Consider the following 144179-nt stretch of genomic DNA (forward strand, 5'->3'; position numbering starts at 1 on the left):
GCCACCAGGCACTTAAAGGCGGCATCCTAAGCACAGGGAACTGGTTCCAGTTCTGAACATTAAAAACAGCATGGAGGCAGCCGTTACTTACCTTAATGTCCAGAAAAGGCAAAAAGGCGCAGGTTCTATCTTTGATTTAGGGCAGATGCAGCAAATACTTTGCATAGGCAGCAGCCTATCTTGGACTCTGAGGTCCGGGACAGCTGTCAACCTTACTAAACAGGGAGCGTTCTCATAGCCCTAGTACCCAGGGACAGCAGTCACATAAGCCTAGTACCCTGGGACAGCTCTTGTATAGAATTTCTACCTAGGGACAAGCTCTTATAACCCCTGACCAGTTTGTGCATTGCAGTCCATGGTCATACTGAATTGCATGATCGCTTAAAATTACAAGCTGCCCTTTGAAGACAATCCGAATGCAAATGTGGCCTTTGGGGAAAATGAGTTTGACACCCCTGGTCCAAGATGTACCTTAACAGTCCGTGGAAAAACTCCAAGGGGGTTAAGCTTTTGTTCTAGTGGCAAGTCTTGCACTAAGGGTGGAAACATATCTATGCGAGTAAAATCGGTCCGACTGGGCTGAAAAAAAACTCGGCAGAATTTTAGTTCACGTTAGGTGCGAGTGCAACGCAAGTGCGATGCTTTTTGCTTGCGTGTGTGTCGCGTTTGCGATGCTAGTTTCATGCAACATCTTAATTATCTAAAAGCTATTACACATGTGTCATTTAATTTACCTTTGGGAATGTGATGTCACATTCATCTGTTGAATATTTAATGAGCGAAGTTACTGCTACACTCGCAAATGTGAACGCTGGTGCGTGTGTGATCCTACTTTTAATCCCCTTCCATAGGAAATCATTGGGACAAATGATGCGAGAAACTCGCAAAAAAGCAGCATGCTGCGATTTTTTTCTCAGTCCGATTTGGACTGAGAAAAAAAAAAAAAAAAAAAAAAAAAAAATCGCAGATGAGAGCTGAATCATTCACTAACATGTGTCCGATTCCAATGCGAGTTTCTCGCATTGCTCTACTGCGAGAAACTCGCAAGTGAGAAGCAGCCCTAAGGCTGCTTTCACACTACATTTTTTTAACATCCGTCATGAACGTTTTTTAACACAAAAACGGATCCAGTGCAAATGCGTTTTCATTTCAATACATTTGCAATGGACTTGTCAACATGCGTTCACATGAGTTTGCGTGCGATATAGCGATCCAGCAACTTACAGTTTAACTTTTTTCAAAGACGCTACTTGTAGCGTTTTTGAGCTACGTCCAAATACTGTTTTTCACTGGATCCTGACTATACTGCATGCAAATGCATGTGAACGCTGGCATGCCGATAGACAGGATCCTGCTTGCTCTACTGAGCATGCCCAGAAACCAACCTTGCGTGATCAGTCTCTCTCCCCCTCCCTCTCTCTCTCCCCCGCCTGAGTGTGGCGGACGCTCGTAACCAAGGTAAATATCGGGTAACCAAGCAAAGCGCTTCGCTTAGTTACCCGATGTTTACTTTGGTTACCAGTGTCCGCAGCTGTCAAGATGCCGGCTCTCAGTTCCCCTCACTCCTGATCACATGACTTCAATGCCCGCCCATAAACTTCAAGTGACAAGATCCTGCAAAATAACCCATGCGTTTTTCTTTGTAAAAACAGGTTCCACTTACAGCAAAAAACGTTCATGACGCATGTTAAAAAAAAACAAAAAAAAAAAAAAAACAGTGTGAAAGCAGCCTTATACAGAGAAATGATCTACCATACACAAAAAGATAAGGCTAAAAGAATAAAACTAATCTCTTGATGCCGGTGCTTGATGGGCGGCTGGCAGCCTTCCAGTCTTCATTAGACGTTATAGTCACCCAAGTTAATGCCCAGGGTTCAAGGCTAACAGATGTGGAGCAGAGGGTCTCTGACATGGAGGACTCTGTAAAGGAAATTTCAGAGATGCTGGAGAGCAGGAATAAGGACATTGCTGTATTGCTGGACAAGGTAGATGATCTTGATAACAGGTCCAGACGCAATAATTTAAGGTTGATGGGCGTCCCTGAATCTGTTCGGCAAGCTGATCTACTGAAACTCACTTCAGAATGGCTACCAGGAGCTTTGAAATTGGATCTAAAGTCGGGGCCAATTGCTATTGAAAGGGCCCACAGAGTGGGCCCACCTCGAAATGGAGAGGTCAGACCCAGACAAGTAATTTTTAAGGTCCTGGACTTAAGACAAGATCAGATTGCTGACAGCATTTAGAAAAAAATCACTCACTTACCTACAATAACTCTAAACTGCTTTTGTTCCAAGATTACTCAGCAGCCTTGACAACAAGACGCAAAGCCTTCAATCCAGTATGCAAACTATTGGCGGAAAAAAATATTCGCTTCAGTCTACTGTATCCTGCTGTTCTACTCTTCACTACAGGGGGAAAGAATTGGACTTTTGAAGATCCTAAGTTGGCTTTAAATTACCTTCTTCAGGAAAATGGAGCTTCGCCAGCAGTCAACACAGACACTTAAATCGGAGACGTCACTGTGCTACAGTTCTGATGTTCATTCTGTTTTTCCTTTTTTTTTTTCAGTGTCAGGACTGCCAGAGAGGCAGGTGACATTGCCATTAGATTAAGGTTTTTGTTTAGATGGGAAGGGGCTAGGGGGCTCTGCGTGCGTACCTTTAGTTTAGCTCTCATATGGGTTGTCGCGTTTACTCGCTGGGATGGACGAGGGAACCCAAATAGGTTGTTTATAATTTTACAATTAATTCCTCCTTCTGGAATAGGATAAATGACTAACACAGAGCACAAATGTGTCCACGATTAAATCGCTGTATTGGTGCTCCTGGAATGTTAACGGGTTAAACTCTCCTATTAAGAGGAAAAAAGTTTTAAATTATCTACATCGTTTAAATTGCCATATTGTCTTACAGGAAACACACTGGATGAAGGGCAATCACCCATTTCTTCACAGCAGAAATATGCCGTATGCGCAGAAGCGTCATTTACGAGAAAACAAAGAGGGGTAGCTATATTGATCAATAAGCATATTAGTCATGAAGTTCTGGAGGTTTCAGAGGACCCTATGGGGAGATTATTATTGGTGAAAGTGAAGATAGAGGGCACTATCTACAACTTAGCAAACATATGCACCAAATATTCCTGATCCACAGTTCAGAGCCAGATTGATCGAAAGTATCACAGGTTGGGATATGACTAATTTAATTGTAGGCGGAGATTTCAATGAGGCTCATGATGGAATTTTAGACAGGTCAAGTCCCCAGCCATCATCTCTATTGGCGCTCCATAGTGGTTTGCAATATCTCGTCAATCAATTGGGACTAATAGACACATGGCGCATGCAGCACCCAATAGATAAAGATTATACATTTTATTCACATGTCCATGACTTACATACACGGATTGACTATTGGCTACTAAGCCCAGCACTGATGCCACATTTACTTTCCTCCAACATCCTAGACATCTGTATTTCGGATCATGCACCGGTTACTTTTAATTTGTTATTATCTACCACAATACTATGGGAAAGAAGGTGGAGGTTTCCTTCATATTTATATCAATCTGAGGATTTCAAAGCTTCTTTACAAAACTACTGGAGCTTTTATGAGAATGATAATCACGAGCATAGTGGGGACGCTGGTTTGTATTGGGCTGCCTCCAAGGCAGTAGTAAGAGGTCAGATAATATCATATGTCAGCCATAAGAGAAAAAAGCTCCTGGAACAAACTATATCAGCACAAAAACTTCTCACGCAGGCATATAAAGATTTTAAAAATAACACGGATGCGACAAAGCAACATTTCTTAGAGGCCACGGAGGCGGCAGACACCTTGGCCCATGAGATGGCACTTAGTAACCTGGACTATCAGAAACAAATACTTTAAATGGGGCAACAAACCTGGGAAATTACTAGCTTCTTTAACCAAACCCTTTAGAACCACCACTAGAATCCACAAAATTAAAAAGAAAGATGGTACCATTGTAACAAAAGATGAGGAAATAGTGGAGGAGTTCAGGGCATTCTTTGGCTCGCTGTATGAGGCGGAACCGAGGGAGGTTGACGGGGAAGCTGATTTTATCCATGGTACCGTAGCGCCCATCTTGACAGAGGAACAAAGAGTAGTACTAAACGCCCCTATAAATATTTCAAAACGCCCCTATAAATATTTCAGAAATAGTAAAAACTATTGGCACTCTTAAACTAGCCAAAAGCCCAGGGCCCGACGGATTTAGTAACGAATATTATAAGATCTTGGGAGCCTCTATCGGTCCTCATCTATGTGCAGTGTATAATAAGATAGTCACAGATAGAATAATTCCCGACAGGTTCAATGAGGCAAACATTATAGTATTACCTAAGCCAGGAAAAGACCCACTACAGGTGGAGGGATACAGACCCATCTCATTACTCAACTCTGATTTTAAAATCTTTACTAAAATACTAGCTGGTAGATTACAACAAGTGATTCCAGATCTTATTCTGCCCTTCCAAACGGGATTCGTGCATGGGAAATCCATCACCTATAACATCAGGACGGCTATTGGGGCTATCTCTTATAGCAGGAAGCATAGATGTACCAAACATATAGTAGTTAGCCTTGATGCGGACAAGGCCTTTGACAGGGTCTCTTGGGCCTATTTACATAATCTTTTGGCATGTCGCCAGGCGGGATCCTGGTTTTGCGAAGCAGTCAAGATGATATACACAGAACCCAAATCCAGACTATCTATAAATAATACATTCTCTGAGCCATTTGAGGTACAGAGGGGAACGAGGCAGGGGTGTCCCTTGTCACCTTTATTGTTTAATTTGGCTCTGGACCCAATGTTGAGGACCCTACATAATTTAGCAATATTTCAGGGCATGAGAGTCGGTGGGACAACAATTAAACTTTTGGCTTTTGCCGATGATATTTTATTGTTTATTGCCAATCCCTCTCAAGCGATTCCAGAGATAATGAACACATTGAATAATTTTGGAAAGGCCTCAGGCTTCAGGGTAAATTACAAAAAAACTGAGGCATTGGCAATGTACAAATCGGGTAAAATTGATAACTTATTTCCCTTCCAGTGGTGTACCAGGTCCATTAAATATTTGGGGATTCAGCTCCCAGCAAACCCCTTATTACTATATCAAATTAATTATAAGCCTCTTATAAATTCATTAATACATCTACTCCAATCTTGGAAACATCTGAAAATATCCTTTTCGGGCCGATGTCACTTAATTAAAATGGTAGCATTCCCCAAAATAATGTTCTTATTTCAGACTCTCCCGTTGCTTCTACGCAAATCAGATATTAAGCTACTAAATTCATCCTTTGGAAAATTCATTTGGGGGCACAAGGGGCGTACTAGGATCAGCTTAATCAAGCTTCAATTACCAAAAGGGGCAGGGGGCATAAATCTTCCAGATCTGGGGAGATATAATCTAGCAGCAAATTTTAGATATGTGGTGGACTGGGTGCGAGGAGTATCTCACTTTGCCAATGTACAATTGGAACAACAGCTATGTTCACAAGTCTCGTTAACAGCATTGCTGCATTTAGGGAACGAGGAAATACCGAGTGAGGTTAGGGATCATCCAACACTATGGCATACTATACAAACGTGGAGGAAGGTGAGGAAACTTGGTAAAATTAACACTTAAAGTTCCCCATTTCAACCCTTTATTGGAAATCCGAGATTCCTCCAGGGTCGCCCTCCGAGGATTTATGAAACATTGTCAATGCAGGGTTGTGCTTATGCTGCAGATCTAATGGAGCCTGATTGGTCGTTGCTTTCTTACGAGAAGGCGGCACACCGATTTCCAGCTTTTGTGGGTCAGCCTTTTCTTTTTCTTCAGGCACGTAGCTTGGCACAAAAATATCTTGTTGACAAGCCAAAGGGAGATCTTGGAGGAAGTGTGGATAACTTTCTTAGGAGGGCAAGAAGCCAGGCATCCTCGACTAGTCAGGTTTATTCAATGTTGCGTACAGTTTGGACATGGGAGGGGAAAACAACAGGTCCAGCAAAATGGAAGGTAGACATGCCAGAGTTCGAGGTAAAGGATTTTGTACAAGCCACGCTGTTGCAACGTAAATTTCTGTCGTCCAGTAGCTACACAGATATGGCCTTGATGATTCTACATAGAGCATATATTACTCCAAAAATTCAATCAAAAATGGACACAAATGCCTTATACTCTTGTTCTAAATGTGGCATAAGAGACACTGGCCTGTTTCACCACTTATGGGACTGTGTTCAGATACAGGGAGTATGGAGAAGCGTTCACTCAGTCTTACAAAACACATACAATATTCAGTTTGCTCTGACACCACAGTGGGCGATTTTTAACATGTTGGAGGAGGCTCAACAAAGTCTTCCGAGAGGTATCAGGGCAATGTTAACTATTTGGGCCTCGGCCACTAGGAAAAGTATCCTACATCTCTGGGTAAATCCTGACGCACCCTCTCTAGCGTTTATCCAAACAAAACTAATGTTCATATTCAAAATGGACTGGCTGGATGCACTGTCGAATAAGGAGAAGTTGACTAAGCGTTTCTTTGAAACATGGTCTTTATTTCTACCTAACTTGGCTACAGTGCTTAAGGATAGACTTAAATCTCAGTTTGGACAGACCTCTTGGTACCTTCTTGAACTGCTCAATGGACACATACCAATTACATAAGTTACCATTTTAAGTTGCTTCTGGTCGCACGCAGAGCGGGGGGAGGGGTGAACGGGACTGTTTTGATTATAATGTCATCAATGAAATGCTCTTTGTATAAGAGCAGATTGTAAAAGAAATTCGGTTAAAATTCAAAATTCATAAAAAGATTTTAAAAAAAAAAAAAAAAAAAAAAAAAGAATAAAACTAGTCAAATACCTCCAAAAAGGAAAGAAAAGTTGCATGGGATAACTCTATTGCTTCTTATACTTTCATGAAGCATAAATCTCTACCCTGTGTTTCCACACTAACAAATCTCCACCAATACAAATATGTCAGCTCAGGCTCTGCACATTGAAATCTCCATGGACGTACTGCAGAAAATCAATCCCCCTAAAATGGGATTCAGATGAGCAGTTGCTGGGGCCATAGTGACATGCAACAACATGAATGGACGTCAAAGCGTTTTTTTTTCCTCTGAACAGATCAGTTTTCTCAAAATTAGTTCATGAACTAAATTGATGTCATTGCAGTTTGAAGGCCATCGAAATCCTGTTTTAGGGCGATTTATACACCTGAATGCACTGCAGAAACAGTGTGCGCTGGGCTTTAGTAGCAGGAAGTTTCACACAACTAGTGAAATAGTGAGACAGAAGACAACCCCAACTTGTGCAAATTTAAGTCTGTCTCTTAAAAAGGGACAGACTTTCGGCTAAAGTAGTGAGGATTTTTTTTTATTTTTTTTATTTTACTAGTTACATAGTTTACATTCGGTCTCCTACTTTAGGCTCTGTGCGCACTAGGCCGTTTTGCCCGTGGATTTACCCGCGGATTTGCTGCGGAAATTTCTTGAAAAATGTCTGCAATCTTTGTGCAGACATTTCCCAGCAAATCCTATGAGAAAAAAAAATCTGTGCGCACACTGCGGATTTTTCTCAAGAAATTTCCTTGAGAAAATTTTCTTGAGAAAATCAGCATGTCCATTATTTTCCGCAGGTACCTGCGGAATACCCCCGGAATTTCACTCCATTCACTGTAATGTAATCGCGAAATTCCAGGGGTATACCGCAGGTAGCAAATGATGTGCGGTATACCCCCGGTATAGCCGCGATTTACCTGCGGTAATGGTCATCGCTGCCTGCGGTTTTGCAGGGAGTGATGTCATTATGCCAGGAAGAGGAAGCGGAGCAGAGTAAACACAGACGTCACACTCCCTGGACGCCGCACAGAAGCACTTCCGTGCGACCTCCAGGTGCCCGTGCAGTCTGTGTCCCACTCCAGTCTCGCGGCTGCCTGCACTGCGTCAGTGTCTGCCCGCAGTGTCAGCAGCTTGTCACCCTGCAGTGTCAGTGTGTGCCCGCAGTATCGGCAGCTTGTCACGCTGCAGCGCAGGCAGACACTGACACAGGCAGACACTGACACTGCACGGTATCAGTGTCTGCCCGCAGTATCAGCAGCTTGTCACGCGGCAGCGCAGGCAGACACTGACACCCTGCAGTGCTGGCAGCCGCAGGGATGACGATCGCTGCTGTCAGGAGGTGAGATCATTACCTGCTGTAACGATCTCCTGCCTCCTGACGTCACCGCTGTCTATGCTCGTCTCGCGGGCGGCCCGAGACTGTCACTAGCGGTGACGTCACGGGCTCTCGCGATACTTCTGACAACGCGGCGGGCATAGAAGTCAGTGACAGCGCTGACGTCAGCAGTACAGGAGACAGTACAGGCATCCCCTGCAGTGACCTGGGCTATTGATGTTAGCTCAGGTCACTGCATTGCTCTCCCAGCCAATGGGGAACATTCTGTTCTTCATTGACTGGGACAGTGACTATGGTATGGATCGCCGTGCCCCCCCCCCCTTATTGGATTACGCCGGACGTGGAATTGATTGTTCTTTTCAATAAATTGGTTAAAGAGGGAATGTTTTGGGGAGTGTTTTTTCAAATAAAACTTTTTTTGTTGTCTATTTTTTATTTCTTACTGACTGGGTTGGTGATGTCGGGTATCTGATAGACGCTTGACCTCACCAACCCCAGGGCTTGATGCCAGGTGACATTACACATCTGGCATAAACCCCATATATTACCTCGTTTGCCAACGCACCAGGGCAACGGGATGAGTTGGGGCGAAACGCCAGGATTGGCACGTCTAATGGATGCGCCACTTCTGGGGAGGCTGCGGCCTGCTATTTTTAGGCTGGGGAGTGTCCAATAACAGTGGACCTCCCTAGTCTGAGAATACCAGACCACAGCTGTCCGCTTTACCTTGGCTGGTGATCCAATTTGGGGGGGACCCCATGTTTTTTGTTTTATATTATTTAATGTAAAATAACAGCGTGGGGTGCCCTCTATTTTGGATTACCAGCCAAGGTGAAGCTGCCAGCTGTGGTTTGCAGGCTGCAGCCGTCTGCTTTACCCTAGCTGGCTACAAAAGATGGGGGGACCTTACGTCGGTTTTTTTTTTTTTAATTATTTATTTTATGGCTAAATACAAGGCTAGGCACCCTTTAGTGCCACATGAAAGTCCCTAAAGGGCGCCAGCTTAGAAAATGCAGGGAGGTGGGACATTATATACGTCTTTCTCATCTATCTATCCATCTTTCACTCTATCCATTATCTGTCTATCGATTATCTATATTATTTATTGCAAATTGGCCTTTGTTACTTCCCAGCAGTGCAGTCATCACTATGCTGTTTTGCTGCAATACATTCAGGTAATGCCAGTTACATTATTTACACATTTGGAGTCTCAAAATAGGTCTTCCAAAACATCTCCCCCTTTTAAATGGTTAGTAAATGGTTAAGAGATCAAATGCAATAGTTTGTTGATAGTGTTTTTTTTCTGCATAAATGAATATCTGAAAAGGATGAGACATACATGATTACATATTCACCAACTGATGCTTACAATGAAGGGATGTTCATATGGTAGATTTGTTGAAGAAATTCCAGCAGTAAATCTGTTGCATACATCAGGAAGGGGTTGTTTGGCAGTAGGAACACATTTCTTGAGGACTCATTTCAGATAAGTGTCTTGCTTTGTTACCTACCTTTCTCAGATATGCAATTCAACTGGTTTATTTTCTGCGCTTTACTTTAGTTCTGTTAAAAAGTGGAAATGTCACACCTAGGCCACACATGCAGGCCATGTAACTTTTGCAATTTTATAATTTCTTCATGTGTGAAACATCTCCTAAATACAAATTTATGTGAATCTGCCTTCATTCAAACCATCCAACCTGACAGACAAGGTAGAAAAGCTATAGGACCTCTTTCGCAGTCCATGATAGTAGCATAAAAGAACATAAAGAGGTAGATAAAAGTAAAACGGGTTGGTAATACAGGAGTACAATTTTAATGATTTTATCTGCATTTGTGGAGTCTTACAAGATATTTTCTTTTCATTTTTTTTTTTTTAAACTTTTTTACTTTTTTACACAATTTTAAGCCAGAAATATAGAACATCCAACCAACCGAGGGGGGGAAAAAAAAGTTAAATACATCAATAGAACAAAAAAAAAAAAAATAAAAATTATAAACCTTTTACAATTTGTTTCTTAAATCGATTAACCAGGTTACATACCTTTCACAATAAAATACATGTTCAGCTGTTACATTACATTTTAAAGGAACATACAGGAATTTGTTATAAAATATTTTAATCTTAATATATTCACTGCGCACAGACCAGATTAAATCTCTGCTTTTATCTAAACCCATAGGAATCGTGGTCGGAGCAGCGAAGCCTCTAACTTTACAACCTACTTAAATCAGCTACACACATTTTGAGTACAAGACTAGAAAGGCACCAACAGTACAAAGCAAGTACAAAGCTCTTTTAGTAATCTGTTAAGAGTGTTTTTGTGTGGTCAACACAAAAGGCAATGTGGGACGGGGAGAGGAGGACGCAGGGGGATCAGTTCTAAAGTTTGGTGGCATTTTAGTTAAATTTGTAACAAATGCCCTTTATGCAAGGAGAAGCAAATCATACCATGTCTAAGGTGTGAGCAACAAGGTGGGAAAAAAAAAAAAAAAGAAAACGGAACACTGGTGTGTGGTTATTGCAGGACTTTATGGGGACAAGAGCAGATCTGAAGGCAGTAGGTGAAGTGCATTTGTAGTGAGAATCTCCAAAGGGGAAGCAGCAAGCATTTTTTTGGCCATTCAGATGAATTATGGAATACTTAAAACTGGAATGGAATATGTTTGCCAAAACTAAAAGTAATTTCTCATGGAAGTAGGCAACAAATTGAAGACTTATCAATTGAAGATATCACAAATAGATTCACATGTAATTTAAGGACAATTCTAGGTTTCTCTTTATATATACTTAAGACATTTTTCGACATGCCTTTTAAAGATTTAAATATGGCTTCTACTTTCCCTGATGCAATTGGCATGACTGAAGGATTCCATGCATTACATTTCAGAAGGGCAAAATTTACTAGTGCATAGTACGTTTCTTTCCCTGTTTGATGTGGTTTATGTAAAACGAACAGTTTATCTTTATAGGTTTTCTTAAAGCATTTGGTGTCACGGTGAGAGCAGTTAAGGGCGAGGTGTTACGTGGAGGAAATGTTTCAAGACTCATTTTTATAGATCCGATAACCAGAACCGTTTTTATAAAACATTAGGTTCTTATAAATAGTAACCATGATATATTAACAGACAGCAGGGAACTAGTATAAAGAAAAAAAAAAAAAAAAAAGGAATTACTGGTTAATACCTGCAGTGAAGTATGGCTAATGGTTCCCTAACATACTAAAAGAATGAGGAGAGACTAGTTCTGCCAACTCATCATAGCAAAGCCATCCCTTTTTCATGTGAAGCCAATACAGCAGACTACCTCAGAAGGGTGTACAGAGAAATAATGTGCACAACCGTTTAATAAAACATAGCATCTTACCTTACAAGTACTATGGGAGATATGCAGGACAAGGATTAGCAAGTAAACCCATTCACCAAGTTAATGTGAAATCTTTACAAAAACCCACATCACAGAAACTAAGCAAACAAAATATATAAAATAAATGAAAGACTTCCCAATTTATTTTGAAATACAAGTGCAATTTTTGCTCATTTCCTAGGCAGTTCAGACAAGTCACTAGAATTTTTGCTAGAGGAAAAGAAAAACAAAATAATCAGACATGAGGAAAATCAAAAAAGGGTTTAAAAGAGCTGATCCGTTCTTACGAAGGTCACAGGAGAACAATTTGTTTTTACACAATTTAGAGGTAAGAGATCTCGTTTCAACCAGTCATATGCATGTGGCACTTAGACAATCTTTGCACAGAAAAGCTTAACAGTCATGCGAGGGCACGGTCATTTTCAACAAGGCAAGTCGTTCACCACAGAGAGCAGTGAGGAGAGGAGGAGGCACTGCACAGCGACATAAACAGCTAGTAAACTCCACGGAATACAACTCCAGGAACAAATACCAGAAAGAAGAGAAAGTAATGGATACAGCGGAAAAAGAGTTTAGTGCTTGCTTGATTACTGCTCATTGTGATAGTTTAAGAAGCTGTCAGGACTTGGTGTGGCAATTGCCAGGATAATTAAAGTTGCCATTACCAATAGCATGAGCAATCCTGCGATCATTACATAGCGATGCAGTGTATCGCCCTAGTTGTGTGAATTTATATAAAGGAAGAGGACTAATGCAAGTGCCTCAACAGTCAATGAGCACGGCACCATTCGAAAGAGCGCTAGCATGCTGCTTCACTGGGAAATATGAAGCTGTGTGTCAATCCTCGAAATGGACAGGTAAAGGTTCGAGAATTTCAGGTGTCGATTATGCATCTTCCCTGTGTTAAATGCAACTTCCTCAAAACTGACCCATACAAGAAAAGCCAGTGCATGGCACATATTCACCAACTTGGAGATTTAGATTTCAGGTATTATACATATGATGTATTGCAGCAGCTTTTTTCATTGCTAGGATAGTGTGGTCTATAAAGCATTATTTTATATATAGAAATGACAGGTCTCTCGAGCACAAATGGTTCAAATTGCTTATTCAGCTCAAAGTGCGAGAGAAAACCCAAAACCTACAAGGATCTCCAACGAGTATTCAAAGCTTTTCACTGCAATGGTTTAAAATGATATGTGTAAGTGAGTGGGGCTTTCAAAAGACTTAAAGTGCCCAGAGTAATAACTTTCCCAAGGGGGAGAAAAGAAAAAAAAAATTTACACAACAAAAATAATGCCAGTTACCACAGTCATCAGTAACGTGGGATTAGACACAATATGTAAAGCCCATGAAAATAAGTACACAAATTGTCCACTTAACAGGAGGGAAAGAAATCATTGTTTTTATAAAAAGAAAAAAAACCAAAAGAAAAATAATATACAAGCAGTTAGTTAAGGTATCAGCGAGTTTTCTGCTGCACCATACTGCAACTGGGCTTTACAAAAGGAGTGTCAAGAATACTTCTCCAGACTGAAAGAATTCATCATAAGCATAAAAAGCCACAACTACCAGGAACCGCCCTCCTTAATGGCTCAAAGGAGTTAGACTGGACAAGCTGAGATGGGTCACAGGACACGGCCAAGGAGGAAGAACTGCCAAGAACATAGATGTCGGAGTGCGAAGTCCTTCACAGCCTTTCCCTTTAAAATAAAAACACAAAACAAATTATGGGTGACCAGAAGACAAATTCTATTGTAGCTAAACACCATGATATACTTATAGCTTTATGGTAATTATAAATAAAGCAGTGGAGCACTTAACATCAACATGCACAAAACTAATCTTAACATACAGTTCTGGCTGAAAGCGTAGGCACCCTTGAAAAATTGTTACCAAAAATGAAGTACCGCATTTTTCGCTTTATAAGACACTTTATCTCCCAAAAATTTGGGAGGAAAATGGGGGTGCGTCTTATAATCCGAATATAGCGGTACCTGGGTGTCCTGTCTGTGCGGCAATCGGGCACGTGGCGGCAGCCGGGTACCCGTGCTTGCGTGCGGTGGCGGCAGCCGGGTACCCGTGCTTGCGTGCGGTGGCGGCAGCCGGGTGCTGCGTGCGGGCGGCAGCCACACAGGCACCCGCAAGCAAGCACAGGTACCCGGCCGCTTGCACGCAGGGTGGGCGGGCAGCCTGCTGGCGGCCACTCTGTGTGCGGGGCGGACGGCTGTGCAGCAAGTTACCCAGTTTGTCCGCGGTCCCAGTTTCAAATGATGGCGCCGGGAGCGAGCACATGCGCAGATGGAGCCCTTGGATGAGAGCTCCATCTGCGCATGCGCCGCTCCAGGCGCCATTATTTGAACCGGGACCGTGGACACTGGGACACTCACTGTGCCGGCCTGCTGCACGACTCACCCGCCGCCGCCGCTGCTGCTGCCGCCGCCGCCGCCACCACCACCACCACGGACCCCGCGGCTCCTGCCACCACGGACGTCACCGCGCCTGCCGCCACCGCTTCACCACCACTGCTGCCCCCCTCCGGTAAGAGAACACTGGAGTATAAGACTAACCCCATTTTTCTTTTACCTTTTTTTTTTTTTAAGTCTAAATTTGGGGTGCGTCTTATAATCCGGTGCATCTTATAAAGTGAAAAATACGGTATTTTTCCCTCAGCAAATTGTTTCTTTAGTGAGAAAGACAAACTCTAGTGCCACCTATTGGAGGTAGCAATCCTAAAAGTCAAAAGTGAACCTTTAACGAGCCCTGTCAAGACTTAAGATTTAAGCCACATCAGAAACTCAAATTTGCAGACACGGGGTTTCGGGATGGTTGTCCTTTGTCAGTGCAAAGTATGGGATCTGATCTGGCTGTCTGAGAAACTAAGACTGGGTCTTCTCCCAGCGGAGCATTGTGGCTTAAAGTCTCATCACTGGTATGCTGGAATGGTGTGTTAGTCTAGAATAGCTTCCCCTTTAGGCTCAGTCTTCGACTCTCATACAGCCAGATCAGATCTCATACTTTGCACTAATGAGGGACAACCTCTGCAAATTGAGGTTCTGATCTGGCATAAATCCCAAGTCATATGACAAGGCTCGTTAAAAAGGGTCACTTTTTTTTTTTTTTTTACTTCTAGGACTGCTACCTCCACTCTACTCTCCAGTGTCAAGTGACAGGTGTGGGCAATATTTAAATCACAAATAAAACCAGATAAAAAAAAAAAAAAAAAGGGAGAAGTTTTGAATGCCAATGTATGTAAAGCGCTGAGGAATTTAAGGCGCTATATAAAATAAATAGTAATAGTAATAGAATGCAGTGAAAACACGATGAGTCCAAAACCGTGATGAACACTGATCATGGGCATGCACCAAGTATAATGTAACATACACTTGGGTTACCTAAATAAATGAGACCGTAAATGGGATCCGAGACACCCACCACAAAGGACTGCCTCTTGTCAAGTAACCCAATTGTCCCCTTATAGAAGGTTTGGCATATTTTAGCCTCCTTTTTTATATATATTCTAAGACCTTATTTTATTCTAATCTGTTGCACTCTCTCTTTGTACATTTCCTATGGTTGTGGAACATGTACACATTTGGTATTGAAATCAGAAATGTCTGATAAAAATATAAAATCCAACCTATAAAAAGCATAACAAAAAAATAAAAAAAAACAAACCAACCAAGAATTAAGTTTTGGCTGCCACAACATTGCAATAAAGTGCATTAAAAGGCTCTCATAACATCGCAGTTACCCCAAAATGGCATCATTAAAAAAAAAAAAAAATTCAGCTCAGGGTGAAAAAAAAAAAAAAAAAATCATACAGCCCCAGATACAAAAAAATGAATGTTATGGGTCTTGGAAAAATGGCGACAAAAGTGACTGACAAATTTTGTTTTTGTACCCCACCAATTAAATTTAAACAAAAAAACAAACAAACCCAAAACAAAAAATAACCCCACCAAAAAAAAACAGTACCACAGGGGGCTGCAGGAAAAAATAAGACTATTTTTGAACTAGTTCAAAGGATTGCACAAATTTAGAAAAAACCTCATTTCAAAAACAATGTTACACCAGTAAACTGCACAATGTGGTAGCCTGGCCTCATTCGCTTCAATGCAGATTACCTGCAATACGAGACAACTAGTAAATAGATGTGATGCAGTTTCTGGAAGAAACCCACTAAGGCTATTTTAACACTCTGCATCTTTTACTGCATTTTTGAGGTCACAAAAGATGCACCTAGATGCATGCATTTCCTTCTCCCAGCAAAGTCTATGAGATTTCTATTTTGCTGTCTACACCAACTTTTTTGGCTGTGTTTTTGAAGACAGCATTTCAATTCATTTGGCCTCTTGTCCCTGCATTATGGGGGACTGGCAGATCACTCCGTCGCTGACTCTGGGTCAGTGGGGAATTGATCCCTGGTATCTGGCTATAGATGTCGGTTCCCATAAAGTCAATGGTGACCAGAATCTGGCGCAAAGAGGTAGGAGCAAGTGCTTCATACTTACCGAATCACCAGTGCAGCTGTTACACTGCTGCCGCAGCCGATCATTCACTTCCTGGGCGCTCATTACCTTCATTGAATATGCACTGCTTCCCCCGCCCACCGGTGGCTATGCCTGGTTGCAGTCAAACGAGTCCCCACCCTGAGTGACAGCGTGTCCGACTGTAACCAATCACCAACGCAGGTGAGTGAGTCTATATCTGACAGTAAAATAAATTTTAAAAAATTGGCGTAGGATCCCCCGATATTTTGATACCAGCACAGATACAGACGAACAGCAGGGGGGAGGGGGGAGGGGCTGGTATTCTCAGGCTGGGGATAACCACGGCTACTGGGCATCCCACAGCCTAAAAATATCTGCCAGCAGCTGCCCAGAATTGCCACATCCATTAGATGTGGCAGTCCTGGCACTTTACTCGGCTCTTCCCGCATTGCCCAGGTGCGGTGGCAATCGGGGTAATAAGGAGTTAAATAACAGCCCACAGCTGCCATCAAGTCTTGAATTAGTAATGTCAGTAGTCTACTCGAGACACCCCACATCACTAATCTGTAAATGAAATGAAATAAACACCAAAGTAATGCTTTATTTTGAATAAAAGACAAAAGCGCACCCTTTCACGAATTTATTAACCCAAAGAAAACCCTCCAGGTCCGACGTAATCCACACGAGGTCCGACAACACTTCTGGCATTGCTACATATCTGAAGCTCACAGTGAGCGCCATAGATCAGGACTGCCTGCTGTGAAGTTCAGGCCGCAACTGAAGTGAGCCGGCTAGCAGCACCTACAGCATGGCCACGGCCTCCACCTGTGACAGCAAATGACCCGAGTGATGTCCCACTAATCACACGGCTCACTTCAGTTGCTGCGTTGAGCTCACAGTGGGCAGTCTTGTTCTATGGCGCTCGCTGTGAGCTTCAGATATGTAGCACTGCTGGAAGCGTCGTGGGACCTCATGTGGATTACGTCAGACCTGTAGGGGTGTTTGCGGGGTTAGTGAAGAGGTGAAAGAGGGTGCTTTTTTTTATTTCAAATAAAGGATTTTTTGGGTGTTGTGTTTATTTACTGCCACTTACAGATTAGTGATGGGGATGTCTCAGATGCCAATCACACAGCTAGGGCTTAGCAGCTGCAGGATGTTTTTAACCCCTTATTACCCCAATTGCCACCACACCAGGGCAACGGGAAGAGCAGGGCTCAGTGCCAGAAAAGGCGCATCTTATGGATGCGCCACTTCTGGGGCGGCTGTGGGCTGCTATTGCTAGGCTGGAAAGGGCCAAATAACGATGGCCCTTCCCACCCCAACATCAGCCCCATTTGTCTGTTGTACCTTGGCTGCTTTTATAAAAATGGGGGACCCCACTTTTGTTTTTAAATAAATCAAATTAAAAAACACCACAAACAAAATGTGGGATCCCCTCTATTTTTCATAACCAGTGAAGGTACACAGCTAAGGGTTGCAGCCTACAGCAGTTCCTGTGCTGGATATGAAAATTGTTATGTCTTTTTTTTAAAAAAAAAAAAAAAAAAAAGCTGGCCAAGCTAGCTATCCCTCCATCAAGCTATTATGTTCTTTCTTATTATCTATTCAGGATGTTCTATCATCCATCCCTCTACCTACCCTCCCATCTTCCACCTACTCTTTATCTATTCTAGCTCTCAATTATCCTATCATACTTTGTTTTTCCTTAACAAAACGCATTAACAAAAATGTCATGCGTTTTTTTGGGCCACACGCTGCATTTTCTGAGACCACAGGAAAAAGATGCAGTCAAGATGCACTCAAAAGATGCAGTGTGTGTTTATAAAATCAGATACCACCTTGTTATACGGTTGCTACTGCAGGCAAAAAAGCTGCCTGGCTGTCAGCCAAAGGGATCATTATTCAACTAACCAGAGTATTACGGTGATGATTATTCACATGTACTACCACTTAAAGTTTTTCAACAATGGGATTCTTTTACAAAAAAGCAATGGTTAGAATAATATTTTTTGATTGGGGCAGTGTTTGTCTTACTCTGTATTTAGCTACACGTTCTTGCTTTTCTGTTCTCTCCTTACTTAAATGCATTGTCCACTTCAACCCATCCAGTTATGGGTGGGAACTACACTCCTCGCGGTACTTGCAGCTCTTTCACATACTATCTCCTCCCCAAAATCCTATAGAATTGTAAGCCTGCAAGGGCAGGGTCCTCTTCCCTCTGTACTAGTGTGTCTATTGTAACTTGTATATGTATTCTGTATGTAACCCCTTCTCATGTACAGCACCATGAAAGTAATGGTGCTCTATAAATAAATGCTGTGCTACCAGACAGCAGAGCTGCACTTAAGCATTATTTCTCTTTGGGCAGGCTCACATTTTGCTTGAACATGGGGAAATTGTGCACGCATAACGTACCTGCCAAGAGGCACAAGTAATAAGTAGAATCCAAGGGAGGAGGAATGACATGCCCAACTTACAAGCCAAGAACTAGCGTTTGGACACAACCAATAGCGGCGGGGGGGGGGGGGGGGGGGGGGGAGTGTTGAAGGAAATGTAAAATGATTCACTTTGAATAACTGATTTCTTTTTGAAATTCTATTTTTAGGCTTAGAACACAGATCACCAATGTGATGTTGGAGAACTCCTTTGAGCAGAGAGCTCATAATGACTGGTAAATATGCACATTTCTAAAACTACAAAACATTAATGTAGCCTTGGGAAATGTAATGTCTATCACCGCTTTGACTTGTCAGAAATGTTTCAAGGATTTTAAGGGCAGCAATTCAGATTACACTGCATTATATTTTGGCAGTGGCTGTTTGAGTTGACTGGTGGTTGAGCATGTGTACGGCCGTTTCATTCATTGCCAGCGATGGGCGATATGTTGTGAATGTGGGACAACCAATTTGATGCTCCCCATCGTGCAAATACAAGCAGTTAGTTATCAAAAATAGCAGAATTTCTAGAATAAAAGTTGCACAATTGGCAAATCTTCAGCCAATGATCTTTCATTAAGTCATTTATAAAAATCCATGTTTGAGCTAAAAGAAAAAATAAAAAAAAAAATAAACAAAAAACATGGGACAAGATGCTACTGCCAAACATGATGCGGATTCTACCCACACACGGATCAGACTGTCACTGAGTCGCACATTTGTACAGATTTTATTTCTATTGGTGCCAAAGAACAAGACAACAGTTGGTGAAAAAAAAACAAACACCAAAACATTTAATTCACAAAGCAGAACTGTATTACAATGATAATGTTAACAGCTAAGACATTAAAAGGTTCCCTTCTTTCCATTTTGCCTGTATATATAGCATTATGTAATATACAGTGCCTACAAGTAGTATTCAACCCCCTGCAGATTTAGCAGGTTTGATAAGATGCAAATAAGTTAGAGCCTGCAAACTTCAAACAAGAGCAGGATTTATTAACAGATGCATAAATCTTACAAACCAACAAGTTATGTTGCTCAGTTAAATTTTAATAAATTTTCAACATAAAAGTGTGGGTCAATTATTATTCAACCCCTAGGTTTAATATTTTGTGGAATAACCCTTGTTTGCAATTACAGCTAATAATCGTCTTTTATAAGACCTGATCAGGCCGGCACAGGTCTCTGGAGTTATCTTGGCCCACTCCTCCATGCAGATATTCTCCAAGTTATCTAGGTTCTTTGGGTGTCTCATGTGGACTTTAATCTTGAGCTCCTTCCACAAGTTTTCAATTGGGTTAAGGTCAGGAGACTGACTAGGCCACTGCAACACCTTGATTTTTTCCCTCTTGAACCAGGCCTTGGTTTTCTTGGCTGTGTGCTTTGGGTCGTTGTCTTGTTGGAAGATGAAATGACGACCCATCTTAAGATCCTTGATGGAGGAGCGGAGGTTCTTGGCCAAAATCTCCAGGTAGGCCGTGCTATCCATCTTCCCATGGATGCGGACCAGATGGCCAGGCCCATTGGCTGAGAAACAGCCCCACAGCATGATGCTGCCACCACCATGCTTGACTGTAGGGATGGTATTCTTGGGGTCGTATGCAGTGCCATCCAGTCTCCAAACGTCACGTGTGTGGTTGGCACCAAAGATCTCGATCTTGGTCTCATCAGACCAGAGAACCTTGAACCAGTCTGTCTCAGAGTCCTCCAAGTGATCATGAGCAAACTGTAGACGAGCCTTGACATGACGCTTTGAAAGTAAAAAGGTACCTAACGGGCTCGTCTGGAACGGAGACCATTGCGGTGGAGTACGTTACTTATGGTATTGACTGAAACCAATGTCCCCACTGCCATGAGATCTTCCCGGAGCTCCTTCCTTGTTGTCCTTGGGTTAGCCTTGACTCTTCGGACAAGCCTGGCCTTGGCACGGGTGGAAACTTTCAAAGGCTGTCCAGGCCGTGGAAGGCTAACAGTAGTTCCATAAGCCTTCCACTTCCGGATGATGCTCCCAACAGTGGAGACAGGTAGGCCCAACTCCTTGGAAAGGGTTTTGTACCCCTTGCCAGCCTTGTGACCCTCCACGATCTTGTCTCTGATGGCCTTGGAATGCTCCTTTGTCTTTCCCATGTTGACCAAGTATATGTGCTGTTCACAAGTTTGGGGAGGGTCTTAATTAGTCAGAAAAGGCTGGAAAAATAGATAATTAATCCAAACATGTGAAGCTCATTGTTCTTTGTGCCTGAAATACTTCGTAATACTTTAGGGGAACCAAACAGAATTCTGGTGGTTTGAGGGGTTGAATAATAAATGACCCTCTTAATAAACTTTTCACAATTTAAAAAAAAAAAAACAAAAAAAAAAAAACATTCTTGCAGTGCATTTCACACTTCCAGGCTGATCTACAGTCCAAATATCACAATGCCAAGTTAATTCCGAATGTGTAAACCTTCTAAATCTGCAGGGGGTTGAATACTACTTGTAGGCACTGTATACATTAGCCCACTGGGTTCTGCCCCCCCGGTTAGACACGCAGGCAAGTAATTGGTATTAAATACATTGTGCCCAGAAGAACTTGGGTTACCAGTAGAGTGTACAGCACCTTTAAAAAGTGCTTATAATGAAGCTTCTTAATGGAGATTTATTTTCACTTAAGTAGTCTGTAACAGCAACATTTTCAGTGTGTTCAAATTCTGGCTTTATTTTTTTTTAAAGAGAAACTTAAAATGTGTTTGCTGTCAATATAGCATTTTTTGTCTCAGTTAAGAGTACTTCACACACAGCGAGATCGCTACTGAGATCGCTACTGAGTCACGTTTTTTGTGACCTCATTAGCGATCTCTCTGTGTGTGACACTGAGCAGCGATCTGGCCCCTGCTGTGAGATCGCTGCTCGTTACACACAGCCCTGGTTCGTTTTTTTTTATTGTTGCTCCCCCGCTGATAAGCACACATCGCTGTGTGTGACAGCGAGAGAGCAACAATCCTGAATGTGCAGGGAGCAGGAGGCGGCGTCTGACAGCCTGCGGTAAGCTGTAACCAAGGTAAACATCGGGTAACCAAGGTGGTTACCCGATATTTACCTTCGTTACCAGCCTCCGCAGCTCTCACGCTGCCAGTGCCGGCTCCTGCTCCCTGCACACGCTAAGTTAAGCGGTGTGAGCTGGTAACTAAGGTAAACATCGGGTAACCATACCCGATGTTTACCTTAGTTACCAGTGTCCGCAGCTTCCAGACGCCGGCTCCGTGCAAGCGCAGAGTCGCTTGCATGTCGCTGCTGGCTGGGGGCTGGTCACTGGTGAGATCTGCCTGTTTGACAGCTCACCAGCGACCATGTAGCGATGCAGCAGCGATCCTGACCAGGTCAGATCGCTGGTCGGATCGCTGCTGCATCGCTAAAGTGTGAAGGTACCCTTACAGAGTACCAAATCTAGAGATCAATCAGCCTCCTTGGCAATCTCCCTTCCAGTCTTATACAATGCACATCTAAAGTAAAGAACCTAACAATGCAGCCGACTGTTGATAAAATCCAGCGTGGACCAGGACAGTCTACACCAAATCACTTTTACAATATTCTTGATTAAATAGCCTAATACCACTAACCTGTGGTCATTTTACAGTCAGTACCCAGGCTGGAATCTAGCAGTTTCTTCAAAAATTAACTCCTTCAGTGTCTCCTTGGGCAAATCATCTAACTCCATCTCAAACTTAAAGGGGGCTTCTGCAACAGGCTAAACACCAGGGATAAAAAAGAAAACATAATATTGATCAATTACAACAATACATAGATCACTGCTGGATATAACACTGCTATAAAACAGTTCCAATTGTATTCTGAGGCTATGTGCACACACTTCAGATTTGTTTCTCCAGCAAAAAATGCATCTCTGGCTGAAAAACGCAGCCAAAAAACATGCGTTTTTACAGCATTTTTCAAACATTATCAATGGCAAATACATGGAAAAATGCAGGGAACTGCAGAAAAGAAGTCACATGCTGCTTCTTTTTGCTGCAGACAAACTGTTGCAAAACCAGCAAGGATAAAAGAAGCAACGTGTGCACAGCATTGCGGATTTCTCAGATTTCCCAACAAACGCAGCAAAAAAAGCAGGGCCTAAACCACGCAAGTTATTGGCGCTCTAAAATGAACAACATGTAAACTAAAGCAGTAACCAAGGGGCCACATGGGGCACTACTGCGATCCTCGCATGGCACTCTGCTCACACTGGCAGCACAGCAGGAGCAGTGTCATGCGAGTGTCACTACGACTGCGGTCCGACTGCGAGCGGAACACAGCTGCGGGGGGGGGGGGGGGGGGCGTCACTGAGGGGGGAAGGTATTTACCTCCCTCTCTCCTCTGTAGCCGAGTGCAGTGTGATTTTTCTCTCACCCCATAGACTTGAATGAATGCGAAAGAAACAAGGATTGCATTACACCCGCAGCATGCTGTGACTGTTTTCTTGGTCTGATTAGGGCTCAGAAAATAATCGCTCATGGGTGCTGGCACATAGGCCAATATTTGCCTGAGTGGAACGCGATGTTTTATCGCACTCCACTCGCTCCGATTTTTATGCCATGTGGCTTAGGCCTTAAGCTGGTGCTTACAGGACAGTCCAGGATTAGAAAACCATGGCCGCTTTTCTTCAGTGTCCGCGCCACCCGTGACCTGCTTAGCGGCAGTCACTAGAAAGAGTTGTAAAATCAGACAACCCAGGGGTGAATGTTGGTTCTGAAAGATAGCTGCCGAAAGTGACACTCTCAAGGAAAATCCAGACCCTCTGAAAGAATCCTGCGGTAAAAAAACCCGAAATCCGCATGTGGTTTTGCCGCGGTTTTGTCCCTGCGGATTTTTACCATTATCTATGGCAAAAACCGCAGGCACCTGCGGAAAAGAGGTGACATGCATATTAATTCCGCGGGTAAATCCGCAGGTATAAATAAAAAAAAATAAAAAAAAAGTGTGCGCAAAGCATTTTTTTTTATACCCATAGGTTTTGCTGGGGATTGACTGCAGAAATGTTAGACACATTTTCTGCGGTAAATCCGCAGAGTGCGCACATAGCGTTATAGTTGTAAATTTAGCACCAAATTTTGGGGGGTTATTTGCGGAAAAAAAGTGGAAGTTTGTCAAAGATTTTTAATTTTCAGTTTTTATGCCCTTAAAGCAAAGCGTTATGTCACATAAAATAGTTAAAGAGTTCCGGATCCGGTCCTGGCTGAGGTGGAAGCCTAGAAGACTTCTGCCACCCCTCACAGAAACCGACTAAAAAAAGCACCCCCGGACGAGCCACCAAACAGAGCAGCATAGAAGGTTACCTAAAGCAGCCAGCTATGGAACGGTACCTCCTGAGAAGCGCTGGGAGCGGTGAGGGAGCCTGGAGAAGATGTGACATGGACAGGCAGTGCAGAGGAGAAGATAACATTATGGCGCTGATGAGGAGGAGCCTGAGCGCATGGTACGAGACACAGAAAAGCAAACAGAGCGGAGGGGGAGAGATAAGGGAGATATGAGCGAGAAGACAGGAGATAAGGAAGATATGAGCAAGGAGTCACAGGAGGACACAGCAGGAGAGAGGTGGATGCAGGGGACTGATGAGGGTGGATCGCAATGGGAGGATGAAGGAGATATGGAGGCAGAGGGGAGAGAAGATGCAGGCAAAGCAGGGCAGCTCAGAGACACAGCAGTGTTGGAGGATGAAACTGACAAACAGCACAGGGAGATTAATCCCACTCAGACACTCAGACACACAGGAAGTCAAATGCAAGAATTAATAGTACCCCCTACAAAGGAAACAAAAAACAGCTTACTACACCAACATCACAAGCCTGCAAGTTATTGGGGGAGAAAGGTAGTGGCCCAGTCCAGACAAAGAGAACTAAGAAAACAGCACCACCTGCAGGCCAAGACAAGTACACACAAAAGCTTAATGTGGACTATAAAAAACTGGCTGAAGAAGTGACATCACACTTGTCAAAAGAGATTAAAGTGGCTATTGAGGCAGCCATACAAACGTCATTAGCTAATATGCAAAAACAGATAAATGCCCATGCATCTAGACTGGCAGAATCAGAGCAGAGAATATCTGACTCCGAGGAGACAATACTGGCTATGCAAGCACAAATAGCAGCTCTAGCAAAATCTAATGAATACTTGAAGGATAAAGCGGAAGATGTGGAAAACAGATCGAGACGAAACAACCTACGTATAGTCGGGTTACCAGAGTCTGTGTCGATTGGACAGTTGGATAATATATGCGAGTTGGAGCTACCGCAGGCCCTGGGCATAAAGGTGAAATTCAGAGTTGAAAGAGCCCACAGAGTGGGTCCACTGAGACACCAGGAGGCGAATAAGGGAGAGGGCCAAAACTCAAACAAGAATACCCCGATAAGAGCCAGACAGGCGATTGTCAAGTACCTTGATTATAAGCATAAGGAGGAAATATTGAGGGCCTTTAGAGAACGAAAGCGTCCACTACAATATCAAGGCAACAGACTGCTAATTTTTGGAGATTATTCAGCTGAAGTATCCAAAAGGAGAAAAGATTTTAGCAAAATTTGCTCATTTCTGTACAACAAAAAAGTAAAGTGCCAGCTATTATACCCTGCTACACTGAAAGTTAGAAACCCCAATGACTCGTTTGTATACTACAAGGACTACAAAGAAGCAGAAAACATTCTCATGGCAGAGCTCGACAAGACTAGGTCAGAAAGGCAAGAAAAAGGAGCTAGTGGAGAAGGGAATAATAGAAGAGGATCCCCCACAAGCTCAGGAAGAGATGTGGGACGTCTTGGGGGACAAAAACAAGTCGAGACCAGGGAGGAAAGGAGGCTAAGCCCGGGTCAACAGCATAATTCTCGCCCGGAACACAGGAACCAACCCTTGGAGAGAAACCATGATACCTGAACTGGAACTCACTCATTATTTTTTCTTTTTTTGCCTGTTTGTTTTTTTTCCCAAACAGGAAGAGGCGTTGAGGAGGATGCGTTATGGAGAGCGGGATGGGGAGGTGAGAGGAGGAGGGGGAAGGGAGAAAAGAGAGCAAAACATTCCAAAGTCTGGGTCCTCTCCTCCTCCCCTTTTTTTTTCCTCTTTCTTTCTCCATCTTCTCTCCCCTTGGTCTATTTTCTTTTTCTCCTTCGTCCAGGAACATCATCCAAATTCAAATGAAGTGGTCTTGTTCTGGGCGGACTGATGGCTACCTGGAGTCAGAGATAAGTAGGACTGGAGGATCTTGCTGAGGTTTTGACATACTGTGCTAATTTTTGCATAATTTTCAAAGGCTTATTCAAGTTAGTCCGGGGATAGAATATATATTTTATGGGAGGTGATTAGGGAGCTACATATTTTGGCTAGGAATAGGGGAGCTCACCAACGTGGCGGAAAGCGCCGTGGATTTCTCGGAAGGGAAAATATGTTTTACAGTTACATGCTTTTTGTTGTATTTGTTATATTTGCAAGGTGGGGAAAGGGAGTGTCGATTTTGTGGTACCAACTGTGATTCTAGTGTCGAACATCTCGTCTTCCTTGATGCAGGGGCCCATAGGGGAGGGAGTAGTAAAAGCAGAATACACAGGTAAACATGATACAGATAACTACGTGGAATGTTAAAGGGCTGAGATCACCTAACAAACGAGCAATGATATTGAGACATCTGAAAAGACTAAAGACAGACATTGCCTTATTACAGGAAACCCACTTGGGGGGGGGGGGGGGGGAGGGAGGACTTTTTCCACATGAAGAAACATTGGGTGGGCACAGTTTACGGGGCAGCGGCACAAGGTAGAAAAGCGGCACTATGATCCTAATAAACAATTCAGTCATGAGGTAGTGGCACATGAGGCAGACGACCATGGAAGGTGGCAACACTTAATCGTTAGTCCAGCGGGTAAACTCAGTATTTATAATGTCTATGGCCCAAATTCACAACAAATCACATTCCATGATGGCATAAAGGCCACCATATTAGCAGATGGGGAGGCTAACATTATAGTAGGAGGCGATTTTAACACCGTCCCAGACTCAGCTGAAGATAGGAGGAGGGGCGAGGAGGGGACAGCTAATGTGGGCAGGAGTTTAGACAATAGGGATGTAACATTAGAAGACGTAGGACTGAAAGACATCTGGAGACTAAAAGGTCCAGTCACACTAAGCAACTTACCAGCGATCCCAACAACGATAGGGATCGCTGGTAAGTTGCTAGGAGGTTGCTGGTGAGCTGTCACACTGCGACGCTCCAGCGATCCCACCAGCAACCTGACCTGGCAGGGATCGCTGGAGCGTCGCTACACGAGTTGCTGGTGAGCTCACCAGCAACCAGTGACCAGCCCCCAGCGCCGCGTGGAAGATGCTGCGCTTGGTAACTAAGGTAAATATCGGGTAACCAACCCGATATTTACCTTGGTTACCAGCTCACGCAGCTACACGTGCAGAGAGCAGAGAGCAGCGCACACTGAGCGCTGGCTCCCTGCTCTCCTAGTACAGCACACATCGGGTTAATTACCTGATGTGTGCTGCAGTTAAATGTGCACAGAGCAGGGAGCAGCGCACACCGCTTAGCGCTGGCTCCCTGCTCTCCTAGCTACAGCACACATCGGGTTAATTAACCCGATGTGTCCTGCAGCTACATGTGCACAGAGCAGGAGCCGGCACTGACAGTGAGAGCGGCGGAGGCTGGTAACAAAGGTAAATATCGGGTAACCAAGGACAGGGCTTCTTGGTTACCCGATGTTTACCGTGGTTACCAGCCTCCGCAGAAGCCGGCTCCTGCTGCCTGCACATTTAGTTGTTGCTGTCTCGCTGTCACACACCGCGATCTGTGCTTCACAGCGGGACAGCAACAACTAAAAAATGGCCCAAGACATTCAGCAACAACCAACGACCTCACAGCAGGGGCCAGGTTGTTGCTGGATGTCACACACAGCAACATCGCTAGCAACGTCACAAAAGTTGTTCGTTAGCAGCGATGTTGCTAGCGATGTTGCTTAGTGTGACGGGGCCTTAACTCACCCACATGACAGAGTATACACCCTTCTCTCACCCTCATGATAGCTGGTCACATATTGATCAGTTCTGGATCTCGCAAGATTTACTGAGTGGAACGTAAGATTGTGTGATAGAGAATATGGTGATCTCTGATCATAGTCCGGTGAGATTGGGCATTAGAGAGAAATTCAGGAGAGGTACAGATATCATATGGAGATTCCCATCGTTCCTTCTCAGGCAAGATAATTTCCACAAGGTGCTACAGGAGTGGTGGGGAGAATTCGCAGAGGACAATAAGGAACATAGAGAGTCCCCAGTGATTTTTTGGGAAACGGCAAAAGCGGTCCTAAGGGGTCGTCTGGTGGGGTACGCAGCCACGATCAAACGGAAAACCAATGAGAATTATAATTTCCATAGTGACGCAGTACGGGTAGCATATACAAATTATGTGACAAATAGATCTCCCATGACAAAAGGCAGATGGCTGGAGGCAAAAAGAGGGATTTGACGAATGGGACAAAAAAAAGGAACAACTATTCTGGTCGCACAAGGAGGTTGACTTACATAGGTTTGGCAACAAGGCGGGGAGGATGTTGGCCAATCTGGCAAGGGGCAGCAGAAAAATTACAGTGATCTCTAAACTGAAAACAAAGGCGGGAGAGGTGACTACGGATCCTAAGGACATTAATAAACTGCTGGGAGATTACTATAGAAAACTATATGGGTCAGGGAATAACGACATGACTGATGAGGCAGAGTGGCTAAGACAAGCCCAAATGCCTAGCTTGACGGAGGAAGATTTGAGTGCCTTAAACGCAGATATCACAGTAGAGGAGGTGACGAGAACAATTGGGGAGCTTAACACCAACAAGGCACCGGGATTTGACTGTTTTAACAGTGAATTCTATAAGGCTCTGAAGGATCTGATCTCGCCGGATCTAACCTCAGTCTTTAATGCTTTCCTGGGAGGGGCGGAAATACCCAAAAATTCCAACATAGCATATATTAAATTACTCCCCAAGGGAACCAAGGACCTGGATGATCCCTCTAGTTATAGACCTATATCGCTCATAAATCAGGATTTAAAAATCATGTCCAAGATCATGGCTAATAGACTGGCCGAGATCTTACCTAGGATCATTACGAACCACCAGGTGGGGTTTATTAAGGGGAGAAATGCAGTCACCAATATCCGAAAGACAATTCTAGTGGTAGACGCGGTTAGACTGGGTCTCACTGAGGGAGGGGCTAGACCTGCCCTAGTTACACTTGACGCAGAAAAAGCGTTTGATAATGTAAATTGGAGGTGGTTAGACAGGGTAATGGAGGCCATAGGGATTGTAGGCAAGATGAGACTCTACATTAGAAACCTTTATGCCAACTCGGGAGCTAGGGTACACACTCCGGGCTTTCTATCAGACGTGTTCCCTTTGATGAAGGGAACAAGACAGGGTTGCCCATTATCTCCTCTTTTATTCAACCTGGCAATCGAGCCGTTGTCAAGAATACTACAGGGACAAAATAGCTTTAAAGGAATCAAGATAAGTGGTTGAGAAGTAAAGACAGCACTTTTTGCTGATGACATCATACTTTATATGGGGGACCCCGGTGCGGATTTGCCACAGACTCTTGCCTTGATTGAAAAATTTGGCTCATTCTCCGGTTTCAAACTGAACAAAAAAAAGTGCGAGATCATGTTCCTAAAGGGGCATCATGGGACAATGGGGGGACAAATAAGGGATGGCTGTCTATGTGGAATTCCTATAGCACAATCTTCAATTAAATACCTGAAAGTGCATATAGGAAGATCGGTGGAAACAATCTATAACTTGAACTATGGACCGCTAATCAGGAAAATCATAGTTCAATTAAACGGATGGAAAGGTCTGCCACTTCCATTACTGGCAAGATGCCACCTGATAAAAAATGATGAGCTTTCCTAGGCTGCTGTATCCCTTCCAGACAATCCCGCTATTGCTAAAACTAAAGGATGTGAATAAGCTCAACTCCGCGTATACAGAATTTGTGTGGAGGGGAAGGAAACCCAGAATAAAGCTGCGTACGCTGATGAAGTCAGCAGAGGAGGGAGGTCTAAACTTTCCAGATGTCCAAGGGTATAATCTTGTATGTATGTAGGAACGAGTAGGCACTCAGATCATGCGATGGAAACTAAATATGCGTCACCGTGGGATCTGACGTCCATTCTGCACTCCCCACTATCCAGGGTTGAAGGGCACATAAGGAACTCAATTATATTCCGAGACACCATGCTAACATGGAAGTCGGTAAGGAAAAAACTGGGGCTCTCATGGAAAGTGTCCAAGTACTTGAACTTGGCATTCCCAAATTTTCCCCTGGGACGAGAAAACAAGCTATTTACTAGATGGAAAGAGAGGGGAGTCAGGAGAATGATAGATGTTATGAATGTGGAGGACAGGAGGTGGATGACAGGTCGGGAAGTGTTGGATAAGTACAACCTTAATAGCTCACATATCATCCAATATGAACAATTGAAACATGGAATAATAGGAGACCTGGGTGTGGTTGGAAGAGAGCTGAACAGAAGTTCGATTGATGAGTTACTGGAATGTGATGTAACAAGTATAAATGTCTCTAAAATTTATCGATCCCTAAGGGGGGTGCTTATTTCACGGGAGGATAGTCGGACTTTAACAGCGTGGGGGAAACAATTGGGAAGGGAAGAAGTGGTGGATGATATACTGAGAGGATGGGTACAAGTGCGGAAACATATTACCAATGAGAGATGGAGACACACAATTCAGAATTCTACATAGGGCCATTATGGGTTTCAACATACCAGGTAGGGATAGGTGGTGTCCTAAATGTCAAAAAGAGAAAACGGATATGCTGCATGGGCTATGGGAATGTGAGACAATCGCTAGGTTCTGGAACCAAGTCAGACTATTTGCCCAGTCAACATGGGGAATTTTCAGCAAACTAGACTTAATGGTGTGGATTTTCCACTCCTTTGAGGGAGGAGTAGGAGGACGACCGAGCACGCAGGAAAAGAGGAAATACGCAATAACGCATGACATAGCCATGATAGCTAAGCGTTGCATCTTAAAACACTGGATTCAAAGGGAGGGCCCATCCATAAAGGAGGTTATGGGCGAACTACACAACCTTCTGAAGTGGGAAAAACTAGAAGCGGAGAGGGATAAAGATGGGTTGACAGCCAAGTTTTTTGTGAGATGGAGACATTTTATTGAAAGCCAATTCACACAGGGAGAAATAATTAACCTGATGGCACCTTTTGTTCACTCGGAGTGGTATATCCTGAGCGATATCCAGGACAGCCTGGGTAAACTGAGAATCACCTAGGAGGGGGCTCTGGAGGGAGGGGGGAGACGAGACGGTTGGGAATACCAAGGCACGCTAGCAAAATTGAAATCATTCAGGGACGACACAGATTTAACGAATTGTATTGCATATGTTATATTATATATTATATTTCATTACCTTTGTTTTGGTTTAATGTTACTGTATACTATCTTAAATCGAACAGCAGCATGGAACTCCAAATTGGGGTATCACCCACCTCTATGTCACATTTTGTCAGACGAATGTTCTTTTGCAATGATACTTGTCATGTTTTTAAAAATTTGAAAAATCAATAAAAAACGTTTTGAAAAAAAAAAAAAAAAATAGTTAACATTTCCTACGTCTACATCGTTATAATTTTTTTTTTTAAAAAATATGTTTTGCTAGGAAGTGAGAAAGGTTAAAAAAGTTAAGAAGCAATTTCTCATTTTTCCAGCAAGAAAAGAAAAGACAAAACCCTGTTTCTTTTTAGAGGCCACATTCAGTGCTGGAGAGAAGCGGGGTTAATGCCGCGCTACCACTAATGAAAATTGTTGATTAACAAATTATTTTATGCCATAGGTCAACGCATTTCAGGGATCCAGTCCTCTTCTTTAGGACCAAGCAAGAATCAACAATAGCAATTGACAGTTATATAAACATATGTGGAAAGATAGAGACCGGCCACTAGAGGTTAAAAAAGAAGGGAATTTTGTTTACTTACCGTAAATTCCTTTTCTTCTAGCTCCAATTGGGAGACCCAGACAAGTGGGTGTATAGCTTCTGCCTCCGGAGGCCACACAAAGTATTACACTTAAAAGTGTAAAGCCCCTCCCCTTCTGCCTATACAAGCCCCGTGCATCACGGGCTCCTCAGTTTTGGTGCAAAAGCAAGAAGGAGGAAAAATTATAAATTGGTTTAAAGTAAATTCAATCCGAAGGAATTTCGGAGAACTGAAACCATTCAACATGAACAACATGTGTACCCAAAGAACAACAGCCCGAAGGGAACAGGGGCGGGTGCTGGGTCTCCCAATTGGAGCTAGAAGAAAAGGAATTTACGGTAAGTAAACAAAATTCCCTTCTTCTTTGTCGCTCCATTGGGAGACCCAGACAATTGGGACGTCCAAAAGCAGTCCCTGGGTGGGTAAAACAATACCTCGTAATAGAGCCGTAAAAGGGCCCCTACCTACAGCTGGGCAACCGCCGCCTGAAGGACTCGCCTACCTAGGCTGGCATCTGCCGAAGCATAGGTATGCACCTGATAGTGTTTCGTGAAAGTGTGCAGGCTCGACCAGGTAGCCGCCTGACACACCTGCTGAGCCGTAGCCTGGTGCTGCAAAGCCCAGGACGCACCCACGGCCCTAGTAGAATGGGCCTTCAGCCCTGAGGGGACCGGAAGCCCCGACGATCGGTAAGCTTCGATAATTGGTTCCTTGATCCACCGAGCTAGGGTTGATTTGGAAGCCTGTGTCCCTTTACGCTGTCCAGCGACAAGGACAAGAGTGCATCTGAGCGTCGCAGTGGCGCCGTACGAGAAATGTATACTAGGAAACCCACTTTCTGCGAAAGGCGTGAAAGAGAAATATCCTTCATTGGCTCGAACGGTGATTTCTGAAGAGCCATCAGCACCCTGTTCAGATCCCAGGGTTCTAACGGGCGCTTGTAAGGAGGGACTATATGACAACCCCCTGCAGGAACGTGCGTACCTGCGGAAGTCTGGCTAGGCGCTTCTGAAAAAATACAGAGAGCGCTGAAACCTGTCCCTTAAGAGAGCCGAGCGACAAACCCTTTTCCAGTCCGGAATGAAGGAATGACAGAAAAGTGGGTAAGGCAAATGGCCAGGGAGAAAAACCCTGAGCAGAGCACCAAGATAGGAATATCCTCCACGACCTGTGGTAGATCTTGGCGGACGTTGGTTTCCTAGCCTATCTCATAGTGGCAATGACCTCTTGAGATAACCCTGATGACGCTAGGATCCAGGACTCAATGGCCACACAGTCAGGTTGAGGGCCGCAGAATTCAGATGGAAAAACGGCCCTTGGGACAGCAAGTCTGGTCGGTCTGGCAGTGCCCACGGTTGGCCCACCGTGAGATGCCACCGATCCAGGTACCACGACCTCCTCGGCCAGTCTGGAGCGACGAGGATGGCGCGGCGGCAATCGGACCTGATCTTGCGTAACACTCTGGGCAACAGTGCCAGAGGAGGAAACACATAAGGGAGTTGAAACTGTGACCAATCCTGAACTAAGGCGTCTGCCGCCAGAGCTCTGTGATCTTGAGACCGCGCCATAAATGTCGGGACCTTGTTGTTGTGCCGGGACGCCATTAGGTCGACGTCCGGCATCCCCCAGCGGCAACAGATCTCCTGAAACACGTCCGGGTGAAGGGACCATTCCCCTGCGTCCATGCCCTGACGACTGAGAAAGTCTGCTTCCCAGTTTTCTACGCCCGGGATGTGAACTGCGGATATGGTGGAGGCTGTGGCTTCCACCCACAGCAGAATCCGCCGGACTTCCTGGAAGGCTTGCTGACTGCGTGTGCCGCCTTGATGGTTGATGTATGCCACCGCTGTTGAGTTGTCCGACTGAATTCGGATCTGCTTGCCTTCCAGCCACGGCTGGAACGCCTTTAGGGCAAGATACACTGCCCTTATCTCCAGAACATTGATCTGAAGGGAGGACTCTGTCTGAGTCCAAGTACCCTGAGCCCTGTGGTGGAGAAAAACCGCTCCCCACCCTGACAGGCTTCCGTCGTGACCACCGCCCAGGATGGGGGTAGGAAGGATTTCCCCTTCGACAGAGAAGTGGGGAGAAGCCACCACTGAAGGGAAGCCTTGGCTGCCCGCGAAAGGGAGACGTTCCTGTCGAGGGACGTCGACTTCCTGTCCCATTTACGGAGAATGTCCCATTGAATAGGACGCAGATGAAACTGCGCAAGAGGGACTGCCGCCATTGCTGCTACCATCTTCCCTAGGAAGTGCATGAGGCGCCTCTGTGGGTGTGACTGGCCTTGAAGGAGAGAGTGCACCCCTGTCTGTAGTGAACGCTGTTTGTCCAGCGGAAGTTTCACTATCACTGAGAGGGTATGAAACTCCATGCCAAGATATGTCAGTGATTGGGCCGGTGTCAGATTTGACTTTGGAAAATTGATGATCCACCCGAAGCTCTGGAGAGTCTCCAGAGCAATGTTCAGGCTGTGTTGGCATGCCACTTGAGAGGGTGCCTTCACAAGCAGATCGTCTAAGTAAGGGATCACCGAGTGTCCTTGATAGTGTAGGACTGCTACCACTGTTGCCATAACCTTGGTGAAGACCCGTGGGGCTGTCGCCAGGCCGAAAGGCAGTGCCACGAACTGAAGGTGTTCGCTCTGGTGCAATCGTTACGTCGAGATAAGCATCTTTGATGTCGATTGATGCTAGGAAATGTCCTTGGGACATTGAGGCGATGACGGAGCGGAGCGATTCCATCCGGAACCGCCTGGTTTTTACATGTTTGTTGAGCAGTTTGAGGTCCAGAACAGGACGGAAGGATCCGTCCTTTTTCGGCACCACGAACAAGTTGGAGTAAAAACCGTGACCCTGCTGCTGAAGAGGAACAGGGATCACCACTCCTTCCGCCTTCAGCGTGCACACCGCCTGCAGGAGAGCATCGGCTCTCTCGGGGGGCGGAGATGTTCTGAAGAATCGAGTCGGAGGACGAGAGCTGAACTCTATCCTGTAACCGTGAGATAGAATGTCTCTCACCCATCGGTCTTGTACCTGTGGCAGCCAGGTGTCGCAAAAGCGGGCGAGCCTGCCACCGACCGAGGATGCGGTGTGAGGAGACTGAAAGTCATGAGGAGGCCGCTTTGGGAGCGGTTCCTCCGGCGGTCTTTTTAGGGCGTGCCTTAGACCGCCATGATCGGAGTTCCTCTGATCTTTCTGAGGCCCTTTGGACGAGGAGAATTGAGACCTGCCCGCGGTCCGAAAGGACCGAAACCTCGATTGTACCTTTCGTGGTTGAGGTCTGTTTGGTTTGGCCTGGGGTAAGGATGAGTCCTTTCCCTTGGATTGATTAATGATTTCATCCAATTTCTCGCCAAACAGGCGGCCGCCAGAAAATGGCAAACCGGTTAAGAACTTTTTGGAAGCAGAGTCTGCCTTCCATTCACGTAGTCACATGGCCCTGCGGACTACCACCGAATTGGCGGATGCTACCGCCATACGGCTCGCAGAGTCCAGGACAGCATTAATGGCGTGGGACGCAAAACGCCGACGCCTGAGTGGTTAAGGGCATCACTTGCGGAGCAGATGAACGTGTGACCGTATTAATCTGCGCATGACAAGCTGAGATAGCTTGGAGTGCCCATACGGCTGCGAATGCTGGAGGAAAAGACGCGCCGATAGCTTCAGAGATGGATTTCAACCATAGCTCCATCTGTCTGTCAGTGGCATCATTGAGTGAAGCCCCATCTTCCACTGCAACTATGGATCTAGCCGCCAGTCTGGAGATTGGAGGATCCACCTTAGGACACTGAGCCCAGCCCTTGACAACGTCAGGGGGGAAGGGATAACGTGTATCCTTAATGCGCTTGGAAAAACGCTTATCTGGACAAGCCCGGTGTTTCTGGACTGCGTCTCTGAAGTCAGAGTGATCCAGAAACGTACTCCAAGAACGCTTGGGACACCTGAAACGGAATTTCTCCTGAGAAGCCCTCCATTGTAGGAGCTGGGGGAGAAATATCCAATACCTGATTGATGGACGCTATAAGATCATTCACTATGGCGTCACCTTCAGGTGTATCTAGGTTGAGAGCGATCTCAGGATCAGAATCCTGATCTGCTACCTCCGCTTCATCTTCCAGAGAGTCCTTGCTGAGACCCTGAGCAGTGTGATGAAGTCGAGTGAATTTCCCAGCGAGCCCGCTTAGGCGGCCTGGGACTGCGGTCCGTGTCAGGGACCTCACCCTGGGACCTATGGGTCACCCCAGGAGCACTTTGCTGCTCCAATTGAGGGGTGCCTTGGGCCAATGATTGAACAGTGCCCGGGGCCTGAATCACCAGTCTGGACTGTAAGGCTTCTAGTATCTTAGCAGACCATTTATCCATACTCTCAGACAGTTTGTCAGCAAATACTGCAAACTCCGTCCCTGTCACCTGGACAGTTTTAGCAGGTGGTTCTACCTGGGCCACCAGTGGCAGGGGCTCCGGCTGAGTAAGAGCCACAGGGGCCGAGCATTGCACACAATGCGGGTCAGTGGAACCTGCCGGTAGTATAGCCGCACATGAGGTACAGGTTGCAAAGTAAGCCTGTGCTTTGGCACCCTTGCTTTTTGCGGACGACATGCTGTTGTCTCCTCTGATACAATCCAGGAGGATATATAGCCAAAAATCAACAGTGCGACCATACAGTGTAATATATATATATATATATATATGTGCTGCTTACCGACCGCTCAAAGCGGTTGTGTGATCATCAGATTCCCTGCCTGAGCCTCCCTGTTGTCCTCTCCGATCTGAAGTGCTGACAGGAATGGCTGCCGGCGTTCTGTGGAGAGGAGGGGGCCGTGGGCGTGCCCTTGAAAAGTGCGGGAATCTAATGCCCCACTGTGCTGAGTGAGGGGGGAGGAGGATACTAGGTATGCTCCAGCCCTCAACACTGCCGTCCTGTGCAGCGTCCCGCCCTTCCCCTGACTGGCAGGCCTGTGGGCGGGAATAAGCGAAACTAGGCCGCAAAAGCCGGGGACTAAAGTTATAAGCGCGGCCGGCAAATAAGCACGGCCGGCGCGGTAGTCCCCGGCGCACTAACACACCCAGCAGTGCTGCAGTGTGTGTGGCACAAGCGATCCATACGCGGTCCCCACGGGGACACAGAGTACCTCACAGTAGCAGGGCCTTGTCCCTGACAATACTCAGCTCCAGTCCAGCAGAATCCCCAGGGGCTGCGGAGGGAGCACGGTCCCAGTGCCTGGAGACCGATAAGGATCCCACTTCACCCAGAGCCCTGAGAGGGATGGGGAAGGAAAACAGCATGTGGCTCCTGCCTATGTACCCGCAATGGGTACCTTAACCTTAACAGCACCGCCGACCAGAGTGGGGTGAGAAGGGAGCATGCTGGGGGCCCTGTTATGGGCCCTCTTTTCTTCCATCCGACCTAGTCAGCAGCTGCTGCTGACTAAGATGTGGAGCTATGCGTGGATGTCAGCCTCCTTCGCACAAAGCATAAAAACTGAGGAGCCCGTGATGCACGGGGGGTGTATAGGCAGAAGGGGAGGGGCTTTACACTTTTAAGTGTAATACTTTGTGTGGCCTCCGGAGGCAGAAGCTATACACCCAATTGTCTGGGTCTCCCAATGGAGCGACAAAGAAAAAATCGTAGGGCAAACATCTGCCTCAAAGATGCAGCATTGCCAAAAAATGCAGAAGCAGTATACTTAAACGGATATAGAAAATGGTACATCAATGCAGTGAGATATGATGTGAAATTAAACACCGAGAAAGCAAAAGCAAAAAGAGAAAAAAGGAAAAATACAATACAAGATAACTGAGCAAGGCCGAGCACGTCTAGTTGGAATGTGGCCTGAAGTAGGCATATCGCATACTTAGTAACATGACTGCCCAATCTTGCCGTCAACACGAGAACGCAGCAGTTTGAAGACGTTCGCACCAAACCTGGACAATCCTTTTAATAATAAAATGGGTAATAAAAATAATTTGTCCAGTTTTTTGCAAACTGGAAATGATGGGGACTGTGTTTAATCCATAAGAATTCTTGTTATTCTAAATTGTACATTTTTATATTGGGGAAATCCAATTCCCCCATTTCATCCAAGTACAAAATATGAAATAAAAGTGCCCAATTCATGTTCTTTTAAAAAGAGGATCTGAACTATTGCTCTAACAAGAATCTGCACTCCATTTACAAACGCTCCTTGTAATAGTCTCTATGCTCCCCATACTAAACAGGCAGTGTGCTTGTTAATGGTTTAAGTACAGATTCTTGCTAGAGCTGTAGTTTCTAAAACACCTGTAAGTCCAGCATAGAGAATTAAAAAGATTTGCAGAGGCTGATCAATAATAAAAATCTATAAATAGACAGGTTTAGTTGCTTTAACACTAGGAAATGTTTCTAACATACGATAGAAAGTACCATTTGCTCAGCCATTAAAGTAGTTTTACTAACGTGTCAGTGAGACCAATGAGTAAGAATGGGTCAAAGTGTGGGCGTTTAAAGCAAGAAAGCGGTCAGTAAAAAACACCAAAATTAAAAACAGTCTACCACTTAGTGTAAGGTATAGACAATGCATAGAAAAACTGACCAATAATAAAGTAACATGTATAATACACAGGGCACTTTGTTGCCATTTTTGATAACTATTTCTCCCGAGAGCTGTTGACTTTCAGTCATGCAGGCGTACCCAGAGCAATTACAGTCATGGCTCACAGCACTAAGAGGGGTGGCTATAAGGGAGCCGCGGCACAAAATGACAGCTGGCACCGCACTGATGCACTGCAGGGCCTGCTGGCTGTCAGTGCTGGAGCGTGCCATCAGTGCTGTGAGCAGTTCATTTTCTTCCGGGAGCCGCACTTTCAGTACAGCAGCCGACCGTGGTATTAACCCTAAATCTTCAAGTTAATCACATTATCGGTCCTGACTGGTTCACTTTAAGGCTATGTGCCCACGCTGCGGAAAATGCGCGGATTTTCCAGAAATCTGCAGCACAGCTACACCCCAGCCATTTCTATGGCATTTGGGAAATGCTGTGCCCACGCTGCGGATTTTTCCATAGCGAAAATCATGCGGATTTCCGTGTGGAAAAATCTGCAGCATGTCAATTATTGTTGCGGATTTAGCCTATTCAATTGAATGTTAAAAAAAAAAAAAATATTGCGAAATCCGCACCTATGAAAAGGTGCGGATTCCGGGGGAAGGCTGCAGAAAAATCCGCAGAGTCCTGTGGGCACATAGCCTAAGACAACTTTCATCAACTCTTAACCCTCTGTCTGGACTTTAAAGGGAACCAATTACTGGGATTTTCGTATATAAGGCAAAGCCAGTGCTGTACTGGCACTATCAGGCTGATTCTATACATACCTGTAGTGGTCAGCGTGGATGTTTAGGTTCTGAAATCCAAGACAGTGAAGTTTATAAAATGAGCAGCTGCTTGAGTGACAGCTGCACTGGGGCAGATCATATATTCATAGTTATCCCCTCCCCCTGTTAGAATTAGCATAAGCATTGCCAAACAACTCACTTTGTCTAGCAGGACCTGTGAGGTCATACCCTGGGCCTCAGCCACCAAAGCTAGATACCAGGTCACATGGCATGACCTCACACAGGTCCTGCAAGAGACAGTGAGTCGTTTGTATAATACTTATGCTAATTCTAACAGGGGGAGGGGATAACTATGAATATATTATCTGCTCCAGTGCAGCTGTCACTCAAGAAGCTGCTAATTTCACAAACTTCACTTTCTTGGATTTCAAAACCTAAACATCCGAGCTGACCACTACAGGTATGTAGAGAATCAGCCTGAGAATAAGCTTTAGCTTATATACGAAAATCCTGGTGATTAATTCCTAAGGCTATGTTTACACGTTGCTTTTTGGCTGCTTTTTTTCTGGAGCTAAAACTTGCGTTTTGACTGCAGTTTTTTTTTTTGTTTTTTACTGCTAAGATATTTTCCTTACTTTTTTGCTGCTTTACTTACTACTTTTATTAATAAAAGTTAGCTTTGCTTCTACCTTACAAGGTGTTAGGCCACCAATGCAAGACATTTGTGAAACCATAAAATATTTTTGGGGAAAGGGCAACTAGATCAAATAATTTAGGAGAGAAAACTAAATGTCTGAAAAATAAATACTATTCAGAACAAAAAAGCTGGATTCATGTATGAAGCGTAGATGTGAGCTTAGGTTACATGTGATCATAAAAGACAGCAGAGGGGTGTTTAATTGGTAGGACATTGTTTACTTTCCCACATTGTTCTGGCATGGTTTAGTATAACACCCATCTCTAATTTTATTATCCCTTACTTAAACTGTACAGAGCCAGGAGAAACATCCATGGTAATGTGAGAATACCAAAGCATTAAGGTTTGTCAGGAAAAAAAACCCCAAAAAAATCCAAGTGTGTACATCAGATGACTGAAATCTCAGCTTTTGCTACCACTGTAAAATGCAGCTTTTAATTTGCATTATAAAATTGCAGCAAAAACGTGTGCACATAGCCTAACCCTGCTTCATCCATTATAGACACTATTAAAGTTTCAACACTTGTATACTGCTAATATTCTTTTGTCCTCAACAATTCTTAATGAAGAGACTACATGCTACAAATAACAGCGATGTCATCAATTTCATGAAACAGCGCTGTTCACTTGCAAACAATCTGGACGGCGAAGACAGAAATCAATCTCTGCATTGGATTGTTCGATACCTACGTTCTCTGATGGATAGTCTTGGCAGTGTGTTAAAAAGACACGTACCTCACTATGGGTATCAATTTTTGAAAAGTCGCACAGCTCATTGAAAAACTGGCAACACATTACTTACATTTGGTGTTTGGATATATCATTATATAATAAAAGAACACAAATGTTCTTTGGTTTCTTTCAAGGAAAATGAAGCAACCTTACCTCATCACTTGGGTCATAATACTGCTCCAAATAGGGATGGGCCAAAGCCGCCTCTACTTCAATTCGTTTGTGAGGGTTAAAAGTCAACATTTTGTCCAACAGATCAAGAGCTAAAACATGGAAAAAAAATAAAAATGTTTTTATGAATCAGGTAGTCCTAAAGCACTTTTGATCTTAGAATGACATATTCCTTTCAAATGCTAGATTTTATATGGAATAATAAATAATAATAAAATGAGCTAATGTAAGTAGTGCACTTGAGTCCTGGGGTATGAATGATGCAGTACACAGGGAATCCTCAAATACCATTATGAAAACATGGAAATAAAAACTAAATCAATTCATCAAAGTTGTCCACAATACAACTTAAAGCACAAAATAAAACCTTAAACAAAAAACAGTCAAGAACCCCTTCCCTTCCTACATATGTATTCATGGAGGGAAAAGTCCATTATAAGAACGTGAAGTCATTCTGACTACAAAGAGGTTCCTTGTTTGTTGTCAACCACTATGAGCCAAATTAGTAAAATGCTGAATACACTACCAAATGCAAAACCTAAGCTACTTTTGTGAACCTCTGGTTTTAAATTATGTCAAAAATTTTAATATGGGTGCATTGACTGACACAAACCAGGAGCAAGAATGAATGGGCACCAGCGCCCTTGAGCACATTGCCACAGACCTCCAGACTTTTTATAGATCACTCTTAGATCTACTTCATGTATTAAATTAGGCTGCTTTCACACTACGTTTTTTTAACATGCGTCATGAACTTTATTTGCTACAAAAGCGGATCCTGCTTTTACAGCAAAAAACGCATGCAAACGCATGTATTATTTTGCAGGATCCTGTCACTTTAAGTTTATGGGCGGGCATTGGAGTCATGTGATCGGGAGTCCGTGGAACTGAACGTGAAAGACTGGGAGCCGGCTTTTGACAGCTGTGGAGGCTCGTAACCAAGGTAAACATCGGGTAACTTGCTTGGATACCCGATATTTACATTGGTTACGAGCGTCTGCAGCTGCTAGGAGCCGGCTCCCTGCACACATAACCAACGTAAACATCGGGTAACTAAGACCCAGGTTACCCGATGTTTACCTTGGTTACGAGCGTCCTCTGCTCTCAGGCAGGGGAGAGTGGATAGAGAGGGAGGGGGAGGGAGGTGGAGAGAGGGACTGATCACCTGAGGCTGGTTTCTGGGCATGCTCAGTAGAGCAAGCAGGATCCAGTATCAGCATGCCAGCGTTCACATGCGTTTGCATGCAGTATAGTCAGGATCCAGCAATTTGCAGTATTTGGACGCAGCTCAAAACGCTACAAGTAGCGTTTTTGAAAAAAGTTAAAAAACTGCAAGTCGCTGGATCCTCACGCACGCAAACGCATGAGGAACGCATGTTGACGCGAGTACATTGCAAATGCATTGAAATGAAAACACATTTGCACTGGATCCGTTTTTGCGTTAAAAAAACCCCGTTCATGACGGATGTTAAAAGAAGGGAATTTTGTTTACTTACCGTAAATTCCTTTTCTTCTAGCTCCTATTGGGAGACCCAGACAATTGGGTGTATAGCTTCTGCCTCCGGAGGCCACACAAAGTATTACACTTTAAAAAGTGTAACCCCTCCCCTCTGCCTATACACCCTCCCGTGCATCACGGGCTCATCAGTTTTGGTGCAAAAGCAGGAAGGAGGAAACTTATAAATTGGTCTAAGGTAAATTCAATCCGAAGGATGTTCGGAGAACTGAAACCATGAACCAAAAGAACAATTCAACATGAACAACATGTGTACACAAAGAACAACAGCCCGAAGGGAACAGGGGCGGGTGCTGGGTCTCCCAATAGGAGCTAGAAGAAAAGGAATTTACGGTAAGTAAACAAAATTCCCTTCTTTGTCGCTCCATTGGGAGACCCAGACAATTGGGATGTCCAAAAGCAATCCCTGGGTGGGTAAAAGAATACCTCGATAAAAAGAGCCGAAAACGGCCCCCTCTTATAGGTGGGCAACTGCCGCGTGAAGGCGTCGCCTACCTAGGCTGGCATCTGCCGAAGCAGAGGCATGTACCTGATAGTTTTTCGTGAAAGTGTGCAGACTCGACCAGGTAGCCGCCTGACACACCTGCTGAGCCGTAGCCTGGTGTCGCAATGCCCAGGAAGCATCTACGGCTCTGGTAGAATGGGCTTACAGCCCTGCAGGAATTGGAAGCCCACAAGAACGGTAGGCTTCAAGAATCGGTTCCTTGATCCACCGAGCCAAGGTTGACTTGAAAACCTGAAATCCCTTACTCTGGCCCGCGACAAGGACAAAGAGCACATCCGACCGGCGCCGGGGCGCCGTGCGAGAAATGTAGAGCCGGAGTGCTCTCACCAGATCTAATAAATGCAACTCCTTTTCACATTGGTGAACTGGATGAGGGCCCAAGGGTAAGAAGATATCCTGCTTGAGACGAAACGGGGATACCTTAGGGAGAAAGTCCGGGACCGGACGCAGAACCCCTTATCCTGGTGAAACACCAGGAAGGGGGCTCTGAATGATAGCGCTGCTAGCTCAGACACTCTCCTGAGTGATGTGACTGCCACTAGGAAGGCCACCTTCTGCGAAGGGCGAGATAGAGAGACCTCCCGCTTCGGCTCGAAAGATGGCTTCTGAAGAGTCTTCAGCACCCTGTTAAGATCCCAGGGTGCGAACGGACGCTCGTAATATAGGACTATATGGTCAACCCCCCTGCAGGAACGTGCGGACCTGCGGAAGCCTGGCTAGACGTTTTTGAAAAAACACGGAAAGCGCCGATACTTGTCCCTTGAGAGAGCCGAGACAAGCCCTTGTCCATTCCGGATTGAAAGAAAGAAGGAAAAGTGGACAAGGCAAACGACCAGGGAGTAAAACCCTGATCAGAGCACCAGGATAAGAAGATCCTCCAAGTCCTGGGCTAAATTTCGGCGGACGTTGGTTTCCTTGGCTGTCTCATGGTGGCGATGACATCTTGAGATAACCCTGATGACGCTAGGGGCCAGGGCTCAATGGCCCCACCATCAGGATGAGGGCCGCAGTATTCAGATGGAAAAAAGGCCCTTGAGACAGCAAGTCTGGTCGGTCTGGGAGTGCCCACGGTTGACCCACCGTGAGGTGCCACAGATCCGGGTACCACGATCTCCTCGGCTAGTCTGGAGCGACGAGGATGGTGCGGCGGCCGTCTGACCTGATCTTGCGTAACCCTCTGGGCAGTAGAGCCAGAGGAGGAAATACATAAGTCGAAACTGCGACCAGTCCTGAGCTAACGTGTCTGCCGCCAGAGCTCTGTGATCCTTGGACCGAGCCATGAATGCCGGGACTTTGTTGTTGTGCCGAGACGCCATTAGATCGACGTCCGGTGTTCCCCAGCGGCAACAGATCTCTAGAAACTCGTCCGAGTGAAGAGACCATTCCCCTGCTTCCATGCCCTGGCGACTGAGAAATCTGCTTCTCAGTTTTCTACGGCCGGGATGTGAACTGCGGAGATGGTGGAGGCTGTGGCTTCCGCCCACAGCAGAGTCCGCCGAACTTCTCGGAAGGCTTGACGACTGCGAGTGCCGCCCTGGTGGTTGATGTACGCAACCGCCGTGGCGTTGTCCGACTGAATTCGGATCTGCCTGCCTTCCAGCCACCGCTGGAACGCCTTTAGGGCTAGAGACACTGCCCTTATCTCCAGAACATTGATCTGAAGGGAGGACTCTGTCGGAGTCCAAGTTCCCTGAGTCCTGTGGCGGAGGAAGACCGCTCCCCACCCTGACAGACTCGCGTCCGTCGTGACCACAGCCCCGGCTGGGGCCGGAAAGATTTGCAAGGGAAATAGAGGCGTTCTTGTTTAGGGACGTCGACCTCCTGTCCCATTTGCGGTGTCCCATAGAAGCGGACGCAGACGAATCTGCGCAAGGGAACTGCCTCCATTGCTGCCACCATCTTCCTTAGGAAGTGTATGAGGCGCCTTAAGGGGTGTGACTGGGTCCGAAGGAGAGAGTGCACCCCTGTCTGTAGTGAGCGCTGTTTATGCAGCGGAAGCTTCACTATCGCTGAGAGAGTATGAAACTCCATCCCGAGGCATGAGAGTGTAGGACCGGCACCACTGTTGCCATGACTTTGGTGAAGACTCGACCTGATGGCGAAACGCAGGAAGCGTTGATGCTCTGGTGCAATCGGCACATGGAGATAAGCATCCCTGATGTCGATTGATGCTAGGAAGTCTCCTTGGGCCATCGAGGCGATGACAAAGCGGAGAGATTCCATCCGGAACCGTCAGGTTCTCTGTCTGTTGAGCAGTGTGAAGTCCAGAACGGGGCGGAGTGATCCGTCCTATCTTGGTACCACGAACAAGCTGGAGTAAAAACCGCGACTACGTTCTTGAAGGGGAACGGGGATCGCAACTCCTCCTGCCGTCAGAGTGTTCACCGCCTGAAAACGTGCATCGGCTCGCTCGGGGGGCGGAGATGCTCTGAAGAAACGAGTCGGAGGACGAGAACTGAGCTCTATCCTGTAACCGTAAGACAGAATGTCTCATCCATCGGTCTTGGACATGTGGGGACCGCTCCCTTGACCTGGACCGCCATGCAGAAGAGGTTCTCTGGCTCTTCTGTGGCCCGTTGGACGATGAGGATTGGGACCTAGCTGAGGGTGCTGAGGTCTCTTTGGTTTGGGCTGGGTAAGCACGAGTCCTTTCCCTTGGACTGCTCAATCGTTTCATCCAATTGTTCGCCAAACAATCGGTCGCCAGAAAAAAGCAAACCGGACAAGAGCTTCTTGGAAGCAGAATCTGCGTTCCATTCGCGTAGCCACATGGCCCTGCGGACTGCCACCGGAGTGGCGGATGCTACCGCTGTACGGCTAGCCGAGTCCAGGACAGCATGCACGGCGGAGGATGAAAATACCGACGCCTGAGACGTCAAAGACGCTAATTGCGGAGCAGAGTATGACCGCATTAATCTCAGACCGAGCAGCTGAGATAGCCTGGAGTGCCCACACAGCTGCAAAGGCTGGGGCAACGGACGAGCCTATGGCTTCATAGATGGATCTCATTAGGAGCTCTGCCTGTCCGTGGCATTCTTGAGCGTTGAACCGTCAGCCGCTGCTACTACTGATCTAGCCGCCAGTCAAGAGACTGGAGGGGCACCTTGGGACACTGAGCCCAACCCTTAACAACGTCAGAGGGGAAGGGACAACGTGTTATAAGGCGTTTAGTAAAAACGCTTGTCCGGGAAAGCCCTGTGCTTCTGGACAGCATCTCTGAAGCCTTGAGAGCCACGTCCGGACAGAGTCCTGGGTTGCGACCTCCGCCTCATCCTCTATAGAGTCCTCAAGCTGAGACCCTTGATGAAGTCAGGGAAGATTCTAAGCAAGACCGCTTAGCCGGTCTGGGACTGCGGTTCGTGCCGGAGTCCACCACGTAATAACTAGAGGCCACCCCAGGAGCACGCTTCGTCGCAGACCGAGAGAGGCCTGGGGGCGATCCCGCAGTGCCCGGGGCCTGTGTAAGGGGCCGGTCTGGACTGCAAGCTCCTAGTATCTTAACAGACCATTTGTCCATAGCCTGAGCCATGGATAGTGAAAATGACTCAGAGTTTCTCAGCAAAAGCTGCAACTCTGTCCCTGCCGCCTGGACAGGGGACGCCGGCGGAGCTCAACCAGTGCCCCCGGCTGTGCTGCTTAAAAACATGGCTGTCGGCGTTTACAGTGGAGGGGGGAGCCGTGGGCGTAACCCCAAAGGTGCGGGAATCTTGTGCCCCGAGTGAAACGTGAGGGGGGCGGAGGACAGCCGAATGTGCTCCAGCCCTCACTGTCGGCCTCAGACTGACCGTCCCGCCCTTCCCCCTGACTGGCAGGGCCGGGGGCGGGAGTTTAAGGCGCTAGGCCGCAAAAGCCGGGGGCTAGAGTTAAAAACCGCGGCCGGCAAGCAGGCGCGGTCGGCGCGGTAGTCTGTACTAACCCCGCAGGCGCTGCCAAGTCTGAGGCCAAGGTGCTCCATGCACCGTCCCCAAGGGGACACTGAGTACCTGTGCGGGGATCTGTGCCGTAGAGTGCTTAGTGAGGGGGGCGGAGGACAGCCGAGTGTGCTCCAGCTCTCACTGTCGGCGTTAGACCGACCGTCCCGCCCTTCCCCCTGACTGGCAGGGCCGGGGGCGGGAGTGTAAGGCACTAGGCCGCAAAAGCCGGGGACTAAAGTTAAAACCGCGGCCGGCAAGCAGGCGCGGTCGGCGCGGTAGTCCCGGCGTCATACCAATCACCGCAGTCGCTGCAGCGTCTGAGGTCAAGGTGCTCTATGCACCGTCCCCAAGGGGACACAGAGTACCTGTAGATGCAGGGCCCTGTCCCTGATGATACTCCGTCTCCTGTCCGGCAGAATCCCACAGGGGCTGCGGAGGGAGGCCGGTCCCAGTGTCTGGATAGGATCCCACTTCCCCAGAGCCCCTAAGGGATGGGGAAGGAAAACGGCATGTGGCTCCGGCCTGTGTACCCGCAATGGGTACCTCAACCTTAACAACACCGCCGACTTAGTGGGGTGAGAAGGGAGCATGCCGGGGGCCCTGTTAGGGCCCTCTTTTCTTCCATCCGATATAATCAGCAGCTGCTGCCTAAAATGTGGAGCATTGTGTGAGTGTCAGCCTCCTTCAACACAAAGCATAAAAACTGATTAGCCCGTGATGCACGGGAGGGTGTATAGCAGAGGGGAGGGGTTACACTTTTTAAAGTGTAATACTTTGTGTGGCCTCCGGAGGCAGAAGCTATACACCCAATTGTCTGGGTCTCCCAATGGAGCGACAAAGAAAAAGTAGTGTGAAAGCAGCCTTAAGCTGGTGTCACACAACGACGACGACAACGACGTCGCTGCTACGTCACCATTTTCTGTGACGTTGCAGCGACGTCCCGTCGCTGTCGCTGTGTGTGACATCCAGCAACGACCTGGCCCCTGCTGTGAGGTCGCCGGTCGTTGCTGAATGTCCAGCTTCATTTTTTGGTCGTCACTCTCCCGCTGTGACACACACATCGCTGTGTGTGACAGCGAGAGAGCGACGAAATGAAGCGATCAGGAGCCGGCACTGGCAGCTGCGGTAAGCTGTAACCAGCGTAAACATCGGGTAACCAAGGGAAGACCTTTCCCTGGTTACCCGATGTTTACGCTGGTTACCAGCCTCCGCTCTTGCTGCCAGTGCCGGCTCCTGCACTGTGACATGTGGCTGCAGTACGCATCGGGTAATTAACCCGATGTGTGCTGCAGGAGAGCAAGGAGCCAGCGCTAAGCGCGGCTCCCTGCTCTCTGAACTGTGACATGTAGCTGCAGCACACATCGGGTTAATTAACCCGATGTGTGCTGCAGGAGAGCAAGGAGCCAGCGTTAAGCGCGGCTCCCTGCTCTCTGAACATGTAGCACAGCGACCTTATGATCGCTGCTTCTGCTGTGTTTGACAGCTAAGCAGCGATCATAACAGCGACTTACAAGGTCGCTGTTACGTCACCGAAAATGGTGACGTAACAGCGACGTCGTTGTCGCTGTCGTTTAGTGTGACACCAGCTGTAGTCTGTATCTCCTGCCTCAACTACTCACTTAGGCTGATAAGATACCTACAGATGGTAGAACAGAACCTAACAGGGAAACCTGGCTTTCGGGTGACATTTCAGAATGATCCTAAAATGCCCTCTAAGCTTTTCAGGTGAACATAATGCGACCTTCTCTAACCTTTTGATTGCACATGTCCAACTGTTCAATGTTTCAGTACTTTTCGCACAACTTTATGTTCTCTAACAAAAAACTTAATGGCAACATTCACACCAGGTGTTCAATCCATGAATCGCCTAATAAAGTTGGAGTTCAATTAGAATTGGTATATACACACACACACTTCCTCATCAAGGTGTTCACAATTTGAAGTTAGGAAACCTGGACAACACCTAACAGCAGTGCCTCGCCATGAGGCTTCAATGTTCTCAGACGGAATGATGGTCGCCAATGATTTTGTAAACAGCAAGGAGAGCTCTATGCATCAGCCAATGTTCTCACCAGCCAAGCCATTGGTGGTGGTAGTGTGGGCAGGTGTGTCTAGTCAATACAGAACTGTGACTGCTATAGTGTCGAGCCCCTACTACTATAACATCATCATTCATCCAGTCATTGTGCCTCTTCATGAACAAAACAGGCTTAATTTCATCTTCATGGATGACAAAGCTCCATCTGATCGAGGACACATTAGGGAATGGCTACTTGAGACTGGGGTACCTCAAATGGAGGGGCCTGCACTTTTTGCAGACCTGAATCCCATAGAAAAGCTTTGGGCTCAGCTGAGACCCCATGTAGAGGCTCGCAACTCTGTACCCCAGAACGTCAATGACATGAGCGCTGCACTTTAAGAAGAGTGGCACGCCATGCCTCAGCAGACAATAACTCCACTTGTGACCAGCATAAGACGTCGTTGTCAAGCTGTCATTGGGGCTCAAGGCCACATGACAAGTTATTGAGGGATTTACTTTTTGGGGGTATACCCACCTCTGTTGCTGGCTTTTGTGTCAAAATTGTTTGACATTAGGAAATAACCATTGCGCGCTTCTACTGAAATACTCTACATTCATGATAAAATATAACTGTTGCATGAAATTTTTACATTTTACATAAATCTCACCCAAAAGCCAAATATATCCCCAACTTTTTGTGTGTGATACATTATATTTAATATAATAAACATCAGAATCCATAGAGGTATCAGTTACCTTTGGGGTCTGCATTGGGGAAAAGTCTATTCCAGGGCACCTTGTTTTTGTGTGGCAAAGAAAGCAGGTAGTTTCTAGCTTTCAAATTGATTATACAGTTCAGATCCTCTTGAGAAGGTGATCCCAGGATTCCTGCAAAAGAAACAGATAAGTAAAAGGCTAAGCTCCGATACCTTTGGCTTAATCTTCTTGTATAGTTTTCCATTTGCCCTTACCGAGGATATGATTAAGTTGATCAAGGTAGTGCTTTCCTGGAAATATGGGTCGATTAGAAAGCATTTCTGCAAGAATGCAGCCAACTGACCAGATATCAATAGATTTGGTGTAACCCTAAAAAGAACAAAACAGACCTTTACAATACATCCCATTAAGCTGTAAACAGAAGCTTTTTTTGTACTCATTGCCCCAAAAAAGTAATGTAAACCAATTTTACATAGCCATTGTCTTCAAATATTAATAGTCTTGAGAGAATGTCATTTATGTCTAAAATTCAGCATAAACTTAAAGCACCACAGACAAATTGTGGCACATGTACTGAAACTATAAAACGTAGACTAGAGAATCGAAAATTGCTTCAGAGTCATTCAGGTGGTTGGGTTTGATAAATGGGGAGCTTGTTTAGATTGTCTGTGTATACAGGACTTTAGTCGAGATAAAAACTGACCATACCCCCAGATATTGATGGGTTTGGTCAACAATGTGTATGAAAACCATGGACAATTGATTGTCAGGAGAGTTAGGGGTCCAACAAGTCTGAATTTGGAATGCCGATCGTTTTTGTGACATTTAAAAAATTAAAACAATGGTCTTTATTTCACAAATCATAAATCAATTGTTCACATTAGCAACTCTGTAAGATCAGTGGAATCCGCTTCTTTCTTCTCCAGGACTGATCATTTATTTTCTAAGTTCTCAAATCACTGGAAAAAAACTGTATCCAGTGAAGACCAATTGTTCTATTACAGATCGATAGGAGGAAGGAGGAGCTCTGCCTCTAGTTCCTCTCTTCTCCTCATGTCATCAACATAGAATCTGATCTGCAGTAACTTCAATCTAGCTCACTAATGTAACAATCTGTCTTCCCTAAATCCAGATTGTACCCAGGAATTGAGGATTTTGAGAATGGAAGATATGACAATCGTAGTAGATAGCTCTGGTAAGCTACATTAAAAGTTGCTTATTTGTATGTGTACTATTTTATTAAATAAAAATTAAAACCAATGGCTACTGATAAATTAATCATCCCCAGTCATTTTATACAAGTGAAAAGAAATACAGCAGCTTCACACCAGTCAACGAGACATTTATACATGCAACTATGTTTAAAATGCAATTCAAGGACTACCTTGGAATTTAACATTATTTCTGGAGCTCTGTACCAACGAGTGGCCACATATTCTGTCAGAAATCCGGTGTGGTCGTGATCTGGGTCTGCAACACGTGCCAATCCAAAATCACAGATCTGTTAAAGCAAAAAAAATGTAAGTCTACTGTATTACTAAGCATTAAATACCAAACTCTGGAAGATAGGGGTTTCATGAGTGGATCACAATTTTCAATTTATATTGTACCTGCACCTAGTTTTTTGGGGGTTTTTTTGCAAGCATACTCAATTAAAAACAAAATATGGTATCACAGTACCCATAAAAGTCCAATACAATATAACCTTATTCAACTGTCATTAAAAAGAGAAAAAAGAAGGGAATTTTGTTTACTTACCGTAAATTCCTTTTCTTCTAGCTCCTATTGGGAGACCCAGACAATTGGGTGTATAGCTTCTGCCTCCGGAGGCCACACAAAGTATTACACTTTAAAAAGTGTAAGCCCTCCCCTCTGCCTATACACCCTCCCGTGCATCACGGGCTCATCAGTTTTGGTGCAAAAGCAGGAAGGAGGAAACTTATAAATTGGTCTAAGGTAAATTCAATCCGAAGGATGTTCGGAGAACTGAACCATGAACCAAAAGAACAATTCAACATGAACAACATGTGTACACAAAAGAACAAACAGCCCGAAGGGAACAGGGGCGGGTGCTGGGTCTCCCAATAGGAGCTAGAAGAAAAGGAATTTACGGTAAGTAAACAAAATTCCCTTCTTTGTCGCTCCATTGGGAGACCCAGACAATTGGGACGTCCAAAAGCAGTCCCTGGGTGGGTAAAAGAATACCTCGATAAAAAGAGCTGAAAAACGACCCCCTCTTACAGGTGGGCAACCGCCGCCTGAAGGACTCGCCTACCTAGACTGGCGTCTGCCGAAGCATAGGTATGCACCTGATAGTGTTTCGTGAAAGTGTGCAGACTAGACCAGGTAGCTGCCTGACACACCTGCTGAGCTGTAGCCCGGTGCCGCAATGCCCAGGACGCACCCACGGCTCTGGTAGAATGGGCTTTCAGCCCCAAAGGAAGCGGAAGCCCAGAAGAACGGTAGGCTTCAAGAATCGGTTCCTTGATCCACCGAGCCAAGGTTGACTTGGAAGCCTGCGAACCCTTACGCTGGCCAGCGACAAGGACAAAGAGCGCATCTGAACGGCGCAGGGGCGCCGTGCGAGACACGTAGAGCCGGAGTGCTCTCACCAGATCTAACGAGTGCAAATCCTTTTCACATTGGTGAACTGGATGAGGGCAAAATGAAGGTAAGGAGATATCCTGATTGAGATGAAAAGGGGATACCACCTTACGGAGAAATTCCGGGACCGGACGCAGAACCACCTTATCCTGGTGAAAAACCAGGAAGGGGGCTTTGCATGACAGCGCTGCCAGCTCCGACACTCTACGGAGCGATGTAACTGCCACTAGAAATGCCACCTTCTGCGAAAGACGTGATAAAGAGACATCCCGCAGCGGCTCGAAAGGTGGTTTCTGAAGAGCCGTTAGCACCCTGTTAAGATCCCAGGGTTCCAGCGGACGCTTGTAAGGTGGGACTATGTGGCAAACTCCTTGCAGGAACGTGCGGACCTGCGGAAGCCTAGCTAGACGCTTTTGAAAAAATACGGATAGCGCCGATACTTGTCCCTTGAGAGAGCCGAGAGACAAACCCTTGTCCATTCCGGATTGAAGGAATAAAAGAAAAGTGGGTAAGGCAAAGGGCCAGGGAGTAAAACCCTTATCAGAGCACCAGGATAAGAAGATCCTCCAAGATCTGTGATAGATCTTGGCGGACGTTGGTTTCCTGGCCTGTCTCATAGTGGCAATGACATCTTGAGATAACCCTGAGGACGCTAGGAGCCAGGACTCAATGGCCACACAGTCAGGTTGAGGGCCGCAGAATTCAGATGGAAAAACGGCCCTTGAGACAGCAAGTCTGGGCGGTCTGGGAGCGCCCACGGTTGACCCACCGTGAGGTGCCACAGATCCGGGTACCACGACCGCCTCGGCCAATCTGGGGCGACGAGAATGGCGTGACGACAGTCGGACCTGATTTTGCGCAGCACTCTGGGCAGCATCGCCAGAGGAGGAAATACATAGGGCAGTCGAAACTGCGACCAATCCTGAACTAATGCGTCCGCCGCCAGAGCTCTGTGATCTTGAGACCGGGCCATGAATGCCGGGACCTTGTTGTTGTGCCGTGACGCCATGAGATCGACGTCCGGCGTTCCCCAGCGGCGGCAGATCTCTCGAAACACGTCTGGGTGAAGAGACCATTCCCCCGCGTCCATGCCCTGTCGGCTGAGAAAATCTGCTTCCCAGTTTTCTACGCCCGGGATGTGAACTGCGGAGATGGTGGAAGCTGTGGCTTCCACCCACTGCAGAATTTGTCGGACTTCCTGGAAGGCTTGACGACTGCGAGTGCCTCCTTGGTGGTTGATGTATGCGACGGCAGTGGCGTTGTCCGACTGGATCCGGATCTGCCTGCCCTCCAGCCACCGATGAAAGGCCAATAGGGCTAGATACACTGCCCTTATCTCCAGAATATTGATCTGAAGGGATGACTCTCGGAGTCCAGGTTCCCTGAGCCCTGTGGTGGAGAAAAACCGCCCCCCACCCCCCAGGTGGGGGGTAGGAAGGATTTTCCCTGCGATAGAGAGTTGGGAAGGAGCCACCACTGAAGTGACGTCTTGGTTGCAAGGGAAAGAGAGACGTTCCTGTCGAGTGAAGTCGACCTCCTGTCCCATTTGCGGAGAATGTCCCACTGGAGTGGCCGCAGATGGAATTGTGCGAATGGCACTGCCTCCATCGCTGCCACCATCTTCCCCAGGAAGTGCATGAGGCGCCTCAAGGGGTGTGACTGACCCCGAAGAAGAGATTGCACCCCTGCCTGCAACGAAAGCTGTTTGTCCAGCGGTAGCATGACTACTGCTGACTGAGTATGAAACTCCATCCCAAGGTACGTCAGTGATTGGGTCGGTGTCAACTTGGATTTTGGGAAGTTGATGATCCACCCGAACTGCTGGAGAGTCGCCAGAGCGACTGTAAGGCTGTTTTGACTCGCCATCTGAGAGGGTGCCCTGACCAGAAGATCGTCTAAGTAGGGAATCACCGAGTGGCCCTGCGAGTGTAGGACCGCCACAACAGATGCCATGACCTTGGTGAACACCCGTGGGGCTGTCGCCAGGCCGAAAGGCAATGCCACGAACTGAAGGTGTTCGTCCCCGATGGCGAAACGCAAAAAGCGTTGATGTTCGGGTGCGATCGGCACATGGAGATAGGCATCCTTGATGTTGATCGATGCTAGGAAGTCTCCTTGTGACATCGAAGCGATGACAGAGCTGAGAGATTCCATCCGAAACAGTCTGGTGCTCACATGTCTGTTGAGCAGTTTGAGGTCCAGGACGGGACGGAATGAACCGTCCTTCTTTGGCACCACGAACAAGTTGGAGTAAAAGCCACGACCATGTTCCTGGAGGGGAACAGGGATCACAACTCCTTCTGTCTTCAGAGCGTTCACCGCCTGAAAAAGTGCATTGGCTCGCTCGGGGGGCGGAGATGTTCTGAAGAAACGAGTCGGGGGACGAGAGCTGAACTCTGTCCTGTAACCGTGAGACAGAATGTCTCTCACCCATCGGTCTTGAACATGTGGCCACCAGGCGTCGCAAAAGCGGGAGAGCCTGCCACCGACCGAGGATGCGGTTCGGGGATGCCGAGAGTCATGAGGCCGCCTTGGAAGCAGTGCCTCCTGCGGCCTTTTGGGGGCGTGACTTGGACCGCCACGCATAGGAGTTCCTCTGGCCTTTCTCCGGCCTGCTGGACGAAGAGGATTGGGGCTTGGCGGAGGGACGAAAGGACCGAAACCTCGATTGTATTTTCCGTTGCTGAGGTCTCTTTGGTTTGGACTGGGGTAAGGAGGAGTCCTTTCCCTTGGATTCCTTAATAATCTCATCCAATCGTTCACCAAACAAGCGGTCGCCAGCAAACGGCAAACCGGTTAAGAACCTCTTGGAAGCAGAGTCTGCCTTCCATTCGCGCAGCCACATGGCCCTGCGGACTGCCACAGAATTAGCGGATGCCACCGCTGTACGGCTAGCAGAGTCTAAAACTGCGTTCATGGCGTAGGAAGAAAAAGCTGACGCCTGAGAAGTCAAAGACGCAACCTGCGGAGCAGAATTACGTGTGACCACATTAATCTCAGCCAGACAAGCTGAGATAGCTTGGAGTGCCCACACAAAGGCCGGGGCAAAAGACGCGCCCGTGGCTTCATAGATGGATTTGACCAGGAGCTCTATCTGCCTGTCAGTGGCATCCTTTAGCGATGATCCATCTGCAATCGATACCACATATCTAGCCGCCAATCTAGAGACTGGGGGATCCACCTTGGGACATTGAGCCCAGCCCTTGACAACGTCAGAGGGGAAGGGGTAACGTGTGTCAGTGAGGCGCTTAGTAAAGCGCTTGTCCGGAACCGCTCTGGGCTTCTGGACAGCATGTCTGAAGTTAGAGTGATCGAAAAACGCACTCAGTGTACGTTTAGGGAACCGAAACTGGTGTTTCTCCTGCTGAGAAGTCGACTCCTCTACAGGTGGCGGCGGGGGAGAGATATCTAACACCTGGTTGATGGACGAGATAAGGTCATTTACTATGGCGTCCCCTTCAGGTGTATCAAGATTGAGAGCAACGTCAGTGTCATAGCACTGAGCTGCGACGTCCGCCTCGTCCTCCAGAGAGTCCTCACGGTGGGAACCTGAGCAGCGTGAAGAAGTCGGGGAAGACTCCCAGCGGGCCCGCTTAGCCGGTCTGGGACTGTGGTCCGGGCCGGAGTCCTCCACGTGAGACCTAGGGCCCCCCCTGGGAACGTGCTGCAGCGCGGACAGAGAGGGGCCTGGGGGTGAAGATCCAACAGGGCACGGGGCCTGTGTAGGGATCGGTCTGGACTGCAAAGCTTCCAGCAGCTTGGCAGACCATTTGTCCATGGACTGAGCCACGGATTGTGAGAGTGACTCAGAAAGTTTTTCAGCAAAGACTGCAAACTCTGTCCCTGCCGCCTGGACAGGTAGAGCAACGGATTCTACCTGAGCCGAGGGGCCCACTAGTGACCGAGGCTCCGGTTGTGGAAGTTAAACAGGGGTTGAGCATTGCTCACAGTGAGGGTAGGTGGAACCCGCAGGTAAGTTAGCCGCACAAGAGGTACAGGTCGCAAAATAACCCTGTGTTTTGGCCCTCTTGCTCCTTGTGGACGACATGCTGTTGTCTCCTAGGAGAGTGATCACTGAGGGTATATGGGAACAGGTATATAGCCCGACCGAACAGAAATATATAAATACATATAGTATCTATTCCGGCACCCTAAGGGGACCAGCACCGGGTGACCGGTGTGGCTTACCGACCGCTAAAAAGCGGAGTGTGTGTCCTCCAGATTCCCTGCCTTAGGTCTCCCAGCGTTGCAGAGCTCTTTCCAGGAAAACTTCCACAGGCAGAGTGCCAAAAAAATGGCTGCCGGAGCTCTTAGGGGAGGAGAGAAGCCGTGGGCGGCGTTAGAAAAGTGCGGGAATCTGGAGTCCCCACAGTGATCAGTGAGGGGGGGAGGAACATACAGGATGCCCTGGCCCTCACAGCCGACGTCAGGTCGGCAGTCCCGCCCTTATCCCTGATATGCAAATAAGAAAGCCGCGGAGACACCATCACGTGTTTCTCAACGCTGGCAGGAAACTAGCCAGGTCTTTCACCGGGAAGGAACAACCACGGGAAGGGCAGTCTCCAGTCAAGGAGACCACCTATACCAAACATGGTATCCATCCACAGACAGCCGTTTCGGGGTATTTGCCCCTCATCAGTGTGGAGTAGGAATCTGGCTAGTGGGGGCAATGCCTAGTATAAGACTACTTAAGCAAGCATTGTTGACCTTAGGGAGATCAACATATCCACTGCGGAGACACCATCACGTGTTTCTCTTTTTTTTCGCAGTGATTCTAGAGCATTGCCCCCTGGGAAGTATGCAAATAAGAAATCTGATAGACAGGTCCGGGGGCGGGAGTTTTGCTACTGGGCCACAATTGAAGCCGGGGCCTAAATTTAACACCGCGGCCGACAAGCAGGCGCGGTCGGCGCGGAAGTCCGCCGGCCGTCACAAATAAGCAGCTGCTGCAGCGTCCGGGATGTAGGCGCTCCATGCACATCCCCCATGGGGGTACAGAGTACCTTAGTGATGCAGGGCCCGGTCCCTGAGGATTAACCAACTCCTGTCTGACAGATTCCCCCAGGGGCTGCGGAGGGAGCACGGTCCCAGTGACTGGATGACCGCTCAGGATCCCACTTCTCCCAGAGCCGCAAAGGGATGGTGAAGGAGACGGCATGAGGCTCCTGCCTTTGTACCCGCAATGGGTACCTCAACCTTAACAGCACCGCCGACTTAGTGGGGTGAGACGGGAACATGCCGGGGGCCCCGTGGGAGCCCACTTTTCTTCCAACCGATATAACTAAATGAGAAGCTGAGTGGGTGTGTGCCTCCTTCCACACAAAGCATAAAACTGAGGAGCCCGTGATGCACGGGAGGGTGTATAGGCAGAGGGGAGGGGTTACACTTTTTAAAGTGTAATACTTTGTGTGGCCTCCGGAGGCAGAAGCTATACCCCCAGTTGTCTGGGTCTCCCAATGGAGCGACAAAGAAAAGGGAAAAAAAAGTCAACTGTAGGCATTAAGAAAAAAAACAAACTATGCACTTCCCCCTAAAGACTTGCAAGAGCAATAGAAACTTTCATGCATTTCAAAGTTCAAAGGAATCTGTCACCAGGGTTTTTGCTCCCCCATCTGAGAGCAGCATAATGTAGAGACAGAGCCTCTGATTCCAGCGATGTGTCACTTACTGAGCTGTTTGCCATCATTTTGATAAAATGAATGATTTCTCTGTAGCAGATCTAGCAGTTATACAGAGCTCATGAATATGCTGGACTACCTGGCAGCACACCAAGTAGTCCTCTAATGACAATGTACTGCTGATTATACAGTGATTTTACCAAAACTACACTAAGCTGCCCAGTAAGTGACACCACTAGAATTGGAATCTGTAAATAGGCCTATTACTTTCAAACCACTGAAATACATGCTCTACTAATAGGAGCTGTTTACTCATATGATGAAAGTCTGCAGTCACAGTCCTAGTGTGACTGGATCCTTACAGCATGCACACCACACAAGGTGAGGATTCTCTGGTGTCACTGGTGAGGGTGAATGCTCATGTGACGGCAAGTATGTAACTTGCATACTTATGGCCACATTCTGACTAGACCAGCTTCATTTGTACAGAGTGAGGCAGAGCATGTCTAGTATGCAAATTGTATATGTGCTGTCACATGATCAGCTATCACCAGCGAATCCAGACAGTGTACGGGGCACACACTGCAAGCAATGAGAAGTCAGCAGTCTCATTACTTTCATCTGAAGATCAAGAAACCCAAACTACACACCTCCAAAAGCCCACGTGAAGTCAAGCTAGATAGTTTACCAAATGGTAAGAAATGCTTTCATAAGGAAAATGGAGAACCATCACCCTCCTATACAAGCAGTGGAGGAGAGTTGAACAGAGTTTGCCTACAACACTGGATGAAAAGACTGCCTTATTTATACTACCATAAAAAAAAAAAAAAAAAAAAACACCACATACTACACACCTTGAGATCACAGGTAGTGTTAAGAAGCAAATTTGATGGTTTAAGATCACGATGTAAAACATTGGCTGAATGAATGTACTTCAGGCCTCTCAGAATTTGGTACAGAAAATAACAAATGTGGTCATTGCTAAGGTGCTGGGTCTTCAAGAGTTTGTACAGATCGGTTTCCATAAGGTCCTGAACGATGTACCTGAATATATTAATGTAAGGTAAAATGGTGCTTTTTCTGTTGCCCAAGTAAAATTAATGACATTTTGAAAAATAGGAGAGCCACATGTCTCAAACCGCTATTTAAAACGGGCTGTCGTATCACACACAACCCCTTACATAATATGGCCCCTAGGAGCATTGCTGATCCAGCACACTGCTGACCTAGTAGGAAAAAGCCACAGCCATACAGGTCCTTCACCAGGAGAGAAAACAGCATTACATGGCAGCAAGTCAGATGATGGCCATTCTTATAATAGAAGGACAAAGCCAAACGACATTGACATAGCTAATCTTCAAGAGACATTCCCTAAAGGCCACGTCACACTAAGCAACATCGCTAGCAACATCGCTGCTGAGGCACGACTTTTGTGACGTAGCAGCGATGTTGCTAGTGATGTTACTGTGTGTGACATCCAGCAACAACCTGGCCCCTGCTGTGAGGTCATTGGTTGTTGCTGAATGTCCTGGGCCATTTTTTAGTTGTTGCTGTCCCGCTGTGAAGCGCACATCGCTGTGTGTGACAGCGACAGAGCAACAACTAAATGTGCAGGCAGCAGGAGCCGGCTTCTGTGGACGCTGGTAACCAATGTAAATATCGGATAACCAAGAAGCCCTTTCCTTGGTTACCCGATATTTACCTTCGTTACCGGCGTCTGACGCTCTCACGCTGTCAGTGCCGGCTCCCTGCTCACATAGCCAGACTACACATCGGGTAATTAACCCGATGTGTACTGTGGCTAGGAGTGCAGGGAGCCAGCGCTAAGCGGTGTGCGCTGGTAACCAAGGTAAATATCGGGTTGGTTACCCGATATTTACCTTATTTACCAAGGGCAACATCGCTTCCACACGTCGCTGCTGGCTGGGGGCCGGTCACTGATTGCTGGTGAGATCTGTCTGACAGCTCACGAGCAACCCGTGTAGCGACGCTCCAGCGATTTCCTGCCAGGTGAGGTTGCTGGTGGGATCGCTGGAGCGTCGCTTAGTGTGACGGTACCTTAAAAGTAATGTTCTAGGGCTTACTTAAAGTATTCCTTTAATCTGGTCTGCTCGGTTTCAGGGTGTGGGCAGCTTGGATTGCATGCTTATGCTGAATGGTTTCCTACTTATTCTGTGTATCAAATCCTAAATGTCTAAAGAAATACTAATCACCAGTCTGCGGCTGCACTTTTTATTGAAGAGCAGAGTGGGCCGCCTCAGACTGGTGAACGTCCTAAACACTACCTATACACAAAGGAGGACTCAGGTATCCCTATTGGGTCTGACATTTAAGGTTGTGGGATCTCAGCATACAGAGTGGGATTCTACATGTCCACAATATGACGGACATAGTGCAAAGAACAAGCTCTCGCGTTAACTCAGCTTAGTAAAGTACGCGGCAGATTTGGTTAGTGTAAAGAACAAAAATCTGGCTCGTTCACAGTGAAGAGGGCTGAGAAGGGAAGTGGGATCCCACAACGCAGAATTTTAGACCCGATTGTTAGAAAGTCAGGTCCTTCAGACAGATATTAGGGACACTTGGGACTTCCTGTTAATAGGCGTTTAGAAAAATTATTAAATCTGAGGTTGCTCATTTTTTGTGTTATCCAGTCTAAATCCATAAGTCTGCAGCCAACCAATGTGACTGCAGTTATAAAAACTCAAATATTGCATGTACAGTGTGCTGTGAGGATTTGCCGGTTCAGAGCTGTGAATGGCAGTCATGTAGCCACAAGTATGGGATATGCACACTCCCAGACAAAATCCAACTAGAGAGCGGTGGCCTTGCTCAATACACTTGCATTGTGCAAGGCCGCGCCCCTCCCTCCTAGTCGGAGTCTGGCCAGGAGTATGCATATTGCATACTCGCAGCCACGTGACTGCCATTCCTGGCACTAAAACAGGAGGGCACGCCACCCTCAAACTCCGGTGCAAGTGGAAAGCAGTCCAAGAAAGAAGAAAAACAACCCAGCATGGCTTGAAGCGGCTGCATTGAATATCCCACTACGGAGAGTAAGAGACTGCCTCAGTCATGGTATGCTGAATACTAAAATTGCATTCTATGACTTCTTTTGTTTACACAAAACTATCATGTAATTAAAAATATTAATTCAGAATTAAAATTTCCTATCACTGGATGCACAAAGTTCCCCAAGTTGCAACACAAAATACTGTGTAGACAAATATATGATTCGGTGTGCGACAAATTCAGACCTTGATTCTAAGGCTATGTTCGCACTAGATAAAGGATTTTTCTTAGGAAATTTCTTGAGTGAAGGATTAGCACACCTGCATAAAAAAACGCACCGAAAAACGCATGCGTTTTTACCGCGTTTCGGTGCATTTTTTTGCAGGTTGGTCCCTGCGTTTTTTAATGCTTTAATAGCAATAAATAATATAAATAGATGGATAAATAGATAGATGGATAGAAAGATAAATCGATAATCAATAGCTAGAGGACAGATCAATCAATAGAGTCCCTGTGAGGACACAGCGCAGTTCTCGCGAGCAGTAATGTGTTCACATTACCTATCGTGAGAAATGACCTGTAGTTACCCCTGCAGCATCGCTCACTGAACAAGGCTGCATTGAGTATGTGTCAGAGGGGGCTTTTTTTGTTATTTTAAATAAAAGGATTTTTCGGTGTGTCGTTTATTCACTTTACTTACAGGCTATCATGGAAGCTGTCTCAGACGCTGCCATGATTAAGCTAGGACTTAGTGGCAGCGATGCGCTGCCATTAACTCGTTATTACCCCAATTGCCACCGCATCACTTTTTTCGTTTTTAATATGTGCGTTTGATTTCTATGTGCATTCTATATGTCTGTGTGTGAGTGTGATCTGTGAGCGTGATCTGTGTGTGTTTACTCTCTACTCAACTTCCTCTTCCTGTCCTAATGACATAACTTCCCTGCAAAACACAGGGCAGTGATGAACATTATGTCCCAAAAAACGCAAAATAACGCAGGAAGACGCAATGAAACGCACATAACTTGCTACCTGCATTATTCCCTGCGCTATTTCATGATTACATTACAGTCAATGGAGTGAAATAACGCTGCTACCTGCAGAAAAGTAGTGACATGCTCATTCTTTTTCTTAAGAAAATCTACAGAAAGAATTTTCTGGAGAAAAAAAAAAAACAGTGTGCGCACAAGCTAATTTTTTTCCAAGGTTTTGCTGGGGAATGTCTGCAGGAAGGTTACAACCATTTTCTCAAGAAATTTCTGCAGCAAAAACAAAACAAAAAAAAACAAAAAAACGCGGGTAAAAATGCAGTGTGCACACAGGATCTAATGCAAGAAAACCCCATAATAATACCATCACATATTAAACCTCTATTCAGAGTACATTCAAATGAAGGTAAAAAATAAATTTGTCAGCAGCAAATGTAATAAAGGATACACATCTTTCATCTGCTCAATGGTCGGGGCTCGAATAATGTCATTTATCCCAATAATATTCTCATGCTTAAAGCGCAGAAGGATTTTGATCTCCCTCAATGTTCTCTGGCAATACGTCTGATGCTCAAAGGGGCTGATTTTCTTGATAGCAACTCGTACTTTGTTCACGTTGTCATATGCAGAACTAAAAGAGGGAAAAAAAAAAATAAATAAATGAAATGTTAATTTTTCAGAAAAATTTAATACATTTAAGCAAAATTTAATACATTTCAAACATCTAAACACTTAAAAGGGAAAAATAATTGCTGCATACATCATACTGTAAATGTATTCAATGACTTTTAAGCATTTTAACATTAGGAATATGAAGTTGACATGTGCTTTACAGTCAAGTTTTGATAACGGAAGGCAAGAATAATTGGAAGTATGGACATAAGTATGATCGGAAAACCAACTATCTGCTGCCCTAGTATAAGAAGTGTAGCAGAATCCTGGATTTACTTTTAGGCCTCATTCAAAGGTCTATTTGCACATACACATATTTGCACTGGTAATATTTCGATGGATAGAACAGATACATTATTTTAGCCAATGGCGCTATTCAGGTTTCCTTGCGGACCAAGTATCCGCCAAAACAAAAAAATACACGCTTCCTTTTTCTTATACTAATGAATCACCACCACCCATATAAGTCGTGAAACCCATATATCTAATGGTTTATTGCAATGTTGTAGGCCAATTATACTGTTTTTACAGCCAAATTGGTTCAGAGATGCAAACAGCTGAACGTAATTACAGTATTCAGATTTTAAAACGCACTTTTACTCCAAAAAGTTAGGAGTAAAATGAGGGGTGCATCTTAAAATTTGAATGTAGCTTACCGGAGGGGTGGAGAATGGGTGCCGTGTTGGCTGCAGTGGGGGCTGTGTGGAGCAGGGCGGTGTGGCAGGTGAGGTGCTCTGTCGGCGGTGCTGGCTGCTGTGTGGAGAAGAGCGGTGTGGCAGGTGAGGTGCTCTGTCGGCGGTGCTGGCTGCTGTGTGGAGAAGAGCGGTGTGGCAGGTGAGGTGCTCTGTCGGCGGTGCTGGCTGCTGTGTGGAGAAGAGCGGTGTGGCAGGTGAGGTGCTCTGTCGGCAGTGCTGGCTGCTGTGTGGAGAAGAGCGGTGTGGCAGGTGAGGTGCTCTGTCGGCAGTGCTGGCTGCTGTGTGGAGAAGAGCGGTGTGGCAGGTGAGGTGCTCTGTCGGCGGTGCTGGCTGCTGTGTGGAGAAGAGCGGTGTGGCAGGTGAGGTGCTCTGTCGGCAGTGCTGGCTGCTGTGTGGAGAAGAGCGGTGTGGCAGGTGAGGTGCTCTGTCGGCGGTGCTGGCTGCTGTGCGGAGCAGGGCGGTGCGGCAGGTGAGGTGCTCTGTCGGCGGTGCTGGCTGCTGAGTGGAGCAGGGCAGTGCTGCGGGCGAGATACTCTGTCGGCAGTGCGATACGTGTGCAGATTGAGCGCTCTGCTCAAGATCTCATCAGCGCTCGCGCCACCTCCGGACCTTTTATCTCCCTGCAGCGGACTTAAGGAAAATGGTGCCCAAAGGTGGTGTCTTATAATCCAGTGTGTCTTATAAAATGAAAAATACGGTAATTTTGTAGTGCTGATAAATAATGATGCTTAGATTTGCTGATTGGCTCTAGTTTTCAAGATCCAGAGCAGTTCGCAGTTACTTGTGACACCTTATATAGGTTTATAGAAAAATTGCATCTATTTCATCATTTTTATTATTGCATAGCTAGTAGCTAGTCTATTACAGCATCTATTTAGTCTATTGAGCCTTCGGTATTGTCACCTTAGTGAGACAAATCAAAAAACATGTCATCTCCGACTACGCAAACCTAATTAATGATGCATCGCCTACGGTTATAAGTGCTCTGGGTAAGTGCTCACACGACTGTCCCATTCCTTTCCATTTTTTTGCAGACCAACTGATAAGACCATCTTTTTCTATGTGTTTTGTGTAAACGGATGGCACACGTGTGCCACCTGTGTCCAATCCGTTATTTTGGAAAATGTCCTATTCTGTTCCGCAAATTGTGGACCAATAGAAGTTAATGGGTCCACAAAAAAACGGAAGCCACACGGATGGCCTTGGTAGATGCTAGACTATATGGGCTCCTTCCAGGTATGAGTCATTTCTGTCACATGAAAAGGGCGTGTTAAAAATGCAGCCTATACAGTCTAGCATCTACCAAGACTAGGCAGGCAGACCGGGGGTGGGAATAGATCAAACCCAACCCACATATTCCCACCCCTATTGCGCCTGTCAATCAAATAGCAGTGCATTGCAGGGGCTTTAGACTGTTCACAAACCGCATCTTTTCTTAACCACAAAACGCATCAAAAAACGCATGTGTTTTTGACGCATTTTTACCGCATTTTGCCCAATGCATATCAGTAAAATCTATTGCCTGGAAGGGCTCAAAAAATGCTGGCTAAGACGCAAAAATAATTGACATGCTACATCTTCAAAAACCAGCAAAAAATAAAATAAAAAAAAAAAAGATGCACTGTGTAGACCGCAAAATAGAAATCTCAGACTTTGCTGGGAGAAGGAAATGAATGCATTTAGGGGCATCTTTGTGACCTCAAAAATACACCAAAACCGCTGTAAAAGATGCAGTGTGTGAACACCCCTTTACTTGCACATATTTCTGAAATCAAACATCCAATCTCAGAACAAAAGCTATGCTTACACTCAGCATCCTAGCACTAGTATAGCACTGGCTTTACTTTATATGCCCATGCTGTTCTCCATGGGCTTTTAATCTGGTATATAAAGATAACCTATGGTCAGAAAACGTACAAGCTGTCTGCATTGCCAACTTGATGGGAAGCACTGTATGATCCGGCATGTAGGCAAGAGAGGCCTGCTTATGCCACACACAAGAGGGCTTTAGAGCACAGGGAAGAGGCGGAAAGGACATAGCAAGGACATAAATCACGCCTCTGTGGGGGTGATCTTGGCATAACTGGCAAGACTGCAGAGCGATGAGCGCACAACTCTTGGTCTAGTCAAGGTCATTAGCATAGGTGGCCCCACAATATCAGAGCGTTTGTCAAAATGTAGGGAACCTTGACTAAGATATGGGAATGTTCACAGTTTAAAAAGTTGCAGGCATTGGAGGATTTAGCATATAGGGGTCAATTCTGACAGGTTTCCTTAAAATGTGGTATCGGTTTGGAATATATAACTGAACACTGAATGGATCTATACACATTACCGTACTTTAATGGATTCCACCTTATTTGGATAGCATGTTAGGACCTGCTCTACAATGTACTTGGATGTCACATCCATGTATTTCGGTAGTGCATGTAAAGACCTGCTCTGCCAATAGGTGTAGCTGTACCTGGGAGATTCCAGATTATAATGGTCATAAAAGGAACACGTGTAATTAAATCAATGCGAATTTCTGCAGCCTCAGGCTCCGTCATAAAACTGCAGAAGAAAAAAGGGAACAAGCAACAGGCTGTTATGTTACTGCAGGCTGCAAACCAGTAATCAAAGAGCGAATTCATCTTTTCTAATTGCCAGGCAATTTATTGATATCAAAATAAAACAGAATTTGACAAGGCACACTTGTGTGGATAAATCTCAAAGTCCAGATAGAATTAGAGAGGTGGAAACGAATACACATCTCTACATAACCGGGATCAAGTGTGGAAGAGGCCCGCTTCCTGTGGCTTGAGAAATAAAAAGAAACAAAACCACTTCCGGATAAGACACTTTCTGCTTTGTTTTATTTTTATGAATAACAAACTGAGCTTATCTAAAGCTATTGTCTCCTAATGCAGATTGCTGCACCCCCCAAACAAACTGTTGTGCACCCCTACTGATCTAACCCATCAGAAAGCAGGATTTCCAAATATATATAGCTGCATAACATACAGTATCTGTACTTTTATGAAGAGGATCTTTGGGGAAGGTTGGTAGTATCCAGTGGGTGAAATGGCTCCCACCAGCATGTAATAAGTAACAGGAGCGCTCTCCCCTTTGAAGCACAAGCCCTCTCTGATGGAGGAGTGCGCAGCAGTGATGCATGCAGACATGCCCTTGCTCCTAGTTACTATAACAACACTGGTACTGATGAGAGGAGCACACACGCACAACATGCTAAGTGCATTTCCACCTACATGACCTTTCATGATATTGACCGTTATGTATTGTTTAGTAATAAATAAATATGACCTGTATTCTACAAAGAAGCATCCTGAATAAGGGAGTGTTCACACTGCGGCTTATGTACTGGATATGCTGCTAGCTGTATGCCTATAGGTAAAAACATGCTATGCAGACTTTGGTTTCCACAATTCACCCAAATTAATAAAAAACAGATAAGGCCTCATTTCAGAAATCCAAAAATCATTAAATTTAACGTTATCCAACACTTCCTGCGCCACGTTGCAAGAAACTTACTTTAAGGGTACGCTCACACGAGCGTGAAAATCGGACGAGTGCAATGCGAGAAATTCTCGCATTGCACTCTGACCAATGTTAGGCAATGAGGTTGAGCTGTTCGTCAGCTTTTCTCGCATCCAGATTCTGGATGCGAGAAAAGCGGCAGCATGCTGCGTTTTGCTGCTACCGCCGTATCTCTCGCACCCATTCAAGTGAATGGATGCGAGAGATACATCGGACTGCACTCGGATGTTATCCCAGTGCAGTGCGATCTACGCACAGGCTGACAGTGGAGGAGATGGGAGGATTAACCCCTCCCTCTCCTCCGCAGCGCCTGCACTCAGCTTCACAGCTGTGACCCGATCGAAAGATCGGGTTACAGTCGCATGACACCCGGCTCACGCTCGCAGCAGAGCCTGAGCCGGGGGACATTAGCATATCGCATCCGATGCTCTCGCATCGGATGCCATACGCTCGTGTGAGTCCAGCCTAAAAGGTGCTTTCACGCTGGTATTTTACTCCTCAAAAGCTACACAAAATGTCCGTATCTAACTCTCCTTTGTGCTGGAGAGAGTGTGGAGAAAATGGGTCAATTTTGCATATTTTTTGGAGTTGTTTTTGGAGTTGTCCAGCTTTAAAAAAGATGTGGGAAGAGGTGTGTGATCTAATAAATAAAGTTACATCACAGAGTTTTATTCTCTCCCCCCATCTGGCACTATTGTTAATTGGTATAGAAGAATTTAAAGACCCATTCAGACACAATTTGCCATATTCTACTTGTGGTAAAACATCTTATTGCTTCAAAATGGAGACAGGTAGAGGCACCTTCCATAGTAGAAATTATTGAACGCATATCACATAATTCATATGAATATAGTTTTGCATTGAAAGAAAAGAACTTTTTGAAATACAAATTGAGATGGTCTTTATGGGCGAAAACATTTATGCCTAGTCTGCATATAGCTTAGCCTCCTGACATGTAATTATTATTTCTCATGTATATTGTTTTTGTTGTTCCAAGTACATTGGTGACATAACATTTGATGTTAATACTTTTGAAGCATTGGCCATAAAGGCGACACTTAACTGTTGGTTTTCCCTTTTTCCCTTTCCCTAATTCCTCCCTTATTCCTTGTATTTCTTGTATTAAAATTGTAAAATGTTAATAAAAAAGATGCAAACCAAAAGAAATCCAAGAATCATGTATGTGTTCTAGCCATGATTTTTATTGATCAAATTCACAGCCACTAAAGTCTATAGTGTGTCCATGTGTTTAAGAAAAACACTGATACAAGTCTATGGGTCCATAAAAATCATCGCCAGCACACACACCATCCACGTGTGGTCCTTTTTCAAGCTGTAGTGAATAGGAGAAGCTTTGCATTATTTTTCATTTTGCTCTCTCTCCCCCCTCCACCCAACCCCCCCCAGCTTTTATGCAACATACATGCCGAGACCATAGCTGGACTGTGGCACAACCATGTGGAGAGCAGCCTCAATTCAGTCAGATAGAGATAGATATACACACACACACACACACACACACACACACACACACAGGACCCTTGCATTAAGAGTAACTTGGTTTGAGAGCATTTTGCAAGACAAGCAAAGCTTTTTACAAATTTGTAACTTGGTTTAAGAGCAATGCTCTGCAATAAGAGCAAATTCCCACTGTGCACACGTCTAGTTCTGTCCTTTCACCGTGCTCTGGCCCACTTTGGAGATAATTTTCTGTCCATATGTACTGTATACTGTACACAGTATACCATTGTACAGTATGGTATATACTATATAGCATGTCATCAATTTGCATTTGTGGATATAGTATACTTTCGGCTAACTAGAACAGTACATTGCTTATACTGAACCTCTCGCACACCAATAATTCTATTGTAAGCAAACGTGTCGTTTAATTTTTCATATGTTTTTTACTGTACAGTACTTTGTATTAGTGTACTATAATAATTTTATATGAATATAGTACATTATTTTGTATAACTGTAATAAATTTGTTTAAATACAGTAAATACTCTTGTGTTGTGGAACAAATTGTCTGTGTCTCAACTATTTCCTATGAGAAAATTTGCTTTGATATAAGAGTAACTTGGTGTATGAGCACACTCCTGGAACCAATTATCAATTATGCTCATAATCCAAGGTTCCACTGTAATATGTAATGTAAATATATATATATATTATAATATACATATATATAATATATGTGTGTATATTATATACATATATATGTATGTATATTACACACACACACACACACACACATATACATATTTGCATATACACACACACATAATAAAGGGGAGTGGATGGTGGGTAGAGACCAGTACGCCACGGAGGTCTGTGTAAAAGTCAATATGCTCTTCCAGGCACAGCTACTTCATTGCCAAGTGTTAATGTTTAACCTTGTCACAGCTAAGCTACAAGACACACAACCACAGTATCTGCACGGCCGACCTGCCAGCAAACATGAAAGGGTGTGGTAGAACATTAGAAAAAGACTTCAATTCTCTAGTATCACTTACAATCATTTCATTTTCTATGCAGAATGTGGCCGAGAACAAGCATATTAACCCTAAGGAGTCTCACAAACTCCACATACAAGCGCATCCCAAATTAGAATATCCTCAAAAAGTTAATTTCAGTAATTCAATTCAAAAAGGGAAACATTATATAGAGTCATTACACACAGAGTGATCTATTTAAAGTGTTTATTTCTGTTAATGTTGATGATTATGGCTTACAGCCAATGAAAACCCAAAAGTCATCTAAGAAAATTAGAATATTATAAGACGAACTGAAAAGATTACAGTGGAACCTCGGTTTAAGAGAAACTGTGCGCGAGTATTTCGCTATACGAGCAAAGCTTGCTGTAAATTTATAACTCCGTTTACAAGAAAATACCGCACACACTTCCGGTTCCATACTTTAACCGCGCTCTGACCTGCTCTTGCAGGCCACACAAACCCACCCACCTTTTTTCTTCCACTCAACTTTCCATTAATATGCTTGGATACAGCACTCTGCATAGCCAGCTTCTTTAGCAAATGACCTTTTGTGGCTTACCCTCCTTGTAGAGTGTGTCAATGACTGCCTTCTGGAAATCATGATTGTGTTACCCACTGAACCAGACTAAGGGACCATTTTAAATGCTTAGGAAGCTTTTGCAGGTGTTGTGTTTATTTTAATTTTCTATAATAATGACTTTTGGGTTTTCACTGGCTTTAAGCCATAATCAACATTAACAGAAATAAACACTTGAAATAGATCACTGTTTGTAATGACTATAGAAAATATCTTTCACTTTTTGTATTGCATTACTAAAACAGAATATCAAAAAGTGAATTTTAATTTATTGAGATGCACCTGTAGATTTACAGCGTGTCCGATATTGTAGCTCAGCCCCAATATCAATGTAAAAAAGGTACAGCACCCCGCAACCTGCAGATTACTACTTCTTTCCTTAACCCCTTAAGGGCCAGGCGATTTTCCGTTTTTGTGCTTTTGTTTTTTTCTGTTATTCAAACAGACAACTTATTTTTCTGCTGTTACAGCCTTGTGAGGGCTTATTTTTTGGGGGATGAGTTGTACTTTGGAATGACACCAAATTATTCTATCATATGATGTAATTATAGTACGCAGGAAAATAAAAATTCAAGTATGGCAAAATAGCAACAAGTGTGAAATTCTGCAATTTGTTTTGAATTTTTATTTACAGCGTCTATTTTACCATAAAACTGACTTGGCTGTATGACGGCCCATAGAGCAGGGCGACGGGGTATATAGCAGGACAGGGGTATATAGCAGGATGGGAGCACATACCAGGACGGGGGTATATAGCAGGATGCGGCCATATACCAAGATGAGGTATATAGCAGGATGGCAGTGTGTATGTGTGTGTATATATATATATATATATATATATATATATATATATATATATATATATATATATATATATATATATATATCTATATATATATATCTATATACATATATACATACCCCCATATACATACACACACACACACATACACCTATACACCTATACATACACACACACACGGCAGGAGGATCATTACCAGGATGGGATACCTTAGTAGAGAATTTGGGGACATTACCCCCATAATAGTGTCTGCAGCAGATCCTCGCCCCATAACTGTGTTATGACCACATTTCTTGCTTAAAATTTTATTTTCCTTCTCTAAAACCAGGGTGTGTCTTATGGTCTGAAAAATACGGTAGACCTCTCAGAGTTCACCTCTGCCTCTCACCATTGGTTTGGTGCTTGTGGCTGAAGCAGTGTCGCCATAACACCGCTGAGCCAAATGCTAACCTCAACGGGGCGTTGATACAGATGGCTCTAGAAACTGAGATCAGTGATTGGCTGCAGCGTTGTAATCATCACTACTGCAGCACAATCACCAAAGCAATGTTGAGAGGCAGAGCTGCAGCGGGAGGAGGCTTTGTAAAAGCTCAGTTTAGCTTTTTTTTTTTACCTCCCTGAGTAAAAATCTTTGAAAGGGTACAACTCCTACGAGATGGGCATACATGTTAGATTAGATAAAGGTCATCAAAAACCAATGGATCCTTAGACACGTAATAACTATGTTATGCGGAAATACATGGTCTAACTGAAAAATAGACCACCATACAATCAACCTTCTTTCACCAAGTTGTAACATAAGGCATACACAGGGATAAGATACATAAGGATATGTTTGCACCCTAAAGAAAAAAAAACCCCAAACATTCAAATGGGATAGGGATATATTGAATGGGATTTATACAGTGCTAGCCAAAAGTATTGGCACCCCTGCAATTCTGTCAGATAATACTCCGTTTCTTCTTGAAAATGATTGCAATCACAAATTCTTTGGTATTATCTTCATTTAATTTGTCTTCAATGAAAGAAAAAAAAAATTGTCATAAAGCCAAATTGGATATAATTCCACACCAAACATAAAAAGGGGTGGACAAAAGTATTGGCACTGTGTGAAAAATCATGTGATGCTTCTCCAATTTGTGTAATTAACAGCACCTGTAACTTACCTGTGGCACCTAACAGGTGTTGGCAATAACTAAAATCACACTTGCAGCCAGTTGACATGGATTAAAGTTGACTCAACCTCTGTCCTGTGTCCTTGAGTGTACCACATTGAGCATGGAGAAAAGAAAGAAGACCAAAGAAGTGTCTGAGGACTTGAGAATCCAAGCTGTGAGGAAGCATGAGCAATCTCAAGGCTACAAGTCCATCTGCAAAGACCTGAAACTTCCTGTGTCTACGGTGCGCAGTGTCATCAAGAAGTTTAACCCCTTCACGACCTTGGACGGATCTATCCGTCCAGGACGTGTCCCGTTAAGTCCCGCCCCCTGCCGCGGGCAGGCGGTGTGGATCGGCACACATCAGCTGCTTTCAACAGCTGACATGTGTGCCTGCTAGCCGCGGGTGGAATCGCTTCCACCCGCGGCCATTAACCCCTTAAATCTTGCTGCCAAAGTCTGGCAGCAAGATCTAAACGCGCGCGGCCATGTTTTTTTACTTACCGCCGCCCCCACCGCAAGTCAGGTGTGTTATCACGTGACTATCGGTGGTTGCCATCGTAGCACAGGGTCATGTGATGACGCCTGCAGCTATGATGTTTCACTTTCATTTTCCCCTCGGACGAGAGCAGAGGGAAAATCAAAGTCACTGAATCTGCTGTTTACAGCTGTATAGCTGTGATCAGCAGATAGATAATAGCGATCGGATTGCTGATCGCTATAGCCCCCTAGGGGGACTAGTAAAAAAAAAAAAAAAAAAAAAAAAAAAAAAAAAAATAAAAAAAAAACTAAATCACCCCCCTTTCCCCCCATTGAAAATTAGAGGGTTAAAAAATAAATAAATATACACATATTTGGTATCGCCGCGTTCGGAAATGCCCGATCAAAATATTAAATCAATTAATCTGATTGGAATTTTTTTGCCACTGCGCCATTTACCAAACGCCAAAATTACGTTTTTTGGTCGCCGCAAGTTTTACGCAAAATGCAATAACAGGCGATCAAAACGTAGCATACATCAGTTTTATCCTATAGTGAACACTGAATAAAACATCCCAAAAACTATTGTGCGATCACACTTTTTTGCAGTTTTTCCACACGGAGTTTTTTTGCTGTTTTCCAGTACACCATATGGTAAAACCTATGGTTTCATTTAAAAGTACAACTCGTCCCGCAAAAAACAAGCCCTCATATGGCAAGATTGACGGAATAACAAAGTAACGGCTCTCGGAAGAAATGGAGCATAAAACAAAAAACGCAAAAACGGAAAGTGCCCGGGGGCTGAAGGGGTTAAAGCCCATGGCACTGTGGCTAACCTCCCTAGATGTGGAAGGAAAATAAATATTGACGAGAGATTTCAACGCAAGATTGTGCGGATGGTGGATAAAGAACCTCGACTAACATCCAAACAAGTTCAAGCTGCCCTGCAGTCCGAGGGTACAACAGTGTCAACCCGTACTATCAGTCAGCGTCTGAATGAAAAGGGACTGTATGGTAGGATACCCAGGAAGACCCCACTTCTTACCCCGAGACATAAAAAAGCCAGGCTGGAGTTTGCCAAAACGTACCTGAGAAAGCCTAAAACGTTTTGGAAGAATGTTCTCTGGTCAGATGAGACAAAAGTAGTGCTTTTGGGAAAAGCAATCAACATAGAGTTTACAGGGAAAAAAAGAAACATTCAAAGAACATGGTCCCCTACAGTCAAACATGGCGGAGGTTCCTTGATGTTTTGGGGTTGCTTTGCTGCCTCTGGCACTGGACTGCTTGACCGTGTGCAGGGCATTATGAAGTCTGAAAAACTACCAACATATTTTGCAGCATAATGTAGGGCCCAGTGTGAGAAAGCTGGGTCTCCCTCAGAGGTCATGGGTCTTCCAGCAGGACAATGACTCAAAACACTTCAAAAAGCACTAGAAAATGGTTTGAGAGAAGGCACTGGAGACTACTAAAGTGGTGGGCAATGAGTCCAGGCCTGAATCCCATAGAACACCCGTGGAGAGATCTTAGGCTATGTGCGCACAGTGCGTTTTTCGCGGCGTTTTTGCGCGTTTTTCAGGTGCGTTTTTGGCCTCAAAACTGCAGGACTTTGCTTCCCCAGCAAAGTCTATGAGTTTTCATTTTTGCTGTCCGCACACATCTGTTTTTTTTACCTGCGTTTGAGTAAAAAAAAAAAAAATGGACATGTCCGCAAAACGCAGAGATCAAAAACGCAGCAAAACGCAGCCAAAAACGCACCAAATCGCAGCAAAAACGCATGCGTTTTTTGATGCGTTTTTTCGACGCAGGTGCGTTTGTGCGTTTTTAGCGGCCAAAAACGCACAAAAACGCAGCGTCAAAAAGACGCAGTGTGCGAACCTAGCCTAAAAATGGCAGTTTGGAGAAGAAGGCACCCTTCAAATCTCAGGGACCTGGAGCAGTTTGCCAAAGAAGAATGGTCTAAAATTCCAACAGAGCATTGTAAGAAACTCATTGATGGTTACCGGAAGCGGTTGTTCGCAGTTATTTTGGCTAAAGGTTGTGCAACCAAGTATTAGGCTAAAGGCCCCGTCACACTAAGCAACATCGCTAGCAACATCGCTGCTAACGAACAACTTTTGTGACGTTGCTAGCGATGTTGCTGTGTGTGACATCCAGCAACAACCTGGCCCCTGCTGTGAGGTTGTTGCTGAATGTCCTGGGCCATTTTTTAGTTGTTGCTGTCCTGCTGTGAAGCACAGATCGCTGTGTGTGACAGCGAGACAGCAACAACTAAATGTGCAGGCAGCAGGAGCCGGCTTCTGCGGAGGCTGGTAACCAATGTAAACATCGGGTAACCAAGAAGCCCTGTCCTTGGTTACCCGATATTTACCTTTGATACCAGCCTCCCCCGCTCTCACTGGCTGTGCTGCCGCTCCTGCTCTGTGCACATGTAGCTAGCTGCAGGACACATCGGGTTAATTAACCTGATGTGTGCTGTAAGTAGGAGAGCAGGGAGCCAGCGCTAAGCATTGTGCGCTGCTCCCTGCTCTGTGCACATGTAGCTGCAGCATACATCGGGTAATTAACCCGATGTGTGCTGTACTAGGAGAGCAGGGAGCCAGCGCTCAGTGTGCGCTGCTCCCTGCTCTCTGCACGTGTAGCTCTGTGCAGTGGTAACCAAGGTAAATATCGGGTTGGTTACCGATATTTACCTTAGTTACCAAGCGCAGCATCTTCCACGCGGCGCTGGGGGCTGATCACTGGTTGCTGGTGAGCTCACCAGCAACTCGTGTAGCCACGCTCCAGCGATCCCTGCCAGGTCAGGTTGCTGGTGGGATCGCTGGAGCGTCGCAGTGTGACAGCTCACCAGCAACCTCCTAGCAACTTACCAGCGATCCCTATCGTTGTTGGGATCGCTGGTAAGTTGCTTAGTGTGACGGTACCTTAAGGGTGCCAATACTTTTGTCTGGCCCATTTTTGGAGTTTTGTGTGAAATGATCAATGATTTGATTTTTGTTTCATTGTCGTGTTTTTTTATTGCAAGCAAAATAAATGAAGACAATACCAAAGCATGTGATTGCAATCCCTTTCAAGAAGAAACTGAGTATTATCTGACAGAATTGCAGGGGTGCCAGCACTGTAACATGATATAAGAGACTAAGGAAGCATGCTTTATACCACTCCTACTGAAGCCTGGCATTGCACATGGTGATCTTAAGGTGAACCTGTCAGGTGCAATATACACCCAGAATCACGAGCGGTTCTGTCCCTGTATCTAGGAGCAAACAGAGATGTTTAGAAAAAGTATTTCTAAGATTCTTTATGATCTGCTAATAAGTGCAGGGACTAGTCGTAAGGGCATTAGTTCCTATGCTTATTCCGCCCTCTTAGCATGTTAGCACGCCCACAGGGGCGTGCTAACATGCTACTCAATGCAGAGTGCCTAGCATCATCAGCGGTGACGTGCGTACCTGTGTCTTATCACCGCATTAGACGCCTGGCAGTTCACATGATCAGAAGTCACCGCAGTTCCTGTTATGCGCACTATACCTCTCTGAAGCCAGGTGTTCTCGTCCCGGCTTCATAGTGTACATGACGGGAAGTGCGGTGACTTCTGATCATGTGAACTGCTAGGCGTCTGATGCGGTGACAATGGACACAGGTACGCACGTCACCGCTGATTACGCCAGACAATGGGATTGAGTAGCAGGTTAGAATTTTTTTTTTCTTTTTGCATTTATTGTGCACCACAGTGCTCAGTGGAGTTCGGGGTTAACATTCAACCAAGGGCAACAACTGCATAGAAACTGCGCTCTTGCAGTGTATGATTTTCTTCCAGGTGCTCGGCCTTCTCTCACGTCAGTGAAAAACATTCACCGACGTGTAAAACACGCACATGTCCCTCTGTGTTCCGTGATTCACGGCACAAGGTGGTTGTCCATGCGCAATCCGTGATTGCACATGAACATATGCTCACCTGTCCCGTTCCTGCTCTCCATGGTGCTGAAGTCTAAAGCGTCCGCCCACCGCTCTCTGCAGCTACTTCCGGGTCGGCTCTGACTGCATTCATGAATATTAGCAGTGAGAAAGGGAATAATACATAACTTTTATTAGAATTATTAAAAAAAAAAAAAAAAAATTGCGTAGTGCTGCAATTTATAAATTAATTTTTTGTGCAAAAAAATGAAACAATACTCATGTCCAAGAGGACCAACAAAGATAGCGTTGGAGCCCCCCCGGTGGTGTCCGTCAATGATAGACCATAATCACCAGATGGACATTGAGGGGCTTCGACGCCAAATCAGTGTCCAAGATTCATAGACACTGTAAAGTGATGACTGCTATGAGCCGGATAAATGGGGCAGCAACCTATAATCCTATTAGTCAGGTCAGGGTCATGGGAGGATATATTCCAGTGGGAACCAAGCCCCCCAATAGGACTCACCAGTGTAATATACAGTATGGGGTTACTAAATCCCTCAAAAAACAAGCTTTTCATACATGTAAACACCAACAATTACCAACCATAACCTAACAAAAATCCATCCAAGATCACAGTGGTGTTTCTTGGATTTAATTCAGAGTATAATCACGGCAGTAAACATATAGGTATAATTATTGCCTCTTGCTTATAATGACCGGCTCATTTATACATCATGCAATTATAAAAAGAGAAATGGAATGGTCTCACCCAGTTGTAGGTGCAGGTCAGTAGTTAGAAGGGGGTCATCAGGATAGATGAATCGGGTGGCTGTCCATGGCCGGGCAGGAGCTCTCTCCCTGGCAGGAACTAGCTGAACCCTCAAGCCCCATTAGACCCTAGAGTCTGACCACTTGTATCTTGGGGTCTCTATACCTGCATCTTGAGCCCTTCACCTACAGTATCTCCCCTGATGAATCCTGGCGGAGGAAACGCGTCGGGAGGTTCCATGGTGATGAATCTTTAGGGCCAATTTAATCAGGGTCAGTTTGGGACGGTCCTTGTAAGGGCTGGAGCTAATGGGGCTTGAGGGTTCAGCTAGTTCCTGCCATGGAGAGAGCTCCTGCCCGGCCATGGACAGCCACCCGATTCATCTATCCTGATGACCCCCTTCTAACTACTGACCTGCACCTACAACTGGGTGAGACCATTCCATTTCTCTATTTAGAATTGCATGATGTATAAATGAGCCGGTCATTATAAGCAAGAGGCATATGTTTACTGCCGTGATTATACTCTGAATTAAATCCAAGAAACACCACTGTGATCTTGGATGGATTTTTGTTAGGTTATGGTTGGTAATTGTTGGTGTTTACATGTATGAAAAGCTTGTTTTTTGAGGGATTTAGTAACCCCATACTGTATATTACACTGGTGAGTCCTATTGGGGGGCTTGGTTCCCACTGGAATATATCCTCCCATGACCCTAACCTGACTAATAGGATTATAGGTTGTTGCCCCATTTATCCAGCTCATAGCAGTCATCACTTTACAGTGTCTATGAATCTTGGACACTGATTTGGCGTCGAAGCCCCTCAATGTCCATCTGGTGATTATGGTCTATCATTGACGGACACCACCGGGGGGGCTCCAACGCTATCTTTGTTGGTCCTCTTGGACATGAGTATTGTTTCATTTTTTTGCACAAAAAATTAATTTATAAATTGCAGCACTACGCAATTTTTATTTTTTTTTAATAATTCTAATAAAAGTTATGTATTATTCCCTTTCTCACTGCTGATATTTATCTTAATTTTGAGAGGTAATTTGGGAACGGCTTCTCATCACCTGTTTCTACACTGCTGGTATTTGTCATTCATGAATATTCATGAGCCGGCTAGGAAGCTGCGGAAAGCGTCACTGGAAAGGTGAGTTGAAAATGTTGATTATTTTAAATGTCCGTGTTTTCTAGTACATGTCTCACGCATCACACCACTGCATGGTCCGTAGGACTTCAGTGATGCCAGAAAAAACGGACATGTCTCCGTGCGGCAATCATGGACCCACGTGTATGCCGCACGGAGACACGGTCAGCGAAAAAAACTCACTGAGGTGTGAGCAGATCCATTGATTATAATGGGTCTGCGTATGTCAGTGATTCTGGTACGTGAAGAAAATAGCACAAACGTACCAGAATCACTGACGTCTGAAACGGGCCTAAAGAGCAGTAAGGATTTTAGATTAAGCCTCAATGGGAATCATGACAAGCGTTCGGCTTTCAGTCATAAGGATGGCATGGTTTCAGTCACTGCTCACTGTACAGTGATCAGCAGCTGTAACCGTGCCTCCTGTACTGAATGATAGGCGATTCTAATGCTGAGCCATTTGTCAGTCAGTGCCGGCGGCGCGTTACAAGCGCTGCTCACTATACACTGAGAAGTGACTGAAGCCCTGCCAGCGCCACCCTTTTATTAACTGAAAGCCAAACTATGAGGGAGACAGAGTTAGGGTATGTGCGCACGTTGCTTTTTACCTTTTTCTTCTGCGCTGTTTAATGCCAAAATGGATGTGTTCTTCTATTTAAGCAAAGTCTATGGGAATTTGGGTTTCTTGTTCACACTATGTTGTTCAAAATGCAGCCTTTTTGTGGCAGAACTTTGGTCAAAAACCCAGCTTTGCAGTGCAAAACCCAAATGGCAAAAACAATTGACATGTTGCTTCTTTGAAAAGCTGAGTTTTTGACCAAAGTTCTGCCACAAAAAGGCAGCATTTTGAACAACAGAGTGTGAACAAGAAACCCAAATTCCCATAGACTTTGCTTGAATAGAAGAACACATCCATTTTGGCATTAAACAGCGCAGAAGAAAAAGCAGCAAAAAAGCAGGTAAAAAGCAACGTGCGCACATACCCTTAATTTCCTCCTGGCAGCGGGGTTCTTTGTGCAGGCATTGGGCAGATTCAGTATGCCAATACCCTGCAGATTAATGTCACATTTACAGGTTAATAGTGGTTTTTCACAGGACAGGTTCCCTTTAAATGGGATCTGTCAGTAAAGATCAACCATCCTATATGGGCATGTAGGTCATAGAAAGCTGATTATAATGATACCTTGATATCTACGATCAGATATCTTATTCCAGAGATATCTATGTTTTTCTTATATGTAAATAAGCTGTTCCAGGCTATAAGCAGGACACTTTTTGTAAATCTCTGAAGGCAGAGGCTCACGCAGATCTGTGTCCTGCCCATAGCTCGGAACAGCTCATTTACATGACAAAAATGTGGATTTCTCTGGAAGACATGGGATCAAATATATCAAGGTATCATTTTAGGCTACTTTCACACTTGCGTTGGACGGCTTCCGTTGCTATCCGCCGCCTTGAGGCATTACGGTAACCGTTGCAGGAAACAATTTTATTCCTCATAGACTTCTATTAGCTACGGATAGCAACGGATGGTCTTGCGTTGCATCTGCCCCGCATCAGTTTTGTCGCTGACCGTCAGTGACCGCCAGGCGGATAGAACGCTGCATGTAGCGTTTTTCTGCGCTTGGCGGAGTGTAAAAAAACCCGCAACCGGCAGGAATCAGTTGGTGTCAGTTTTTATAATGGACGCCTATGGTGGTGGATTCCGTTAGAATCCGTTATTCGACGGATTCAGTTAACGCATCCATATTTACACAACTGTGCATGCCCAGATGTGTGAAGTCAAGGAAAAAAAAACAACCTATAACGGATTGCGTTATTTTGTACGATCCATAGCATCCGTTGTGCCACTATATGCAACGCATCCGTTGCATGCGTCACACAACGCAATGCTACGGATGCCGTTCAACACATGTGTGAAAGTAGCCTTATTCAGCTTCCTATGACCTGTGTGCCCAGCTTAAAAGGCTTGATTCTGCTGACAGATTGCCTATAAAGCCATGTGCACACATTGAGCATCTGTTGATTTATATTTTTGTATCTCAGTAGTTGGAGGCATGTGGGGCTGTTTTGTACAAGGACAACAATAGGTTCAGTTGTGGACCGTCCTTGTAAGGACGGGAGTCAATGGGGTTTAGGGTGAATTACATCAACCTGGAATCCAAGCCCCATCCTGGCCCTGTCAGCAAGAGATGCTGTGATAAGCAACAGAAGATCTGAATGGGTGAGATCTTCCCTGTTTTTTGCTTAATTTGTGTGTTGATTACAGTCAAAAGGTGATAGGCGTTTGTATATATTTTTCGTACCTTCAGTGAAGTGGAAGTAAATATATACAGTGCCAACAAGTAGTCTTCAACCTCCTGCAGATTTAGCAGGTTTGATAAGATGCAAATAAGTTAGAGGCTGCAAACTTCAAACAAGAGCAGGATTTATTAACAGATGCATAAATCTTACAAACCAACAAGTTATGTTGCTCAGTTAAATTTTAATAAATTTTCAACATAAAAGTGTGGGTCAATTATTATTCAACCCCTAGGTTTACTATTTTGTGGAATAACCCGTTTGCAATTACAGCTAATAATCGTCTTTTATAAGACCTGATCAGGCCGGCACAGGTCTCTGGAGTTATCTTGGCCCACTCCTCCATGCAGATCTTCTCCAAGTTATCTAGGTTCTTTGGGTGTCTCATGTGGACTTTAATCTTGAGCTCCTTCCACAAGTTTTCAATTGGGTTAAGGTCAGGAGACTGACTAGGCCACTGCAACACCTTGATTTTTTCCCCTCTTGAACCAGGCCTTGGTTTTCTTGGCTGTGTGCTTTGGGTCGTTGTCTTGTTGGAAGATGAAATGACGACCCATCTTAAGATCCTTGATGGAGGAGCGGAGGTTCTTGGCCAAAATCTCCAGGTAGGCCGTGCTATCCATCTTCCCATGGATGCGGACCAGATGGCCAGGCCCCTTGGCTGAGAAACAGCCCCACAGCATGATGCTGCCACCACCATGCTTGACTGTAGGGATTGTATTCTTGGGGTCGTATGCAGTTCCATCCAGTCTCCAAACGTCACGTGTGTGGTTGGCACCAAAGATCTCGATCTTGGTCTCATCAGACCAGAGAACCTTGAACCAGTCTGTCTCAGAGTCCTCCAAGTGATCATGAGCAAACTGTAGACGAGCCTTGACATGACGCTTTGAAAGTAAAGGTACCTTACGGGCTCCTCTGGAACGGAGACCATTGCGGTGGAGTACGTTACTTATGGTATTGACTGAAACCAATGTCCCCACTGCCATGAGATCTTCCCGGAGCTCCTTCCTTGTTGTCCTTGGGTTAGCCTTGACTCTTCGGACAAGCCTGGCCTCGGCACGGGTGGAAACTTTCAAAGGCTGTCCAGGACGTGGAAGGCTAACAGTAGTTCCATAAGCCTTCCACTTCCGGATGATGCTCCCAACAGTGGAGACAGGTAGGCCCAACTCCTTGGAAAGGGTTTTGTACCCCTTGCCAGCCTTGGAATGCTCCTTTGGCTTTCCCATGTTGACCAAGTATGAGTGCTGTTCACAAGTTTGGAGAGGGTCTTAATTAGTCAGAAAAGGCTGGAAAAAGATATTTAATCCAAACATGTGAAGCCCATTGTTCTTTGTGCCTGAAATACTTCTTAATACTTTAGGGCAGGGGTCAGGAACCTTTTTGGCTAAGAGAGCCGTAAACGCCACATATTTTGAAATATAATTCCGCGAGAGCCGTACAATATGTTTAAAGGGCCATTGACAGATCAATCGCTCCAATGTTCACTTAGTACAGCAAGGAATGCTCCTCCCTGCTGTATAAAGCCACAACTGGACTGAAACAATGGTAATTAGCAGTAAAAAAAATCAAATAACTTACATTGTGAACTTGCGATGCATGACATCAGTCCAGCAGTCTGGCTTCTTTTTCCTGCGCATGACTGGAAGCTGGCATTCTTCCCACCTGATGTTGAAAGAATGCCAGCTTTGAGGCATTCGCAGAAGAAAGAAGCTGGAATATTGGACATGTCACACAACGCATTGTCAGTTATGTCAATTATCTATTTTATTATTTTACAGCGAATTATTGTTTAGGTCCAGCGGTGGCTTAGTGCAGCAGAGAGGAACACTCCTTTGTGTACTAAGTGACCGCTGGAGCAATTGTATCTGTCAGTGGCCCAGACACCCTGCTTCCCATACAGCCTGCACCCCCCATATCACACACACACACTGCTCCCCATACAGCCTGCACCCCCCATATCCCACACACACACACTGCTTCCCATACAGCCTGCACCCCCCAGATCTCACACACTACACCCCCATATGTCACATACCCTGCTTCCCATACAGCCTGCACCCCCCCATATCACACACACACACACTGCTCCCCATACAGCCTGCACCCCCCATATCCCACACACTACACCCCCATATGTCGCATACCCTGCTCCCCATACAGCCTGCACCCCCATATCACACACACTACACCCCCATATCTCACACACCCTGCTTCCCATACAGCCTACACCCCCATATCTCTCACACCCTGCTTCCCATACAGCCTGCACCCCCCATATCACACACACACACACACACACACACACACACACACACACACACACACACACACACACACACACTGCTCCCCATACGGCCTGCACCCCCCATATCCCACACACACACACACACTGCTTCCCATACAGCCTGCACCCCCCATATCACACACAATACACCCCCATATCTCACACACCCTGCTCACATATCTCACCCTGCCTGTACCCCAACTTACCCCTCTCAAACACTGTGCACCCCTTCACATCCTTCTGTCACAGTCTGCAGCCCTCATATGCCCCTCACCCTGCAGCCCCCCCTCACCCTCATGTCCCCTCTTTTCTTATTACCAGTCATGTGTCCAAATCTCCTTCAGGATTCAGTATCTTTGCTTTCTGCCCGGCATCCTGTGTCTCCTCCCACACAGTCACATGGGCGTGACATCATCGCAGGTCCTGCAGGATGGAGATTCCGTCTGCTGTGCAGGTCAGGACTAGCACTCCTGCAGCTCAGACACGGCTGGTGGCCTCTCCAGGTCAGGGGCCCCTCTACTGACACTGGGCTCCCCTGACTCACAGTTCGGCCACTACACAGCAGCACTACACAGAAGCAGAGCGGCTGCCGGGCCCCTATGTGTACTAGTGCCGCTGTGTAGTGGCCGGCCTGTGAGTCAGGGGAGCCCAGAGTCAGTAGAGGGGCGGCTCACTTCTTGTTCCCCCGCTGATCCGGTCTCCTCTGCGCATCGTCCATTGCTGTCGCTCGCTGACCTCTTAGCAGGCGCGCAGTGATGACGTCACCGCGCTCGCTGCAGAGCTGTCAGAAGAACGCTGACAGTCACAGTGGGGAGAATGATGAGAGGGAGCGCGCCGCTCACTCTCTCATCATTGCTCTCAATTGTATCGGCACCTGCGATGCCGATGCAATTGAAAGCTCGATCCTCGGCGGGGGGCGGTGACAGCGCGGCCACCGGGGCACCCTGAGTAGCCGGGTGCTGGCGCCGGCCCTGATCCTTCCCATAGACAGGTAGGAGCCCTGTCTGCGAGCCAGATACGGCCATCAAAAGAGCCATATCTGGCTCGCGAGCCATAGGTTCCCGACCCCTGCTTTAGGGGAACCAAACAGAATTCTGGTGGTTTGAGGGGTTGAATAATAAATGACCCTCTGAATAAACTTTTCACCATTTAAAAAAAAATTTATATATACATATACATATATATATATATATATATATATAAAGAAACAACAACATTCTTTTTTGCTGCAGTGCATTTCACACTTCGAGGCTGATCTACAGTCCAAATGTCACAATGCCAAGTTAATTCCGAATGTGTAAACCTGCTAAATCTGCAGGGGGTTGACTACTACTTGTAGGCACTGTATCCTTTTGCCTGTGTTATTTTATGACCCTGGTCTAAACATAATGGAACTACTGTCGTTATGATTATGTGCTATCCACTGATAGTGTAAACCTGCTCTCAATACATGATTTAGCTGTCCCATTGTTTACCTTGCCCAAGGGACATATCTATAGCCCTTTTGAGCTTTATATACAGCTCTGGGCAGTGTGTGATTTGTGACCTGCATGGTCAAACTTTTGGTATTTTAATATTTCTTTTTGTGTGTTTTAAGGAATAAAATAAAGGTTAAATATTAATATAATCTCACTGGTGCTATTTCCATAACAAATTGTGAGCCCCTGTCCTGGAAGGAACCCAAATCACTGGTTCCCTTGCTTACTTGTGTATCTCAGTAGTTGGAAGCCAAAACCAGGAATAGTTTAAAAAAAAATTAAAAATGCAGAAGTGGGGCACATATTTCTATTATACATTTTCCTCTGATTGTTCCACGCCTAGTTTTGCCTTACAAATATGGACGTAAACAACTCACCAAATGTTCAATGTGTGAATGTGGCCTAAGCCTTTACCAAAATGTACAATGTGGGTGTATGCACAGTGCTCAAGAGGTAAGCCTTCAAGCATGGCAGGTGTTGACTGCATTAGAGCCGGCACTTGCCACTAAAAGCAAAGCCAAAAGCTTCCTCAGATTGCTGCCAATCAACTGTTTAAATGCTGCTGACAATTTCCAACAGTGGCACTTAATTAGCGCATTCTGTAGGCACCCAAGCACCCCGCCACATGACTGCTGCACGTGAATGAGTTGCCATGTTAATATTCCTACTTTCTCAGTAGGAAAATAGTAATTTTACTATATACTGCAATAGTGAAGGTACTGCAGCTTATAGTACAAAATATCAAACGATCGTACGTTTAAGTCCCATGGAGTGCAAAAAAATAAACTGCTGCCTGGGGTCATTTTTACAGCTGATTTGACACTGAAAACAAGCCGCATAAACCAATGGGAAAATTAGGGGCTTTATTTTCACCTGATAGCTGTATTCTGAATGCACACAGTTTCAATAAAGATGTCAATCACATGGTAACAACCTATGCTATTAGCCTTTTATCAATAAGTGTGGCCTCCTTTAGCTACATGATATCTTGACAAGGAAATATAATTTTGCAATTCTTGACCTACGTTAAGTGTACTGTGTGCTCGTCAGTATTCTTTACAGCCATTCTATCAGGCCTGCTATTTCCATATAAAACAGACCTGGATTATCTCTAAGGCTATGTGCGCACTAGTGCGTTTTACCCGCGGATTTGCCGCGGAAATTTCTTGAGAAATGTCTGCAATCTTTGTGCAGACATTTCCCAGCAAATCCTATGGTAAAAAAAAAAATAGCTGTGCGCACTGGTGCGTATTTTTCTCAAGAAATTTCCTTGAGAAGAATTTCTCGAGAAACTTTCTTGAGAAAATGAACATGTTTATTATTTCCGCAGGTACCCTGCGGATTTCGGCAGTACAGCCTGCAAAAATCCGCAGAGAACCACCCGTGGGAAAATCGCGGCAATTCCGCGGCAAATCCGCATGCGGATTTGGTGCGGATTTTTTCCGGAGGTCCGGAAATCTTTCACTCCCAGAAGTTTCTCAAGAAACTTCTCATTTCTAGTGCGCACATAGCCTAAATGCTACTGCAGCCCAATGACAACACGTAGTTGCAAACTCTTAAGATGCTGCAGGTGCTATTGACTGCAGCAACCAAATGATTACAAAGTCCAGGATTGACATGTTACAGCAGATGTGCACCAATCTGTGTTAATAGCCATGGGCAATAATTAAAGGGAACCTGTCACCACTTTTTTGACTATAAGCTGCAGCCACCACCACCGGGCTCTTATATACAGCATGTTAGAATGCCATATATAAAAGAGCCCAGGCCGGGGGTATAACATAAAAAACATTTTATAATACTTACCTAACGGTCACACTGTGGGCCTTATGTGCGTCTCAGTTGTCCGGTCCCGGTGCCGCCTCTTTCGGCCATCTTTGTTCTCCTTCTCTAGCCGCGGTGCATGACTGGTCCGACGTCATACACACTTGCCGGCATTCAGGTCCTGCGCAGACGCACTTTGACCTGCCCTGAGCAGGACCGGAGAGTATGTATGACTTAGCCGCGTCATGCAAACAGGCTTCAGAAAGAGGACGAAGATGGCCGAAAGAGAAGGCACCGGCACCGGACTACGGAGCCGCCCATAAGGCCCACAGTGCGATCGTTAGGTAAGTATTATAAAGTGTTTTTTTATGTTATACCCCGGCCTGGGCTCTTATATACAGCATGTTAGAATGCTGTATATAAAAGACCGGTGGTGGCCGCAGCTTATAGGCCAAAAAAAAAGTGGTGACAGGTTCCCTTTAAGCTGCAGAGTTTGAAGGTGTTTAAGTCATAAAACCCAAATATGCACTAAACTACCGTTATCTGAAGCCACCAATATTGATAGGTTCAGTAGACAGGCTAATGTGTTTGGAGGCCTCCCAATGTCCCCCAATAGATGCTGTTGGAGGAGAGAAAAGTCCTTTTGTTCTCTCAGGCTAGGTTCACATTTCCGTTGTTTTGCATCAGTCACATGCGTTGCTTGACGCTTGTGACTGATGCATTGTACAACGGATGACAAGAATTAGAATTCATTGTCTGACTCCGTTGTAAAAGAGAGCGATCAGTTGATTGCTCATAGCAGCCAGCCGATCAGCTGATCGTTCGGCCGCTGAGAATGTGCGGTGGGCGGAGTGCGGGATGGGTGGAGCCGAGTGGGGCCATGGCGCTCAGGACGTCAGTGCTGGGGACTGCATGGCTGGGGACAGATGTGTGTGTTTTGGGCTGTTCAGTTAGGCTCCTTGCACACGTAGCCAGGGTAAATATCGGGTAACTAAGCAAAGTGCTTTGCTTAGTAACCCGATGTGTACCCTTAGTTATGTGTGCAGGGAGCCAGAGAGCGCATGCACAGCAAAATCCTAAGGATTACGCTGCTCAAAAAACATTACACTCTGCGTTCCTGCCGCCCAATGGTCAGTCGTACCATGACTGATCAGTCGGGTGGAGGATGCAACACAGCGTCATTAGTCACAATCCGCCGCTCATACAAGTCTATGGGAACAACAGAATTTGCCAAACGGATTCCGTTGGGGGCATTAGTACAAGCATTGCCGCTGCCTATGTCTGTCTGTGAAGATGTATGGCAAAGTGTCTCATGGCTTTAGTAAAAACTGTTACGCGAGTTGTACACAGTGCTTTATGCGTTTTTTAGTGCAGTTTTGTTAGTCAGTGATAATCCTTAAGTCTCATGCACATGTTGAGTATTTCCTCCTCGCAAATCTGGTGCAGAAAATCTGCAGCATATCAATTCTTTCTGCCTTTTTCACCCATTGAATTAGATTGAAGAAATGCAAATTTTTTGCACTGCATTTTTCCTGCCAAAGGCTATGTGCGCACTTACCGGATTTTTCGCGGATTTTGCCGCGGATTTGCGGCATGTTTCGCTGCAGAAAATGTTCATAACATCTCTGCAGTGAATCACCAGCAAATCCTATGGAGAAAAAAAATCCTGTGCGCACTGGGCGGAATTTGACAGCTGCATGTTTTGCTACGGGAATCCCGCAGCAAAAACAAGTGCATGTCACTTATTTTCCGCACAGCGCTGCGGGATTTTACTCCATTGACTCAATGTTAATCAAGAAATCCCGCAGGGAATAACGCAGGCAGCAAATTCTGTGCGGTTCACTGCGTTTTCCTGCGTTATTCCCTGCGGTATTTCGCGGTTTACCTCCGGTAATGTACATCACTTGCTTGCGGTTTTGCAGGGAAGTGATGTCATTACAGGAAGAGGAAGCCGGGCAGAGTAAACACACACACAGATCACAGACATCACAGACACATAGATCACATAGACACAGACACATAGAACACACATAGAAAGAAAACGGAAATATAGAAAAAAAAAAAAAAAAAAAAAAAAAGAACGTGGGCTCCGCTGTATATTTACCTTCCAGCCGAGGTAAGCACACAGCGGCGGCCCGGTATTCTCAGGCTGGGGAGGGAGAGGGGCAGGGGTAATGTCCCCTGCCTCACTCCCCCTCCGGCAGCCGAGAATATCAGCCGCAGCTGCCCCGGCACTGTCGCATGCAATATGCGACAATACCGGCGTGTCCTCGGCTCTTCTTGCCACCGTGTAGCAGTGGTGGCAAGGTAATACAAGGGGTTAATGGTGATGGGGGACCACCGCCATTAACCCCAGGCTTGATCATGGCAGGGTCTATGTGACAGCTGACATGATCAACCCGTAAGTAAAGTGAAAAAAAACAGACAGAAAAATCCTTTATTTTAAATAAAACAAACAAGCCTCGTTCACCATTTTATTAACCCCCCCCAAACAAAGCTCCGGCGTAATCCACAGCTCCGGCGTAATCCAGGTCCGACGTCCAGCGCTGCTTCCATCCAGCCGCGACTGTCACAGACACAGCGCTGAATGAAAGCAGCAGAGGTAATTACCGGTCATTTCCCACGGCCGGTAATGTGAACTCACTGCCGACCGTGGGAAATGCAGCGATCTGTCATCTCTCTCTCTATCTATCTATCCCTCTGTCTATCTATCTATCCCTCTATCTATTCTTCTGTCTATCTACTCTCAGAATTAAATGACTTTTTTTTTTTTTTTTTTTTCTTCAATGTGCTTTATTGCATTGAATGCAATAAAGCACATCCCAACCCGCACGCGGCAAAACCGCGGCAATACCGCAAATACCGCGGTAAAACCGCAGCAAACCGCATGCGGTTTCCGGGTGCGGTTTCCCGCGGTTTTTTACCGCGGGTGCGGTAATCTTTGAGGGCATGCGGAATTTTCTCAAGAAAATTCCACTTCCCAGTGCGCACAGAGCCAAAGAATGCACAAATTTCTGCAACCAAATACTCAACATGTAAACATACCCGTGGACAAGTCAAAAAGGGTAACCCATTCTGCTGATAATTTCAATACAAACTATTAGAGTGGAGGAATATGGCCTAAATCTATTTTTATTCTTTCCTACTCAAACAAATTTTTCTTTAACTAAATTTTGGATTAACTAAGCTCTTTTATTCCAATGTCTAGTGTCAAGTCACCACTTCTTTACTTTGTTAAAAATACCTTTACACGTGTGCAAGAGTATAATTAGCTACATTCCAAAACCTTTTCCGTTAACATAGCTATAAGATTTAGTTTTCATAGGAACCATGAATACCCGTTTCTATGTTTAGGTTTTTTCTTACAACTATACTTTGAGGTCTATACTATGAGGACCCAAAGCTGTTCTTTTACAGGATGGTACATTAATGACCATACCAATTTGTCTTTTTTGCTTTTTCATTGTTTCACTTTTTTTTTTTAATAGACCTGACTTTAAAACAACTAAAAAGGTACAGTAGTAAGCAGCAGAAACTGAGGTTTAGGGCTGCTTCTCACTTGCGAGTTTCTCGCAGTAGAGCAATGCGAGAAAAACTAGCATTGGAATCGGACACATGTTAGTGAATGATTCAGCTCTCATCTGCGATTTTTTTCTCAGTCCAAATCGGACTGAGAAAGAAAAAAAAAAATCGCAGCATGCTGCTTTTTTGCGAGTTTCTCGCACCATTTGTCCCAATGATTTCCTATGGAAGGGGATTAAAAGTAGCATCACACACGCGCACCAGCGTTCACATTTGCGAGTGTGGCAGTAACTTCGCTCATTAGATGAATGTGACAGCACATTCCCATAGGTTAATTAAATGACACATGTGTAATAGCTTTTATCTAATTAAGATGTTGCATGACACTAGCATCGCAATCACAACACACACGCGAGCAAAAAGCATCGCACTTGCGTTGCACTCGCACCTAACGTGAACTACAATCAGCCGAGTATTTTTCAGCCCAGTCGGACCGATTTTACTCGCATAGATGTGTTTCCACCCTTAAAGAGAAACTTTGGCTCTAACATGTTACAAGATGTATAAGGATGCTTTCACACATCCGTTTGCCATGCGGCACAATACGGAGCTCTGCGTAAAAACGCAACCTTTTTTTTACGCCGGTTGAGTTTTTCCCTCATAGACTTGCATTACCGCCGTATTGTGCCGCATGGCCTTGCGTTGCGTCCGTTTTTTGCCGGATGCGGTGGCCGGATGGAACGTTGCCTGGCACGTTTTGTGGTGCAGCGAAAAAACCACATCGCGCCGGATCTGGCGCGATTCACAATGCAAGCCTATGGACGGCGGATGCTTTTTTTTGCACTGTGCATGCTCAGTATCAAGCTGCATCCGTGAAAAACCAGACAGGCCGCATGGAAAAACTTATGCAACGGATCAGTGTTTTTAGCCGCATCCGTTGCATATGTTTTGAGCCGGATTGTGCCGCACTGCAAATACCGGAGGTGTGAAAGCAGCCTAAAACACCTAATAACTTGCAATAGAGAAGTGAGGAGGCACAGGGTATGGGAGAACAGACCGAACACCACAATGTTGTGCCCTGAGAATGTTGTATTGCCCAATGAGGGCACAGATTAGAGAAGAGGGGCTTAGGACAAGTGGAGCACATTTTTAATTTTTTTTTTTTTGACTAGCATAAAAACATGATTTGCGCCAAATATATTAAAAAGGCCCATGCCACTTAGGCTGTGTCCACACTGCGGAAAATGCGCGGATTTTGCCGCGGATTTCCCGAAAATCTGCAGCAGCGGCACTTCCCAGCCATTTCTATGGCTTTTTGGAAATGCTGTGCCCATGCTGCGGATTTTTCTGCGGCGGATTTACCGCGGATTTTGTTCCGGAAAAATCTGCAACATGTCAATTATTGTTGTGGATTTTGATCCGGATTTTGGCTTCAGAATTGGGGGAAAAAAAAAATCCGCACCAAAATCTGCGGCAAATCCGCACCTTTGAAAAGGTGCGGATTTTGCGGGAAAGCCGCGGATTTTCATGCAGAAAAATCCGCAGCAACATTCTACCGTGGACACATAGCCTTAAAGGGAATCTGGTGACAGGTTTTTGCTACCATTTCACACCAGAGCAACATGGATGTAGGGAAAGAAACCCCAATTTCAGCGATGGTCACTTTCTGGGCTGCTTGCTGCAGTTATAAAATTAATGTTTTAGTTTAGTTCTCTGAATATTGAGCTCTGCATAACCCCACCCACTACACTGATTGGCGCAGCTTTTTACCTATGCACAGTGCACACAGAAATCTGCCAATCAGTGGTGGTGGGTCATACAGAGCTTATGAACATGGCCAACTACATGGCAGCAGGTTTGAGAGTCCTTTAGTAATAAACTCCCTGTTTTATCACCAAGAAGTTATCAAAACTGTGGAAAGGAGCCCAGCGCTGGGATCAAGGTCTCTGCCCAAACATTATGCTGCTCTTAGGTTGAGTAGCAAAAGTCTGGTGACAAATTCCCTTTAATTAATTTGGTTCATTTATACCATAGATGGTCCTAAAGTTAGAAAATTAAAAATGTACAATTCACTGAAATTCTGATATTTTCTGTACTAAAGCTTATAGGGGTGGTTCACCCATATTTTTTATTGTGTAGCTCGATATTATATTGAGAAATAATTATTCTTACCGATAATTCGGTTTCTAGGACCTTCCACGACAGCATAGGAGGTTGTCTCTCCACGCCCTAATTGGGACAGGAAGTTCAAGAGGTTTAAAAGGACCCTCCCACCTCCCACAGCCAGTGTCTTACAAAGAACCCATAGCATATGAGAAGTACCACATATTCAGGAATATATGAATACAAAGGGGGAGGGAATTACCTGCTGTCGTGGAAGGTCCTAGAAACCGAATTATCGGTAAGAATAATTCTTATTTCTCTAGTCCCTTCCACGACAGCATAGGAGGAATACCAAAGAATTGATACCTAGGGGGGGACCACAGCCTGCAGGACCTTCCTGCCAAAGGCCAAATCCCTGTTGGAATCCAGATCCAAACGATAATGCTTCGTGAAAGTATGGAGCGAAGACCACGTAGTCGCCTTGCAGATCTGCTCAGGGGAAGCCCCTGCCCGTTCAGCCCAGGAGACAGAGGTAGCTCTGGTGGAGTGCGCCGTAAATCCGGTAGGTGGAGAGAGATGCTGAGCGAGGTAGGTGTCTCTAATTGCCCGCACAATCCAGTTGGCGACGGTACTCTTAGCTACCTTCCTGCCCTTATTTCGACCAAAGGGCTGGATAAACAGGTTATGATCAAGGCGCCAAGAAGCAGTAACCTCCAGGTAGTGCAACACAGTCCTACGGACGTCCAAAGAATGAAACCCTTCCTCACCGGGAGTCCGAGGATTCTGACAGAAGGAAGGCAGGATGATGGACTGAGAACGGTGGAAATCCGAAACCACCTTGGGAAGGAAGGAAGGGTCCAGCTGAAAAACAATGCTGTCATCTCTGACGGTCAGGTAAGGTTCCCGAATAGACAAAGCCTGAAGTTCTCCGACTCTGCGAGCAGACGTAATAGCCACAAGAAAAGCAGTCTTGTGAGAAAGAGAACGAATGTGACAAGAGCACAGTGGCTCAAAGGGTGACTGAGATAGTCCGGTAAGGACCACATTGAGATCCCAGCGAGGCGTCAGGACCCTCTGACGTGGACAGAGCCTACTAGCGGACACAAAGAACCGACGGATCCAACGATGATCTGCCAGAGCAGTGTCAAAGACTGCACTGAGGGCTGACACCTGAACTTTCAGGGTGCTAGGCCTAAGGCCTAAGTCCAATCCACTCTGGAGAAAGTCCAGAATCTGCGCAATATTAGGCCGAAGTGGGTCAGGAGGCCGAGAACCACACCAGGAGGAAAATCTCTTCCAGATTTTGTTGTAAATGCTATTAGTCACTGGTTTACGGTTCTTCTGCAGGGTAGCCACAACCTTGTCAGAAAGCCCTTGGGCCTTCAGTGCCCGGGCCTCAGAAGCCAGGCAGCCAAGTTGAGTTTCTGGGGAGCCGGATGGAAAATCGGACCCTGGGACAGTAAGCTGGGGTCCAAACCTAAGAGGACTGGGCCGTCTATTCCTAGAGTCATGACCAGGCTGTACCAACTCCTCCGAGGCCACAGCGGGGCTACCAGTATAGTTGGGACCCCCTCGTCTCTGATCTTCCTCAGGGCCCTTGCGAGAAGAGGAAGAGGGGGGGGGGGGGGGAACGCGTAAGCGAGGCAAAAGGACCAATTGTGGCAGAAAGCGTCTACCCCTAACGCCTTGTCCCGTGGGTTGAGGGAGAAATATGTTGCGACCTTGCGATTCCCTGCCGAAGCAAAGAGGTCCACCTCTGGAGCACCCCACCTTGCCACCAGAGAGCAGAACACCGCCTGATCCAGACTCCATTCCCCCGGATGAACATCCCGACGACTCAGGAAATCCGCCTGAAGATTTAGTGAGCCCTTCAGATGGACTGCAGAAAGGGATAGCAGTGATTGTTCCGCCCATTGAAAGATCCGGGAGGACACTGACTTCAGGGCGCCTGAGCGTGTACTGCCCTGATGGCGGAGATGTGCCACTGTTGTGACATTGTCTGAATATACCAGGACGTGAGAGTCCCGGACAAGGTCCTGAGCCGCAAGGAGGGCTTCCCTGACTGCCCTGAGCTCCCGGTAGTTGGAGGATTGGGAGCTGACGTAAGGACTCCAGACCCCTTGAAATGGGGAGTTTGCCACCATTGCACCCCATCCTCGCAGGCTGGCATCTGTGGTCAGTGTAACCAGGGGTGCCTGCGTCCAGGCAACCCCCACCTGCAGGTTGGTGGGCCGCAGCCACCAGAGAAGGGATGAGGAGACGGGCCCAGAGAGGCGAAACCGTCTGTTTAGGGACGACGGGAGTCTGTCCCAATGCGCCAGGATATGATCCTGGAGACACCGAGAATGGGCCTGAGCCCACCTGACTGAGGGAAAGCAGGACATCATAGAACCCAGAGCTGACATAGCCGCTCGAAGCATCGGGCGAGCCTGCCTGCGAAGCTTTGATATTTTGGCTAACAGAGCTACCCTGTGGCCCTTGTCAGTTTTCTTAGTGGCCTTGTCCTCCTAGAAAACACAGACCAGAGAGCCATAAATCATCTGCCTGAGACCTATGTCTGAGGGACCATCCCCCTCCATACTTACAGTAGTAGGGGGCACACTGGGCTCTGCAGATGCAGCTGCAGCGGAAGACATGACAGGGAGCACGGTTGCTTACCATGATCTGACGTCTTCACGGCAGCCCTTATGCAAAAGGGCCTGCCCCCCCAGTGACGGCTAACGTTCCCTGCCTCCTGCATCCGGTCCCGGACAGGCCGTGTCAGCGTCGGCGTGTCCTCCACGCTGCCTCCGCAAACCGGAAGCGCTCAACCGGAAGTTCGCTAGACCGGAAGTCCCGCCCCCGGGAGCACTTCCGGATCGCTCCGGCAGCGTGCATGCAGGAAGCGGCCGGCGGCTCAGGGAGGACGCCGGCCGGGGAGCTCCACAGCCTGCATCACCCCAGAGGAGTTCCGGAAGGCTGGAGCAGCGGTCCCCCACAGCGTGAGGGAACAGCAAGGGAGGAGCGGTGAAGGCCCGACCGATGCTGTCCGGCTTAAGGTAACAGGGGAAGGAAAGAAAAAAGAAAAAAAAAAAAATTATACTGTAGTTCGCCGGCCACCACAGCATAGGAGAAAATAAAAAACCTCTCCATGCCCCCATGGGGACAGGAAAGACACTGGCTGTGGGAGGGTCCTTTTAAACCTCTTGAACTTCCTGTCCCAATTAGGGCGTGGAGAGACAACCTCCTATGCTGTCGTGGAAGGGACTAGAGAAACAAGGTTTCTCTCAAATACCTTGTGTTGGCAATAGTGCCTGTGAGAGGTGCTAATGCAGACCGCTGTTCCCCGCTCCGGTGACGTCATGTCAAGTGCCGCACACGTCAGATCCCTGCGGCCGGCTGCAGTCTTCCCGACTCACTGGGCTGTGGGCGGTGTTTCACCACTCGTCACGGCACAGCGCATCTCCTGCTTGCAGCGTTCTGCTGTGAGGGAGGAGGGAGCAGATGGGCTGTGAGTGGTGAAACACCGCTCACAGCTCACAGGCACTATTGCCAACACAAAGGTATTTGAGAGAAACAATGTTTCTCAATATAATATCGAACTAGACAAAAAAATATGGGTGAACCACTCCTTAAAAAAAAAAAAAAAAGTTCGTCCACTATTAGGACAATTCCCCATTTTTGACCCCATTAAAACTCTTAGGCTATGTGCGCACTGGGAAATGGAATTTTCTTGAGAAATTCCGCATGCTCTCAAAGATTACCGCACCGGCGGTAAAAAACCGCAGCAAACCGCACCCGAAAACCGCATGCGGTTTTACCGCGGTTTTGCCTCGTGCGGGTTGGTACATGTGCTTATTGCATTCAATGCAATAAAGCACATTGAAAAAAAATTAAAAAAAAAAATTTCCTTCTTAGATAGTAGATAGATAGAGACAGAATAGATAGAGGGATAGATAGATAGACAGACAGATAGATAGAGGACAGATCGCTGCATTTCCCACGGTCGGCAGTGAGTTCACATTACCGGCCGTGGGAAATGACCGGTAATTACCTCTGCTGTCTGCTGCGAGGCTGCATTCATTCAGTAGTGTGTGTCAGTCGCGGCTGGATGCAAGCCTCGCAGGACGTCGGAGCTGTGGATTACGCCGGAGCTTTGTTTCGGGAGGGGTTAATAAAAGGGTGAACGAGGCTTGTTTGTGTTTTATTTAAAATAAAGGATTTTTCTGTGTGTTTTATTCACTTTACTTACGGGTTGATCACGTCAGCTGTCACATAGACGCTGCCATGATCAAGCCTGGAGTTAATGGCGGTGATCCACCACCATTAACCCATTGTATTACCCTGCCTGCCACTGCTACACGGCGGCAGGAAGAGCCGGGGAGATGCCGGTACTGCCACATAATGCATGCGACAGTGCCGGGGCAGCTGCGGCTGATATTCTCAGCTGCCGGAGGGGGAGTGAGGCAGGTGACATTAAAGGGAACCTGTCATCAGAAATTTCGCCCAAAAGCTAAAAGATTCCCCCTCTGCAGCTCCTGGGCTGCATTCTAGGAAGGTCCCTGTTATTATTGTGCCCCATGTGAGACCAAAATAAAGCCTTTATAAAGTTCTACCTTTTTGTATGCAGCTTCTGTAAATCTGTCACGGGGGCGGGCTTTCTGGCGTCCGTTATTCTGCCTCCTGGTCCTGTATGCCGCCCCCATCGCTCCTTTCCATATCTGATGCACCGCCCACTGCTCCAGCCATCCCCGCGCATGCCCAGTGCCAGTCTCACAGGACTGAGCAGTGTGACCGCTGGTGACGTGTGCGCAGGCAAGTGATTATGGACGGGACTGTGACTGTTATCAGCAAGTACCCGCCCATAATCTCGTGAGCGCGCAAACCTCTCCAGCATTCACACTGAGCTCAGTGTAGATGCTAGACTGTATGGGCTGCTTCCAGGGATGACGTCCCTTTGTCATGTGATAGGGGCGTGTTCGAAATACTATCACATGACAAAGGGACGTCATCCCTGGAAGCAGCCCATACAGTCTAGCATCTACACTGAGCTCAGTGTGAATGCTGGAGAGGTTTGCGCGCTCACGAGATTATGGGCGGGTACTTGCTGATAACAGTCCCGTCCATAATCACTTGCCTGCGCACACGTCACCAGCGGTCACACTGCTCAGTCCTGTGAGACTGGCACTGGGCATGCGTGGGGATGGCTGGAGCAGTGGGCGGTGCATCAGATATGGAAAGGAGCGATGGGGGCGGCATACAGGACCAGGAGGCAGAATAACGGACGGCAGAGAGCCCGCCCCCGTGACAGATTTACAGAAGCTGCATACAAAAAGGTAGAACTTTATAAAGGCTTTATTTTGGTCTCACATGGGGCACAATAATAACAGGGACCTTCCTAGAATGCAGCCCAGGAGCTGCAGAGGGGGAATCTTTTAGCTTTTGGGCGAAATTTCTGATGACAGGTTCCCTTTAACCCTGCCCCTCTCCCTCCCCAGCCTGAGAATACCGGGCCGCCGCTGTGTGCTTACCTCGGCTGGACGGTAAATATACAGCGGAGCCCACGTGTTTTTTTTTTTCTATATTTCCGTTTGCTTTCTATGTGTGTTCTATGTGTCTGTGTGTGTATTCTATATGTCTGATGTGTCTGTGATCTGTGTGTGTTTACTCTCTGCTCCCTCTTCCTTTAATGACATCACTTCCCTGCAAAACCGCAAGCAAGCGATGTACATTACCGGAGGTAAACCGTGAAATACCGCAGGGAATAACGCAGCAAAACGCAGTGAACCGCACAGAATTTGCTGCCTGCGTTATTCCCTGCGGGATTTCATGATTACATTGGAGTCAATGGAGTGAAATCCCGCAGCGACGTGCGGAAAAGAATTGACATGCAATTGTTATGGCTGCGGGAATCCCGCAGCAAAACATGCAGCTGTCAAAATCCGCCCAGTGCGCACAGGATTTTTTTTTCCCATAGGTTTTGCTGGTGATTCACTACAGAGATGTTATGAACATTTTCTGCAGCGAAACATGCAGCAAAACCGCAAAAAATCAGCGGCAAAATCCGGTAAGTGCGCACATAGCCTTATACTTGCCTCCCATGCTGGTGCCATTCCAGCGGGGTCAGCACTCACATTCCTGGGACCTATGTGAGGCTGTGATGTCACACGTATCCTGTCACCTTTGGCTCTCCGCCTTAAGAGCATAAAATAGACAGCTATGGCTAGACGCTTAATTTTTTTGATTACTTGTACATCTCATTGCGGGGAGAAGAAAGCCGAAAGTGATTAAGGTATAGGGCTAGTGAAACATCACAACCTCCCATGAGCATTGTGAGTGCCAGCACAGCTGGAATGGCACCGGAGGAAAGTATAAGCTTTAAATTTTAATGGGGCCCAAACATAGCAAATGAGAAGGGGCAGTCCAAACATTGGACAACGACTATAAAAAACTGGTTTAGTAGATGCTTGCCACAGCCCCTACTGGTAATCCACTGGAGTAAACTTATTGACCATCTTGGGCTACCTCATCTGAAGTGTTAGGGCTCAGTACGACGACTATTTTGTTATTAAAAAAAAAAAAAGTGTTTTGTTCAAATCAGTGTGTCTCACAAAAAGAAATAAAGAAAATATTCTATCAAACAAGCCCTGAAATACAACCATATGTATGCCATGCATAGATTTTTTTTTTCCCCACTGACCCACAAACTTGCATTGCCAATTTTGCTCCAACACTGTCAAGTCTCCATGCTTTTTTGCAAACCAGTCTTAGGAAAAGTAAAAAATATATATAATGTATAGAAAGGTGGAGGAAGGAAAAAAAACAGAACAAAAAGGGATCTGCAGCAGACAAAACTGACTCCATCACACCTGCTGAATCCATTAAACTATGTGATACATTGCTAGAATAAAGTTCTCAGTCCCTAAATGCTGCTGTCTGATTACATAGCAAAATCCTGCTGATAGACAACTCAGGACGTCTTTAAGGGTGAAACAACTGCTTTCTTGGGGTTGCTTGTTTTCGCTAAGCAAACCACAGCAGTGATTTTATATATTACAATATGTTCATATTTCTCACTGTCAATCACACAAGGGAAAATAAATTGCTTGTTCTCTAATTAGGCACCACCACTAAATGAAAAAGGCAAGTATCACGAAAAAAAAATATCAAAGCATTAGAAGCTTAAGGGTGCGTGCTCACGATCAGTGTTTGCAGCGTTTTGGATGTAGCATTTTTTCGCTGTGTCCAAAATGCTGCGTTGTACAGTACAAGCAAATTGGATGGGATTTCTAGAAATCCCGTGCCCACTGTGCTTGTTTTTTCCACAGTAAACACTGACCTGCGGTGTGGCCTTCCTGCTTCAGCATGTTAATTGTTTGCTGCGGATTCGCATGCGTCCTCCGTCGGGAGAACACAAGCATAAGACCTCAGCCGCCCGAACCCTGATCATGGATACAAGCAGCTGTGGTCTACAGGAAAATATTGGTTTTCTGCACTACTGGTGAAAAAATGCAGAAATCCAAGAAACAGGATTGGTAACAATGCAGTGTATCAACATGTTTCAAAGTTAACAGACTTCAGGAAAAAAAATAAACTTCTTCCTCATGAAAGGCATATGACTTTGAAATGGGTTAATAAACCAAATTGCTCCCAGTCCTGTTTCCTGGATTCCCAGCAGCAGCACAGAGGACCTATATTTTCATGTTTGACACTTCTACAGGTTTTATTTACCAGAGGGCCTGCAGTAGCTGACTACTTTGAGGTTTATCAATCGTTCTGTAATAGACAAGCGGACCATAGTTTGACATGCCGGCTGACACAGCATCTTCTGTGTGGACCAGAGGCCGGTTTCTCAATACAAGTCTATCAGACTCAGAATGAGGCTCTCATAGGCTTACATTAAAGGGGTTGTCTGATTCATAGATTCAGATTCCAGCAGTGTTTCCCTTACTGGGCTGCTTAGAGTAGTTTTGATAAAAACCCTGTATAATCAGCAGTAGATTATCATTAGAGGACTACTTGGCATGCTGCCAGGTAGTCCAGCATATTCATGAGCTCTGTATAAGGCCGGTGTCACACTTGCGATTGCCTTGCTCGACTCGCGGTGCATCATCCGTCATGGACTCACACTCTCCTCACAGGAGCGGGTTGGTTGCATGTATCACTATGCAGCTGAGACGCTCCTGTGAGGAGAGTGTGAGTCCGTGATGGATGATGCACCACCAGATACACGCGAGGCAATCGCGAGTGTGACACCGGCCTCACTGCTAGATCTGCAGCAGAGGAAACATTGATTTTATCAAAATGACACCAAACAGCTCAGTAAGTGACATCTCTGGAATCAGGGTCTCTGTCTCTACATTATGCTGCTCTCAGATGAGGTAGCAAAGACCCGGTGACAGATTCCCTTTAACACCTTCCCTCCCAGGCGATTTCCTTTTTTTTCGCAACCTCTTACCAAGAGCCATAACTTTTATTTTTCTGGCAATATAGTGATGTGAGGGCTTGTTTTTTTTGTGGGACAAGTTGGAATTTTGATTGACAGCATTCATTCTGTCCCATATTGTACCGGAAAACAGTGGAAAAAAAAAATCCAACTGCAGTGAAAATGCAAATTTTTACTAATTTTACTCGTCCCCCTAGCGGACTTTATGATCAGTCTTATCGTTTCACCTGATCAGAGCGATACTTCTGCATCGCTCTGATCAGCAATGCTGTGTACCTGTGAATGCCGGAACTGTCAGCATTCAGAGCAAGTGAGTCATGGCAGCAACAGGGTTCATCATCTGACCCCGTGCTGCCTTGCCAAAACATTGGAGCCACGTGAACGCGTCATGGGGCTGGTGGTAGAGAATGGCATGAAGCCCGCTGGTTGCACTGTCAAAAGTTTTACAGCGCAATTTAAGCAGTTAACAGCCGTGGCTGGATCGGTGATCCACCTGTACCTGTTAGCCTCACATCAGCTGATCAAATCAGCAGACATGTACGGGGATTACCGTGGGCGGGAGCCTGCGGTAATAGGACAGAAGGCCAAGGACGTACAATTACGTTGTTGGTCGTGAAAGGGTGAAATCCAAGTTCCCTGAGCCCTGTCATACTCACCCTTCATATATCAATGAATTCACTGCACTCAATAGTTGTGATGCAAAGTGAATTCGTTGATATAGGACTTCAGGGTCTCAGACCCAATCTTCACTTGCACCATCATTATTGTCTGTGTGCAGACCATTTTTCTAAATAATATACTCACCCTTCAGCATCTTGATAGGTTATCATTGCAGCTTCTGTTGGGCTCCGGTGATTTGTGCCCTGCCGGCAGCTTGTAATGTAACTTCTGACTTTCGAGCAGTCAGAAGTTACAGTTAGATGGTGCTGTGGGACTGAAGCGGCACTATACAAGCATAAAAACGTCAGAAAGGGAGTAGAATACAAGGGTCAGTGGGGTCTTTAATTCAAAGCAAAACTCTAGCGCTGAAAAAAAAAAAAAAAAAAACACGCTGGCGTGGTGCTTTAAATGGTAACTGTGCTTTCAAGTAGTTTCAGAAAACGCTGTCCTGTGTGAGGAAATGCACCATTTCTGGACACTATACAGCTTGTAGCCTGCATTCTCACCAGTTCTCCCCTGTACATGCTCTCTCTGGGAACTCAAGAGTTGCAGTGATTTCTCCCTTTGCAGAACAAGCATTCCCCGCTGTGCTGTCTTTCATTTTTATTTCACAGACACAAGTTGCAGAAACATGGAGGACACTATACAGCAGAGCTTGAGATGTGAGGTAAAACATGTTACCTCTGCATAAAGTTTTTCCGGTATGCCTCCTGCCATGCTGCTCACTCCTATTCCCACATTTCAATATAATATACTGTATAATGGGCTGTGACAAGACACCTGCAATCCATATCGTCTGAACAAGACGGACTTGATCTGCTTTTACACAGTGGATAAGAAGCTCAGGAGAAGGGTAAAGCTGGGTTCACACATAGCGACAGCGACGTTACGTCACCACATTCTGTGACGTAACAGCGACCTTGTAAGTCGCTGTTATGATCGCTGCTTAGCTGTCAAACACAGCAGAAGCAGCAGCGATCATAACGTCGCTGTGCTACATGTGTAGAGAGCAGGGAACCACGCTTAGCGCTGGCTCCCTGCACTCCTAGCTACAGTACACATCTGGTTAATTACCCGATGTGTACTGCAGCCACATGTGCACAGAGCAGGAGCCGGCGCTGGCAGCGAGAGCGGACGCTGGTAACGAAGGTAAATATCGGGTAACAAGGGAAAGGGCTTCCTTTGGTTACCCGATGTTTACCCTGGTTACAGCTTACCGCAGCTGCCAGACGCCGGCTCCTGCTCTCTTCATTTCGTCGCTCTCTCGCTGTCACACACAGCGATGTGTGCGTCACAGCGGGAGAGCGACGACCAAAAAATGAAGCTGGACATTCAGCAACGGCCGGCGACCTCACTGCAGGGGCCAGGTCGTTGCTGGATGTCCCACAGCGACAGCGACGTCGCAGAAAATAGTGACGTAGCAGCGACGTCGTTGTCGCTGTGTGTGATACCACCTTAAGAAGTGCCTGACAAAGTGGGGAAGGAAGCTGATCTCTTTGATAAGATACATTGAAGTTTCAAATAATCCTCTGTACAATTAATTTATGCAAAGTTTGTTGAAAGCATAGTTCAATTTTAAATGCTGTATCCACCCCTCCCCCACCCACTATTATGCGATCGCTGGGAGTTCTGGCACAGACATTGCAGGAATGGTATAAGATCAGGAGGAGAGTAAGGTTTCTACATTTTCCTTGGGGAAATCTCTCACTTAATACACAGATGTCCAAGTAGTGGACCGCCCAATAAGAAATTAATGTCCTTTATTGAAAAAAATAAAAAAGAAAAAAAAAAGTAAAATATCTTTGAGACAGTACCAAGACTTCCACAATAACTCCGCATTTAAAGAGGTCCCTATTGTGGCCTCATTGTGTCCGAATTTGTGTTTTTGTTGGTTGTGTGTATTCACTCACGGTGTGGGATTATTTTGTATTTTTAAACTTAATAAAAATTGATGTTTTAAATATTTAATGACGGTAGGATTGCTAGTAAAAATTTGATATACTGCCTCTAAAAATAATTTTTTTCTAGTTTGATCTTTGAGACATCATCATCCATATCTATAACACTACAAAATGTGAACATTTAGAATAAAGCTTTAATTGAAATGTGTAAAATATACGCCACCTATTGGAAGTAGCGATCCTAAAAGTCACAAGTGGATTTTCAACAATCCTTTGCAATATGACTCAGGATATATAAGCCAGATCAGAATCCCAATTTGCAGACAGTGTTTCGGGGTGCTTTCCCCTCGTCAGTGCAAAGTATGGGGGTGTCTGATCTGGCTCATGAGAAAGCTATGTGGGGACCACGGGGGAACACTATTCTCCATAAGGAGACTTTGCAAGCCAGTCTGGCTGCCAGGTAAGGGGACTTATAGCTGCCACGCCCCTCTAAGAAATATTCAAATTGTCTCTCCAGTAAAGGCCCAGTCACACACAACGACTTACCAGCGATCCCGAAAACGATGCGACCTGATAGGGATCGCAGGTAAGTCGCTGGGAGGTCGCAGGTGAGATGTCACACAGTCAGATCTTACCAGCGATGCAGGAACAATACAGGTCGCAGTAGCGACCTGTATAACGATCTCAGCAGTCACTGTGACCCTGTCACACAGTGTCAAACACAGCGATGTGTCCTGCCCAGCAGGACATCGCCTTTGAAGAAAATGGCCTGGACCATTCTGCAACGATTAGCGATCTCACAGCAGGGGCCTGATCGCTGGTAAGTGTCACACATAACGAGATCGCTAACGGGATCGCTACTGCGTCACCAAACGGTGACTCAGCTGCGATCTCGCTAGCGATCTCGTTATGTGTGACAGTACCTTAAAGGAGACAAACTCTAGCACAGCGCCACCTATTGGAAGTAGCGATCCTAAAAGTCACAAGTGGATTTTCAACAATCCTTTGCAAACTGGCTTGCAAAGTCTCCTTAAGGAGACTAGTGTTCCCCCGTGGTCCCCACATAGCTTTCTCATGAGCCAGATCAGACACCCCCATACTTTGCACTGAAGAGGGGCAAGCACCCCAAAACACCGTGTCTGCAAATTGGGATTCTGATCTGGCTTATATATCCTGAGTCATATTGCAAAGGATTGTTGAAAATCCACTTGTGACTTTTAGGATCGCTACTTCCAATAGGTGGCGCTGTGCTAGAGTTTGTCTCCTTTACTGGAGAGACAATTAAAATATACGTGCATATTTGAGAACATGCAGAGGCGCAACATTCTGCAGCAGATTTAAAGGGAACCTGTCACCAGTTTTTTGCCCTATAAGCTGCAGCCACTGGGCTTTTATATACAGCATTCTAACATGCTGTATACAAGTGCCCAGGCCGCTGGGTATAACATAAAAAACACTTTATAATACTCGCCTAGAAGCTCGCTCCGGTGCACAACAGTCGGATGGGTGTCTCCGTTCTCCGGGACCGGCGCCTCCCCTTTTACCCATCTTGGTCTTCCTTATTCTGAAGCCGCGGTGCATGACAGGTCTACATCATACACACGAGCCAGCCTTGAGATCCCGAGCAGGCGCACTTTGATCTGCCCTGCTCAGGGCAGATCAAAGTATTGTAGTGAGGGACCTCAATGCCAGCGAGTGTGTATGATTTAGATGTGTCATGCACCGCGGCTTCAGAATAAGAAAGACCAAGATGGCCGAAAGGGGAGGCGCCGGTCCCGGAGAACGGAGACACCCATCGGACTGTTGTGCACCGGAGCGACCTTCTAGGCGAGTATTCTAAAGTGTTTTATGTTATACCCAGCGGCCTGGGCTCTTATATACAGCATGTTAGAATGCTGTATATAAGAGCCCAGTGGTGGTGGCTGCAGCTTAGGCTATGTTCACATTTCCGTTTTTTTGTGTCAGTCGGTCTGCGTTGCTTGACGTTTGTGACTGATGCGTTGTACAATGGGTGACAAGAAATGGAATTGATTATCAGGAGAAAGTGGATTCCTGTGGTGAAATTGTTTCAGTATAGAAACGAGAAAGAATGATCAGCTGATCGCTCTGAAAAGCCGGCTGATCGGATGATCACTCTCGAAAGCCGGCCACCGGGCGATCATTTCAGTTTAAAACCTGCGTGGGTGGCAGGGGAACTGATTTTACATGATTTTGGACGTTCTGCTGGACACGCTGGGCATGATCAGTAAAACTTGACTGATTCCTGCACTGGAATCCGTTGCGTGACGCAGGATAACGGAATCCTGAACCATGTGAACATCACTAATGAAACTGATGGTAAAAAAAAAAAACAAAAAACTGACAATGAGGGAGTTTGATTCCAAAAAACTGATGAATGGTTTGTGTTTTTACAAGTGATAAAAATAAGACATTGATGCCTAAAAAACAGAATCCAGTTTGCCTTTCACTTTTGTAATACGAAGAACAGTGATAAGTTCCCATCCTTGAGAGATCCTGTCTCAGCCCTTTTTCACTAGCAGTCCTCTATATAATGACATAGGGTCATAAAAACTCAGAAATCAATGCCCAAAAATACAGGCGTCTTGTTCGCAAACAGAATGAAAAATAACGAGAAGTAGTCTCTGTATTCAGGAATTGCATTCTAGAAAGCAAAATAATTGAAGCAAAGGACACTTGATGCAGGTCTGCTATGAAAAACACTAGTGAAACTAGTGTGGACATGAGAGTGCATTCCACAGATTTCTCATGGCAAACTTACCATTTTATAATACGTTATGTACAATACAAGGTAATATTGTGGTACAGCGTTAGCCAGAAAAATCAATTGAAATCCTACGCCCCAAGAATGACAAAAGCATTTTCTGGTTTCAGGCTGTGTGTGCACGGTGTGTTTATGCAGATTGTGGCCCAAATCTTCATGTCAACATAATCAATGAACATTCTAAAGGTCCAGTCACACTAAGCAACTTACCAGCGATCCCAACAACGATAGGGATCGCTGGTAAGTTGCTAGGAGGTTGCTGGTGAGATGTCACACTGCGATGCTCCAGCGATCCCACCAGCAACCTGACCTGGCAGGGATCGCTGGAGCGTGGCTACACGAGTTGCTGGTGAGCTCACCAGCAACCAGTGACCAGCCCCCAGCGCCGCGTGGAAGATGCTGCGCTTGGTAACTAAGGTAAATATCGGGTAACCAACCCGATATTTACCTTGGTTACCAGCTCACGCAGCTACACGTGCAGAGAGCAGGGAGCAGCGCACACTGAGCGCTGGCTCCCTGCTCTCCTAGTACAGCACACATCGGGTTAATTACCCGATGTGTACTGCAGCTAAATGTGCACAGAGCAGGGAGCAGCGCACAATGCTTAGCGCTGGCTCCCTGCTCTCCTAGCTACAGCACACATCGGGTTAATTAACCCGATGTGTCCTGCAGCTACATGTGCACAGAGCAGGAGCCGGCACTGACAGTGAGAGCGACGGAGGCTGGTATCAAAGGTAAATATCGGGTAACCAAGGACAGGGCTTCTTGGTTACCCGATGTTTACATTGGTTACCAGCCTCCGCAGAAGCCGGCTCCTGCTCCCTGCACATTTAGTTGTTGCTGTCACACACAGCGATCTGTGCTTCACAGCGGGACAGCAACAACTAAAAAATGGCCCAGGACATTCAGCAACAACCAACGACCTCACAGCAGGGGCCAGGTTGTTGCTGGATGTCACACACAGCGACATCGCTAGCAACGTCACAAAAGTTGTTCGTTAGCAGCGATGTTGCTAGCGATGTTGCTTAGTGTGACGGGGCCTTTAAGTGCTGTGCGCACGCTGCTTATTGTTTACTTGCAGATAAGAATCTGCAGCATGTCAATTGTTGGTGCGTTTTTCAGCCCTTCCATCCATTGACTTCAGTAAAAAAAAAAAACAACAAAAAAAAACAAAACATGCATGGCACAAAAATGCACCAAAAATGCATGTTTTTAGTGCATTTTTTCTGTCAAAAGGTGTAGATTTCATACAGAAAATTTCTGCAGTGTGCGCACGTAGCCTTAGACCGCAAGAATATATAATCCATGATCCTCCTTGACGCCATGTGGCACCTATTCCAGTGTTTACCTGATACTGTCACACCAAAAATACCCTCTATGCCAATAACTAGCTGAGGAGGGTCACCACTGCTGCCACTGACTGAATGGGTATTTCAGGAGCGAAGTACGGGAGAAGGAAGCACAGCACTAAAGGGGAACACGGAGGATGAGTATTATTGCTTAGTCTGAGTACTACCGTGTTTCCCCGAAAGTAAGACCCTGTCTTACATTAATTTTACCCCAAAAAGTCCCACCCTGTCTTACTTTTGGGGGAGGTCTTACATTAGCTGGGCCAATCAGCGCTCGAGCCGGGGGCCGGCGGTGACGTGGGGAGCAGGGGCGGCCAATTACAGCCCGAGCTGCTGGGCCAATCAGCGCTCGAGCCGGGGGCCGGCGGTGACGTGGGGAGCAGGGGCGGCCAATTACAGCCCGAGCTGCTGGGCCAATCAGCGCTCGAGCCGGGGGCCGGCGGTGACGTGGGGAGCAGGGGCGGCCAATTACAGCCCGAGCTGCTGGGCCAATCAGCGCTCGAGCCGGGGGCCGGCGGTGACGTGGGGAGCAGGGGCGGCCAATGAGCTGTTGAGCTGGGCGGATTGCGGGGTTAACACGGCGAGTTAACCCCATGAGCGCTGGACCCGCCCAGCTGCACCTGAGGACACCTCTGGAGCCTGGGGACCCAATGGGGGACAGCGGCGGCCCAAAGGTAAGGGCCTTACATTTCACAGCGGCCCCCCAACCCTGCCTTACATTCGGGGGAGGCCTTACATTGAAGGACCCCCCCTGTAACCCCCACCCTGTCTTACTTTCGGGGGGGTCCTACTTTCGGGGAAACACGGTATAAGCTAAGTGCCGAATTTCACATGATTTTATGTTCAAACTGTTTTTCGAACTAAAAGTCAACAAAAGCCAGCGGGCCCCTGATCAGCGATTCATATGATTTTAATGGTAGCATAAAATTTGTTTCTACTAATTTGTATAGATGGTACCAATATTTAAGAAAGGTAAGAGAGTGGATCCAGGCAACTACCGTCCAGTAAGCCTGACATCAGTAGTATGCAAAGTTTTTGAGGGCATTTTAAGGGATGACATGCAAAAATATATTGCAGAAAATAATATAACTGACAGACAGCATGGATTCATGAAAGATAAGTCGTGTCTAACCAACCTGTTCGGGTTCTATGAGGGGGTAAGTGCAAATTTGGATATAGGTAATGCATCTGATGTGATTTGGACTTTGCAAAGGCATTTGATACTGTACCACATAATAGCCTTATACTAAAGCTCCAGAAGCAAGGACTAGGGGAAACTATATGCAACTGGGTAAGGAATTTGCTAAAAGATAGGAAACAAAGTAGTTATAAATGGTACAGTCTCTAAATGGGCTATAGTCAGCAGTGGGGTGCCGCAGGGATCTGTGCTAGGACCGATTCTTTTTAATCTCTTTATTAATGACCTTGAGAATGGGATTGATAGTTTGGTGTCATCAGCAAAGACTGACACTTTACTATGTAGGATATTAAAAACTGACCTTGATAGTACCATATTACAAAAAAGATCTGTATAAGATGTCAGAATGGGCAGATACTTGGCAAATAATTTAATGTTGATCAATGTAAAGTAATGCACCTAGGACGGAGTAATCCTATAACTGCATATACATTAAATGGAAGTAAACTCGGGACTACAGAACAGGAGAAGGACTTGGGTATTCTCATTACAAATAAGCTGAGCAGCAGCACTCAATGTCAGGCAGCAGCTACTAAAGCAAACAAGATTTTAGGGTGTATAAAAAGAGATTAGATCCCGTGATCCCAACGTATTGTTACCCCTCTATAAATCACTTGTAAGGCCACATCTGGAATATGGGATCTAGTTTTGGGCTCCACATTTTAGAAAGGATATTAAGAAGTTAGAATCAGTTCAGAGGCAGCTAACTAGACTACTACAAGGAATGGAAGGCCTCCCATATGATGACAGGTTGAAAAAGTTAGATATGTTTAGCTTAGAAAAAAGACGTCTCAGAGGAGATCTCATTTATACGTATAAATTGTATAAATACATGTGTGGTCAATATAGAAGGACTGGCACATGACATTTCTTCGAAAGACAATACTAAAGACCAAGGGGCATTTCACTGCGAGTGGAAGAAAAGCGATTCTGGCAGCTAAATAGGAAAGGGTTCTTTACAGTTAGAGCAGTCAGACTGTGGAATGCCCTACCACAAGAGGTAGTAATGGCAGATACTATAACAGCCTTTAAAAAAGGGCTGGATGATTTCCTCAGTACACACAACATTGTTGGTTATAAATGTCTTAGTGACCAAATGTAGAACTGGTGGAGGAAGGTTGAACTAGATGGACCTAGGTCTTTTTTCAACCTTTGTAACTATGTAACTATATAAGGCCTCATGCACAAGGCGTATAACAGCACATAGATCAGAGCTGTATTGGGTTGCAATATGTAACCTACTAAATTGGGCACCATTTTACATCTATCTTCCTATGAAAGAAAATGAATGTTCATCCTGGCAGAATTTGTATAGAATTATAAAATTGTTTTTACAAACACAGGGATTCTTAGCTAGAAAGGAAGAGAGTATCTCAGACACACAGCAGACTACAGTCCCCAAAACTAATGAAAAATTATCAAACCCTAACATGCTGTGTACAGCAATCACCTGAGCTGACATTGATCTATCTTTGCAATAGGTCATCAAAATAAGAGTAATGCAACCCTTTAAAGGGAACCAATCACCAGGATTTTCGTATACAAGGTAAAGCCAGTGCTGTACTGGCACTATCAGGCTGATTCTATACATACCTGTAGTGGTCAGCTTGGATGTTTAGGTTTTGAAATCTAAGAAAGTGAAATTTATAAAATGAGCAGCTGCTAGAGTGACAGCTGCACTGGCGCAGATCATATATTCATAGTTATCTCCTCCCCGTTTGTATAATGCTTATGCTAATTCTAAGGCTATGTTCACACTAGAAAAATGATTTTTCTTAAGAAATTTCTTAAGAGTGAAGGATTAATGCACCTGCGTTTTTGGTGCGTTTTGACCGCTGGTTGCTCCCTGCGTTATTGTGCCAATTATATGGTAACTAACGCAGTTAGCTGCAGAAAAGAAGTGACATGCTCATTCTTTTTCTTAAGAAAATCTACTGAAAGAATTTTCTTAAGAAAAAAACGCAGTGTGCGCACAGCTAATTTTTTTGCCATAGGTTTTGCTGGGGAATGTCTGCAGAAAGGTTACAAGAATTTCTCAAGAAATTTCTGCAGCAAAAACTGACCAAAAACGCAGGTAAAAAACGCAGTGTGTGAACATAGCCTAACACTCACGTTGTCTAGCACGACCTGTGGTGAAGTCATACCCATGTGACCAGAAGGGGCGGGGCCTCAGCCACCAAAGCTGGATACCAGGTCACATGGGTATGACCTTCCACAGGCCCTTCAAGACAAAGTGAGTTGTTTGTATAATGCTTATGCGAATTCTAATGGGGAGGAGATAACTATGACTATATTATCTGCTCCAGTGCAGCTGTCACTCAACAAGCTGCTAATTTTATAAACTTCACTTTCTAGGATTCTGATTGGTTCCCTTTAAGTACATATGAATGATTATGTTTTGTTTTTCATGTCAAGCTAACCTTCATCCTGAAAATAATCCATTCCAATTGATAGTTTATTACATGCATTCTGTACTATATAAAAAGCTACACTTTAGGCTGAACCTGGGTCACTCTTAGGGAGTGTAATCGTTGCTTAAATTTTTAATTCATAAATCAGCAACTTTGTAATATATGAGGGGCTGCTGATAAGTCTTTGGCTTTACCCAGAATCTTTGGCTTTACCCAGAAAGAAACCAGATAGGATGATGAAACTTTACTTTTATTCCACATACTCTCCTCTGATGGCAACACACTTCTTACATCGGTATTCCAAGTTCTGTAAGCCTAGCAAAAAGAAGAATTTCGGTTATGCCTCAAACCAGGCATCCATAGCATCACAAATGGTGTGAAATTTGGTACCCTTGAGGTGTTTCTTTAGGTTTGGAAACAGATAATAGTTGGAACTAGATCTGGTGAATAAGGTGGGTGGTCAACCAGCTGGAAGCCAAGCTCTTACAGTGTTGCCGTTGTCACTTGTGCAGTGTGAACAGAGGTATTGTCTTGCAAGTACAAAATTCTTTTAGACAGCTTGCCACACCTTTTGGCCTTCAGAGCTGCCTCCAATTGGTCCAAATTTCAATGTAATACCTTGCATTGATGATGGAACCCTTTTGAAGGTAGTTCACTAGCAGCACACTCTCCTTATCCCAGAACACAGATGCCATCACCTTAGTGGCTGATTTTTGCACCCTGAACTTTTTTGGACAAGGAGAACCACTGTGCCTCCACTCTTGACTGCTCCTTGTTTTCAGGGTCATACAAATAAATCCAGGTCTCTTCCATAGTGACCAGTCAATCCAGGAAGTTGTTATCAGTCCGGAAACACTGACAAATGGACCGACTCGCATGCTTCTCTGATCTCTTGTCAAACATTTGAGGACCCACTTTGCAGATAGCTTCCTCATGTGCAAATGTGCATTGATAATGACACAAACACGTTCACAGGAAATCCCCATGATATCGGCTGTTGCTTTAGCTGAAATTCGTCGATTCTCCAGTATGAGGTTGTGCACAGCATCGACAATCTCCAGAATAACCACTCTCTGTCATCCAGGATGTTCCTCATCATTGGTGCTGAAGTGACCAGTTTTAAATTTGGCAACCCAGTTCTTAACTGTGGAATATGAAGGGCATTGATCCCCCAATGTCTACGACATATCACCATGGATATCATTCAAGGACTTTCCTTGCAGAAACAAGAACTTTATCGCTCCTCTGCTCTCAGTAGCTGTGAATATCGCATTAGACTCTGCCATTTTGTTTTCTTGCGTGCGTAGAACACTGTTGCCATAAGCGACAAACACAAAAGTTTGAAAATATTAGACAAGGCTTTTATTGAGGTAACATTTGTTACCATAGAAACAAAAAAAGATCACAAAGCCAAAGACTTATGAGCAGCTCCTCGTATGTTACCAAATTTTCTTCTCTCTTCCAAAATTGATCAGTCATTATCAAAATTCTCAATTCTGAGGTAAAATCAGTATTTTAAATTTATTTTGCTCACTTGTATAGAGATATTAATTTCACAGCGCTTTACAGATGTGATCATCACTGTCTCCATTGGAGCTCACAATAATATCTAAATTCCCTATCAGTAAGTCTTTGGAGTGTTGGAGAAACCCAGAAAAATATGGGGAGAACACATAAAATCCCTGCAGATGTTGTCCTTGGTGGGATTTGAACCCAGGACCACTGAACCACCATGCCACCCTCAATAAGACTTTCCCATTACTGAGATAGGAGATACAGTTGTTACTGATGAGATTCTATGTAGACAGAAGAGGGAGTGAAGTACTGCCTGCTCCTCCCTCTTCCCATCATAGAATCTCATCAGTAACATCTCCCATCTCAGTAATGAGAGTCTTCACGGAATACAGATTTTACCTCTGAACTGAGAATTTTGATAATGACTGATTGTGGCAGAGAAAAAAAAAGCAGATTTGTCTGACAAAATATATTACAAATTATAAACAACATATACATGGCTTAATTCAATAATCACTGGGGGAAACACAACCTGGAGTTCCCACAGGGGGGGGTGCCTACTTCAAAGAGCATTTTGAACAAAGAGGAGGGAAGAAAAAACGGCACCAAAATTGTATGCAAAAAGTGTTAAATTTTATTCACATAAAATATATGAGGATGCAACATTTGTCATAAGAATAAATAGTACAATATCAAATAGAAAATAGAAAAAAATGAGGAAAAATGGGGATGAGGAATGCAAGTGTGGGTAGAACACAAAAAGGGGGGGAAAGATGTAAAGTCCTACCCGTTGCCGTAACGGAACCCTGGGGGGGTGGTGTATCACTGAAATGTATGAGTCCAAAAAATGGACCCCAGCCCCCCAAGGTAGTAAATAACCCAGATGACCCTCCACAGAGGATGTATAGTCAAAGATTGAAGTACATGACCAAAAAACAGGTAGACAAAGTACTTAGAAGAAATATAGGGAGATAGTATCCACCAGAGTAGTCGTAAGGCAATAAAGAGGAGGCTGAAGCGTTGTGTGTAATGAATGATTATAGTCGTGAAGCCGAGAGGTGCCCAATAGCACATAAACGGCTAGTAAGAAATACACACACACAATCAGGTCCTTTATGCCCAGACTAGTCGTGGAGCTGGAGAGGAAGAAAAATAAACACACACAATCAGGTCCTTTATGCCCGGACTAGTCGTGGAGCTGGAGAGGAAGAAAAGAAAAATGTAAAGGGTCCCGTTAAGGGACACGAAAAAGAGGGCAGATATAAACAATTAGAAGGGTGTGCAGCCCAGCTCAAGAAGTGGACTAGTCGTGTGGCAGAGAGAGGAAGCAAGTAGGTACAAAAAAGGGAGTAGTCGTGAAGCCGAGAGGTGCAGTACAGCACAGTGACGGCCAAGGTAAAACAAGGAGGGAGAGGAAAAGCAAGTCTCTGGACCCACAGTGGTTATGTGAGTCAAAGGGGAGTGAAAACAGAGGAAAAGTGAGAAAAGCAAAGACTACCTGTACAAATGGAGGGAGGTGGCGGCAGGAGGACGGTCCCAACAGCTGTTTCGCCTGAACGCTTTTACAAGGGAAGTGGACCACTTCCCTTGTAAAAGCGTTCAGGCGAAACAGCTGTTGGGACCGTCCTCCTGCCGCCACCTCCCTCCATTTGTACAGGTAGTCTTTGCTTTTCTCACTTTTCCTCTGTTTTCACTCCCCTTTGACTCACATAACCACTGTGGGTCCAGAGACTTGCTTTTCCTCTCCCTCCTTGTTTTACCTTGGCCGTCACTGTGCTGTACTGCACCTCTCGGCTTCACGACTACTCCCTTTTTTGTACCTACTTGCTTCCTCTCTCTGCCACACGACTAGTCCACTTCTTGAGCTGGGCTGCACACCCTTCTAATTGTTTATATCTGCCCTCTTTTTCGTGTCCCTTAACGGGACCCTTTACATTTTTCTTTTCTTCCTCTCCAGCTCCACGACTAGTCCGGGCATAAAGGACCTGATTGTGTGTGTTTATTTTTCTTCCTCTCCAGCTCCACGACTAGTCTGGGCATAAAGGACCTGATTGTGTGTGTGTATTTCTTACTAGCCGTTTATGTGCTATTGGGCACCTCTCGGCTTCACGACTATAATCATTCATTACACACAACGCTTCAGCCTCCTCTTTATTGCCTTACGACTACTCTGGTGGATACTATCTCCCTATATTTCTTCTAAGTACTTTGTCTACCTGTTTTTTGGTCATGTACTTCAATCTTTGACTATACATCCTCTGTGGAGGGTCATCTGGGTTATTTACTACCTTGGGGGGCTGGGGTCCATTTTTTGGACTCATACATTTCAGTGATACACCACCCCCCCAGGGTTCCGTTACGGCAACGGGTAGGACTTTACATCTTTCCCCCCCTTTTTGTGTTCTACCCACACTTGCATTCCTCATCCCCATTTTTCCTCATTTTTTCTATTTTCTATTTGATATTGTACTATTTATTCTTATGACAAATGTTGCATCCTCATATATTTTATGTGAATAAAATTTAACACTTTTTGCATACAATTTTGGTGCCGTTTTTTCTTCCCTCCTCTTTGTTCAAAATATATTACAAAGTAGCTTATTTTCATGTGTACTATTCATTTAAGAAAAAAAAAATTAAACTACGGTCAGTCTTAAGTTCAGAGCAGGAATGTCATAAATACCACTAAATAGTCCTCTACCTTCTTCTGCCGCCCAGTTGTGTCCTCCTGTGACAGCATACTATTTGGCATTATCAAAATAGAAATATAGTAAAACTGTCATAGGAAAAAAAGCCTGAAAAATCAGAGCAAAGCAGTAGTTATGACAACTATGGTAGGAACTATAATGAGGCAGAGACCTTCAATACTGCGGGGATTTGTAGTGATGTAAACTTGATTTGTTTGACATTTGCTGAAAAGTCTTTGAATGGTGCCCAAGTCTTGAGGCTTAGGCTATGTGCGCACGTTGCGTAAATACATGCAGTTACGCTGCGCTTTGTAGCGCAGCGTAACTGCATGCGTCCTGCGTCCCCTGCATAATCTATAGAGATTATGCAGGAGACGTGCGCACGTGGCGTTTTAGAGCGCAGCGCTTCGGCTGCTGCTCGAAGCGCGCGTTCTAAGTGACATGTCACTTCTTCCGTGCGCTTTGCCTGCAGCCCCCGCTCTGTCTATGGCAGGAGCTGCAGGCAGAGCGCATGGAATCGGCTTTTTTGTTTTTTCACTACGGACATTTTCTGCAGCGATTTGAAGCGCACGTGTGCTCTTCAGATCGCTGCAGAAAATTCTGCAGTGACTGTACGCAACGTGCGCACATAGCCTTACACTGATAGGTCCACCATTCACTTCTTTCTGCTGCACAGATACAAGTTTCACAAGGTTTCTTCCAGTCACATGCATTGAACCTGCATCAAATCCTGAAGTGACTAAAGCAAGGAAATGTGCATGGGCTCCAGGTCTGGACTTGTGAGTACCGTATTTTTCAGACTATAAGGCGCACATAAAAGCCTATGATTTTCTCAGAAATCTAAAGTGCACCTTATAGTCCGGTGCACCTTGTATATATGAATACAAGCAAGCACTATGCCTCCTGTTAAGAGACATGCTTACTCATCTAAACCGGTCGCTCCGGTGCTGGTTGATCAGATGGGCCGCGCTGTTCTCCGGGACTGGCGCCTCCTCTTTCGGCCATCTTGCTCCTCTGTCTTCTAAAGCCTGTGTGCATGATGCGTCCACGTCATACACACTCGCCGGCACGGAGGTCCTGCGCAGGCGCACTACAATATCATACTTTGATCTGCCCTGAGTAGGGCAGACCAAAGTGCGCCTGTGCAGGACCTCAGTGCCGGCGAGTGTGTATGACGTGGACGCGTCATGCACACAGGCTTCAGAAGACAGAGGAGCAAGATGGCCGAAAGAGGAGGCGCCAGTCCCGGAGAACAGCGCGGCCCATCGGGCCAACCAGCACCGGAGCAACCGGCTTAGGTGAGTAAAGTGTTTATTTTCTAAAGTGCGGCCTGCGATCTTATATACAGCATGTTAGAATGCTGTACATAAGAGCAGCGTCGGATGGGCTACTGGAGGAAATGCCAGTAATGCCAGGCCTGGATTCAGGTACCTGCAGTGCACTCTGGAGCTCTTACCTGAGCTCCGGAGTGTAGCCTAGATTGTATGAACTTAATGCGCTGTGGCTTATAATCCGGTGTGCCTTATATATGAACCTAGGCGCCTTAGCAGGCTCTCATTACTAATGTGCCTTAAAATACGGTGCGCCTTATAGTCCGAAAAATACGGTATGTCCTCACATTTATTTACCCCAGATTTCGGCTGTATGGACTAGTATAGCTGACTGGCTACTCTTCCTGGAGTGCCATCTAGAAAGGGGAGGGAAAAAACCCTGAAGCAGAACACGCTCTGTTTTACAATGGCTTCCTACGTGTGAGACCTGCCACTGTATGGCATCCGGCACAGCCATCTCTTATATGGGGAGCTTCCCCAGTGCATATGCATTTATCTGAAGGGGAAAACCAGTGTGCTAAGATCCCAAGAGGAAACCATCTTTATTGCAAGACATGCCTATCCTAGGAACACCCTCCTGACTAAGTGGAAAGCCATAACTCTTATCTCCCATATTAATTGCCGCAGCAATATCTCTACCTTCAGCCTTATTACATTTCCCCAAAGCAGTACCACCACATTACACGTCCATTAATCTGAAGTCACGCATTCTGAACCACAGGAAATACAGGTATACTGCACGTACAGGCCGCTACTAAACGCAGGTCCACATCCGATCTAGCCCGAGGCCGACCTCCTTGTGCTGTGAGCCACACTCCATGGCTCAAGCCTCTACTACTCAATGAGCTTTGAGTGCCGATTTCTCTATCCTGACATACGCTCTATCAGCTGGACATCCCCACCATTATGTTACGGATAAGCAGAATTTTTGCTAAATAGTAAATAGTGAGGGTGACAGAAGCGGAAGAAAACAAGACCATTTAAAGTTTCCTATGTTACAGAATTGCAATGTACACAACTATCGGATGATATTCTTTTTTTCTTCCACCCATAGACTAGAATATGCTAGTCATCGATTTCTGTAGGAAAAACAAAGCACTGCCCCAAATGCTGTCCGTCTTTTCCAGACCGAAAATACATTTGTGTGAATGAGCCCTAAAGGTTATTCTTTACAGCAATTCTCCAATAAATCTCTAGAGTAACCACCGCCTGCTGAGGAAAAAAATCCAAATTGAGAGGAGGGAATTTCAGAATTATTAAACGTTAATTTTAACAAAGTGCTACATGGAAGACGAGGTCTTCTCAACCCCACACCTCGTGAAGGAGCCCCTTACATCATGGTGTGGGTGATGGATCATTCAGACACGCGTTTGTCACATATGACTGCTACGTTGTTTGTTTTTACAGATAGAAGTCATACCTATTCTAGTCTACGAAGCTGTTCACACGTCCGTGTCATTTTGTGGACCAAGTGTTATGCAACAAATCATGGTGCCATGTACGATTGCAATCAGAGTCTAAGTGTTCGTTAAAAAAATAAATACCGTAAACCTGTTATTTATCTGCTGTTTTTCAGACCGTATTCAGAAACCGCCATGTTTTTCCTGGAGTAAATCTGACAGTAAAGGCTGACACTGGCCAAATACTGATGAATCTAAAACCAAATTTTTGCCGAAGAGCAAAAAAAAAAAAACTAATGACCTCTGAATGAGTCCTAAATGTGATTTAGACAAGTGGTCCCAGCCCCCAAGGATGCGGCCACGCTCAGAGGCATCAGCCCCGGAGGATGCGGCCATCAGCCCTATACGGGGACACAGTCTCCATCTGATCACGGGGACATGATGGGTAGATTGGTCATTGCCTAGCTCCGGCTTAGCCACAGATTTACAAAGATGGCCACAATCCCAGGAGTGCACTTCTGTATCTGACAGAGGCGCAGTCCAGACTCGGCTGGTGGTCAGGGGACACTCCCATGTGGACCAATACTCCCTCAAACCATCCCCCAAGGGGTGGCTGCAGCCCAGGCCCTGCCAGCAGCCCGTATCAGTGGCCCCATCGCCCTGACAGCACAGGCCGGCGGTGCTCAGCGCAGCCCCGGGCATCAATCATCCCGCCCGCTCCCGCAGCTCCGTGCTCAGGGAGGGTGGTGACATCTGGGGAGGAGGGCAGGCCCGGGCGCAGCGGGGACAGACACACCCGACACTCGGTACTCACCACACCATGCCATAGGCGCCCTCCCCGATGTACGACAGGTTGGTGTATCGTGGGCCCACGTCAAAAGCCTGTCCTCGCACCATTTCTGGTCCCCCTCCGGGGTTTGACGAGGCCCCAGCCGCAGCCGCCATATTTGCTGTCAAGAGATAGCTTATCTCCTGGCGCTGTCCCTTGCAGGGCTGGCCTAGCTCCTTCCGCCGCCGCGGGTGCTGTCCTGCCGGGTGCTGAGGGCGCGGTGAGAGCCGGGACTGTGTCGCTCACTAGCTCGGTCGGTGCTTGTGTGAGGCGCTGCCTGGCTGACGCCTTCCCGCCCGCTGGGTGTGTGTGGGGAGGGGCATGTGGGCGGGGTCACAGAGGCGGAACCTCCCTCACGCTTTGCTGCAGTGGGCGGGGCCTTGTAGTGTTTTTTTTCACCTTCAAGCTTTATTCATATACGTTTGGTGGACATTTACCTCACCGCCAATGATGAGCCGAAGCCTGACTGAATGTTCTCATTGTGTTGATGGCAGACGGCAGCGTCAGGCCCAGTGCATGCAGATGACGCGCTACCCGCTGGAGGTAGCCTTCCATGTCACCTGCTGGTGTGAACAGTGTTCTGCTCTCCACTGCAACCTCAGGGCACGGGGAGCTGGTGCTTGTCCAGGATAGACGGGGCACAGGGGAGCTGGGTGTCCAGGAGAGACGGGGCACAGCGGAGCTGGGTGTCCAGGAGAGACAGGGCACAGGGGAGCCGGGGGTCCATGAGAGCCGGGGCACAGGGGAGCCGGGGGTCCAGGAGAGACAGGGCACAGGGGAGCCGGGGGTCCAGGGAAGCTGGGTGTCCAGGAGAGACAGGGCACAGGGGAGCCGGGGGTCCATGAGAGCCGGGGCACAGGGGAGCTGGGGGTCCATGAGAGCCGGGGCACAGAGGAGCTAGGTGTCCAGGAGAGCCGGGGCGCAGGGGGTCCAGGGCACAGGGGAGCTGGGTGTCCAGGAGAGCCGGGGCACAGAGGAGCTAGGGGTCCAGGAGAGCCGGGGCGCAGGGGAGCTGGGGGTCCATGAGAGCCGGGGCGCAGGGGGTCCAGGGCACAGGGGAGCTGGGTGTCCAGGGGAGCCAGGGGTCCATGAGAGCCGGGGCACAGGGGAGCTGGGGGTCCATGAGAGCCGGGGCACAGAGGAGCTAGGTGTCCAGGAGAGCCGGGGCGCAGGGGGTCCAGGGCACAGGGGAGCTGGGTGTCCAGGAGAGCCGGGGCACAGAGGAGCTAGGGGTCCAGGAGAGCCGGGGCGCAGGGGAGCTGGGGGTCCATGAGAGCCGGGGCGCAGGGGGTCCAGGGCACAGGGGAGCTGGGTGTCCAGGGGAGCCAGGGGTCCATGAGAGCCGGGGCACAGAGGAGCTGGGTGTCCAGGAGAGACGGGGCACAGGGGAGCTGGGTGTCCAGGAGAGACGGGGCACAGAGGAGCTGGGTGTCCAGGAGAGACGGGGCACAGGGGAGCTGGGTGTCCAGGAGAGACGGGGCACAGGGGAGCTGGGTGTCCAGGAGAGACGGGGCACAGGGGAGCTGGGTGTCCAGGAGAGACGGGGCACAGGGGAGCTGGGTGTCCAGGAGAGACGGGGCACAGGGGAGCTGGGGGTCCAGGAGAGACAGAGCACAGGGGAGCTGGGTGTCCAGGAGAGACGGGGCACAGGGGAGCTGGGTGTCCAGGAGAGCCGGGGCACAGGGGAGCTGGGTGTCCAGGAGAGACAGAGCACAGGGGAGCTGTGGGTCCATGAGAGCCGGGGCACAGGGGAGCTTGGGGTCCAGGGGAGCTGGGGCACAGGGGTGCTTGGGGTCCAGGAGATCTGGGGAGCTGGGGGTCCGGGATATGTGACAGTCCTTTAGGCCGTATCACCATGGACTATGGTACAAACACGAGCTAGTGGGGAAACCGCTCCTTAACCCTTCACGACCCACTCATTTCTCATTTTTGCTGTTTCGTTCTTTCAGGAGGAGACATCGCCTCATCAGGCCTTTATGTTGTGAGGCACAAATGATTGAATGGTATCATCAAAAACTTTTTCCAATTCAATGTTTTGGAAAACAAAAAAAAAAAAATCAATCCAAAATGTGCTGAAAAAAACAAAACACAATTCTGCCATAGAGTTTAAAGTTTTGTTGTAACAGTGCGGTAAAAAAGACCTGGAAACCTGTTTGTCCAGGTCAGTACAGTTACTGCTATACCAGCTCTGAAGGTTTTTTATCTACTATATAAAGCTGTGTGTGTGTGTCCATCCGCTAAAGGAATCCGCACCGTCGCATGTAGAATCACGAAATTTTGCACAGATGCTTAATTAGACTCAGGGAACGCCATAGACTATGTTTTGAGGAAAAATTTTAACCCCACGTTTTCGCCAGAAAAATCTGCCTCCATTAAAGTAAATGGAGCTGGGAGCTACAGGTCATTAATATGAGTACTGATTGGTTGCTATAGGAACAAAGGACATTGTTGTTATCAGAAGCTTATGTGTGAGGTAATATAATGTCCGTGGAGAGACAGAGACACAAACAGAGACAGACAAAGTCAGACAGGGAAAGAGACAGACAGATACAGGTAAAGAGACAGACAGGGAAAGAGGAAGAAACAAACAAGGAAAGAGCCAGAGAGGAAAAGAGACACACACACACACAGGGAAAAAGACGGAAAGATACAGACAGATACAGATAGACACAAAGAGACAGACAGACGCAGACAGGAAAAGAGACAATCAAAGACAGACAGGGAAAGAGACAGAGAGATAACAAAAAGATATAGAGACAGAGACTGGGAGAGAGGGACAGTGGGAGAGAGGCAACATCAGGGATACAACTCTGGCAAAAATTAAGAGATCACTGCAAAATTGTCAGTTTTTCTGCTTTTTCTCTTTATAGGTATATTTTTGAGTAAAATGTAAATTGTTCTTTTATGCTATAAACTACTGACAACACGTCTCCGAATTTCCAAGAAATAAATTTTGTATTTATTTTCTGAAAATGAGAAATGGTCAAAATAACAAAAAAATGCATTGCTTTCAGACCTCAAATAATGCAAAGAAAAAAAGTTCAAAACCATTTAGAAACAACAATACTAATGTTTTAACTCAGGAGAAGTTCAGAAATCAATATTTTGTGGAATAACCATGATTTTTAATCACAGCTTTCATGCGTCTTGGCATTCTTTCCACCAGTCTTTCACACTGATTGTGGGTGACCTTATGCAACTCCTGGTGCAAAAATGTAGGCAGTTCTTCTTTGTTTGATGGCTTGTGACTATCCATCTTCCTCTTGATTACATTCCAGAGGTTTTCAATGGGGTTCAGGGCTGGAGATTGGGCTGGCCATGACAGGATTTTGATGTGATGTTCCTTCTTCCACATATTGATTGACCTAGCTGTGTGGTTTGGTGCATGGTCCTTTTCAGCTATCAATGTTATCAATCGGACTGTTCAGATGCCAGCTTCTGTACACAGACCAAGTTTACGTGTTAAATAAATAAAGCAGCATGCAGTATTCCCTTCTGTAATTCAAACGTGACTCCCTTATTCAAGGCTTTGGGTGTGCAAAAACAATCGGATCCCATTGGGGGGCGGAGTGGGTGGAGCGAAGCAAGGCCATGGCGCTGAGGACGTCAGTGCCACGGGGACTGCATCGCTGGGGACAGGTGTGTGTGTGTGTATGCGCGCGCGCGGGAGGGAGCGGAGCCGAGCGGGGAAGTGTCGGGCTCCCTGCACACGTAGCCAGGGTAAATATCGGGTAACTAAGCAAAATGTGCGTTTTTATCACGGACGTGTGAAGGAGGCCTTAACTTTGTGGATAAGAATGGGCCAATTTTTTATTCTGTTTTGTGACACTAGTCTTAAATGGGTCGTCCACTACTAGGGCAAACTTCTGATTTCATGTTTCCCCCATTTAAAATAAAAACACCTATGCTCACCTCCCACACCGGCACCGTTCCAGCTGGGCTCGTGTGATGTCTTGCAACCCTGTTCAATCACCTCCGGCTTCTCTCTCCTCACCTTCAGACATGAGCAATCAACAGAAAGTGATTGGCAGCTGCAGTATTCACTTCATGATGATTCACTCATTTGTCCGAAGGCGAGGAGAAAGAAGCTGGCGGTGATTGGGTGCGGGGCTTGCAAGACATCACATGGTCACATGAGCTACATGAACGCGAGTATCGATACCGCTAGAATAGCGCTGGCATGGGAGGTGAGTGTAGGCTTTTTTATTTTACCTGGATGAAACATGGAATCAGAAGAAGTTGCCCTAGTAGTGGATGACTCCTTTAAACGGAATGAAACATCATAATCCAGATGTTTTTTTAGCACTTTTTTTTTACTAAATACTAACTTTTCAAAAACCTTTTTTTTTTTTTACAGGTGCTTACTTTCATCTTCTGAAGAAAGAATACACAAAACAGCAATCGGCTGTTTTCGCTGCGTACGGATTGCACAACTCCATCAAGTGTAGAGCAGCTGCAGTGGGGTAGTGCAGATCCACCCATAGTCACTCGCATAGGTGCAGAAGCGCAGTACACAACCACTATACATTTAATGTAGTTGTTCCGTTTTACAACTGAATGCCTCGGCATCGTGAACAGCCTATTGGTGAGTGGTGATGCAGCCCCATCAATCTGGTATTGGGACCTATCCTAAGGGCTCGTTCAGATGACCAAATAAATTGGACTTGTATTATCCGATTTTTTCATTCGATAGCACACTGACCCATGTTATTCAATGGGACAGTGCAGATGCATGCTTTTTTTCACTGACAGAATCTGTCTGTGAAAAAAAAGACAGCCTGCTACAATTTGACTCTGAAACCGGGCAAGGGGTGTGAGAAAAAAAATGGATGCCAAAAAATGGATTTCATACAGATAGCACATGGTTGACAAGTGCCAAAATACAGTATCTGCCCTACTATTTTGGTTGAAAATCACAATGATTTTTTTTAGACTTTCGTGATAACCTAGTCTAAGGATAAGTGTAACGCCCCAGGGATGTGGGGTAGACGGTCCCGGGCACGCGGTGCGCAGTGTGGGTGCTAGTCGTGGCCGATGCCCGGTTCCGTGACCCTGGGGGTCGGTCCGAATAAAAGGGGGTAAAAATAAAAGAAAAGGGAGAAATAAAAAAATAAAGATTTTAAATAAAAAAATAGAGTTTTTCGACTACGCCACTTGCGGTATGCGGCCAGATTATTTGAAGCCGCCGCTGCAGGGTCCTACTGGGGCTGATCGAGTAGTGCAGCTTAGGTGTTTTGGGCCCTCCGCAAGCAGGGCTAGGCCCCAGCAGTGGATGATGGGGGTTGTAGTAAGAAACAGTGTATGTGTACGGAGGTGATAAGGAAACAGTCCACACCAGTATTGCAGTTTTAACTTGCCTTGTCTTTACTTGGTTTCAGTGTTTGGACCTGCTGGTGCCTGTTCCAGGTGTTTCCGCTCCCCTTGTCCTCCATTTTGATCAATTATTTGCTATTAATCTCATTTTTTTTTTTATTATAGTACAGTTGGAATAAATTTGTGAATTTTCACTTTTTATATGATGCATGCCAATTTCAGATCGTGTTGGTTCCCTTTTTTTCCCTTGTCCTCCATGCCAGCTGTGACCTTGGTTGGCTGTCCTCCGTGCACACTTGTTGTTGATTTACTCCCGTGGCCTAGAGCTGCTTGGGAACCCCTCCATTTCTATCTTGGTCCTATTGCAGCCAGCCTGGACTATTTAAGGGGGTCAATCTCTGGTCCTCTCTTTGCTGCTGATGCTTCAAACTCTTTGGTTGGTGATGGACCCTGGAGATCTTCTCGCCTGGCAGATTTAACAGTTGACCATAAAGTGTCCCGATGTCCTAGAGTCTGCACCCCGCCTCGTGCTGAGTCCTGTGAGCCTTGGTTCCAGACTTCCACAGGCGCCCCGCGGTCCCTGGAGTTTTCCACTTCCACAGGTAACTCACGGTCCCTGGAGCTGGAGTCCTGGTCCCTTACTCCACAGTCCCTCACTCATGTCACAGCACTTCGTTGCTACTTCAGGTCTTTTCCTTTCCTTCTGTACTTTCACTCTTTCGACTACTCCTCTCAACTCTCCTCACTCCTCTAACTCAACACTTCCTCCCGCCAACTTTCCAACTGACCACTGGTCCCTCCCTGTGCTAGGTCTCTCCCTACAGATTGGGTGGTGACTATCCAGTCAGTGCCCATCCCTTTTACCTGTTGCTAGGCAGTCTCCCAGTTTGGTGTTGGGGTTGTGTGTGTGGCCTGAAAGTGCTGGTGTGTTGACTGGCACGGATATTTCGGGGTTTGTGTTTCCACTGTTACATTTGCGGCACCTGGTACCGCAGGGGTGCTCCATTAGCATCAATATTAACGTACAGGATGACCCCTTTAACTGATCATATTGCTTTGCTGAAATGATCAGTTTCTATATTATATTCTTATAGTGTGTGTATATATATATATATATACATCAACACATACACACACTACATTGTACATTTTTCTGTTTAACGGAAATTATGTTTTTGTTAGAGTGACCTAGAAAGCAATGTAAGTGCTTGGTCGTTCCGTCTTTCCCATGTAAGACTAGACTGCTCAAGGACAATACTGACTTAGTTATCAGTATGAGAACATACAATGTTGATATTTTCAGTGTAAAATGATTCTTGAATTTGTTAAAATTAATTTATGTGTTTGCTTAAGTGGCCATTTATGTGTAAGAAGGTCCCTCATGGCAGATAGCCAAAAAAATTACCTTAAAAGCCTAAGACTGGGGGCTGCACCTCACATTTCTTTCTGCTTTTTATGGGAAATCTTTATGGGCTATTTATTTATGTATTGCTATCATTTTGCTCAAACCTCACTTTTAGGGCTCACTTGCACTGGCATATAAATCGGACTAGGGCAATGCGAGAAAATCTCGGTCCCATGTTAGTCAATGTTGCAGGTCAGATCTGCGACTTTTCCCTCAGCTCTAAAAGGACCAAAGTAAAAATCGTAGCATGCTGAGACTGTCAGTGAGATCATGCACACCCATATGAGTGCTCGTGAAACATCAGACTGCACTTGGATGTCTGATATACACAGAGACAGGCAATGGAGAAGATGGAGAGATTACTCTCTCCAGCTTCTCCACATCTGTGCTCCAATTCTCACATCAGATCACAGTGAATGACACTCAGTTCACGCTTGCAGCAGAGCCTGAGCCAAGTGTCATTAGCTTATCACATACGCTAGTGTGATCCCGGCCTTACATAGACTTCTTAATTTTTTTCACTATGTGAGACTCTTTGGACACTTTCCATATTAGATTGTTGAAGAATGGCATGTCCAGTAGCGTTTAGGTTCCTGTGTACATAACCTGGATAGAAGTATCATCAGGATGGACAAGCAGCAACAGGTAAGACATTTTTTCCTCATCCCACCTGCTTTGTGTTCCTAACTTGGCGATACAAGCCATTACTGCTCTTTCACTTAGTCCTCATTCAGACAGCAATGATTTTTGACAAAGTAAAAAAACAGTCTGTCGTTACTGTTTTTCATCTGCTTTTTATCAGTGTGTCCGATTTTAGCCTCAGTGTTTTGTCACTGATTTTTATATATGAAAAAATAAGTAATTTTTTCTAAAGACTCTCCTTGACATTTCCATGTTAATCACAGATAGAACACGGGCTGCACATTTGTGTCATCCATGTGCCTGTCCGCGGTTTTCACAGATCAATAGATTTATATGGGTAATTTTGATCCATGACTCCGATCCAAGACATTTCTCTGTGACTATTTTTGTGGACACATGGTCTGCAAAAACACAGACATGTGAAAAGCACTGTAGAGTTCAATGAGTACATGTATATTCTGTCAAAAAACAGACTCCTCACAAATTGTCATCTCCTGGTATGGTGCCGTTCCAGCGATGTCAGCGCTGCTGTTCTTGGATAGTGACGTGACTTGTTGGGTAACGTGTTGGCTTTGGCCATTGAGCGGTGACTGACTGCAGCCTTTATTATTTTGTCAGAGTGGAAGTCTGCTACTGACGGAATATTGATGAGTTGCAGCCAGAGTGTGTTAACTGACTTCCACCAGCTCGTGACCCAACAAGACACATTACTCTCCCAGAATGACAGCTCTGACATCTCTGGAACAGCGCCACTGCAGGAGGTAAATATATACACTGTTTTTTAATGGGGGCCTTGAAATGATTAGAATGGGGTTTTCCAGTAGTGGACAACCTCTATAAAAAAAACAGCACAGTCTTCCTTAGTTTCTTGATTGTATATTCATCACTGGGACATTAAAACAAAAGAGGCGGGGGGCCAGGTACCACTCCCAGAGCAGTGACCGGGACTGTGGCAGCTGACTCCGACGACAGGATATGGACTCAGGTACAGACAGGATGACTGAGGTGGGCAGGACAGCGGGTAAGACCAATATGGTGGGCACAGTAGGGACAGACAGATATAGGAAGGTGGACTCACAGGACAGGAGCACAGGACCTGACAACTAGCTAGCAGATTGGAACACTGACTAACTAGGAGCATTGTGTAGGCACCACTCTAATAGGACGGTGCTTTAAATACACAGTGCTTCTCAGCAATAAGTTGAGAGGCATTTCCTGAAAATAGCATGCCCTTTTAAGAGGAGGGCCGATGTGCACGCGTGCACTCCCTACTCACATTCCCGGTGAGCCTGTGCTGTAAGGATGCAGGAGCACATGTGGATGGCAGTGGGAGTGCGGGGAAGGAGGCAACCCGGCTGGGGTAGTGAGTAAGTCGGTGTCCCTGCAGGGACATCGGCACTACAGTACTTTTGTCCATAGCATAAATATGTTTTTGATAAAGAATTAGCCACAGCTCCAGAAAAAAATTAATATAAGATACCTGGCACCTAAGCTAAGTCTTATTTTGCTTATGTGACTCCAGAATAATGTCTAATCTGAAGGGAGTCCCAGATGTAAACCATTTCTGTCAGAATTTAGCCATTTCCTAAGTAAAGGGCTCATTCAGATGTCAGATTTTTTGAAGTACCAGAAGAACAGACAGCGTTTCATCAGTGATTTTCATCAGAATGTCATTGGACTTTCATCAGAGTTTGGTCAAAATGATCAATAGCAATTCAGCATTTTGAAGATTGTCAGAGGGAGGAAACGCCATCTCTCACCTGATTGGCACCCTCACAAGAAGATCATGGGGATCCGGTCAAATAATGACCTCCGGATCTGCCAACTACAGTGGTCTGTTAGACCATGCCAGAAGCATGGTCTAACAGGCGATCTGCCAATGTCATGCTGACGGCTCTAAAGCATTGTAATGCACAGTGATCAGAGAAGTAGAAGTTGAAGTTCTATAGAGGGTCTAAGTAAAACAAAAAAAGTTATTTTTTTGTTATAAAAATATAAAAATAAATTATGCCAATAAATACTCATATTTATGTAAGAACAAAATTAAATAAAAAAAGTAAACATATTTGATATCACCACATACAGAACAATGTGATCTATGAAACTGACATTAACACCTTCAGTGAACACCGTAAAGAAAAAATCATATCAAAAACTGTTTTTTTCATCATATTATCGAACAAAAAGTGCAATAAATCACAATTAAAAAGTTGCATGTAAATAGAAAATATATTCCTGAACATGTCATTTTGTCCCACAAAAATGAAGTCCTCATTTAGTTCCGTCAACGAAAAAGTAATAGGCTATAGCTGTCAGAATAAGGCCATGCAAAAACAGCAGCAAAACATACAAAAAATATATAACTATGGTATGACCATAACTGTACTGACCCGAAAGAATTAAATTATCTTATCACTTTTACCACACGGTGAACGGCATAAAGAAAAAATTCTAAATTGCATTTTATTTGCTAATTCTGCCTACCAAATTATAAATAGAAAGAGATAAAAAAAAAATTAAAATCATGATTCTTGAACTGCTATGGTTTGTTCATTCTGCCTCCCAAAGATCGCAGTAAAAGCCACTTTACACAAAGCGACATCACTAGCGATGTCGCTGCCGATCGCACCCGCCCCTGTCGTTTGTGCGTCACGGGCAAATCGCTGCCCGTGGCGCACAATATCGCTAGCAGCCGTCACACGGACTTACCTTCCCAGCGACGTCGCTGTGGGTGGCAACAAGCCTTTTTTCTAAGGGGGGCGGTTCGTGCGGCGTCACAGCGACGTCACACGGCAGGCATCCAATAGAAGCTGAGGGGTGAAGAGCAGCCGCATGAAAGACACGCCCACCTCGTTGCCGGAGGATGCAGGTACGGTGCTGTTCGTCATTCCTGGGATGTCACACATAGCAATGTGTGCTGCCTCAGGAACAACGAACAACCTGCGTCCAAAAGCAGCAACGATATTTGAGATTAGAACAATGGGTCAACGATCAGCGATTTGGTGAGTATTTTACATCGTTAGCGTTAGCTGGTAAGTGTCACATGCAACGACGTCGCTAACTATGCCGGATGTGCGTCACGAATTCTGTGACCCCAACGACATCTTGCTAGCGATGTCGTTGCGTGTAAAGTGGCCTTAAGACTCAGCTCGCATTTATCCTGCTCTACGTTGAGAACTTACCTTGGGGTTTACATGTAAATCTCTGAAATACAGGATTCACACTACATTCCCGACTGAACATAGCCTAGAATGAAACAGACGGAATCATTTTAGACTCAGTCTGGCATATATAATGCAGTGGTGTTCGTCTTTTTAAGGGTCCACAGTTTTGTGCATCTCTGAAAGGGTGGACGCTGCTGAGCAGAGGTCAGACTTAGTGCAGAGTAACTCTGCCTGTCTCATTGGTGGATGGATCTATCGAGGATTTCATTTGAATCACATATTTTTAGTATTTATATGGAAATCATCATGTAACTACTCAGTGCATAGCAGGGGATAAATGTGAACTAATTTAAAATGTTATGTACCCCAAAATACTACCAATAAAATCTTCAGCTCATGCCAGAAAAAAAAAAAAAAAAGTCCCCACTCAGATCCATCATCTGTTAACAGAAATATAGGGGGTGTCCACATTACTACCGTAGTAGCATAAAGGCTATGGAAAAGCGCAATTGCATCCCCCAAAAGAAATCCAGTGACATCTGTGCTCCCAAATCCAAATTCACCTCCCTTCCGAGCCCCACAGTGTGCTTAAATTGTAGTTAGCGTCGACATGTTTGGCATTACTGTAGTGAGGAGACTCACTTAATTTACATTGGCATATTTGCATTTTCACTCTGCAACTGGAACTGGTACTGTATAGTCACTTATGAGGTATTGCCACGTTCAAGAGGAATTGCGTAACATATTATAGGGCCCTTTTTTTTTTTTTTACCTATTTTGCCTTATGAAAATTAAAAATCTGTGGCTAAAATAGTATTTTAGTAATAAAAATATAATTATTATTTCTTCACCACTCAATGGTATAAAATTCAGTGATGCACCTGTGGTGTCAATATGCTTACTGCATTACTAGATGTATTCACATCTGAGTGTTGCAGTTTGTAAAATGGGGAAGGGTTCTGTTGTTCTTGCACCTGAGGGGCTCTGTCACTTTGACATGGTACCTGAAAACGATTCAAGAAAAATTTGCATTCCAGTATGGGTCTCCTTTCCTTCTGAGCTTTGTACTAGATCTAAAAAGTAGTTTTAACCACATATGGGGTTTTGGTGTACTCCGGAGAAATTGTTTAACAAATTATATGGTCAATTTTCTCCTAATAGCCCTTTTGAAAATTAAAACCTTGGGGCTAAAACAACATTTTAGTGGAGAAAAATCATTTCATTTCCACAGCCAATTATTTGAATCATCTGTGATTTTAAAATTGGCACTGCATCCCCAGAGAAATTACGAAAGAGGTGTAGTGTCCAAACTGGGGTCATTTGTGCAGAGGTTTGTGCTGTTTTGTAACCTCAGTGGCTCTTAGAATGTGACATGGCATCTGCAGTTTTTTCCAACCAAATCTGTGCTTAAAAACTCAAATGGCAAGCATTCCCTTCCAAGCCCTGCTATATGCGCAAACAGTAGTTTTCCTCTTCATTTGAGGCATTGGCATACTCAGGAGAAATTGCAAAATCAAACCCTTGTGAAAATGAAAAATCTATGGTTAAACCAACATTTTTGTGGAAAAAATGCAATTTTTCATTTTTATAGTTCAATTTTTTTAAATTCTTTGAAGATCCTGTGGGTTAAAGATGCTCACAACACTCCTAGATTAATTCCTTGATTGATATTGTTTCCAAAATGAGGTCATTTGTGGTAGGTTCTGCTGTTTTGGCACCTTGAGGGCTCCTCAATGCAACATGACGTACGTAGGCTATTCTGGTGTAATCTGTGTTCCTAATTTTCCTGTACACCCAAACAATAGTTTTCCCTCACATGTGGGACATTTGCTTACTCAAGAGATATTGCACAACAAATTGTGTAGTCCATTTTATCCTTTTACCCTTGTGAAAATAAAAAAAATGAGGCTAAAGCATATGTTGAGGGAAGGAATACTCCAAAATACCATCACAAAAGTAGGGGTGGACCCAGACTTTTCTGGAGCCCAGCCCAATTAGCACAAACTCAAAAGCTTATTAGAAAAGGAGAACAAGAGTTTTTATAGTGCAAAAAGTAACAAATTTTTATTAAACAGTGGTGGGGGAAAAATCCGAACAGTCATTAAAAACATATAAAAACATTAATGGCGGTTAACCCCTACATTAGGGCATGGTACAAATATTAGAATGTAAATACATAAGGCATATGAATAGCACGTATTCAATGGTGCAGAAATAACACGTGGGTATTGTCATAACAGTCTGCAGAAAAAACAGTGATGTCACTTTATCAGGCAAGAATGCTGCAGTAATCTACACTTAACACCAGACCTTAGAGTGTATATATATAAAAGGCATGCAGATACAACGTACTTATTTGTACAAAGACACTATATAAATACCATTTGGTATGCTGCCAAAACACTCTGAAGTCATGCTGCCGAGAAAACACTGCAGTGTATAGTTGCAGCTGTGATTGAAATTAAAGCCCCACTGAGAGCCCGCACACATAAATAACAGTGCAAAAAACGCCCATTACCAGTCCAACCAAGTAAGGGGGAAAGGTCCGCCAGTAACTGCAGCCTCGGAAGACCTACGCACGTTTCGATATTAGGAATATTAAATCTTCGTCAGGGAGGAGGCATGAAGTGTCAACACTCCCCTGTCACTGGCTTTTAAATATGCCATTGTGATTGCCGCGGACCCGGAAGTCTCGCTCGCGGCAATCACACCTGGCGCCGGACGAAAGCACGCGAGATGATGGCCATCACGTCATCTTCGCGCATGCGCGGGAGCGGGGACGCGTCACCAAGGCTCCCGCGCATGCGCGCGACGTAAAGATGGCCCCAACTACGCGCGCACAAACGGCACCTAGATGCGATCGCACAGAGACAGCCAGATACCGCAGCAATAGTAAATGTGAACAGATCTCACTGAAATATGAAGTAACGCAACAACATTCGTAAATTTGAGAAAAGCGAAACCAGATAATATAATATAAGAAGGTCCATCTTTAGTTGTTCATATGAATCAGGAGAAATGATGAATCTCACAAGGCAGGCATATGATCATTTTCTAGGTCCTATTAAAAAAGGACATACATAAATAAATAAATACGCCAGAACAGTGGGGAGAGATGCACAAAAAATTGAGGCAGTTTAAAAACAGTTAAAAACATGAATAAAAAGGGGACAGAGGATACAGGTGAGAGAGCAAATGGCTATTTCAGAATGAACAGTGGGCATAATCCAATAATAAATGGAGTACAAAATATATGTATAACATATATATAGTCCATTATATATATAGGGGTGACCATAAAGAGCACAACATCACAAAATCAAGTGACTTACAGGAGGAGAGACCATGCAGGATCAAGGAAATATCAAAGCTACAGAAAAGGGGCATAACTCACTGATTCGTTTAGGCCCTTAGGAGCCAGTGTGTCCAGGGTCACTATCCACTTGGTCTCACACTGCGCCAAGCGTTTCTTAAGATCGCCACCTCTGATCCCCCCCGTTACCACATCAATCCCCCTTATCTTCAACTTTGAGGGGTCACAGGAGTGGTGTGATCTGAAATGCCTGGGCAGTGTTTTGAGTGTTGTCAGGTCCTCCTCCGTTTTAGCCGCAGCAATGTCCCTCACGTGCTCCCTGACCCTAATGCGGAGCTCCCTAGAGGTGAGTCCCACATAGGTCAGGGGGCACGTGCATGTTGCAAAGTACACCACATGTGTGGTTGCACACGTGATGTAATGTTTGATGTTATAAGTTTTCTGTCCATCAGATGAACAGAATGTATGGCTACGAAGGACATTGCTGCACGCCACACAGTGGCCACAGGGAAAACAACCCTGTAGAGGACCATGGGAACCAAAAGGATTGACTCGAGGTGGAACATAGTGGCTCTGGACCAGCATGTCCCTTAAATTCTTTGCTCTCCTAGATGTCATAAGGGGATCCTGGGTAAGCACACTAGCCAGAATAGGGTCGGTCATTAAAACCGGCCAGTGTTTCTTCAGGATCTGACGTATGGTCTCCCATTCCTGACTGTGTGTTCCGATGAACCGCACCGCGATATCACGTTCTGCCAATTTTTTCGGGGCACCAGTGAGTAGTTGCAACCGGGGGGTCATTTTGGCCCGATTATAGCCCGCCCTGATGCTTCTACCGCTGTATCCCCTCTCACGGAAACGCTCCCTGAGGTCAGCCGACTGGGCCTCGAAGCTGTCATTAGAAGAGCAAATTCGCCTCATCCTCAGATACTGTCCGGTGGGAATGGCACGAATTGTTGATGGGTTGTGATCAGATGTAGCATGTAGCAGAGCATTGACGGAAGTCGTCTTCCGAAAGACGTCCGTCTGGATCACTCCCCTCTGATCCACCTTAATCAAGATGTCGAGGAAGTCTATCATATGTCTACTACTTTTATAAGTGAGCTTGATATTAAGATCATTGATGTTTAAATGTCTCATGAATAAATCCAGCTGCTCAGCTGTGCCCTGCCACACAAACAGAACATCGTCTATATATCTAAGCCAACACTGCACATGGGCGCTAAGCCCGGAGCCCTCGTCCGCAAAAACCAGCCTCTCCCAGAAACCCAGAAAGAGGCCTGCGTACGAAGGCGCACAGGCCGCGCCCATAGCAGTGCCGCGTTGCTGTAGATAATAGATGTCTTTAAAGACGAAGAAGTTGTGTGATAGCACAAACTCAAGCAGCTCGATGATCAGCTCACTCAATTCGCCATTCCGACCGGACGTCTCGAGAAAGAAACGGACAGCTCGTATTCCATCCGTATGAGAAATACACGTATATAAGCTCTCAACGTCGGCTGTAACAAGGATCATGTCCTCTTCCAGAGAGATGCCGTCAATGCGCCTAAGGACGTCCGTGGTGTCCCGGACATAAGAGGGTAACGTTTCAACCAAAGTTTTTAAATGGTGGTCTATGAACCGGCAAATGGGGTCACATAAACCCTCTATGCCCGACACAATCGGACGACCAGGCGGATTGACAGCATCTTTGTGGACTTTAGGCAGTATGTAGAATGTAGGGACTCTGGGATATTTTTTACATAGTCCGTCAAACATTTTCTTGTTGATCAGGCCGGTATCCAGAGCCCTACGAAGTATCGCGGTAAGTTCAGTGGAAAAGACAGTCAGGGGATTGGAGGGCAATTTCCTATAAGTGCTCTTATCCCGAAGCTGTCTGAGAACCTCCTGTTCATACTTAGCACAAGACAGCACCACAATATTACCCCCCTTGTCGGCAGGTTTTATCACAATGTCATGAAAGCCCTGCAATTCAATCAAAGCCTTCCTTTGAGAGTGAGTCAAATTGTCCCTTTTCCGATTAGTCGGGATTTTTTTAAGATCCTCACTAACCATTTTGGTAAAGATCTCAATTGCAGGGCTAATAGACAGTGGGGGAAACTTAGTTGACTTAGGCAGAAGGGCATCTGGGAACGTACCTGTTGTCGGGATCTCCTGTTCCTGGAGTAGATCCTCAAGATTACGTATGGCCTCACGTTCCACCACACTGTCGGACCCGTCATTCCGCTTATAAAAAAGTTTTTTAAGAATTAGTTTTCGTGAAAACAGGTTAAGGTCCTTCAAAGTTGAGAAAAGGTGGAAAGCATTAGAGGGAGAAAAAGTTAAACCACGTGAGAGGACCTCCACCTGAGCCCCAGTGAGCACCCGTTGAGATAAATTAAGTACCTGGAGTTTATTCCCTTGACGTTTGTTCTTATTGTATGTCACGGGTGGCCGGGTTCGATGTTTGACACGTGCCCCGACGGAATCTCCAAGGTCCATGGAGCTCACTGAGGCCCCAGAGGAGGAACCTCCCGCTGAGGTCATAGACACTAATGACGAGGATCTTGAACGGGGGTTCTTGTTGGCAGTATCCCCCGTACGTCCTCTGGTTGTATTGTTTCTCCATCTATATGCCCTCCGTAGGGTATAGTCCTGGATATCCCTATTTAATTTCTTCAGTTTGAAGGTCCTAATCTCCTGCTCCCATTTCTCCAACTCTTTATCAATCTCGGCGTAGAAGCGGGTAACGACAGTTGGTGTACACGCCTCTGTTAGATTTTTTTCCAATGCCTCTAATTCCGTTTCAATTGAGACCAATGAGGTGGAATTATGGTCCCACAACAGACCCAGGAAGCCCCGAGAACAAGTTTGTGCTAGTTCTTCCCATTTTGTTTTGAAAGTTTCATCTTCCAAAGGGAAGGAAGGGAAGACTTGCACACGGAGACCCCTGGGCACTAACCTCGGCTGACCTCAGGGAGCGTTTCCGTGAGAGGGGATACAGCGGTAGAAGCATCAGGGCGGGCTATAATCGGGCCAAAATGACCCCCCGGTTGCAACTACTCACTGGTGCCCCGAAAAAATTGGCAGAACGTGATACCGCGGTGCGGTTCATCGGAACACACAGTCAGGAATGGGAGACCATACGTCAGATCCTGAAGAAACACTGGCCGGTTTTAATGACCGACCCTATTCTGGCTAGTGTGCTTACCCAGGATCCCCTTATGACATCTAGGAGAGCAAAGAATTTAAGGGACATGCTGGTCCAGAGCCACTATGTTCCACCTCGAGTCAATCCTTTTGGTTCCCATGGTCCTCTACAGGGTTGTTTTCCCTGTGGCCACTGTGTGGCGTGCAGCAATGTCCTTCGTAGCCATACATTCTGTTCATCTGATGGACAGAAAACTTATAACATCAAACATTACATCACGTGTGCAACCACACCTGTGGTGTACTTTGCAACATGCACGTGCCCCCTGACCTATGTGGGACTCACCTCTAGGGAGCTCCGCATTAGGGTCAGGGAGCACGTGAGGGACATTGCTGCGGCTAAAACGGAGGAGGACCTGACAACACTCAAAACACTGCCCAGGCATTTCAGATCACACCACTCCTGTGACCCCTCAAAGTTGAAGATAAGGGGGATTGATGTGGTAACGGGGGGGATCAGAGGTGGCGATCTTAAGAAACGCTTGGCGCAGTGTGAGACCAAGTGGATAGTGACCCTGGACACACTGGCTCCTAAGGGCCTAAACGAATCAGTGAGTTATGCCCCTTTTCTGTAGCTTTGATATTTCCTTGATCCTGCATGGTCTCTCCTCCTGTAAGTCACTTGATTTTGTGATGTTGTGCTCTTTATGGTCACCCCTATATATATAATGGACTATATATATGTTATACATATATTTTGTACTCCATTTATTATTGGATTATACCCACTGTTCATTCTGAAATAGCCATTTGCTCTCTCACCTGTATCCTCTGTCCCCTTTTTATTCATGTTTTTAACTGTTTTTAAACTGCCTCAATTTTTTGTGCATCTCTCCCCACTGTTCTGGCGTATTTATTTATTTATGTATGTCCTTTTTTAATAGGACCTAGAAAATGATCATATGCCTGCCTTGTGAGATTCATCATTTCTCCTGATTCATATGAACAACTAAAGATGGACCTTCTTATATTATATTATCTGGTTTCGCTTTTCTCAAATTTACGAATGTTGTTGCGTTACTTCATATTTCAGTGAGATCTGTTCACATTTACTATTGCTGCGGTATCTGGCTGTCTCTGTGCGATCGCATCTAGGTGCCGTTCGTGCGCGCATAGTTGGGGCCATCTTTACGTCGCGCGCATGCGCGGGAGCCTTGGTGACGCGTCCCCGCTCCCGCGCATGCGCGAAGATGACGTGATGGCCATCATCTCGCGTGCTTTCGTCCGGCGCCAGGTGTGATTGCCGCGAGCGAGACTTCCGGGTCCGCGGCAATCACAATGGCATATTTAAAAGCCAGTGACAGGGGAGTGTTGACACTTCATGCCTCCTCCCTGACGAAGATTTAATATTCCTAATATCGAAACGTGCGTAGGTCTTCCGAGGCTGCAGTTACTGGCGGACCTTTCCCCCTTACTTGGTTGGACTGGTAATGGGCGTTTTTTGCACTGTTATTTATGTGTGCGGGCTCTCAGTGGGGCTTTAATTTCAATCACAGCTGCAACTATACACTGCAGTGTTTTCTCGGCAGCATGACTTCAGAGTGTTTTGGCAGCATACCAAATGGTATTTATATAGTGTCTTTGTACAAATAAGTACGTTGTATCTGCATGCCTTTTATATATATACACTCTAAGGTCTGGTGTTAAGTGTAGATTACTGCAGCATTCTTGCCTGATAAAGTGACATCACTGTTTTTTCTGCAGACTGTTATGACAATACCCACGTGTTATTTCTGCACCATTGAATACGTGCTATTCATATGCCTTATGTATTTACATTCTAATATTTGTACCATGCCCTAATGTAGGGGTTAACCGCCATTAATGTTTTTATATGTTTTTAATGACTGTTCGGATTTTTTCCCCCACCACTGTTTAATAAAAATTTGTTACTTTTTGCACTATAAAAACTCTTGTTCTCCTTTTCTAATAAAGCATATGTTGGAAGAAAGAACATAATTTTTCATTTTCACGGTCCAATGTTTTAAATATTTGTAAAGCAACTGTGGGTTTAAGATGCTTGTCAAAACCCTAGGTAAATTCCTTGAGGGTGTGTAGTTTCCAAAATGGGGTCTATTGTGAGAGTTTTGTCATCTTAGCGGATGTTCAAATGCGACATGGAGTTCTCAATCTATTACAGCCAAATCAGTGCTGGAAAAGTCTAATAGCAAGCCCTCCTGTGTGCTCAAACAGTAGTTTTCCCCACATATGGGGCATACAATCTGAATTTTTTTACCACTGCTTTCTTCAGCGCTCTATTGGGAGACCCAGACGATTGGGGTATAGCTACTGCCCTCCGGAGGCCACACAAAGCACTACACTAAAAAGTGCAAGGCCCCTCCCCTTCTGGCTATACCCCCCCGTGACATCACGGGTTCTCCAGTTTTAGCTTTGTGTGCGAAGGAGGTCAGACATCCATGCATAGCTCCACAGATTTTAGTCAGCAGTAGCTGCTGACTATGTCGGATGGAAGAAAAGAGGGCCCATATAGGGCCCCCAGCATGCTCCCTTCTCACCCGTGGATGGTGTTGTAAGGTTGAGGTACTTATTGCTAGTACAGAGGCCGGAGCCCACATGCTGTTTTCCTTCCCCATCCCCATGAGGGGCTCTGGGTGAAGTGGGATCTTACCGGTCTCCAGGCACAGAGACCGAGCTCCATCCACAGACCCAAAAGAACCTGCTGGATATGGAGCTGAGTATCGTCAGGGACAGGGCCCTGCTACATCAAGGTACTCTGTGTCCCCGGGCAAGCGCGCACACACACACCAGCATTGCTGGGAGTGTTAGTGCGCCGGGGACAACAGCGCGGAGCGCTGGTGCTATTATTCACTGCAGCTTTGCTGAGTGAATTTATGTATTGAAAACGGCCGCGCCGGCCGCTGCTGATTGTTTTTTACATTGTGGCGCGGCTGGGACTTGTGGTGCGCCGGGGGACTTCGGCGTCGGCCGTGCACATAGGACGGCCGCGCTTATTACTCGAGTCCCCGGCTTTGCGGCCTAGCTTTCGTTTCGTTCCCGCCCCAGCCCTGCCAGTCAGAGGAGGGGCGGGACGCTGTACAGAAGCTCAGCGCAGGGAGCTGGAGTCTGCTTTGCATTCTCCAGCCCCCTCTCACTGAACACAGTGAGACGCCGGGTTCCCGCTCTTGGCTGGGGCTCGCCCACGGCCTGCCCCTCTGCACAGGACGGGGAAGAGAAGCCGGCAGCCATTATGGTTTCCACTCTGGGAGAACGGAACCAGTCACAGGTTTTTGGGCGACCTCACACCCGCTCTTGTGCGGGCGGTAAGCAGTACTGACACCACTAATGCTGAAGTGGGCTTTTGGGCTGTGTGCTGATATGCTATGCACTGTACTGTACTGTCGCTATTCTGGGCAACAGCAGCAAATAAGCAATGCTGCTGAGGCACAAGCTTTCAATGCTTCGTCGTTTGCATGTGCTGCAGTGTTTACTGTCAGATTGGGCAACAGCAGCAGTAGAGCAATTTGTGCTAAGGCACAAGCTTTCAATGCTGCTTCGCTTGCATGTGCTGCACGGTTTATTGTTATGCTATACATTCACTGTATGTCGCTATTCTTGGCTAATGCGCCCAGATAAACAGACAAAAGCAGCAGTAGAGCAATGGTGCTACGGCACAAGTTTTCAATGCTGCTTGACTTGCATGGGCTGCAGTGTTTACTGTCATGCTTGTATGCTATACATTCACTGTATGTCGCTATCCTTGGCTAATGTTCCTGGATAAATAGACAACAGCAGCAGAAAGGCTAGGGTGCTAACGCGCAAGCTTTCAATGCTGCTTGGATTGCATGGGCTGCAGTGTTTACTGTCATGCCCGTATGCTATACATTCACTGTATGTCGCTATCCTTGTCTCATGCTCCTAGATAAATAGACAACAGCAGCAGAAGAGCAAATGTGCCAAGCCACAAGTTTTCAATGCTGCGTGTACTACATGTGCTGAAGTGTTTATTTGTACTTCATGCTTGTATGACTATTCACTGTACGGTCGCTATCCTCGGCTAGGCTCTTAGATAGCTAGACAACAACAGCAGAAAAAGACAAGTTGCCAATGCACGGGCTTTCTATGCTGCTTGTAATGCATGTCATACGGTTCCAGGACCCCCAGTGCGTGCAATTGCTCAACCGGGGTCTCTGCTATATGTGGCCAAAAGAACCACCTGTGATCTCTGTCCAGAGACAGGGACGAAGTTGCAGTTTTTCCGCTGATATATTGTCTGTGACTATGACTGACATCTTACAGACTTTGCACCCCAAGCAGACCGTGGGCAATATGGTTGCAATGACCCTGGCCGCCCTGATTTGGAGCATCTCAAGGCGCCAGAGTGATTCCAGGCATCCCAGAGAGCAGGCATCCGACACGGTCGACAGTCCCAGATGGCCTAAGCGGGCTCGCTGGGATTAGCCCTCGACTCCATCACTGGTCAAGGTCCCAGCTGGAGTACTCTCTGTACGTTGAGGCAGACGTAGCTGTTCAGGACTCTGATCCTGAGACCGCTCTCAATCCGGATACACCGGATGGTGACGCTATAGTGAATAATCTTATTGCGTCCATCAACGAAAGGTTGGGTATTTCTCCCTCAACTCCTCCAGTGGAGGGGTCAGCTTCACAGCAAGAGAAATCTCTATTTCAGTATCTCAAGCGTATATTGAGTACTTGTTTAGCACTCTGACTCCAGAGAAGCAGTCCAGAAACGACACGCTTATCACGATAAGCGTTTCTCCGACCGTATTAATGAGACACGTGTCGCTCCCCCCTGACGTGGTCAAGCGCTAGACCCAGTATCCAAATGTGGATCCCCCAATCTCCATGCTTGCAGCTAGATCTATAGTTGTAGTGGTGGATAGGACTTCACTTCAAAATGCCATTGACAGGCAGATTGGCCTCTGGTTGCAATCTGTCTATGAAGCTATCGGCAGGTCGGTTGTTACGGCAGTCGCAGCCGTGAAGGCACTCCAAGCTATTTCAGCTAGTATTGCGCAGGGGGTCGCTGTCACAGGTACTCTCGGTCCCAGCAGCGTCTTTAACTCGCAATGTCGGCATGGCGAATCATGCTGTTATTGCTGTCCGAGACTCTACGAGCCGGACGTCAGTGGCACCCGCCAACTCCGTGTTTTTACGCAGAGGCTAGTAGTTGAGAGATTGGAACAGAGGCTGCTTCCAACGAAGTGCTTAACCAGGTTGCCTTTATCTAGTGATAGTCTGTTGGTAAGGGTTGAATGAAATCATTCAACTATCCAAGACGACTCAAAAAGCCCAGAAGGGCATAGATTCCTAGCGGGCTCAATCACGCCCGGGGAAGGCAGCCGGAGGACCCGCTACCAAAGTGTTTTTCCTCATAATTTTCAGCCCTCTCACTCCGCAACCGCGGGGGGGCAGACTCCCCCGCTTTAGCGGCATTTACCTACCGCAGGTCAAGGGCCTGTGAGTGAGAGTCAGTTTGTTTTCAAACTACCGCACCGACCGAGCCGAGGCTCTTCTGCAGGCGGAAAGAGCGGTAATCCCTGTTCCTCTTCAGGAACCAGATACGCATTTTGCTCCGACCTGGTCGTGGTGCCAAAATAGGACGGCTCCTTCCGTCCCGTTCTGGCATTTATACTGCTTAACAAGCACGTGAAAACCAGGCGGTTCCGGATGGCATCACTCCGCTCCGTCATTGCCTCTCTGTCTCAAGGAGTTTTCCTAACATCAATAGACATCAGGATGCTTATCTACACGTGCCGATTGCTCCGAGGCACCGGCGTTGGCTACGATTCGTTATTAAAGACGAGAATATTTCGTTTCGTAGCCATACCCTTTGGCTGGCGACAGCCCCACGGGTGTTCACCAAGTTCGTGGCAGCAGAGGGAGCAGTCCCGCGCTCTCACGGTCACTCTGTGATCCTTTACTTGGGCAATCTACTGGTCAAGGCACTCTCCTTTAGAAGCATGCCAACACAACCTGAACATGGCGCTGGACCCTTCCCAGAGTTTCGGGTGGGTCTTCAACTTTTCAAGGTTGAACCCAATCGCTGGCATCTCCTGGAGAGTTTTCACACTCTCTCAGCGATAGTGAAGCTTCCGCTGGACAAACAGCGTTCACTACAGACGAGGGGGCAGTCTCTCCTTCAAGGAGGCGCCTCATCCAGAGGCGAGCTTTTTTCACGCAGTTTCATCTGCGTCCGCCTCAATAGCACATTCTTCGCTTATGGGAGGGAAGTCGATGTCCCTACACAGGAACGTGTCACTTTTCCAGACGGTCAAAGACCGTCTTCAGAGGAGTCCACTCTTCAACTCAGTGGTCTGGAGCTCTGGGCAGTGTATCTTGCACTGCAAGCCTTCCTGCAGTGGCTGGAATGCAAATAGATCCGAATTCAGTCGGACTATCCACAGTGGTGGCATACACCAACCACCAAGGCGGACTACGCAGTCGACAAGCCTCCCAAGAGGTCCGGCGGATTCTGCTATGGGTAGAAGACAGAGCATACACCATATCAGCTGTTCATATCCCGGGCGTACAACACTAGGAAGCAGACTTCCTCAGTCGCCAGGGCGTGGACGCAGGGGAATGGGCTCTGCACCCGTTTGTTTTCAAGAAATCTGTAGCCGCAGGATGAAGACGGACGTCGACGTCATGGCTTCTCGGCAACAACAAGGTCCCGATTTTCATGACGCGGTCTTACGATCAAAGAGCTCTGGCGACAGGCGCCTTGGCTCAGGATTGGTCACAGTTCCAGCTACCGATTGCTGCCACACCATCCTCGTCGCCCCAAACTGGCCGGGGAGGTCGTGGTACCGAGATCTGTGGCACCTCACCGTCGGTCGACCGTGAGCACGACGTCATTGCCACCATGAGACGGGCTAGCCAGCCGCGGTCTGCCAAGATCTACCACAACTCGTGGAAGATATTCTTATCTTAGTGTTCTGCTCAGGGAGTGTCTCCCTGGCCATCGGCATTGCCTACTTTGCCTTCTCTCCTGCAATCTGGTTGGGAAAGAGGTTGGTCGCTCGGCTCCCTTTAAGGGCAAGTCTCGGCACTATCCGTGTTCTTTTCAGAAGCGTCTAGCACGTCTTCATAAGGTGCGCACGTTACTACAGGGGGTTTGTCATATTGTGCCCCCGTACAAGCGGCCGTTAGATCCATGGGATCTGAACAGGGTACTAGTTGCTCTCCAGAAGCCGCCTTTCGAGCCTCTGAGGGAAGTTTCCCTTTCGCGCCTGTCACAGAAAGTGGCCTTTCTGGTTGCGATCACGTCGCTTCGGCGAGTGTCTGAGCTGGCGGCTCTGTCATTCAAGGCTCCCTTCCTAGTATTCCACCAGGACAAGGTGGTGCTGCGCCCTATTCAGGAGTTTCTCCCTAAGGTTGTATCCGCGTTTCTTCTTAATCAGGATATATCCTTACCTTCCTTTTGTTCTCATCCGGTTCTCCGGTATGAAAAGGATTTACAGTTGTTAGTTCTGGGGAGAGCACTCAGAATCTACATTTCCCGCACGGCGCCCATGCGCCGCTCTGATGCATTTTTTGTCCTTGTCGCTGGTACGCGCAAGGGGTTGCAGGTTTCTAAAGCCACCATGGCTCGATGGATCAAAGAACCAATTCTTGAAGACTACCGTTCTGCGGGGCTTCCGGTTCCTTCAGGGCTGAAGGCCCATTCTACCAGAGCCGTAGGTGCGTCCTGGGCATTACGATACCAGGCTACGGCTCAACAGGTGTGCCAGGCAGCTACCTGGTCGAGCCTGCACATTTTTTCACCAAACATTATCAGGTGCATACCTATGCTTCGGCGGACGCCAGCCTAGGTAGAAGAGCCCTGCAGGCGGCAGTGGCTTCCCCATAGGGGAGGGCTGTCTTGCAGCTCTAACATGAGGTATTTCTTTACCCACCCAGGGACAGCTTTTGGACGTCCCAATCGTCTGGGTCTCCCAATAGAGCGCTGAAGAAGAAGGGAATTTTGTTACTTACCGTAAATTCCTTTTCTTCTAGCTCTTATTGGGAGACCCAGCACCCGCCCTGTTGTCCTTCGGGATTTTTTTGTTGTTTGCGGGTACACATGTTGTTCATGTTGAACGGTTTTTCAGTTCTCCGATGTTACTCGGAGTTAATTTGTTTAAACCAGTTATTGGCTTTCCCCCTTCTTGCTTTGGCACTAAAACTGGAGAACCCGTGATGTCACGGGGGGGTATAGCCAGAAGGGGAGGGGCCTTGCACTTTTTAGTGTAGTGCTTTGTGTGGCCTCCGGAGGGCAGTAGCTATACCCCAATCGTCTGGGTCTCCCAATAAGAGCTAGAAGAAAAGGAATTTACGGTAAGTAACAAAATTCCCTTCTTCCAGTGCATACACGATAAAATAAATGGTATTATTCAAAGCTACAACTTGACCTGCAAAAATCAAGTCCTCATACAGCTATGTGGACAGAAAAATAAAAAAAATATATGGCTCTTGGAAGAAGGAAGGGAAAAAAAACAGAAAGTAGACTGGTCATAAAGGGGTTAAAGATTATGAAGACCACTGGAGCATCAACACTGGACTGCTAGGAGGACGCCCCCCTGACGAAGGTTGAAAAGCCGAAACACGTGTCGGGAGTCTTATATTGCAGCGGTAAATATCCTCACATACCTTGTAAATTCTTGTGGCTTGTTGTCTTCTGTATGCTGTACCATGTGGTGGTTATGATTGGTTTCCCTATGCCTCCTCTACAATTACACATGTCTAGCATATTGTAACAAAGGTTTTTTTCCGGTTATACATAGGTCCTGCGAATATACTTAATGTAGTGACACCTGTTGGTCACTTGTGATAACCTTATCTATGTATCTGGATTTACCTGTGTTAGACATGAATATATATATATATGTCTGGCTCCCCTCTATGCTATGGGATATATAACATCTAACTATATGCAAGGAGCCATTTATAAGATGTACATGTTTATCAGTTATCCCTTTGTAGATATATGAAACTACATTCATGAATGGTGGACTATGGTTGTGTAGGGAATACTAAGATATAATACATTGACATCTGCTTGATGTTGGTGATAAGTGCTACCACTTATTACGACTGCATGGGTTGGCATAAGCTATATCATATATATGGTCTCCTTTTAGATCATGGGCCATATAATGAGTAGTATCATATAATGCGCTATTATGGGCATATATACATAGGTGACTATGGTTTCTGGGAGACTATATGTATGGATATTAAATTGTAGCCTCAAAGGCTGTGTGATTATTATTTATAATCTTAATTCCGCTGTATATATATGACGCATATGGTGTGTCCACACACTCACTTGTGACAATATTTTTGAAAATAAAAACTGATTTGTTTTTGCAAAAATCTTGATTTTCATCTTTATTGGGCTCTTGATCGTTTTTCTCTCCCCTCCTGCTAGGAGGAGACAGTATATTTTAAAAGGTGGCTAACCCCTTTATACAATACTGTGCAATAAGCACAAATTCCTTAAGGGACCCTGTCACCAGTTTTTTCATGTATAAGCATGCGAAGTTAGGCTTCAGGTTCTGCCCGCAGCAGGGCAAAGGAAAGTGTGCCTGTGCGAACCAGCAACGTCCCTGCGCAGGCGTGAGATCTCATTTGGCTATGTGGATGACACAGGACATGTCATCTACATCAATAACATGGGAGGACGGCAACTTACAG

The 144179-nt window shown here is 46.0% G+C and overlaps 1 protein-coding gene across 1 annotated transcript; it reads right to left on the bottom strand.

The window, feature by feature from the left end:
- Window positions 1–9980: 9980 nt before the first annotated feature.
- MAPK1 (mitogen-activated protein kinase 1) lies at window positions 9981–117826 on the bottom strand. The gene is made up of 9 exons (XM_075321205.1): window positions 117482–117826; window positions 61761–61943; window positions 58169–58358; window positions 50477–50593; window positions 49347–49461; window positions 49132–49263; window positions 40403–40512; window positions 22085–22212; window positions 9981–13257 (listed from the first exon to the last, which is right to left on the bottom strand). The coding sequence occupies exons 1-8, from the start codon at window positions 117610–117612 to the stop codon at window positions 22102–22104; spliced, it is 1089 nt and encodes a 362-aa protein (XP_075177320.1). The 5' UTR covers window positions 117613–117826; the 3' UTR covers window positions 9981–13257; window positions 22085–22101.
- Window positions 117827–144179: the final 26353 nt, after the last annotated feature.

This window comes from Anomaloglossus baeobatrachus, chromosome 1, assembly GCF_048569485.1.
Source record: "Anomaloglossus baeobatrachus isolate aAnoBae1 chromosome 1, aAnoBae1.hap1, whole genome shotgun sequence".
NCBI lineage: Eukaryota > Metazoa > Chordata > Amphibia > Anura > Aromobatidae > Anomaloglossus > Anomaloglossus baeobatrachus.

Bases quoted from the DNA above. Each gene is read 5' to 3' on its own strand.
- MAPK1 (XM_075321205.1), bottom strand. From the start codon at position 117,612: ATGGCGGCTGCGGCTGGGGCCTCGTCAAACCCCGGAGGGGGACCAGAA. The intron at 61,944-117,481 runs GTGAGTACCGAG...TCCCTCTTTTAG, and splicing joins GGCGCCTATGGCATGGTGTG to TTCTGCATATGACAACGTGA. The intron at 22,213-40,402 runs GTAAGGTTGCTT...CCTGGTGTTTAG, and splicing joins ATTATGACCCAAGTGATGAG to CCTGTTGCAGAAGCCCCCTT.